The sequence below is a fragment of the Mytilus trossulus genome, chromosome 1 (assembly GCF_036588685.1).
Source record: "Mytilus trossulus isolate FHL-02 chromosome 1, PNRI_Mtr1.1.1.hap1, whole genome shotgun sequence".
Taxonomy (NCBI): Eukaryota; Metazoa; Mollusca; class Bivalvia; order Mytilida; family Mytilidae; genus Mytilus; species Mytilus trossulus.
In genome coordinates this window covers 82,052,306-82,194,924 of record NC_086373.1, presented here as the reverse complement: position 1 = coordinate 82,194,924, position 142,619 = coordinate 82,052,306, and the positions used below count along the sequence as shown (strand labels likewise).

The following is a 142,619-nucleotide window of genomic DNA, read 5'->3' as shown; positions in this document are numbered from 1 at the left end:
GTTAAATCAACTACAAGCAATGCAATACCACTGGCACTAATAAATTAAAGTAATCTTTTCCCTCAGTGCTTACAAGCACTTTGATTTAGTTATTGCCCCTGATATAATTCCTTTAACTGGTTTTTTTTTGCAATTTAGGTTAATGGAGTTTGGTTAAAACTGAATCAGTTATCACAGTGAAGTTTTCAGAGAAGTTTGTATCTCGGGTATTTGGCACTTTTTTTTTGCAATTTTGGGTCTTCAATGCTCTTGAACTTTGTACTTGTTTGGTTTTATAAATATTTTGATATGAGTGTCACTGATGAGTCTTATGTAGACGAAACGCGCGTCTGGCATACTAAATTAATTCCGGTACCTTTGATAACTATTTAAACCACTGGGTCTATGCCACTGCTGGTGGACGTTTCTTCCCCCGAGGGTATCACCAGCCCAGTAGTCAACACTTCGGTGTTGATATGAATATCAATAATGTGGTCATCTTTATAAATTTCCTGTGTACAAAACTTTAAACTTTCGAAAAACTAAGGATTTTCTTATCCCAGGCATGGATTACTTTAGTCGTATTTGGCACAAATTTTAGGAATTTTGGGACTTTAATGCTCTTGAACTTTGTACTTGTTTGGCTTTATAAATATTTTGATATGAGCGTCACTGATGAGTCTTTATGTAGACGAAACGCGCGTCTCGCGTTCTAAATTATAATCCTGGTACCTTTGATTATATTATAAGCATTTGTCAACTATATTTAGTATATAGAATAATTATAAGGTGTACATGTCCAATTGGCAGGTTTCATTTGACCGTGATCTTATTTTCATGGTTCATAGGGTCAATGTTAAAAGTTGTGTCTGTTAATCAGATACTATAACTGAAAGGTTAGCTATTTTTGGTGTATAAAATGTTGATGAGTACATTTCTATCAGGCAAATTTTTTGCGGTCGTATAATGGTATCGCGTTTTCGTCATCACTGTCGTTCGAAGACATTTGGTTCCAGACAATAACTTTAGTAAATATAAACAGAAATCTATGAAATTTAAACACAAGGCTTATAACCACAAAAGGAAAGTTGGGATTGATTAGTGGGTTATGGTCTAAACAGTTTAAGAATTAAGGGCCAAAATAAGCATTGCTTTTATTTTCTAGACAATAACTTGTTGAATGATGTATGGATCTCTGAAATTATACCACAATTTTCCATACCACAAAGGGATGGTTAGGATTTGCTTTGGGGGAAGGGGTGTGTGTTATGGCTCAAACCGTTTAGGAATTAGGGACAAAAAGGAGAAAAACAAGAGCTTTCCTTGTTAATGGACTATTATTTAAAAAAAAAAAAGACAAATTATATGTTTGGATTACTTCCCTTATACTGCTCTTAAATTATGTAAAAAGTCTTCAGGTGATTGGCTGTCAATTTGTTTTAGAAGTTACTATTTTAAAAAAAGTGCTGATTAAGATCTATCTATTTAAGCTCTGATTATGTATGTCATTTTCTATTTTATGACTTTTATGATGTATGTAAATGGATAATTATGGTTGCAAACTGTTACTCCATTGGAAATTTGAATTGATATTATTTATCTTGAGGGAAATATATATTTTTTTTAAAAGGGGAGATAGGAATTGTAGTTTGGAAAGGGGAGGGGGGTAAAGAAATTTTATTGGGGGTCATTTTTTTCTCATTTCAGATTTCAGAAATTAAAAAAATACCTTCTTTTGGGGGAGGGGGCGGTCAATTTGCAGCAGCATAGTAAATTGCACAAAAGCAAAACATTAATACAAATTCTAATCCTTTAACCAATTCTTAATTCTTTGATTAGAACGTTGGTTTCTCCGTTTGAATGGTTTTACACATGTGATTTTTTGGGCCCTTTATATCTTGCTGTTTGGTGTAAGCCAAGGCGCCGTGTTGACCTTACTTTGACCTATCATGGTTAACTTTTATAAATTGTGACTTCGATGGAGAGTTGTCCCGTTGGCATTCAAACCACATCTTCTTATGTATATTGTTCAAATGACAGATGTTACATTCGTAATTAATCGGTTCCTTACCCATCCTTGCATTCCGGCAATTATTCTCCAATGTAACAATAATATTTCCATGTAACTGTAGCCAGTGCCTAAAAGATTAATATAGCCTTGTCAATTTTTGCGGTCTGTAGTGTACGTTGAAACTAATTTTGAATATCAAGCGGACTTCAAAAAGTCTATACAGTTCAATTATTGTGGAAAAAAAGAATCAACTTTTTTCCCATCTGAATGATAGTAGAACATGTTTTACCCTATGCTATTTCATCTCGGACCATTGAATGAGCTGTGCTTTACATTGATGAATATTCTAAATAGGACATTTATGATTTAGGGAAATAATCGTGAAGACGTCAATTTGTGTTTAAAGTATCAAGTTATACTTATACATTTTACTAGATGTATTTTTTCTGAAAAACATGAAGTGCAGTAACAATGATAAAACGTTCATTGTACATGTATAACAATATAAAGAACTTCCTCCAAACAAAGTGTATATATACATTTGTTTAAAGAGACGATTACTTAACAGGGACTTGTGATACTAAGTGCTCTAAAGGGGAAAGCATTTAAAAATGACTGGTTATACCAATCTAATTAAAATTGTATATACTCTTGCTCATAATTATTCTCAGGTTTTGTAATTTTAAATCACGGCTTTTGTGACGCCATGCAGGATCTGCTTGCATGTGATCACCCTGTATTTTTGCCGAAGTTGAAAGAAAAGTTGATGGGAAATCTTTTTGTCATTTGATAATCTCGATCAAGAATTGTTGAGAAAAAAGTAAAATCACAAAAAATACTGAACTTATCAAATGGCAAAATCAACAGCCCAAACACATCAAATGAGTGGATATCAATTGTCATATTCTTGACTAGATACTGGCATTTTCTTATTTAAGATTAACTTGATATGACCAAACAAAGACGAAACGACATTTAATTACCAATGATCCAAAAAGACCAACCTTTTTTCGTTCATACAAATCCCTCTTTTTTTGTTTAGAGCATATCTGGTAAAAGTAAAACACCAAAAGACAACGAAAATACACCTTCGATTATTTTTTATATGAAAATAAGAATTGATTTTAAATAGACTTAAGGATTTTATAAGTTGTTACAGTAACAGAAATTTCTCCTTATATGGTCAGATATGCAAGCTGATTGGTCACCGTATTTGTTAGTCCGACTCGGAACACCAAATAAACTAATATTTTCTTCACTGTCCACTTTCACAGTAGCTTCAAACAACCCATCGCCAGGTGTTGTTTGAATTAATATTAGATATCGTAATTCTTTCTCCTTTTCTGGTTCTTTAAAGTATTTCCATATAGAGAAGAATTCTACATCCCCAGTATGTTTCAAACCAAGTGAAATTTCTTGAGCATCTTTAACCTTTTTAATGTTTAAAATGGCACATTTGTCACCTTCTGGCTTCAAAAGAAGGTTTATTTGATCCACGACGAACTTGCTAAGTTTTTCAACTTTAGGAGTATTTACTGATATCGGTAGAGGGCTATAACAAGAACAATACTCTTCCGGCACACCTGCGTCAGAACAACTCCTGTCGTTCGGAATTTTTGTGAGCAAACTAATCCCTCTTGACTTCGAAGCTTCATTCGACGGAATATTGTTCTTCAGAATGTCCACAAGAGTTTTATAAATATCATAATGAGAAGTTAATTTTTGTGTGTTTTCTTTCAGATTTTCATAAGTTTTTGGAGATTTTCGTTTAAGAGAGTTAGGAGGAACCATTAACAACAAAGGCATTCGTTCCTCAATACGACCAACATAGGTATTCCTGATCGCATCGATTCTCGAGCCGTGGTCGCTCATGAAGAGTAGAAATGCATTTTCTAAATGTCCTTCGGTATGTATCCATTTCATGAAATCCTTAAAGTCGTTGTCTCCCAGCTCTAGAAAATTTACATAGTTATGACTTAAACTGTTCAACCAAGACAAAGAAAATCTACGTTTTTTGTTATATTTCTGAATAAAATCTTTGTGAAACTGCACTGTTAACATGTGTTTCGGAGTATTTCCATAACAGAGTGAGGACTTTTTGCGAACATTTATTTTATTGGCTTCTAGACCAATAAAAGCGTCGTCGAGAAGTGTTGATACTAAATCAGTTTTCTTTACTGCACGCCAAAATGGGCGCATATAGTGATTTGTTGGCTGTTTTTTGAAACCTTTCTTTCCCAAATTGAAGGTATGCATTTCAGGACTGTCTTCGCTAAAGTATGTTGCGTATGAAGTTTGTGAAAAATTGTTCCATAGAAACGGATAAGTATCAAATGGGCCATTCACTGGTGGTAACTCTGATGAAAACGGTTCCTTTCCTGTTAAAATCGAGATTAAATTCGGAAATGTATTGTCTCCTGTTTTCATGTGCCCTTTAAATTCCAAAGCATGAAGTTCTTCCTTAAGATATTTGTAAGTTAATGGAATTTTTCTAATGCCAGCCAAGCGTGACACAGCGTCAACGCCAAACATGAAGACACTGTACTGGTTCCCGCTTTCTGGTAATATTTCCCTTTCATTGTGGAAAATACTAGCTTGAAGCAAAATTTTATCAAATAATAGCTTATTATTGCCGGTACATTTAACTTGAACGAAGTCTGATTTGATTGTAACTGGTTCTGTCAATTCTCTTTCTGTCGACAATCTAATGTAATCGTCGTCGAGGCGTGGACGGATGATTTCACTGTATTTACAAGACAGTTTGTCAATAAGTTGTTCCTTTATAGCTGATTTGTTGAACTGGAGTCTACCCATAGAATCTATGAAAACTATGGATGTGGTAGGATCACAGGCAAGTGGTTCTGGATGCCAGTCAAACTGAAGAATGGATTTGTCCCAAGGATTGAGATCGGGAAGAATACATGCACTGTGGGTGTTAGTGTTCGTAAATGTATATCGTGGATCTACTGTTATTATTGATAGAAAATAAATTCCACATACACCGGCCAACACATAAAATAGTGTTCTTCGTCTTCTTCGTTTTGGTCGCGTTAGTCCACATACTAGTGATTTCATTTCAGCACCGAAAAAGTGAAAGAATATTGCTACTGACTGTATTATTATGAATGGTATGTCCATAAACAGGAATCTTCTTGGGTTTGATGGCATTGTGGATAGACGATTCCATTACAAACTGAAAGAAAAATAAAAAAAAAATATATTGAAATCTTTTATATATTTGATAGATAATCTTTTGGTTTATGAGTTTATCAAATAAAAAATGTAAACATCCTTTCAGATAGATACGTTTTGGAAAATCCTCATGAGAATTCTTCACAGTTTATGGTAATCTATTAAAATTTGATGTATCGCTCTCTGGAAGAACATCTAGTAGCTTTTGAATCCGGGTCCGTTCGCGCCCATTCACGTTCGCACCCACTCATGTTCGCCCTTTTTCACTTTCGCACCCTACATGTTCGCACTCAAAGTCCGTTCGCACCCTACATGTTCGCGCCCAGTTTTAATTGGTTTTGTGTTTAATAACTTTGTAATCAGTTTTGACAAGTAGTATTCTATAAGTATAATTGTTTTTCTTTGTCTCAAACAGCATTTTTTTTTTGTGTTAAATAAATCTTTAAAATTATAATTATGTTTTGGATAGTGTATTGTTAAAAAAAATAATATTCCTTTCTAAATAACGTTTTATTTTCTGTTGAATAACTCCTAATCATGTTTTGGTTAGTGTATTGCTATAACTTTGTTTCATTGACTTGTTTTGATATGAAGTGGGATTCTGACTACGTTTTTTTTTTTTGTGTGTCGAATAAATTTTATCATGTTTGATATTTCATTTTTTAAATTGTTTCAGATCGAAGGGACCAAGCTGTTAAAAACAATTAGGTTTTCATTTAAAATCTACAATCTTTGACTCATACCAAGCTATAAATACATTCAGTATTTACTCGAAATCAATTAGAAACAACAATCATGATTTTTCAATTATTCAACTGGAATTTGAATTAAAATTGGGCGCGAACGTGTAGAGTGCGAACGGACCTTGGGTGCGAACGTGCGAGGTGCGAACGTGTAGGGTGCGAAAGTATATTGGGCGCGAACGGACCTGATACCGTAGCTTTTTAAGACTAAAATAAAATAAAAAATAAAAAGGCCCCCTACAGTATTGACAAGGATTGAAATGTCTGTGTTATCGTGTGCTTATTTTAAGTAAAAGTGACGTATTAAAGCACTTCTTGCTTTCTTGTGATGTAGTTCGCGCGTTTAAACTGTAGTTGAATATGCACTTTATTGGGGAATTGCTGTATTTGTGTTTTTTAAATAATATGCTAACTCTTGTATTTGCATGCTCCTTGTGTTGTTTCGTGTGTGTGTGTGTGTTATTTATACCACATTTATTTATGTCTTGCATTATTTTTTGTTAAAGTCTATATTTTGTTTTCCTCTTGCTTATTGTATATTTTTTATTCAAATAATATCTTTAAAAATATGCTTTTAAAACCCAAACATTAAAGAGCTTGTATATGAAAAGGTAGAAAATGTTGCCAAACCTGGACAAAATAAGTACTATGCAAGACAGGGATTTTTCAATTCCCAAATGATTTCTGAAGTTTTATAACAGCGAATAATAAAACACAATGTCAGCCTTTTTTGTGTATCAAAGCTTAGAGCTACTGGGCTGGTGCACAACCAGCATTTAAGTTCATAAATACAAAATTATTTATTTTTAGAGATTTAAATCCAAGAGTTGTGATCTATGTTCGACAAAAAACTCTATTTGGGACACTGGAAAACAGCTTTTTGTTTGAAATAACTCGATAAATGTATTGCATGAACTAATGTGAAATGTTTAATTCATAATGTTTTAGTCGATCTTAAACCAAAGACGGTTGCCACCACATAGTTAAACGCGTGATTCTACGATAAAAATAAAATAGTTGGAGACTTCTCGTTAAAATTCTCACCATACAATTGAATATATAAATATGCATGTATACTATCGAATACGTTCTCCTAATTTTAGATCGAGATTTAAGGTGACTGCATCCATTAAGATGTAGTTTTACTTATATACACGATTATTCAATTTCCATCTACCAGGTGGTGGTTAAAAGTGTGTGTGTGTGTGGGGGGGGGGGTCAAAATGAAGGGGGTTCACAGTTTTTTTAATTCAAAGTGGGGGATCATTTTATCTTGTTCACGTATAGTTTACATATCATGTGTGCCAAATGATATGCGGTTTGCATGTTAAAATTTTATCATGTTTCAAAGAGGGGGTCACTTTTATTCAATGTTTTTAAAGGGGGGAGGGGGGGGGGTAAAATAAAAAATAAAATAATTATAGGTTTGAAATCAAAGTGACCAGCCCTCCCCTTCCCTAGTACAAAATTATTAGTCCCTTAGATGTAAGCTTATTATTTCAGAGCCTCCGACAGATCAGATATGAGACGTTAACATATTAATCATAAATAAATGTTTTGTCTTTTCTCTAGTTCCGAAAACAGCAATTAATTTTGATCAAACAGGAAAATTATCGATTTCTCATTTTTTTATAGATGTAGTAACACTTGCAGAAAAAGATTTAGAATGCATCTCCTCATTTGCGTATGCTTTTTTGTTTTCTAATATGAAATAATCACTGCTTATGTTCGACAATATCAATCGCTGTTTTATTTGATCTTTTTGGGATTATTTCCCAAAATCTGAACTTTTTGCTGATCAATGATAACACTAAGTAATGATAACATGTAAATATAATAATATGTTATCAAAAATCTATTACATAACCACAAAGGTTGATAAACATTTAGTTTTTATCTTCAAAGGGTTTCAAACGTCGAAGTTTTCAGTCGAGTTTTAACTACGAAAATATTTTATTTTATTATAAATGAGTTCGCAATAAAAGATTTGCTTTATCTCGTAGATTTTAATCCGTTTTACATTCGATATTATTTTTCAAAAAGAAAATTGCCTTCTGTCATTGAAGCAATCGAATTTAAAAAGCCGAAGTAGCTCTTATTTCGTTATCTTCTTATTATACGATATATGATATACCAAAATGAAATATATGATTGGATCTGAAGTCCATTAAAGTGTACATGTTCCAGTAATGGACTTCTGATTGGATATATACGAGTACTCGAGTTATTTCAGATGGATATTGAAATATTGAAATTGGTTAGTATGAGATGCGACTGGGATGTAAAATGACTATCTCAACTTAAATATAGACCACTTTATGTCAGTCTTATATTAGATTGTGTTTTGCTTACGACAAGTTAAGTTATCCTCAATCTTGATTCATATGTGAATTGCAGATGCGATCTAGGATACAAATACCCCCCCCCCCCCATTCTAATCCAAATATAGTGATCTGATTTCACGATCCTCAATCAAGTATGAACACTCAGTAGGTCTGCATTTTAATCAGATTCAAGTAGCCCCATAAATGAGGCGAGCTCTTGTTCCAAAATATCCACATCCAGTGGCGGATCCAGAACTTTTCATAAAGGGGGAGGGGGAGGGGGGACGCTGACTGACCTAAGGCCTTAAAGGGGGCCCATCGAGTCAAGCTTCAGTGATTTCCTATATAATCAACCAAAATTGTGCCGGCCACGGAAGGTGGACCCGGGCCTCCACTGGATCCGCCCATGACATCCGACTGGGTCAACTGTCTCGTAATCGATGATTTCCCACCATTAATATACTAATGTTTAATTTGTCCCGACTCTAGTTTATAGAATAGAAAAGTTACAACTTATTTACTGACTTACCTATTTAGATACAGGTTAATCTATTCCTGTAACGGAAGTACAGCCTGTGTAACGGCTTGAATGTCGTCCCATTTACATTTGTATTGATCATTCGCGTTTATTCATGTTCCATCAAATTATCAGATAGCACACAAATCTTACTGTGTGTTGATAAAAATATCCGATAAAGATATCGGTGTGTGTTGAAATTTACCTTCTTTAAGTCGACTTCTTCGGTGGATTTTAAGGTCTGTGAAACATTGAATGTATTACAGATATGAACTTCAGACTAGATTATGAACATAATACACATCAGTGAACTTTCATCTTCTGTTATAGCCAAGGGTTACAAATGACATTATACATATGCTAATAAAAAATGTGTTAGGATTAATATATTTTTTACCGGAAGGAAGGAAAAATAATTATTAACAGAGGTATTGCACTTGTATATGATGATTTGTTTTAAAAGCTTCAAACGTTGGTACTTTAGTTGACTAGTCTATGATTTGTTTATTCTCTCTATTCTCTATTTTGTCATTGTGTTTCATTAAGGTCTATAATAAGCAAGTCTCGTATGCGTAATTGATATTTCTCGAGCCCTCAACTTCAGGAAGTTTTATACGAGATTTTAGAAATTTCCTTTCCATGAAAAATTAAAATAAGGAAGAATTATAACTAAGAAATCGTTGTGAGCACGTTCACATATCCAAGGAATTGTATATTTAAATATACAATTCCTTGACATATCCAACGCCCCTACATAGTTACTTGACAAACAAAATATCACCAGATTTCTATTGTTAAAGTCTCATAACTGCTTCACAATTAAGTCAACTAATAAAGATTTCTTGTAGTATATTCCAATTATCTACAAAGTATATTTCATGATTTTTTTTATGTGGATTCAGAGTAGTTGCCATGACAAAAGGTTGTATTTGGGTCAAAATTCTATATTCAATGGGCATAACTTCTAGAAAAATATAGAATCATAATTTCCTCCCGATGTGCACATCTACAAAGTATGTTCATGTTATCAACAGTTTCGTAAAATTCGGTTGTCTGGTTCCATAGGAGTTGAGCAGACTAGAACAGGACTGGCGGGTCAACAACATTATACTCTATGAAAGTTCCGTGGAGTAAAAATATATGTATATCAACAGATGAAATATTCACTGCCAAAAGTAAAATCTATGCATGGAACAATGCGTCGTTCACAAAAAATTATCTTTTTAAAATGACAAATAAAGTAAGTTACAAGCATCTTAATCTTTTGTTAAAAAAATGTAAAGTAAACATGGACAAATGTCAAAATGTTCTAAACTTATAAATTACACAAATCTGTCATTACAGAATCACGGATCGTTTGGAGATCCGTTCAAACCCCTTTTTCTGTGATACAACTACAAAAGTGACCCAGGGCCGTAACTAGGGTTCGAATTCAGGGGAGGCAGGGGTTTGGGGCCGCCTATTGAGGCCCCATATAGAGCGGGGATTGCGGGGCGCAGCCCCCCTGCCGATTTTTTCCTCAGTAAAATGGCTAAAAATAACCCGTTTTCATTCGATTTCCTTATTTAAAAAATCATGAATATTGCTTGAACCTTGAAGCAATTTTATGCACAAACAATCTGAGACTGCTGTTCGGGGGTGAGCCAAGGCTCCATCTTGAAGACCGTACTTTGAACTATAATTATTAACATTTAATATATATTGTGATTTTTTTTCTCTCAATAAAATAGCTAAAAATTGCCCGTTTTCCTTCGATTTACTTACTTTAGGACTCACCAGTAATGCTTGAACCTGGAAGCAATTTGTTTTGCAAACATTTATTATCTGTATATAAAGATATTTATGTTAAAAATCAAACTAGTAAGTAAACAAAAATCTAAATAAAGGCAACAGTAGTATACCGCTGTTCTTAACACAAAAAACAAAATCGGGGTAACAAACTAAAACCGAGGGAAACGCATTAAATATAAGATGAGAACAACTACATAACACTAAAATGTAACACACAAAGAAACGGACCGAGCATCAGACAAAATCCCACGAGAATAACAAATATAACATCAAAACCAAATACATGAATTTGGGATAGACAAGTACCGTGACACGTCTTATCGCAATGTCAATTTACACTAAAAAAATAAGAGAAAACAAACGACACAACGTTAAAATGTAATACACACAGAAACGAACTATAATATAACAATGGCCATATTCCTGACTTGGTACAGGGCATTTATAAAGGAAAAAATGGTGGGTTGACCCTGGTTTTATGGCATGCCAAACCTCGAACTTTTATGGCCATGTGAAATATAGCATCAAAATGACAACACAACACCACAGGACTACAATATAAATAAATTGGAGAACACAATTGACAAAGAATCACACGAGCAACAGCTAACAAAAGGCAACAAGATTAAAGTTTGAACTCACCAGAAGTGCATTTTGTCCACACAAGACCTACTAGTGACTAACAGCAAGATAATAGAATGCAAGATATGTTTTTTTATCGAGGACCTTGAATTTCAATATTGTTGAAAGCTGAAACAGACATGTATAGAACTACAACGAAAGGGAGTGTTTAATGTTTTATGACCATAATGATCTCGTATGATTGGGAGAAGTACTGTCAGACTAGACAAGTTAAAAAAAATATCCAACAGCTGATTCAGTTGGTAACAAATTCTCGATATCATAAAAGATTCACAATACAGATGGGAACTTTCTCTGTTTAATTGCACCCCTAAATAAATGTGATTAATTGAGTTTTATTTAAAATTGTTTAAAGCAAAGTTTCATAAGCGTTCTCGTCCGAGGTTCTCGTACGACATAGGAAATACTTCATTTATAACAGATGGATGGCCACACGAAAAAAACCTAAAACAAATACGGACTCAGAAATGGTTCACTTTCGATAAAAAAAAATCCGGCAAATGACAGATATATCACGTATCATAATAACTGTTAAAACTGTCAACTTGTGTTGTTTATAATACAAATTCAAGTTCTTTGTGTACATCTTGTCCATATTTCATTTTATTACTTCAAAAAAAAAAATTGGTGTAGAAAATTTAGGGGAGGCAACTGCCTCCCCTGCCTCATAGGTAGTTACGGCCCTTAATGATCCTTAATGGAACATTTTGTCTGGATCATAAGGGACGACATCAACCACTAGATGCACAGATCGATGTAGGATAAAAAAAAACTTAAATCTAATAGTTTGGGGTGGGGGTCAACATTGCTGTCAGCGAAAAAACTATGTGAATTTAGTTTTTTATCCTACATTGAACTTTTGATGTCGTCCCTAAATAAACGTATGTGAGAAAACTGTCAAAATAAGTGCAATTTTGGCACCCTTTTATTATGTCCCATATATAACACTTTATCAGTAAAGGTTCAATTAAAGCCCAATACAGTTTATACTGTCCCACCCCAGACCACCCACCCCCTTTCTGTATCCGCAACTGGGATCAACGCTAAAATAATGACTTGACATATTTGTCGTTTGTTCAATACGCATGTAGTGTTCTTTTTGTAACGTCAAGTATCGTATTTATAAAAACAAAAACACGTGCTTAAATATTGAGTTAAAAATTGAAATAATTTATATTAAAGAGTATTAAGTTAAAAACATAAAAATACCGCGATTAAGACATACCGAAAAAAGAAATCCATTCAACAAGTGAATATTAAAGTCATTGTACCTTTGTAAATCTTGATTGAATTATTTTTGATATATATATATATATATATATTAAACTTTTAAATGACGTCAGAATCTGCGTATAGTAAAAGAGTTTTTCTGGTATAGGAAATGATATGAATCAAACGTAGTTCTACATAAAATATTGTATCCAAAACACGATAATTTGAATTTATTTATATGTCCCGTTGGCGTTTCCTCAAAACCGAAGAAGGAATGGAAGGCGTTTTGGATCATTGGACATGCGGGGCTGAAAGCAGGTCTCATGATTGGTGTTAAAGGAAAGGGGCTTTGGAATAAAAGAGAGAAAAATAGAGATCAGATGATTTTTTTTTGTCTCACTCTGAGTCCGGTAGGCGTCCACTTTATACGATACTCGTCCGATTCGTTTCCGTTTTGTATCCGTTACTTGTCCGTTATACATCCGTTTGAGGTCTGGTAGACAAATTCACAAACGGGCTTCTACCGGACGTTTAACGGATAGAACAGATGATGAACGGATCTGAAACGGATAAATGCCAATCGAAATTTCGCGTCAGGAATGCCAATCATTGACGCGAATTTTTTATTGGCACACCTTACCGGATAGCACTAACGGACGCTTTAACGGATGAAAATAAAAGTTGTCCGTTGAGAAAATTGTTATCCGTTGGGAGTCCGTTGGATGTACTGACCGAATAGAATGGACACACACCGGATATGCAACGTACGAGAAACGGAGACGTATAGGACAGAATGGATGTCGAACATACATCCAACGGACGAGTACCGCATAAAACGGACACCTAACGGAAGCGTACCGGATAAAATCGATTATGAATAATAAGAATTCATGAACCTTAAGAAATCTGACATACCAATAATTGGCATTTCTGACACGAAATTTCCAATTGGCATTTATCCATTTCAGATCCGTTCATCGTCCGTTTTATCCGTTATACGTTCGGTAGAAGTTCGTTTCACATTCGCTCAACATCCGTTTTATCCGTCAAACGTCCGTTGGTGAATTTATCTACCAGACCGTCAACGGATGTATAACAGACACGTAACGGATACAAAACGGAACCGAAACGGACGAGTACCGTACAAAACGGACGCCTACCGGACGTTCAACGTTGGACGTCCGTTCAAAGTTTTGAACATGCTCAAAATTCTCCACCAAACCGAACGGACGTCGACGGATAAAACATACGCTAAACGGACATGCAACGGATATGGACGGACGTGTAACGGGTAAGAACGGACGTCTAACGGACTGAAAAAAGTTATCCGTTATGCGTCCATTCGCGCTATCCGTTAAGGTGTGACCGAGGCTTCAGGCATCCGTTCGAGCTATCCGTTTTAAAAGGTGTGACCGAGGCTTTATGCATTCGTTACGCGTCCGTTTTATTTGGTTAGTACATCAACGGACTCCCAACGAATAACAATTTTGTCAACGACAACTTTTATTTTCATCCGTTGGTCGTCTGTTCGTGTAATCTGATAAGGTGTGACCACAGCTTTAATGATAGGGATGTTAGAGTTAGGGGAGGGAGATGGGCTAGAAGTCATTCAATGTTTCCGACATTTTTGCATATATTTGTTCAGCTTTGACTATAGCCATGGACAATCGATCACTTTTCGCCATTTTTGCAAGGCACAGTTTTTAACTATCTATATCTATACTAACTTTAGAGATGATTGGCATGAGGCATTTAATTCCTATGAGAAGTCAAATGACTGACGTAATAAAGTAGACTCTTAAGAGCCTGTATCGCTCACCTGACTTTTTCTTGGGTTTTTGAAATTATATCAAAAAGATAAAATTTGGCTTCAAAGTAACAACACTTTGCCAGCACCTCAAAAGGAAAGGAACAAACATGTTTGGTTTCTTTAGTTCAGTAGTTCTCTAAAATAATTTATTTGTATGTATTTCCCATAGGGTCCTATGTTTAACTAAGTCCCCCGCTGGTGGCCATCTTAAATGATGGATCGGCTACAAAGTAACAACACTTGGTAAGCCCCTAAAAAAGATCATTTATGCTATGTTTGGTTTCATTCCATTCAGTGGTTCTCTAAAAGAAGTAATTTGCATGTATTTTCCATAGGGTCCTATGTAAAACTTAGTCCCCTGTTGGAGGCCATCTTTGATAATGGATCGGCTATAAAGTAACAACACTTGGTCAGCACCTTATAAGGACCATTCATGCTATGTTTGGTTTCATTCCATTCAGTGGTTCTCTAAAAGAAGTCATTTGTATGCATTTCCCATAGGGTTCTATGTTAAACTAAGTCACCCACTGACGGCTATCTTTGATGATGGATCGCCTACAAAGTAACAACACTTGGTCAGTACCTCATAAAGAACATTCATGCTATGTTTGGTTTCATTCCATTCAGTGATACTTTAAAAGAAGTCATGTGTATGCATTTCCCATAGGGTCCTATGTTAAACTAAGTCCCCCCGCTGGCGGCCAACTTGGATGATGAATCGGCTACAAAGTAACAACACTTGGTCAGCACCTGAGTGTCCTCATAAGGAATATTGGACAATATTCATGCTATGTTTGGTTTCATTCCATTTAGTGGTTCTCTAACAAAGGTCAAAATGTAAAAAGTTAATGACGATGGACGACGGACGCCAAGTGATGAGAAAAGCAATAACTCAAAAATCGGATTCCATTTATATTAAAACAGACCTTGTTAAAACATGTTGAGAATTTTAATTTTATGTCGGTCAGTTTGGTCCACATGTTTCAGAGAAGTGTAACTTAAACAACACCTATGATGGCAATAGCTTGGTGGCCTATTAGAACAAGTGAACTTAAATGAGCATTAAAGAGCAATAACTAACATAAATTGCAATACATGTACTATAATATGTAAACTATACAAAACATTCAAAGTTAACAATCCATTACTGAAGGTTCACACCAAATTATCTCAGTGAAAATGAGATTGGCCAAGGCTAATACAACTGCATAACAAATTTCATTGACTTACTTACTATTATTATAAATGATTCACTTTAAACTGACCTCACAGTTATTTTACATGTAAGTCAATGAGCCATGATTGAAGGGACCAGGCCAGACAATCTTCATAGCAATGAGATGTGCCAATGCTTGTACAACTGTATACTATTGACTAATCTTATACTGACCTCATCGCAAACTACACAGTTAAAATAAACATCAAAAGACCTGGAATGGTTGAAGGGGCAGGGAAAATAATATCCTGAAAATGAGATGTTCCAATGCTAATAGAACTGAATATCAAATATCATAGACTTATTAGTTTTCTTTATACAAAAAAATTCACAGCATTTAACTTATTGATGATGTGGCTCCCAACACCACTATAAACACCATCCCTGTCTCACCTCCACAGCAAGACAAATACCAAAAGTCTCCAATTATTATCCAGTAAAAGGTTGTTTTGGGGGCATTTTTTAAGTTGAAACATAGGTACACCATATTTCTCCAAGCAGGATTGCCTATTTAGTTTGAAAACAATTATATGACACCGAAGGTGAATAGTTGCAGGGCAGCACACAGGATTTTTTTCGTGCTGTATACCTTTAATATCTTATTTTAAGATGAAATGATTTTTTTGTGTGCATTTCTCTTATCTTTTTAAAAGATTGGTGTAGTGTATTTTATATTTTACCTGAAAATGGCATTGAAAATTTTAAATATTCAACTTTACACCACCCGACTCCTTTGGGAAATAGTTTTATAAAGACATCCAACAATGAATAACATACCGGTATTGTGCAGACTTCAAATTGCCTAACCCTCATAATTTAGTTGTTATATTCTGCTGTTTTAAGATGGCTACATAATGCCTGATGGCATAGACAAAAACAAACTGCCAATTAATTATCTTAATTAGCTAAAGGTTTTACCTATCTCATTAAATTTGAGCGGACTACTGATGGTCACATCGCACAATTCAAAACTGAGGATTCATGAAGAGATTTAAAGGACCATGGGTTAGAAGTAGAGATTGATTACTGAGGGGAATGCACTTTTCCAGGTACAGATAACCATACTTTGCATATGCACAAAATGTGGTGGGTTAAGTTGGTACCAAACACTTTGATTAAAATCAATTCATCACATAATTTTCATGAAAGTTTGACAAATTATTTACAAAAATATGAAGTTTAAGAAAACTTAAACTATACATTTCATTGAATATGCATTCAGTTTGACAAACATTATCCCTGTAGTGTTATGTACCACCTTACATCAAGTTTAATGTGTGCATGAACTTTATCTTGATGAATATCTATAATACTAAAATTACGAGGTCCAATTTATCAGCCGGCATCACGTTAAAACGATGAATCAAAGAATTCAACTTTATTTATAACTAATAAAGTACAATGGTGTAGATTAAAAATTACACCACTCCAGACCCTTTTGTTTTCCAGATAATTAATATTGCCAATAATTAACAAGTTCTGGGTCGAATCCTATACCGATACCAATTTAGTATATTCACCTGTTACTTTAACCTTATATGTATGTTCCGCATCTGACAGGCGCACCACCAAATGGTGTATTTGATTTTGCTTTAAACACGGGTCATAATCACAGGGTCGACACAACTAAATTCAATCATTGTCAAATTGTTCCCTATTGTAGTTTTTTAATTAGTAAGACTTTCTAAGATAACAATACGAATACTAAAAATGTGGACTTAACTTGAAATAAGGCGTATATATAGGTACAGTTTTCAATTTGTTAGCGGGCATGACATAAAACAGCGAATCAAAGAATTGAACTTTATTGGACAATGCTGTTGATTAAAAATACTCAATTCAAGGACCTGAATATTACCAATAATTGAAGAGTTCTAGGTTGACGGGTTCAAACAGAAAGATTTGAAAGCAGAGAAACTGTATCTTATAATCGGCACGACTTTTATCAGATGATAATACCAATACTGAAATAAGACTTACGCATAGTTATATACTTTAATTCAGTCACGGACCTGCGACATCACGGGTGTGTTCTAGTACAATTTAAACTAAGAGCTGAAAAGAAAAGCTATAAAAATTTGAATTAAAGATATTTTGTGCAATGAAGGAATGACTTTCATTCCTATATGAGTAAACTGGTTAAATCAAAATATGATCTTAAATAATTTTTTGAATGTGTAACAAGAAATTTAAGTCAATTTGTTGATTTTATTGTTTACAAAAGTAGTTCAGTATATAGTGTAAAGAAGAAGAAAACAATCACTAGTCCTTATTATGCAAATCATACAAAAATTATTGGCACATTAATTTTGTAAATTGTAATGAAACAACAAATAATAAATAGTAAGATAAAAATAATGGCATATACTTTCATCTATAAAATAATATTGCACAATAACAGAATAAAGGATATCACAGACAAGACAACTGTTAACATGCCTTCATACAAAAGTTTAGGTGAAAAGACTGTCCACACAAAAAGATGATATCTCATAAATGTCACTAATACAGTATAGACAGACAGAGGCAGTGCTCGAAACAGACAAACAACATGGACACATTCTAGCAAATTGTTCTTTAACCTGAAAAATTAAAGATAAGATTAAGATGTGACTGCAATATTAGATTCATAAAATTTTCTATGTTTTTGTCTCATTATTTTTTTATTTTTTTTTATTGAAACCAAAGGCTTTCAGATTTACTATATATTTTCAAAATACAAAATATAATAAGAAAAAACACCAAAAAAAAATGGTAAAAATGTTATTTAGGGGCAAGATTGCTTCAAAAATGCCTATATTAAAGGAACCAATCAACAATTTCCGCACTGTAGACAAATTTCAAAATCTTGTCTTTCTAATCATTTTTGTTTTTGATGTTTCTCTGTACCTTTAACAGTTTTCCTGATGATAACCATTAATGAATTTGTTTTGGTAAAACTCATGCCTATAAGGTATTAAAGGAACAAATCTTTTTAGTAGCTATCCAACAATTTTGGTGCAAATGAACAGTAGGTAGATCTCAACATTCTGCACATTTCTGCCACTGTCAATTTTTCTTTGAAAGGTTAATTTCAAGATAAAAAAAACTTGCATTTTACACCAATGTTCTATTTTACTAGTTTTGGATCCTTAATGCTCTATAACTTTGTACTTGTATAGCTTTATAAATATTTTGATATGAGCATCACTGATGAGTCTTATGTAGACAAAATGCGCGTCTGGCGTACTAAATTATAATCCTGGTACCTTTGATAACTAATTAACCTTGTCATCCATGTAGGGCATGTTTTTTTTAACTAGATATCCCAATGATTTATGTGACTGAGTATGAATTCAATTGACGAAGTATAGTCAGCTTATATCCTTCATACAAACCAGAGGCTCTTAAGAGCCTGTGTCGCTCACCTTGGTTTATGTGCATATTCATGTCAGAATTGTGTATTGGATTTGGTGTTCGTGATGCGTTTGTACATCTTACTTAACAGTTTATTCAGCATTCTTACTGCTTACAATTATCTCTATCTATAATAAACATGGCCCAGAAGTGACAGAGGAAAATTTCTTGAAAAAATTTACAAAATTTATGAAAATTGTTAAAAATTGACTATAAAGGGCAATAACTCCTAAAGAGGTCAACTGACCACTTTGGTCTTGTTGACCTATTTGTAGCTCTTACTTTGCTGTATGTTATTGCTGTTTACAGTTTATCTCAATCTATAATAATATTCAAGATAATAACCAAAAGCTTCAAAATTTTCTTAAAATTACAAATTCAGGGGCAGCAACCCAACAACATGTTGCCTGATTGGTCTGAAAATTTCAGGACAGATAGATCTTAACCTAATAAACAATTTTATCCACAGCAGATTTGCTCTAAATGCTTTGGTTACAAAGATATGAGCCAAGAGCTGCATTTTTAACCATGTTGGCCATCTTGGTTCACAGCCGGGGTCATCGGACATATTTTTTAAACTATATACCCCAATGATGATTGTGGCCAAGATTGACTTCATTTGGCCCTGTAGTTTCAGAGGAGAATATTTTTTTAATAGTTAACGACACCGACGCCAGACTCCAAGAGATAAGAAAACCTCACTTGGACTTTCCAACCAGGTGAGCTAAAATAATGGATATTTACCTGACATTGTAAATATATTGTAAATTAATCTTTAAAATGATTTCTACCTTCTAATTGTTGACTTATTATCTTTGTCTTCATCCTGATGACTTTTCCAATATATAAGTTTTAACAATGACAACATCCAGAAAATAATTCCACCATACGAGGATAGGGTCAACAAACATCCCACTATTATGGGTTGGTAGTCATGGAGACCAATGTAACCTGCTGACACATCTACTGTTGAAATGCTGTTAGAATTTCCCTACAAGGAGACAGAAACTAAATTTTAAATTGGAATATCATTTATTGGTTATTGGTTTTCAAAATAGCTAAATTCATGTTTTCAAATATAACCAGGATAACATTCGACAAGAACTCACAATTTGATACGTGGGGAAGTATGAAAAAGTCTTCTTATTCAAAATAAAATGCATTTAAATAGTCCCAAGGTGATTGTTATAAAGTATACATAATTAGAACAGTAAGCAGCTGCACCAAGAGCATATCTATCTTCATGGTGTGTATTGAAATTGTTGCAGGAATAAATCGGGATATTCAAAAAGTCACTGATCTGATGTAAATATAATGGCTCTATACAAATTCCAACAATAGTGTAAAGTTTCAAGTTAAAGAATCACAGCAAACTCAAGTTATGGTACACCATGTGAAAAGTTTACTTTATTAATTCTGATAAGGAATAGGGGCATTTAGGCCTGGATTCGGCCTAAAAAAAATAAATGTTTGATTCTATTTCAAATTGGCACATAATGTTTAGAAATGCATAGGTTTAAGAAATATAAAAAAAAACATAAAAATTTATACCTGATGACTTCACAATTATGTCATGTTATGTACCATTTAAAAAAAACAATGAAAAATACAGTTTTATGCAGTTTTCCATCTATATTTCTGTTATGGAAACATTGTGCACAGGCAAGAAACAACAAAATAATTTAACTTATTATTACAATTGACATGATCCCACCAAATATAAAGTTGTTTCTTGGGTGCACACATACTTTTTCAATCTAAAATATACATAAAATTTGATGAAAAACAAGGAAAGTCATAACATTTTACAAAATATGCAAAATAAATCATGATTTGTTGCCATGGAAACTTGTTCAATGTCAAATATGTTTTGTTTCTCTGAGTACCTTGTACTTTAGTACGGTTTTCAGTTATTTTAGAATAAGAATACATATGATAACTTTTAAATTTGCAGTAATGTTTGGGAAAAATAAGGGCCTTATTGCCCCTACTCCTTAGTTAATATTTTTCTTTTTTGCGGAAGCGCTTCATTCTCAAAATGTACGAACGGTCAACGCTTTTACAACCCTATAAAGTTACAAAAAGAAGCATTCAATACTTATAATTACATTTTTTAGCTACGATTATAAAAACACGATTTTCATGAAGTTAAATTTTTAAAATAAATTCACCTGTGCACTTTATTCAAGGCCGTAACTACCCTTGAGGCAAGTGAGGCAATTGCCTCACTAAAATTTCGACACTGATTAATTTTTTTATACATATATATAAATATAATAGTCATTTGTTGTTCAGTCTCAACCTTGATTTTTATAACTTGTCATCATTCCTTGGATATAACTCAGCATCTCAACGGGTGATCTTTCTCGATTATATAAACCTAGTAACGTCTAGTTAAAAACAGGCTCTTGCAATAAAAGGAAAAGCGACACTGAAGGTAAAGAAGAAATAATTCTAGTAAACTATTTATTTTTGTGAACAGAGTCTGAGTATTGCATATAACTTCATCAGTATAATTCAAAAACGATAAGTAGACTGACAAATCAAGTACTGGTCTTCGGAAGGGGGCAGTCCTGTCTGCGTATTCATTTCTCCGTTTCATCAACTTTTGACAAATCAAGTACTGGGCATCGCAAGGGGGTAGCCCCGACTGCGTATTAATTTCACGAACTTTAATCTTTTTCTTTACAGATAAATAAATTATAAATAATATGAAACATGCATGGATTAGCTTTTATCCATGTTTCTTTAACCTTAAAAATTGAAAGAATATCCAATATTCCAATTTGATATTATTGTAGAACCTTTAACACAGGATTTTGTCTTTACTTATTCGGAACTACGGAATTTCGTTTCTTTATATTCTGGGTTTCGGAATCAGACACCCCAACCCCTAAATTTATAGATTCTGGAACTAAAATACCACCAACTATTTCCAGAAATAATTGGAAATTACGGACCTACATGTAAACGTCAAAAACTCCATTCCAATTTCCCCTGTACCCATATCAGACATACTTACTCTATAGATAGAATCATATACCTGTATCTTATTTCATTCTATCCCTAGTTTGTCTACTCTTTGTCAGCATAAAAGCGAGTTTAATATTTTGTAACTGCGACTGATGGCTCTTATAGTAAAGCTTAATTCCCTTTTGCAAACAAAACTGTTACTACCGATGCTGCTACCGAATTGCTGATGGAGAAGGAATTGGAAGAAGACATTGATCATTGTGTTGATGATATTGTGCTAACTTAAGAAACATAGACTGCCCTGAAACGACTGAAACTTTGGAAAAGAGCATGCATGAGTGGCGAGAGATTATGCGGTCTTGCCATGCTCCATGTTCATCGCGATAAGGATATCAGCAGACCAACTTATGATTCTGAAACGATTAGACTGAACCGGCAATAGAAATGTTTGACAAACTCTACTGAATCGATGTTTGTTCTATGTTCTGGCAGCAGACTCAAATCAGTGATATTTGGATGATTATCTAACATATAAATTCAAATAAAGTTGTTAAAATTGGGTGTTAGTAAAAGTCTGAAAATATGAAAAAATTATATAAAAAGTGTCCAAATTCAAAGCATTATCAAACTCTCTAAAAATGCCTAGAATGCAGGATTTTACACCATTCATTTCATACCCTCCAAAAAAAAAAATTTGGCCTCGCTTCGCTCGGCTCAGTTATTTTGCCTCACTAAAATAAGATGCCTAGTTACGGCCTTGTTATTGTGGGACCTCGTGTCATTATGAATGAAATGTTATTGTCTCATGCAACTGCTTACGGAATAACATGTGATGTGCAATTAGCCAATCAGAATAACGTATTATAATGAAACATAAATCTAATGTAATTATTAACACATGTAAGTGCAAGCCTTTTTGGTGCAGTGATGTTTCACACGAGAGAAAATAAAATTTACCTGATAAAAAAATGTTCCCTGGCCCATCCAGAGAAAATATAAAGTCCAGTCAGATATAGAGAATTTTGAGTTTGGCCAGATGTGCAACTCTATTAAAAGATCTTGAACAACCATCATGGCCACTAAAATAATGTTATGAGGTCTAGATAAAACCAAGAGTAATAATATAAATGCTGTGTGTACTTCAGAAGACATTTTGTAGTATTTGTCTTTGTCATATTGAAATTTATTCCACACTGATACTAAAATATACAACAGTAAAGATGTGTACACTATCTGTGCTTCTAAACATCCATTTCTGTAAATAAAAAAGAAAACAGTAACTATATTATTATATTCCCTTCATCTGATTTTGTTTACAACAAGATTTTAAATTGACAAGGAGGCCCAATTTGTTAGCCAGTATGACGTGAAAATGATCTAAAAGAACTCAACTTTATATATCACTAACATATGGACAATGGTTTTGATTAAAAATCACTTCATTCCAGGCCCATTTGTTTTCCACAAATTAATGCTACCAATAATTAGCAAGTTCTGTGTTAAATTCAATACCTATAGCAATGGTATATGTGACATGTAGTTTCTGTTTGTATGTATGAAGGTATGTTCTGTATTAATGTCGTGGTTGTCTTGTAAATTTAACATACAACAAGATTTTAATGTGACTTGGAATAAATTTTAAAATGAGAAAGGCAATATTAACTTGTGATTTATATCAACAGGGTAACATCATCAGTATTTTCCATGTCGATTTATCTAAATCTATTAAGGCAGCTTTGGGCTCATGTTATTTTTGAAATATATGTAATAAATAATAATAATCACTTGATTAAAATCAATTAGGCTTGTTTAATTTTCATAAAATCTTGACAAAATATTCACTTTGACCTTTTGAAAAAAATATAATCTAAAAAAAAAAACTTGAACCACACACTTAATCAGAAAAATTTCATTGGATACATATCAGTTACACAAATTTTTATTATTTAGAAGCTTTATAATATTTCTGTAACAACAGAACGTGATTAAAACATTCAGCTGATTTTACAGAGTTATCTCCCTGTAGTATATTGTACCACCTTAAAGATATGAAAGGACTTACTTATCAGAAGGTGATAAAATGTGAACTAGAGATCCATTGGCTGATTTGTGTAGATAGACACACACTAGTCCTATACTATAGATAAACTGTTGTAGAATACTCATCCACATCAGTTTACACAGGAACACCACTAATATGGAAACAGCAACTAATACTGATAACAAATATACATTCTCTGGTCTGTAATAGAGATACATTAACTAAGATAAATTTGCCTTTACTGATTAGCATATGTGAAAAATGTTGTTATTGTATAATATTTGTATACAGAAATGCATGAACAAAAGAGGGGCGAAAGATACCAGAGGGACAGTCAAACTCATAGATAGAAAATAATCTGATAATACCATGGCTAAACAAGAATGTGTCCTCAGTACACGAATGCCCCACTCGCACTATCATTTTCTATGTTCAGTGGTCTGTGAAATTTGGGTAAAATTTCTAATTTGGCATTAAAATTAGAAAGATCATATCATAAGGAACATGTGTACCAGGTTTGAAGTCAATTTGACTTCAACTTCATCAACAAGAGTGCACACACTGAAATGTCTCGCCTTCTTTACTAATCAGTGATATTATGTTGATAGTCCTAAGTATAAAGCTTTATTACAACTGTAACATAAACTTAACATTAACCAAGATAACTAATCAAAGACACATGAAGCATCAAATGAGGTCAAGGTCAGATGAACCATGCCAGGGAGACATGTACAGCTAACAATGCTTACATACATAAAATATAGTTGACCTATTACTTATAGTTTAAGAAAAATAGACCAAAACACAAAAACTGTTCACTGTGCAATAAACTGTGAAATTAAGGTCATCGTCAAATGATAAGTGCGGGACAGACATATAGATCATAAAATATTTCCATACACCAAATATAGTTGACCTTTGGCATATAATATTAGATAAAAAAAAAAAAACTCAAAAACTTAACTATAACCACTGAACCATGAAAATGAGGTCAAGGTCAAAAGACATGAACACCTTACAATCATTCCATACAACAAATATAGTTGACCTATTGCATAAAGTATAAGAAAAACAGACCAAAACACAAAAACTTAACTATAACCACTGAACCATGAAAATGAGGTCAAGGTCAGATGACACCTGCTAGATGGACATGTACACCTTTACAGTCCTTCCATACACCGAATATACTAGCCCTATTGCTAGTATCTGAGATATGGACTTGACCACCAAAACTTAACCTTGTTCACTGATCCATGAAATGAGGTTGAGGTCAAGTGAAAACTGTCTGACGGGCATGAAGACCTTGCAAGGTATGCACATACCAAATATAGTTATCCTATTACTTATAATAAGAGAGAATTCAACATTACAAAAAATCTAAACTTTTTTTTCAAGTGGTCACTGAACCATAAAATGAGGTCAAGGACATTTGACATGTGACTGACGGAAAGATCGTAACATGAGGCATCTATATACAAAGTATGAAGCATCCAGGTCTTCCAGCTTCTAAAATATAAAGCTTTTAAGAAGTTAGCTAATACCACCGCCGGATCACTATACCTATGTCGAGCTTTCTGCAACAAAAGTTGCAGGCTCAACAAAAACTACCTTGACCAAAAACTTTAACCTGAAGGAAGACAGACGGACGGACGAACAGACAGAAAACATAATGCCCTCTACTATCGCAGGTGGGGCATAAAAATAAAAAGACAAATAGACAAATAATAGTACACAAGACACAACATAGAAAGCTAAAAAACAAACAACACAAACCCCACCAAAAACTGTAAGGTGATCCCAGGTGCTCTGGAAAGGTAATCAGATCCTGCTCCAAATGTGGCACTAGTCATGTTGCTTATGTTATTAAAAATCCAGAAAATAGTCTTATTTGGTACAGAATACCTAGTTTAGTTATGAAAAATAGCAATTTTAGTGTGTAAAGAAAATTCTAGCATATAACTTCTGAAGAAGAGATAATATATACAGTGCTGCAGTGTGAATCTTGGGGCAGAAATTCTGGGGGTAGGAACCCCCTTTTTTTTGGATGATCCATGAATTTGAATGGGAACATGTAGTTGGAACCCCCCCTTTCCCTTTTGTCCTGGGTTAGGAACCCCCCTTTTTAAAATGGCTGGATCCGCCCCTGAATCTGACATTAATCCAGTCACATGTTTGGCAATGATTAAAATTCAGCAAAAAAATCTGATTGAATAAACTTGGTGCTAGAAATTCTTAACAACCATATATAAATTTAAAAAATAATACTAATACCTGATCAACCAATCACCAATGTCAGGAATGTTCAGCCATTTATTTCCTGTCTGGTTCCAACTTCTCATCAGACGACACAAAAACAACACCACTATCACCATGGCAATATTTCTCCTTGATGGAATGGGTTCTTCCCTTAATGTACCTAATACTTCGTTGCTACAACTGTTTTTATTATGGTATACTTTGGAATGCAGCAGATGAATTTCTTTAAAATCTCTTTCAACCTCATTATCAGTATTTAGTAACTGGTATTCTTTTAATGAATCTTTTTTCAGGTCATATTTGACAGGATCAGCTTCATTTTGACTTTTCTCTTTTTGAGAAGTGTTTAAAGTTTTGTCAAATTTTGAGTGAAAAATCTGTTGGTACATATTTTTAATTATCAGAATATGAATGGTTACTATGAAAAAGTACCATGTTTGATGTTCCTCTTCAACAAAACTACTAGATAGTAAACTTAAAGTGTGTATAACTGTACCAGTTTTCAATAGTATAGATATAGTTCCTCTGCTGCAAATATCCTGAAATGAACATTTTATTATTGATTTTCAGATGTTAACTGTGCTGTTATCTAATTTAAAAAAGGCATAATATATACTTTCATATTAGGCACTATATAAGATTTATGTTTGTTTGTTTTATTTATTGTCTGACAATATATAATGGAATTCAATGTGACTGTCATACAAGTGAGATGTTTTACTAGTTACAGGTTTAATCTACCATATTCTGCATGAAGAAATATCTGCACCAAGTCAGGAATATGACAGTAGTTTTCCATTTGTAAAATGTATGTTCTTTCATAATAGAAACTATATATAAGGTTTGTGTTTTACCAGAAGTTTCTATTTGTTTGCATTCCACACATCTATATTGGCAACTGAATATTATACACCCAGTTTTTAACAATAAAACTTTTATTTGCTCTTTTGAAATTTAATTAAAGAATAAATATTGTCTGCAGTGTGAATATTTCCTTAAAATCTTATTAAGATGAACTGATATCGAATTTTACTGAAAATTCACTAAAATTCAGCATTTTTAAAAATTTAATTATATTAGATGCATTATTTGAATTAAGCATCAAACATCAAGATTTAGCAGCGTCATTGTTGTAATTGCATTTTTGTTCACTTAATTCCTTGGAGACAACAAAACCAAATTTAATGTAACTTTAATTCAAGAGATATTGACTGTTGGGTTAAAATGTTAACTGAATCTCTAAATGACTAACATTAACAAGGTCATTTTTTTTATATAAATGAGGCCGTTAGTAGACTCTTTTGAATTGTTTTACATTGTCTTATTGGGGCCTTTTATAACTGACTATGCGGTATGGGCTTTGCTCATTGTTGAAGGCTGTACGGTGACCTATAGTTGGTAATGTCTGTGTCAATTTGGTCTCTTGTGGACAGTTTTCTCATTAGCAATCATACCTTATCTTCTTTTTTATATCATCGTAACAACTATTGCTTAAAATTGAACTTTCAGTTCTAGTTAGTTTTTTCAATAAAGAATGGTGTATGTAGATTTAATTATGCACTTGTCTTTCAATGTTACCTTAAAAGTTGAAAATAACATGGCAAGCACAGAGCCACTAACAAATGTGCAAATCACAAAGGTCATCATCACAGCAAAAATTCCCAGCATGCTTAGCTGAAGTCCTCTAGATATGACAGTTGAGTCACAAAGTAGGTCACTGTGTATCCAATCACTGGTACAAACAGTCATGTGACTAAATGTACCAATGAGTGATACAATAAGGAACACCTGCCATAAGATCCAATCTTGTTTGTTTTGTCTGTCCATTGAAAATAGTGTAAATAAAATCTGTAAAAATGTTAGAAAAATAAATATGAATAGTCCAAATATAAGCTAAAATTAGCTGAATGACAAATCACTAAAAAAAACCTAAACTAGATTATTTTTGGTGCTTTTACTTGAAATTGGATATTTGCAATTATAAATTGCTGTTCTATATCTATTTGCTTGTTAAGTTTCTTTCTATTAATGAACATCCAGAACAAGAGATTTTGAAATTCTGTATAACATGCTTGTCAATTTCCCACTGGAACATCTAAGAGCCGTTAATCTGATGAGGGACTGTCTTGAAATTTTTCCCTCTAGGAAAACAATTAATGAAAAGGTGTAATCATTTGATAGTTTTTAACTATTGCTATATGTGAGTAGCCTAAAAAGCTGGAAAGTGGGACAAACCAAACTAGTGGCTTTTGAAGGCCAAACACTCCCATAGATAGTTGACTGAAAATTTCGTATAAGTAATTGATTTAAGTGATTTAAAATTGCAGCCAATTTCTCATATGGCATTCAATATAAATATTTAAGTTGTGTAATAATACAAAATTTCAACGTTTGCTATCATCAGGATAGAAAGATATATCTATCAACTGTAAACAAATCAATCTACTAAACATGTATATCCTTACCAACCAGAGCAGAACAATAGAAACCACCAATCCATAAACATCATACTGTGTAATTGATGATGACACTTTTGTTGACATCAATTTTATAGAATCTTCAAACTGTTTTCTCAACTTAAATCCTTGTTCTAGACTCACAGCTGTTGACATGTTGCTGTTGATCCATGTCAGAAATGATTTGTGTGTCCTGGTGTACAACTGGTAACCTTTATCTGAAATATTGTGAAACCTTAAAACATATTTTAGTTAAAGACATCAAGCGATGGCAATAGCTCACATGGCCTAATGACCAGGTCAGGTAAGAGAGGGGTTTGGTTGGTTTTTTTTCATAGGTAAAAGAGAAGGTCACATCAACACATGAAAATGTAGCCATAAGTCTTATTACTTATTTTCTGAATTGACCCCACAACACATACATTATACTGTTTTTGTGTTGTTATTTTTAAATACAAAAAAAAAACCAATACACTATTTTTTATTTCTGTGAACCACTTGGAGTTTAAGAGTGAGTAAAAACTTCAGACAAGCATGCACTATATAGTGATTCATAAAACTTAAAAACACAATAATTCATAAAAAAAAAACCCCAAAAAACATGAATAATTGAATTATTTTAGAGGGGGTCATATTTAATTTTAATCTACATCATTCAAACTATATTGAACCTTATCTTCCTCCAATATTTAAATAAAAGGATATTTTAACACTAAAGGTAATCTACCCTTTTTTCACATCTTGTGTAGACAAACTGTTGTATTGATTTTAATACATGTATTACTTTAGGAACTGTCAAAATGTTTGTCTAAAAAATTAGGATAACTAAATTTCTTTATCAGTGTTAGATAATTATTAGACAGATAAACTTGACAATTACAAAATAAAGCTGTCAATTCACATGTTATTAGACTTCTTTTATTACAAGTTAACAGGTGACAAGTGTGCCAGAATTTTCATGTCAGCAGGTGTGATTGTTAGGACCTTGAGGGCATCCACATAGGTAGATGAACATTTGATTGCTAAAGTTAAAACTTTTTAAGGTTATTCGATCCCCCCCACCATTTTTCCAAACAATTTAAAACCTCATTAACACAATATATTCAATTCAAATTAGACACAATATTTGTTATACATTTTTGTCAAGTCTTCGACTTTAGTCGAAAAAGCGAGACTAAGCGATCCTACATTCCTTCGTCGTCAGCATCAACAAACATTCACTCCGTGGTTAAAGTTTTTGAAATTTTAATAACTTTCTTAAACTATACTGGATTTCTACCAAACTTTGACAGAAGCTTGTTTATGATCATAAGATAGTATCCAGAAGTAAATTTTGTAAAAATAAAATTCCATTTTTTCAGTATTTTACTATAAATGGACTTAGCTTTTTCTGCAGGGAAACAAAACATTCACTCTGTGGTTAAAGTTTTTAGAATTTTAATAACTTTCTCAAACTATCCTGGGTTTGTACCAAACTTGGACAGAAGCTTGTTTATGATCATAAGATTGTATTCAGAAGTAAAGTTTGTAAAAAGAATACTCTGTTTTTTTTTCTGTAATTTACTTTTAAATGGACTTAGATTTTCTTACAATCATAAAATAGTAACAAGAGGATTATTTTTATTGATTTTTTTCCTCATTGTTGTTGAGCCTGCGATTTACAGCAAAAATAGGCGAGACACTGGGTTCCGCAGAACCCTTACAATTTTTTTAATGTGAAACACTCAACTGTAGACTATATATTTATCATGTTTAGAAAATAGATATAGATGAGTTTGGGATGAATTTTCTTGGTTTTAAGGGAAACTCCATTAGAAGCTTGACCTTTTATTTGACATTATAGATATAAGTCTGTTATAACATATTATAGTACCCCTAACTTGCTATAAAGAGCCACTCAGTTTAACTGCTTGGACACTAAAGCAACACCAATATGTCATTATGTTTTCTTCTTTCCCAAAAATGAATACTGAGGAATTCAATGAAACAAACCATATCAATCATAAAAAATGTCCTTTTATTCCCTGTATAAAACAAAACAAGAATTCTCAAAATATGGACGTGAGTTGTATTGCTGCAAAAGAGTTCCACACTCAACAAAACATGTAAACGAACATGAGAAAAAACTCTTTTAATTTCTGATTTTTGTAAGGTGAAAAGAAAAATATAAATCTAAAAATTTCATCTCCATTCTAAAGTGATAAAATTTGTTTCATTTCATTTTCCCAAGTGTTTGTTTTTATTTTACCTAATTCATAGTCTGCAACGTTATGTTGTAAAACTTCTGCCACCTGGAGACCATTGACCATCAAGGCTACAAGTTTCTGTTGTATATGATAACCAGTAAATACCTCTGTAACTACTGTACCAATATTATTCTTAGGTATGGGTGTTCCTAACAGTATAGACAATGTTGGTGCTAAATCTATTTGTTCAATTTCACGAACAGGAATGTCTGTGAAAAATATAATCATTTTAGTTCATGTAATTAAATCACAGATATTTGTTATATCTTAGATTAACTAATGAATGAGTAGACTGGAAGTATATATTTGCATGTACAAAGCCAAGAATCATTTGCAGTCCATTGAGAAATACAGTCGGTGTTACAGATCTTGAATAGACTTTATTTGGTCTCTTGCAGAGAGTTGTCTCATTGGCCAGATATGTTTTTTGTTATATATCTGTTGTATGTATTCACAATTGCCATTGAGTATGGAAAATAATTAATATTTTTAAGTATGAATGAAGTTTGTAATCAATTGTTGTTCTTATATTGCTGACTTGTTGACATCTATTCCTAAAACATCTTTCATACACATTAAATACAATTCCATTGGTTCTTGAAAACAGATAATAAACATTGTCTTCTCTCTATCAATACCTTCCTTTTTCTTCTGTGAACTGATTTCTCCTGTTCTGAGGAATATGACTGGTACCTTTATCTCACTTTCTGTTGCTCCTCCATGTCCACCCTGGTCACTCATACCATGATCTCCACACACAATCACTAAACTGGGTACATCAGTCTGGTAAAGACATAGTGTTTGTCAAATTTAGCCAAATCTAATAATTTTTCAATGTAAGTGAACAAATATAATTTACAAAATAAACTAAGAAAGTTTATGTTTTAGTAGCAAATTCATGTGAAAAATATTAGATTCCTGAGACAAATGTGATGAAAATATTTACTTCCTTTCAGTATATTGAACTAGAGGCTCTAGCTTCAGGCCAGGTGAGCAAAAAATCAAGGTACATGTATTTAATAGAAAACAGGCATCAGATAGATAGCAGACAGATCAGAAAAGCGCTAGTACATTAGAAATAATCACTGTCAAGCTGCTGACTAAATACAAAGTCATTGTGTTAAGGTATTTCTGATAAAAGGATGAAAGAATTACTTCTTAGATGGACAATGCATTATAATATAATCTCAACTCTTAGAGCTGGGGTAAACATATTTATATATAAGTACCTCTGAGTCAGTGAAAACTCTACAACAGATTTTTCCATCAGATCACCAGCAATGATGGTGAAACATGGCTGTGTACATTATGTATATACAACTTGTCTAAACATCAACTCAACAATGTTAGATCTGTAAATTCACAAATTTTTTGTCCCTCGCCAGGATTCAAACTCATGCTACTGAGATATGGTGACACAAAATCGCCCACACTGTGGCCCCAGGTGGTCTTGTGGTCTAGCGGGACGGCTACAGTGCAGGCAATTTGGTGTCACGCTATCTCAGTAAGATGGGTTCGAATCCCGGCGAGGGAAGAACAAAAAATTTGCAAACGTAAATTTACAGATTTAACATTGTATGGTTGATGTTTAGACGAGTTGTATATATATACAAGTAGAATAATTCTGAATTAAAAATGATCCTAAGAGAAGTATTTATTGTAACCTACAGAAAACTAATCCAATACATGTGCATATGCGAAAAAATTAAAATCTTTTGTTATCTTCACTCTGTACTGCTTCAAATGATATCTCAAAAGACTGACTTTTATAGAATTTAAACAATACCTTACTCAATTCCTGATAAATGTTTCTAATAACATCATCCATTTCTTTTAGCTTTGGACCTATGAGTGGACTGAAGGGACCAGCTATGTGCCCTATGTGGTCAAGCCCAAGGTAGTGTAATACCATCATATCAAAATCAAGTTCAGAAAGTTCTTTTTCCAAGTGACGGGTCACATTATTATCAACCTGTAATCATGCAGATGAGTTACATGTATTTAGATATAAAATCATACAACATATATTCAAAAATCAAGTCTGCTGTAAGCCATATCTTTTTTGTTTTTGCCAATAAACACTTTGTAGGCATGTAAAGCATTTGTTAAATGTTTTTCTCGATTATACATTTCATGAGCTTTCCATATCAATTACATGTAATGGTTTTTTTTTTCTTCAAAAAATAAAAAAAAACTTACATCCCCTCTATATATTTTAATGACCATCAATGATGATTTTCCATAAGAAATTTATTTACTTACTATTGATATTTTGTATTTATATAAATTCAATTAATTTTTGTCAATTTGAGGTTTAAAGATTACACAATGTAATTACAGTTGTTTTTGTCATGTTTGTGTTCAAGTATGCTGATTTTCAAACTTAACCAAGTTTTGCTAAAATATGACAGGGTTACCTGTGTCTTGCTTTGGAGAATTTAGAAAAATTTTGCATCTAGAAAAAAAATAAATTGATTAATCTAACCTCGGTGTAGTCAGTTACAAAGAATGAAGTTGTCCCTTCATATCTGACAAAGTGGTCCGGGAAAAGATCAAGCCATGTGTCATCACCATAAAATACCATCTTTTTCCCATGATGCTTCATTTGTGTCACAACATTGTCCTCTGTCAAGGATGAAGAACCAAAGTTCATAACTACATCTACAAACCCTGGGATACTACCAGTTGTCAAAGCCTACAAAACAGGTTTAACACATATAATATTATATGTAATCACATTATTAAATCTTAGATACTAAGTGGCATTCTTTAACTTTTCATTTGGAAGGAGATATTAGTGGCCCATTCATTTTCGAACCCCTAAATTTATCAAAATGAGGTATAACCTGTATATTATATACCTTTTTCCATAAATATCAAAGGGAGTACCAGTAGTTTAATTCAGCTAGCTGTTGAAGACTTTTGTAAACTGTTATGCAGAACAAAAAGAAACATTATTGCATTTTAAAATAATTCAAAAATATCATGCTCAACCAATCCTGGGAACAGTATGTCAATATATATGTTCCTGACCAATCCAAGTTTTTCTATTAAAAAAAATGTCAAAATATGAAAGCCATGTTTTTGAGGGTACCACGATTTCCTGTGGACTTGCAAGGACTGATTATTGAACCAAGGATCAATGGATTTGACCCATGGACTTGATTTCAAATGGTAAGACACTGCTTAAACTAGTTTTATTAAGTATATTATTTTTTATGTTAAAAGTTTTTTTAATTCAATAGTGTACATTTTAATTTCATGAAATGGATGTGCATGTCTTGCATGCAAATTACTTTTTGACGTAATTTTTGAGATGGCTGATAACTCTTCTTTCCTGGAGTTAAATTGTAATTTTATTGAGTAAAAATGTCTATGATCTTATATTCATATACTTTAATAATGCAGTAAATATAAAACCCTATAAAATCAAGTTATTGTGTCAAATCTATAGATCCTCAGGTCAAAAAAGAGTTCTTGCAAGTCTGTAAGGAAATCGTAGTGCAATGTACCATGTGGTTGGTCCTTTACCATATTAGGAATATTTCTATATATATGCAGGATTTTAAATACCAATGGGAAATAACTCTTTATAAGTTACTGTTATCTATATTTGGTAAAAAGTTCTCAAAAGCTTATGTTTGTATTGTTACATTTGAACTGAATCAAAAATAAAACTTGAGTATTCATAAGATATCATATTTATATAAAATGATAAAATGCTCATACTTTATCTATTGAAAGAGTGTGATATCTAAAAATACCAAAGCAAAGTATGATATGTCTTTGCTGCAACAATGGAGACATTAAAGATGAAATACACTTTCTTTTAAAATGTTCATCCTGTAACTATGTGAGAGATAACCTCATTAAAAATTTAAATAATGTTCTATTGAACAACAAATTATCTTCTTTAATATAATATAACTTGCTTACATCAATTCTAAAAAGTAATTCCCCAACAATATAGAAAAATGTTGTCAACTATTTGAATGAATGCTTGTTAGTGAGAAACTCATTATTAAAAGGTAGAGTGGGTGCTCATTTTCGCCATATCTTTCAATGTTTTCTTCAGTTTATGTTCAGGTCTTTTTGTTTTTGAAGTATACTGATATTTCTATATGAAGATAACTTCAAACGCAAAATATTCTTAGATTGAAAACGTGTTTGGTTTGTGTAAAATCATCTGAAAAGTTGGATTAAAGTGTGTTTGAGATTTCCTATTTTTTTGTCAACGGGGAACACATATTCGCCGTTTTTACATATTATTTAAAACCAAATAATTGCAGCTTTAAACAATATTTATCAAATAAATTTCATTATAGACAAATAGCAGACATTTGAAAAGTGTAAAAAAATGAAATTTAAGGCAATCAATCAAAGAATTACTAAGAATTGCACCTTTGAAATTGTTTTTTTCATTCAGGAAATTGGCTGAAAATCGTTGTCCATTTTGCGGTCCTTTGCCGTAAGTGCCTAAATTTAGTCTCATTTTCAAAAATAATCATATTTGTCATAAAAAATATAATTTAACAGCATATTCCTTCCATTTCAACCATCCTTTGAAGTTTTTACACCTCAAAATCATAAAACGGCGAAATTGTGTCCACGGCAAATATGAGCGCCCCACTCTACTTGATTTCTGTAATAATTTACATGCTTCTCTTTTATTTTTTATATATATTTTTCTCATTATTATCTCTCATTATTATCTGCTGTCAATCCTTCATTGTACTATATAAGTTATTGTAGTTTGTCTTTAATTTCTTACTATGATAACCATTTATTGTTAATGTTTTAGTGCTAAATAAAGTTATCTCATCTTACAAAATGTATAAAGTGTACTTAATTTGAGGCAAAAAAATAACATCTGAAAGAATATTTCACTATTGAGAGATATAACAAAAGTAAATCTTGGTTCACCTAGACTGGGAACAGTATATGATTATCTATATATATGTTTCTTATCTAGAGGGTGAGTTTTGCTGGTGTGACCTAGCTAAGAGGGGGCCCACTCCAATCATGCTTCAATGATTCCCTATATCATTATCTAAATTTTCCCACAAAAGGAGGGGCCAGTTTCCCCTATTGAATCTAACTCTGAAAGTCCTTATTAACTATCAACTTAATTAACTGTGATGTAATAACACACCTTTATTCTTGGTAATGTAACAGTTGGAGGTTTTACAATGGCAACAAATGAATTCATTCCATTCAGTTCTATTTTACTTTGAAGAAATGGCATCTGTTTACCACCAGCAAAATCTACTCTTAGTGCATCAATTAACACAATAACTACTTTTTCATAGAGCACTTCTGAAAACATTTTTTTATACACATTTGATATCGGGTGCATAATATCATTTGAGTGCAACTTTTGCAAAACATTTTCATGTGAAGATGTGTCGTCCAATACTTTTTTCGGGGATATGAAACTCCTAAGAAAAACAGAATATGCTAGTAACGTGGAAAATATAATGATGGTAATAATGAATATTTTCATTTTTTCTACATGGGCGCAGACATCTTGTTTTGATTTCTCAGGTAGAGTTATTTCCCGTGCTCCTTAATTTCAGAAATCCTCCTTATCACTTAAAATCCGCAGTGAACTCCTAAGACAATACATAGGTATAATACTAATTCCAAGAGTAGGATTCGAATTAAAAATGTGTTAAATTGACATCTTTACTACAACTATCATTGACGAAGATTTTATGAGATTTGATCACAGGCGCCTGGGTATATGATACAATTTTGTTTTGTTTTTGTTGATTAAAATATTAAAGTTTCTATATTATTTACAATGCATATCAATCACTTCTGTGCATGTCTAATCTTGTTTCGAGTGATTTAGACGACTTAATGAAAATACCAAAGTTTACTATCCATACTAAGAAAATATGCATGGATAGTAAAATTTGGTATTTTCACTAAGTCGTTTAAATCACTCGAAACTAGGTGAGACATGCACAGAAGTGATAGATATGCATTACAAACATAGAAAATTGAATATTTTAATTAACAACAAAAAAAGTGTACCATATACCCAAACGCCGGGTGGATTTGATAAAAATGCTGCGGCCGATTTCATAATATTTAAAATTTGTTTCTCAAAGTTGATATACTTTTGACCAAGACTTAACAACTTGAACCGGTAAATTCACTATCGTCCTGACATACTATGCAGTATAGGTACTTAGGGACAGAACAATTGTTTTTGGCCCTCCCCTGTTTTTTACCGCCGCAGAATACGTAATCATTAGTTCAACTATTTCCACCTTTTTTTAACATATTAAACACTCATGCATTTTTAACATGTTTTATTTGCTCTTATGTTCAATTGGCAATATGTTAAATCAAAGAAAAGAGACTCATGTGGAGTAGCACCACTTATTTCAAACGGAAAACTCATGGAAGACAGCAAAGATCAGCAAAGGGAAAGCAGAAGCTCTTATCCATCAATTTGTATCTGTTTTTACTGATGAAAATACATCAAGTCAACCAAAATCATAAATGGCAGCCCATCGCCTGATATAGACCATCTAGAGATAACAGTAGAAGGAGAAAGAAAGCTACTTAGTTATGTCAACCGAAAAAAGCAAATGGACCAAATAACATACCGAATAGAGTCCTAAAGGAATGTGCTACAAGTATATCCCCATACATAACAACATTATTCAAGAAAACATATGATGAAGGGGCTGTCCCAAACGATTGGATTACAGCTACCATCACAGAAGTTTTTAAAAAGGGAGACAAAAGCTTGCCAGTTAATTATAGACCTGTTTCATTGACGTCAGTTACATGCAAACTCACGGAACACATCATTTTCAAACACATTATGCAACATCTTGAAAAATATGAAATACTTGTCGACTACCAACATGGCTTCAGACAGAAAAGATCACGCGAAACTCAATTAGTAACAACAATTGAAGATATCGCAAAACATCTAGATAAAAAAAAGAGCAAGTGGATATGCTAATATCAGATTTCAGCAAAGCATTCGATGTACAGTAGTGCCTCACATACGGCTTCTGCGGAAACTAGAGCACTATGGAATAAATGACAAAATAATAGAGTGGGTCAAGGCCTGGCTCACACAACGACAGCAGTGTGTAGCAGTTGAAGGCGAAACATCTACAAATGCCTTTGTAAAATCAGGAGTACCTCCAAGGTACAGTTTAAGGACCATTGATGTTTCTTTTGTACATCAATGATATTGGAGATGACATCAAGTCAAAGTTGCTTCTCTTTAAAGATGACACCCTATTATACCTAGCAATAGACTGCAAAGATGACTGTAACCAACTACAGAAAGATCTAGATAAATTGATTGACTGGTCATCTAAATGGCAGATGAAATTTAATGCTTCAAAATGTTGTGTTCTAAGAATTACCAACAAGAAAAAATCTATATTACATAACTATCATAATGCATTGCCAAGTTTTAGAAAATGTAAGCCAAACCCCATATTTAGGAGTTCAGTTTACCAACAATCTGAAATAGGATATATACATCAATAACATTACGGCAAAAGCAAATAAATCATTAGGCTTTATGAGGAGAAACATCGGCAAATTCCCAGAAGAAATTAAGAAAAGAGCATATCAAGCCATTGTCAGACCAAACGTCGAATATATGCAAGCAGTGCATGCCCGGGATCCATGTCAAGAAAACGACACCAAACAGATAGAAATGGTGCAAAGAATATCGCCACGTTTCATCAAACATCAATACAGCAGAGAACCTGGGTCAGTTACTAGTCTACTGAAGGATCTAAAACTATGCATTTCCCATAGGGTCCTATGTTAAAAAAAAAGTCCCCCGCTGGTGGCCATCAGTTGGATGGTGGATCGGCTACAAAGTAACAACAAATGGTCAGCAGATCATAAGGAACATTCATGCCAGGTTTTGTTTCATTCCATTCAGTGGTTCTCTAGAAGAAGTTCAAAATGTAAAAAGTTAACGACGACGACGGGCGCCCAGTGATGAGAAAAACTCACTTGACCCTTTACGCCATCACAGAACTATTTAACAACTAATATGGGAGACTTAAATTAACAAATAAGAAAAGACTGGAAAACTAAAAACAAAATCGCTCAATTGCATCTCTATCATCTCACTTTTCATCATCAGATCTCCATGATCCTGTGCTGATTTATAACCAAAGGAGCCTGTGCCATTTGTTGGTAAAAAAAATTTTAAAGTTTTAAAGGGCAATGAATCTAGTATTAAGAATTCTAAAGTTTTAAAACTGACGATTACAGACATATTTGTGGATATTGTCCTGCTGATTTTTTTTTTACTTTTGAAGTTTACATTTACATTTCTGCTATAAAAAGTTTTTTTTTTTTATATATTATAGTTTTCAATTTAATCATGGGAAAATGCAAAAAAGAAATATGGTGAAAATCGTCATTAAAGGGCAATTACTTCAATAAGAGAGCTCGAGTCAACTGACGTTTTCGGTCATGTTGAATTGCAGATCTTGACCTATGTTGATAATTCTTGCTTGTAAATGGTATTTATATTTCTTATAGTTTTTAAGATATAATATTATTATATAAGAGTAGTAACTCCAATAAGGAGTCGTCTGATTGTTTGAGTCATTTTTTTTACTAATTATGGTTATGTCTTGCTTATCATAGCTTTTAAAATCAATGGGCTTTAACTCCTACAATTTTTACTGATATGAATTTACAGCCAGGAGATCTGAACAATATTCCCTGGTCATATTTTCTCTAGTCTTAGTGGGTTTTTTCCAAACAAACGAGAGGCTCTAAAGAGCCTGTGTCGCTCACCTTGGTCTATGTGATTATTAATAAAGGAAGCAGATGGATTCGTGACAAAATTGTGTTTTGGTGATGGTGATGTGTTTGTACATCTTACTTTACTGAACATCCTCATGATCCTTGCTGTTTACGATTATCTCGATCTTTAAAGTCATAAGAAACCTCAAATCCAAAAAAAATAATGCATGTTTTTTTATAACTCAATGGATAGATTTTATTGTAAACCTTATGTACATATACTTTTTTCTGACGAAAATTATTTAATTATTCATATTTAGAAGAAGTTTACTTTATTTGAATTGCTTCCTTCCAGCAAGCAATTCCCCCGATATATTTTCCGTATGCAAGGTGACCTCAGTGTGACCCATCTCGTAAAAATCCGGTGACCACAATACGCATGGATGTCCTTAAAATAAACTATTATCTGAATTTCCATTTTAAACACGTGCTCAATTTCCATGCTTTTTTGTTTATTTTTCGTCAATTGTTGACAAACAGGTGACAATCGTTAAACTTCGGCTTCAAAACACGAACTTTAATTACCTGCCATATTTTCACAACACTGACCGATTGAAAAAAAAATGACGATTATACGAAATTTACACGAAAAAAATGATAAATTCGAGCACAGAAGACTAAGTTTATGATGTTTGTATGCATTGGTTTAAGAATTGGAAGAACATTATTTTTCACCGGTCACTCGTTTCTTATGACTTTAATGAACTTGGCCCAGTAGTTTCAGTGGAAAATGTTAGTGAAAATTAAAATTTTATGAAAATGGTTAAAAAAAGACTATAAAGGACAAGAACTCCTTAGGGGATCAATTGAACATTTGGTCATGTTGACTTATTTTTAGGTCTCACTTTGTTGTACATTATTGCTGTTTACAGTTCATCTCTATCTATAATAATATTCAAGATAATAACAAAAAAGGCAAAATTTCCTAAAAAAAATACCTATTCAGGGGCAGCAACCGGTTGCCTGATCCATTTGAAAATTTCAAGGCAGATAGATCTAGACCAGATAAACTAATTAACCCCATGTCAGATTTGCTCTAAATGCTTTGGTTTTTGAGTTATAAGCCAAAAAATGCATTTTGTTCTTTTTTTTTAGCAATCTTGGTTGGTTGGCGGCTTCACCGGACACATTTTTTAAAACGCTGATTGTGGCCAAGTTTGGTTTAATTTGGCCCAGTAGCTTCAGAGAAGATTTTTGTAAAAGTTAACGAATGACGACGGACACAAAGTGATTAGAAAAGCTCACTTGGCCCTTCGGACCAGGTGAGCTAAAAAACGCCTTTTATTTAACCCTTAGTATGATTTTATCCATGTCACCCATCTTGGTTGGTGGACGTTAATCGGACACATGTTCTTAACAAGAAACACCAATACTAAGTGTGGTAAAGGTTGTTAATTTGGTCCAGTTGTTTCATAGATTTTTGTAAAAAGTTAACGGACAGCAATGACGGACACCAAGTGATGAGAAAAGATGTAATATGATTATCAACGAGACCAAAGACATCGAAGTTAATAACTACGTCATTGTTCTGCCTTCAACAATGAGAAAAATCCCTTCCACATATTACGTTGTTGTGTTCAATAATCCTCAGCAATAAAAAACGGAACTTCAATCAATAAGCACGGTTTTCACTGAAAGGAATTATTTTTTGTCACTTGTATGTTGATTGTAACAAGAATCTTAATTATATCATGAAAGGATTGATAAGGTTTCGATGCTAGTGTACAGCACTATAATTGTTTGACTTTTTTTTTTAAAGGGGGATTAAGCAAGTGCCTGGATATAACCAACAACCTTTTGGAAGCAAAGCCGACTCTCCTCTACATTGGGATTTGAGTAGAGGCTGAGCTACCTGCCACATGCAGGGTTTGTACTCATAACCTAGCTATTCAGTAAACCCACAACTCTCCCACTCATGAATACAGGATTTGTTCATACGTTAATTCGATTACTAGTATTTCAAAACATTATAATTTCAAGAAACTGGTTTCATATGACTTTAACAACTCTAATTTAAGGACAACAACTTTCATTTTAATATTACAATAGGATGACAAATAACAATTTCAAAAATATTGACCAATTTATATATCCTTTCCGACCTTTTGATCCCATCTGAGGTTTTAAAGACAATGGCAAAAAAACACAAAATGGTATTAGTTATCAATAAAGAGCAACATCTTAAGTGGTAAGAAGCATTGCATGCAAATTAAAGTTGATTTTTTAAACATAAATAAGGCCGTTAGTTTTCTCGTTTGAATTGTTTTACATTGTCTTATCGGGGCCTTTTATAGCTGACTATTCAGTATGGGCTTTGCTCATTGTTGAAGGCCGTACAGTGACCTATAGTTGTTGATGTTAGTGTCATTTTGGTCTTTTGTGGATAGCTGACTCATTGGCGATCATACCACATCTTCTTTTTTATATCAAAACAGAAACCAACTATGGGATGAACCTATTAATAAAGGTAAAACTTGATGCCCCCTCAACTATGGTGAGGGCATATAACAAGTGATTAAGTTGTCTGAAAGTTTTGATGTAAATGGATACATTTGTAGCTAGACAAGTTTCGGCCGTCTATAACAGTTTTTCCAGATGAGATAACAATTGCTATTTATCCCATGATATAAGCTTATTCTACCAAAATTGGTTCAAACTGGCTAAGTAGTCGACAGTGGATTTTCAGTCGCAATCAATTCTAGAATGGTTTGTCTCGCACTCTTGATATCCCAGATTTTTTTTTATGGATCCATCTTTATCATTTAGCTTTAGTTTTTGACATACAAGCTAAAAATTTGTAATAACATTCACCAGAATTTTTCTTCTTCTATAAATAGATCCAATCCGCTATCAAGGTTGTCCAGAATTACTATGATTGACAAATAGACATATAGGCAGAAGCAAAGATGTGACAAATTTTCATATTGAAGGTTTTTAATCAGGAAATCCTGAATATGCATGAAATATTTGCTTTAACACATTATCCTTAAAGAATCGCAGATAAACCAGCTTAAAAATATGCAAGATGAAGTACATGTATTAATTCAAACCTGCTGATTTGTCCACTTAAGGGGAGAGGGATAAAAGCCCAACAATAAATCTGATAAGCATTGAAGTCACAAGGTGAGAGCAATTTTGTAGATGTTCTAGAATGATCATACATATATACTAGTATGAAGAAAAAAAGTTATTATATCCTCAATGCTCTTCAACTTTGTATGTGTTTGGCTTTATAAATATTTTGATATGAGCGTCACTGATGAGTCTTATATAGACCAAACACGCGTCTGGCTTACTAAATTGTAATCCTGGTACCTTTAATAACTATTAATATAAATGGTTTACAATTTAGGTTGTATATATATATATTTATTTTTTTCACTGAATATACAAATCAACATAGTAAAATTACAAAAAAAAAGACTTTTAACATACATGTCCAACAGAATATCACCTATTTTTATTAGAATTTGTAAAATCCTTGTGTAACATATTGCATAGTAAAATCAATGATACAATGATTCACTACCTGCGTCTTTTTTTAAAGTATAGCAGGTCATGAACTTTAAATGCATCCAATCGTAACAAGCGAATCATATTAACAATTAAAATGTCACTTAAAATACAAAAGAGCGGGAAACATGTTTATCCAGCAAAGGTAAATATTACCTGTATAACATTTAAATGTCTACAGATGGCCTTGTAATCAATTAATATAACAGGTAAAGTGAGGCACAATAAAGAAAAAATATCCCACTTAGAAACAAAACACAGGAAGCTCTTTCTATAAAAAGAAAAAAACTAAAACATTTTTTTGTAAATACAAAGAAGTTAAAATGATTTAAATATTCATCAAATTGTATCAATATTGATTTTTTCTATAGCACATTGTTTTATACCCCTCCCCCTTTTTTCAAAAATGTCACACGGATGAATTAGACACTGATTCTGATCCTGAAGATTCCTCTTTCTTCTCCATCTGACTTATTGCAACATCTACTAACAAGAAAAATGAATTGAAATCTGAACTAGGTTTATTTACTTTGGGTTTATTCATTGTCAAGTCCACTGGGCCAGATTGCCAAAAATTATCTTCCACTTTATTGTTTTTAACTGGCGAATAACTCATTCTTGGCAATTTGGCTGCTGATACATGATCACCCTGATCGGACATAGATTCTGATTCAGAGAAAAAGTCACTTGAGGATGCTTCAAAGTCAGAAACATATCCGTCTGTTTCTGAAGATCTTGATGGAGAACTTAAACAGTCATGAGGATGCTGATCTGGTGAATTTTCTTGGTCGGATGAGAATGTTACACAGTCTAAAAGAGACTGTTTGTGTTTTCTTGTTATAGTATATTGAAGAGGATCCTGACCATCTTTCTTGATCATTTCTGGTAGAATTCTACGTCTGGCATTTATAAACCAGTTGCACACTTGTAGAACTGTCAAATTTGTGGCATTAGATAGAAAAACTTTTTCTTGATCTGATGGGTATGCATTGTATCTATGTTCATACAACCACCCTTTTAAAACACGAACTGCCTCTTTTGGTAAGTTGCCTCTTCTTTTTCTGTTGTCATTTTGCAATCCAATGGAATATTTTCTTCTTTCCTCAGAATCATAATCATTTTCCCATGGTCTTAAAAATTTCAGATCTTTGGCTGCAATTAAAAAAAATAAATAAGCAAAAACGGCTTAAAAATAAATGTGACCATTAAAAAAATCCATATTAAAACAGTCTGTGTACAGTGAAATGCTAAAAAAAATATAAGGCCACACCAATTTAATTTCTTGTTCTACGGATTTTTGGACTCCAAAAATTGGGGCGAGCGAGCGATTTGAAAATTTTAATAAAAAAATATTCAATTTGCAAATTTTTGAGGCGAAGCTTGAAAAGTAGAGGCGAGCGATTATAATTTTTTTTTGTAAACATAAAATAGTAGGTTTTGACTATATTAAAACTTGATTTATCACTTGTACTTGGACATTTCTTTAATTTCTGAAGTATTGTTTCCATATTCACAAAGAAATAATTAAATCTGGTCTATGTATGACAATGAGACAATTCTCCATCCAAGTCATATTCAGTTTGGGGGCAACCCTTAATGTTATAAATTTATCCCTTTTACATGTTTTATGAGGGATCAATATAAGTTATAATATATTTGTTTGTTCAAAAGGGTTCATATTTTCTCAAAGAACTATATATCTATCTGGTATTAAAATAAATAGTCAAAACATGTCCAAGAATTTTTGTAATATTCCTGGACTTTAACCATGTTAACACATTTACTTTAATAGTTTAATAATTATTCAAAATATTAAAGTGGACCCCTCTTTTAGAAAAAGTTGTTGAAAATATGATGCAACTCTCCTCTTTTTGAGTACAAAATTATAAGTTTTCAAAGGTTTTTTTATATAAGAACTAAACAAATTCTTGGTCATGTTGGTATTTCTATTTTCTTTTCTACATCAGTAAATGACCCCTTGTCTGAGGGTGGGTTGTTCTCAAACTGATAATAGCAAACACATGTCACAGTACGACCTTTTACACAGGGCTTTGATACAGACCAAACAGCAAGCTAAAAAGGAGCCCAAAATTATTAGCGTACACAATTCGAACAGGAAAACCAACGATCTAATATGATATCCGAACGGGAAATTACCAATGAACAACATCAACAACGATGGTGAACGACAGGCCCCTGAATCAATCAGGACAGGTGCATAAACATCCAGCGGCTATGGATAATTTTGTTTCGACAGCATACAATATAATTGCAGTTGAAGGCAAATCCTTCAGAAGTTCTTTGTACTTTATTCTAATGTTTAACAACGAACATTTGATGATAGGGAATATAAGTAAGGGGGAAAGAAACTATTTTTTTTGTTCTTAAAAGGTATTTCAGTTGTTCTAAATTTATATCGGAGCACTCCCGCTTTGGATAAATAGGTTTCATGCTAAAACAAATATTCTTACAGATATTTACACGGTGTGGTGGGGTGCTTTTATGTTTAAAATCGTTATATAAAGGTCAGACTTTGATTTTAGAAACAGATGTTGATATATTTTTGAATATTTACACACAAAAAAACGGTGCGGGAAATGGACATGATTGCATTTCCGGATGCGGGAATATAAAAAAAATAAAAAAAATCTGGATTGAAAAAAATAGGTGCGGGCGGGTCCGTCGAACTAGGAATCAAATTGGTGTGGCCTAATATATACAATTTTTTAACACATTCTATACGAAAATTCTGAACAACTCATGTGGCAGGATGGACCTGCAAAGTCTGTAAAGGGTAAACATTCCAACACCTCAATTCTGCTTTATAAATGTCCTGTTTCAAAATTTTGTCAAGTCACCAATTTTTCAGCAGTATCAGCATTTAATTAGACTATTAATGCTCTTCAAATTTTAACAAAAAAGATAATAATCCAAATGTAGCTTTGTTTATAAAATAACTTCAAATGACACCCCAGCAAGGAAATGAAATAAACAGCACAGGTATGGGGTATCAGGTCCATTCACGGATTAGATTTTCCTACTTTTATTGAAAAATATTAATAATACCTTTATTAAAGTAATGTAAATAAACTTATTCAGATATTTATATGGTACATGCATTAGTTTTTGAAATACATTTTTTTGTACATGAAAAGAATTTTGAATTACTTGCTTCTTTAATTAATTGGACATAATAATTCATTCTCACTGATTGTTGTAATAATCATCATTTTGTTTTGATAAATTAGTTAGCATGGAATGAGTAAAAAAAATCTGACATGCATGAATTTTAAAACATGGATTCATATGTTCATTATCTACTGCATGTGCATAAACTGACCGGCTAGACCTATTAAAACTGTTTACAAATATCAATAGAATAATACATTGTATTTCAGTATGGTATTATACTGAAAAGAAACTAATTATTCAGTTGCAGCAAACCATTGGCAGATCCTGGGGTTGGAACCCCCCTTTTTTTGGGCCGATCAATGCATTTGTATGGGGACATACAGTTGGAACCCCACTCCCTTTTTAAAATGACTGGATCCGCCCCTGCAAACCAAATACACACTGGTAAAATAATGAACATAGCATGTGGAACTAGACAAAATGCAGAAAGAAAAATAATTCATTGCGAATGAACCCTGGGCCAACAGAATACCAGGGCATACATAAGTTAGTGCACAGATACTCCCCCCCCCCCAAAAAAAAACTACAAAAATGTATATGGATTCATTTTACTAAAAATCCTGATTTAACATTTCATTACAAAAGCGAAATGAACAAAACATAATTTTCTTTACATTTGTACATATTGTTATCATTTGAAAAATAAAGGATGATGAAATTAAATTAAATGTTACACGTTTGTCTGTTTCTAACCACCAACTTAATGCCAATAATGGTATGCATAATCACACATGCTGATTTAGGGAAGGATCAGTACCCCATATTTGAGCTGTATATTCTTTATAACTATAAATACACAAGATTCGTAAAGACAACACATTGGCTGTCGATCCTCTCTTTCACTTGATCAAGCCTTTTTTTTTAGTAAAGACACTCTAAGCAGAGAATGTGTTGCAAGGTTGCTTCAAGTCGGTTGTTTTCGACAACGCGGGAAATGTTTTGTTTTCATCGGTGGTTCAAGAAAAGCGAGTTCTGTCAAAATAACACAAGACGCAATTGATTATAAATAGATTGATGCGACCTTCTAGTGAATAAAATGTTTCAGACAATTGCTCGTTAGCAATGTCTAGCTCAGAATATGTTGTTTTCCTTTGTTGTTTTTGTTCGACCACGTGCTCGCAAATGACAAGTCCAATGTCAACAACAATAAAGGCTAAATTTTAACAAATGCAAAACACTTACACACACTTATTCTAAAATCACTTACCTCTTTTAATTTTCAAGCTGTCATTCATTTTCAGAGTTCCAAAATAAAACAATTTCTCTGCAGAAATTTAAGAAAACACACTATCAACAACGCTTCCCTATCCACCTCGTGGTAGTATATTTGACAAACGCGGGATCACGTGTCTCATTACAATATTAGTTAACAACGTTGCGATTGGTCAAGCACCTGCGTTGCTCATTGCCATTGGATGATCTACTCTGACAGTTCGAGGCTCCAAATGTCAATTTGTGCGGGAATAAACGTCGTTTTTGACACATGCGCCGTATCTGAAAGAAGAAACTATCATGTCATGAAATGGATTGCATTCCTCCTTTTTTCTTGTTTATTTATATGTGTATATAATTATCGCTGACCCTGTAATTAACACACTATGGATACATATACAATGTAACAAATAATATATCATTTCCAAAGTTATTTGACCTATACAAAAATAATATGTTTCTGATTACGATATATTATAAGAATAATGACATCGACTGTTATGCATCAATCATTTGATTTTCTGGATTTTTTCCTGGACAAACAGTTTCTTTTTCGCCTTCAGCGAAGTCAATCTATTTAATTTTTGGCGACAAGTCGAAAACAATCTATTTCTTTCAATTTTAGCATTACATATAATGGCATCAGGTGAGTTGAGGGTGAAACAAACATGTTTTTCTCAGGGTCAAAAACAAATTATTTTTTTTCTCAAAAAACTGGAAACAAACTTTAAAAAATAAATAAATTCATAGCCGAAAATCAAATGGTTGCTGCCTTACCGGCTCAGGCTACCGTTGTTGAAAAGTTCATTGCCTCCCCCTTTTTATTCATTTGACGGTTCTTTCTTTTCCGTGTCATATATGCATCTCATTATATGAGACTACTAGAACACATTGGTTCAGTAGTCTCAAACTATATGCAAAACGATTATACTGATTTTTGTAAATTGCAGCTGCATTAGTTGGAAAAAAGGGGGGATAAGGACCTTTATCGGTAATCCGAGTTCGGTTGTTTTTAAGCTCGGGATTTCGGCATCCGGTCGCGGATTTTTTTTTCGAATTTCGGGATGTCTGGACTTTAATTTCGGGACCTCGTGATTCCCTGTTTTTAAGCCCGGGATTTCGGGATCAGCGGGCCCCCTCCGACCCCTACCGCTCTTAGATCTTACAGCGAGTTACATATATATGGAAGTGTTTAACGACCTTGACTGGCTTTTCACCCCTCGCACGGTCGGCTCGGTGCCCGAAGACGATTGGTGAGCATTTGAATATTTTGTGCCGTGGGTCAGGATTTTTCTTTTGTTGACTATTTTGTTGTTTTGTTACTTCACAACGGCTGCTTTCAGGGCCAGTTTGGTCAGCTTGGCAGCCCGCTAACCTCGATGATGGAGTACTGGTAGATGATCTCGGACGTAGTATATATATAGATGACAGGAAGCGTTATCAGGACCAAAGCCGTTAGGCAGTGAAATGAAGGTTGTATCACCCAACACCTAGGATACAGCCCTCGGACGTTAATCGGCATAACACTCCCCATGATACAATGGTTTTAGAGTGCATGTTAACGCGTGTACGTCACTACTACGTCTCTCTGTACGGCATGGATTGGTTTCTGTCATCTAAAGGAGTAAGTCGTTGAACATCTAACTGTAAACCCTCATCGAAGATAGCGGGTACAGGAGAGCTGGCCTAGCACGTCCGTTCAGCTGTAATGACTGAGACGCGACTGTAGCGAGTTACTGTCGTCTGGGTTTGAAGTTAAACGTTTAGTTGATCACGTAAAGCTTACGTAAACTGAGTGGGGTGGTATTTGATCAAGACTAGAGTATACATGTTATAACAGTCAGTATAAACGTAATTGTAATCTTGGTGGTATAGAACATATCATACATTATCAGCAAGAGGGGGCCTTCTCCACTCAGTCATGCGCAACTGATTCCCTAAATAATAACCACTTTGTTTTCCCATGCTCCCTGTAAACCAACTAGATAACCATTTTTCGACTGATACAATATTTGTCCTTGTATCCCTGAATGGACACAGCGGGAATTATGTCAGTCTAACCACATCTATATATTGATACTGCATGCCTAACTAAACGGTGCCACCCCACTCCCTTTGCTGTTACAAAACAAAACTGTAGAGGAAATAATGTTAACGGTTTTCTTATATATGCTATAGACTATATAAGCCGTATTTTTATAACTTTCCGTTTAAAAAAGTAAAATATACGAAAACGTTGCATGATCTCTTGCATGCGACGTCTACAAGATTTCAAGATTCTTTATTTCTTATAAAACCAAGTTAATGGTACAAAGAAAGATATTTTTACATATAATAACATACAGATTTTGCGCATGACAAGTTTGCACAAAACGAGCAACAAGAATGAGAGATTGGTGATCAACCTGGAGAACATACTTCTATATTGATAATTCTAATTAATTTACACAATTTTTTTGATACACGAATATATATTTTTTGAAATAAATAAAGTGCCGAATTTCAAAACATTTACTCGGCTTACATAGTAAGGTTTAAGAAAAGCTCTTCTACTTTCTGTTAGAGCTGTACAGTTTAGAATATAGTGAAATTCATCACCTATCTCTTGAGATTTTCAAAGTACACAGTACCTTTCCTGTCTATGTATTGAATATTCTTTCCTGTCTATGTATTGAATATTCTACACCATCTATAGGTAACCGATGATTTCCAGTTCTAAACCTACATAATGTTATTTTATCTTTACAAGGTAATAAGTCTAAATATTCTTCAAATTCAAAGTTTTCTTTAAACAGTTTGTAACATAATGCTTTTGGAGAAATCTCCATTTCTGAATTCCAAGTCTGCTGAAATTGGTCAAAAATCCTTTGTTTAATGCTCAACTTTAACCATTTTGGATTAAAACTTTAGTTTCTCTGATTTATTCAAATATTTGAAAATCCATATTTATTCAAGATACTTTTTATACAAATCAACCATTCGAAAGTGAATCCACTATCTACGTTAACTTTATAAATATATCTATATAGAGTATTTGTAATTTTACTATCGGAACTGTTTACAGAAATCTACTTTTAAACATGCGAGATTTAGTCTGTCACAAAAACTAATTTCGTACAAAATGCATAATATACACGGACTGTTGTCAAATTATCCATTAAAACGGTGAAGAAATGAAACAATGCATCTATTATCACACTTTACAAATGTGTTGTCAAGCATAGGCATATTTTAAACTACTCCTAATTTCAGAATCTTGGTTCCTTTGAGCCGGATCCGTTCAAACTCATTTTCTTTGATTCAGTCTGGATTCAAAACTAATTGTGAACCTATATAGTAACGATAAGGATACGTTTACAAGATTATCATAAAATGGAAACTTTCAGTTGTTTGTTTCTTAAATAAACGTAGCTGAAAACACTGTAAAATAAACGGTGCAAGTTTTATATATGTTAAACCTTCACATCACATGGCTGTGCCCGGTGCACATACAATGCGAATTTTATGTTCAATGTGTATTTTAGAAAAGTGTATCTATATACAATTTATATTTGAAGTGTTTTACAATGCCAGGAAAACGATTTGTCTTAAAGTACAATCTTTAAAGGAATTATGTCAGTACTTTAATGTTTTTATACATATTAATACTGGAATGTGCGTTTGTCCGGTTACAAAGTGCCGACAACTATATGTAGTTTTTGCAACGGACCCTTGTCGCGAATATGCTAAAAACATGGAAAAAAGAAGGGAGCTGGATTATATATATTCATCTAACTTCAGAAGGCCAGGTTGCTCGATATATATGTGTGTGTCATGATCTGTCTACCTAACATTTTAGATGGACAGCCCCTCTCACACTCTTTTGCACCAACAAGATTTGTCCAATTCCTAATCACGAGGAGAGTAAGTACAAACGAATGTAGATATATAACACAAGACTAGTCCAATGGTCAAAATTAAGGTGTTATAAGTCTCTGCTATCAAGAGACTTAAATGGTAGAAAGGAAACCTATTATATAAGAAAAAGATTTCGATAAAATTTAAACAAACTCTCTTTTTTCTATGAAAAAGTACGTTCAAAATTCATTTCATTAAACTTGATTGCATTCACGATAATCATCCATTTTTTTTTAAAATGAAAAATGTATTTCATTCAATTTGATTGCCGGACTGTTGTATTCACGATAATGTCCATATCTATTCTGATCCTATGTCTGTAATATAACAAGTCTGGTGACATCTTGTGAAATACAGATGTCGCAACACCATAAATGACACATGTTACTAAGGCACTGGCAGGTTCTGCAGTTCATTCGGAATATATTCGACAATGATTTGTATTGATTGAGCATAAAGTTTGTTTTTCTTTGTTCCGTTTGTAGTTGTTGTAGAAAAAAATGAATAATAGATATCTGAAAATTGATCCATAGATCTTTTTCAAATTTTATTATTTTGTGACAATTAAACTACACTTCTCTTATGTGGATATCGATATTTCCACTCCAGTGGATGCATCATTAAAAAGTACAATTTAATGTAGTTCATAAATTTTACAACATTTTTTTAAATACTATTTACATTTTTGTAGAAATGTCTGATGATTATTTTCTGTAATAACATGGTAGCATATCACAATGTATTTGTAATAAACAATGGTTTAAATCCTTGAAATAAAGAAAATTGTACAACGAAAAATGAGCTTGTCAACTTCATATGTGAATAAGTCAAGTTGCAACTGTCACATAATTTAAGTATCTTTTATTGTTCAAATATTTAATCGCTAAGAAGATATAAGTTTTAATCCTTGTTTGAGAGGTTCACAGATCAACGTCCATTGTATGTTTTCTTGACAAGATAGGACAGTTTCAAACACATGTTAGTTGTCTCAGCGGTATTTATTTACTCAAGCAGAGAACGAAACATTCGGTGTTGATAAGCTATCTAATTGTTAAGTAAACTTTGAGATTAATTGATAAATATTTGATAACACCTGCTCTTTTTAATTCGCATTGATAATGCATAATTAGTCTTCACAGGTAAAGCCGGAAACAAAATGACATTTCTTTGAACATTTAGCGCAGTACGTTTATCCCCCTTTTTAAGTGGGTTAATATTCCTGCGGCACTGTGAGAATGGAAGAAATTATTTAAACACGTGTCATTAGAACTCGTATTTAATGTACATTGATTGCATTGACAGCAAGGTTGTTACTTCTGGACTGTATACTAGTAGTGACGATTATGGAGACGACTTATTTTATTGTTTCGAACGGATCCGTGTTCCAGCCTCTAAAAACGAAAAAAAAAATAAACCGACGAGAAATATGTATCCGTGACTTGGTGTAAGATTTTAAATGCACAGAATGTGAAAAAATCAGTAACAGTGGGAAATGATTTACCGTCAAGTACTGTGTTACCAAAAATGAAAGGAGTGTTAATAAAAGACAATAAACTTAATAGGAAGCTGGATAAGTATAACAATGCGGATATACGGCATATCTTCGTACGAGTTTCAGCAAAGAGCAGAACCCATATGGAATACCACAATATGGCAAAATGTGAAACATTACAAACTAAAAAAAAAGCGGCCTGATTTATACTACAGCAATGAACAAAAATATATGACTGACAACTACTAAGAAAACGACTCAATGACATGTTACTTTGTGTAAGTCAAATCACACATGATAATTACGTAAGAATATGACGGAGGTTTGACATGATTGTTAGCACTCAACCCTCACATAACCCGATAAGCTATATGGGACAACCTCGGAACAACCAACACAAAAACAAACGTAAAATCATGTAGTTGGAAAGGGCATTCTTTGTGTTTTCTTCATTTTCCCGAATGTTTTCACCATCCTTGTTTTTACATTTTATTTGGTACACACGTAAGATTGGCCTCGAATAATACAGAGGAAGAGATCATACTAACCCTGTTGACACACCTAGTCTATTGAGAGTTCGTGGTATTGACGGTTTTATCAACTCAATATGTTGACAGTTGGTATTTAATAGAAAAATAATACGGGCTACACAGTTATCTAAGAGCAAGGGGCTCTCATATTGTCCCCGAATCTCTATCGACGGCTAAGCTGGGAGTACCCTATCATTTAGAGCCTGCATGGCATTTAATATGTCGACAATGCACATATATTGTCTAATCTTGCAAATTACGCTCGGCATTTTAAGGTTTATTTTTCAAAAAAGAAAAACTGCTATCTCTGATTTTTCAAAGAAATCATACTTTAAACGCGGACCACGAAAGCAGGGACACACAAGAAATTGGCAAACCAAAATAAATATCCATAATACCGTTTGCTCAATATGGAAGCGGAGAAACTTTATTTGTTCATGTACAAGTAAAAATCCGAGAGTACTATAACGTTATAGTAGTCCATATGAATAGTACAAATAAAGATCAAAAACATATTTGTGTACCTGTTGTACAATTGTTTGATTGCAGGATAAATTAAAGAATATAATATAAACTGAACATATAAAAGAGACAAATAAAACATAAATAAAAAACAACTTCCGCATACGTGTAGATTATTAATTATGAATAATGTTGTAAGACTGAATCAATATGATTAATACACAAAGTTATATACACAATATCATGCATAGCTGTATAAGGAAAAAGATTTAGCTAGATGAAATTTATAAAGCCAAATGATCATATACAATCCTAGAAAAAAGCGTCATAAAACAACACTATAGATAGATCACAGAGGACTTTAGGCTTGTTTGATATTAAAGTGGAGTTTTTTGTTTGTTTGTTTTTGAAAATAAACTGGCTATTAGTTTTCTCAATTGATTTTTTTCTCACTTTTTTCATGTCGGAGCCTTTTAGACCAGACTATACGGTATAGGAATTTTTGCATTGTTGAAGGCCGTGAGGTTAAATATAGATTTAATTGCTTACATCCACATCATATCAACTTAATTCGGTGGATATATAAACATGAAGTTGTCTCACTGGTAATCATACGTAAAAAAATAAGTAATGAAGATTCAAAATGTCTGTAAATGAAGTTGTAAATGGCTTATTCTCTTTTAGTTTAATCTATATATATCATAAATGGGGAATGTGTCCATAGAAAACAGATGCCCCGCTTGCATATAACGTTATAAAGTGACATAACTCAAGACCCTTACCCAAAATGTGTACTTAAATTGATCTGAGTTTTGTGTACATAAGCATTGTGTATCAGTTTTATAACATTTGTTGATGCAAACTTTAACAAACTGTATAGGGGTATAACTTCAGAAAAGTAGAAGTGAAGCCACCAAAATTAAAACTTAACCTGTGATTTGTGGCAATAAGCACCAATCAAATCAAATTCTTTATTTCCTAATCACACAGGCATATTTGGGCATTACAAAATTTATCACGATTCTTCAAACTTTCATATCAATCTCTCTCACTCCGCTCTCTCTGAATATGTTTATGAATATTAGATACAGTACATTAGAACAAACACAAAAGCCATAATATAATTATTTATCATACAAATTCAGATAGTGAGTAAAGAGAGATAACTCTGATTGTTGAAATAAACATTTTCCTATTACCATGTAGATATAATCATTACTAGAACCCACCCGCGAAATCGTGGGCATATTAAGCTTGTAAACTGTTGTAGGATGAGTTTTTGTAAAAGATATTATGACTGGAGAATTTCATATAAGGTATCAAAAGCCCTCTCCCTTTTTTCCAAAGTCCGTCATGTGTTTCTTTTCTGTTACATTAATTTTTTTCGTGTTTCTGGTCTTATACCACATTTATTCTTCCCCTTTGCTACAATGCATTTTTTGGTAAAAGTCAAATTAAATTAATATTTTTCACCGCTTCAAACATGAAATAAATGAAACTGCGTATAGACCATTATTATTCTAATAAAATGTGCTTTTAGGACAATCCATCAGTGCTTTTCCCTTTGAGAGCCCTATTAACATGCCAATGGTAGGATTTGAATCTCGTATAAATGACTAAGGCTCATTTGAGGGGAAGTCTGAGAGCTTCAAACTTGAAATAAATGAAACTTATAGACCATTATTATTCGAATAAAATGTGCTTTTAGGACAATCCATCAGTGCTTTTCCTTTTGAGAGCCCTATTAACATGATTTGAATCTCGTTTAAATGACTAAGGCTCATTGAGGGGTGGTCTGAGGGGCCCTGTTTATGGAATTATGTTTTCTAGTCTGTTCATCCGTTCGTTAGTTCGTCCGTCCCTCTCTCCGGCTTCAGGTTAAAGTTTTCACTTACAACGATACGTTTTTATACCCCATTTATGGGAATTATGTTTTCTAGTCTGTTCGTTTGTTCGTTCGTACGTCCGTCTGTCCCGCTTCAGGTTAAAATTGTCGAGGTAGTTTTTGATGAAGTTAAAGTCCAACATGTCGAAACTTAGTAAATATGTTCCCTAGAAAATATAATTCCCATAAATTGGGCATAAAAATATTTTGTTGAAAATGGAAGTAGTGATTTGGCCAAAATGAAAGTAGGGTAAAGATTAGAGGGAGGCAGGACTTTTTCGTGACATCGGGATCGGGTGTTTTTGAACTTGGGATTTCGGGATTGATCTTGACGGGATGCGGAAATATTTTTTTTTAAATTTCGGGTTGTCGGGATATGAATTACGTAAAAATACGCACCTCTGGGTTTCATGTTTTTAAGCCCGGGATTTCGGGATCAGGGCCCCTCAGACCACCCCTCAAATGAGTCTTAGTCATTATACGAGATTCAAATCCTACCATGCATTGGTATGTTAATATGGCTCTCAAAAGGAAAAGCACTGATAGAAGCACATTTTATAAGAATAATGATGATCTATAAGCAGTTTCATTTATTTTATGTTTGAAGCGGTTCAAATTTTTAATTTAATTTGACGTTACCAAAAATGCATTGTAGCAAAGGGGAAAAATAACTGAGGTATAAGGCCAGAAACACGAAAAATAATTGAATTTAACAGAAAGGAAACAAATTACGGACTTTCGAAAAAAAAAGGGAGAGGGCTTTTGATATACCTTATATGAAATTCTCCAGTCATAATATCTTTTACAAAAATACATCCTACTACAGTTTACAAGCTGTATCATGTGCCCGCGATTTCGCGGGTGTGTTCTAGTAACTTTTAAACGTTAAAATGGACTGCTTAAAATTTTGAATGCCTTTGCAAATATTTGAATACTTAATTTTCATCTTCGAAATTAAGTGCCGACTTCTGTCATATAATTTTTCGCAAAAAAATTTAGACCCCGCTGTTTAATAACTCGGTATTATTAAGTATATATATGCGTTGTTGGTTTTTTTCGAGACAGAGAGGGCCGATTAATTTTAATCTGTTATTTTGTATGGCATCTATCGACCAGTAGCGACTAGTCTTTGTTTTTTTTTTATTCCAGATGCTGCGTGCTCAATAAAAAAAGCAGCAGCAATTAGTTGTTTCTTAAGACAACTGAATATGAGTATTATTCGCTTAGTCTATGTAAAAAAGTGTGCTTTTAAAAAAATGCGGTCTATTAAATTAAGCCCATAAGCAGATAAGGATTGTTTGGTTAATGATCTTTCAAGAGTGTATACGTACGGACGCAAAACTTAACACTTTCCGTTACATAAAAAAAAATAATTAAATTTTTCATTTGATGATTATAATATATTTATGTTGCGTTTTTCTTTTCATGTTGATATTTAGCTATTATATGGTAGAAACATTGTTTTCTCATTTAAATATTGGTCTCCATCCGTTTTTAACACTTTGTACTTTAATTAAATCTACAGGCCGTAAATTGAACGGTTCACTCTGCAGTTGTTCATCAGATAAACTTCCAAATATATTACCATCAAAGGCTTCTTTTTCACATAAATCTGCTAAAATGTCTAATTTACAAAATCTAAAACAAGCAACAAGTTCTTCAACTGACATATCTTTTAAACCTTCATCATTAAGAAGTCCTGCATTGAGCTTAGGTGGAACTGCCGACGTTGGATTAACAACCAAAACAGGTTTAGCCGTTGTATCACATATTTCAGTATATTCTCCGTCATCCAAATCGCCTATATATTTTAAGTTTTTCTCGTATTTTTGTTTAACTCCACTCCTGCAACTTGGACGATCCTTTCCCATTTCTTTTCCGCTACTTGTATTATACGATGATTGAGCGAAGATATTTTTCAAGCTAGATGGAAATTTCCTCCCAATTGAACCAACTAGTTTCTGAAATATTAAAAAAAGACAGGTGGGAGTTGATTTAACTATTATAATAATAGTATAGTTATTACAAGACACCATGTTGTCGTACAGATGAGTGTTTGGTGCAGTGGTGTTATTGTGTCAATTCTTTAACTACTAATACTAGTACTATAAATGACAAATAGTTGCAAATCTATTATCATTTAAATTATTCGGTGAAATTCTACAAATCATAGAAACGATACGGGTTAAAGAAGAGGCTATCATGTTTAATTATTTTTGTAAAGGTTGTAAATTATAAAAAGATACCACATTCATAAAAATAAGGAGATGTGGTATGATTGTCAATGAGATGACTGCAAATTTTTTTTTTAAATGGCGTGACGCTGAAAAATCTACGGAAAACAATGCGAACAGCCCAGTATAAATCTGAAGTATCAAAAGTATACAAAGATTTATAATTACATTAGATGTTAGTTTCATTATAATACGTTATTCTGAAGTTGGCTAACTGCACATCACATGTTATTCCGTAAACAATTGCATTAGACAATAAAATTTAGCATGCATGATGACATTGTCAAGATTCTTTATTTCTTAAACTCCATAAAGATACAATGGTACAAAGAAGTTCATCAAAAGTCATATAACATAACACAAACACGAGGTCCCACATTAAAGTGCACAGGTGAATTAAATAAAACTGGACAAAATCGGGTTTTCATGATCCTAGCTAAAAATGTAATTATAAGTATTGAATGCTTATTTTTGTAACTTTATAGGGTGACCGTGCACGGTACATTTTTAGAATGAAGCGCTACAAAATGTACTTCGGTCAACGCTTTTACACCCCAATAAATTTACAAAAAGAAGCATTCAATTCTTAAATATAACTTCATTCAAATTATTGAATGCGATCGAACTAGGGTAATTTTCATATAACATAATGCCATGTCTAGTTTTCTTTACTAGGTACGCAGTATTTGAAGAACAATTTAGAAGTAAAAAATAATCTTGTTATGAGCAATGATAAAAAAAACATACATTACCTTGACTTTTGATTTTTGAGTCGTTTCTCTTTTGTAAAATATCTCCTGTGTACCTGGAAAATTCAAATTTGATTAATCTGAAGCTAGTTTAGAACCAAAATTCAAGAAATTTGTTTTAAATAAGGTCAGCTGATCTGAGCTCAGTATTGACATTTACAATTCCCTCAATCGCATAACGAAAATTGGAGCTTTACTGTTTCGAGTAATAAGTACATTTTTCAGAAACAATGTTATAAGAATAAATTTTAATGATCAAGATGTTCCAATCAGATTACTGGTAATTGATTTTTCATAATGCACAGCATTCAAAACCATAGGAGCATTATTTAACGATAAGATTACTTTCCTTCCTGTTTTGACCATTTGGTTTATCACCAATAACATACTGTTTTCTAATGATTTGTCTTTGGGTTGCAATGTAAGCTGAAGACAGATATAATAGAATAGGGCCTAAAGATAATTAAAAAGTGAAAATTAATTTACCTGACTCATCCATTACTTCGTAATCATCGGTGTCATCATCACCCTTTTTGTCTAAAAAATATAATTTGTTAATATAAAAAAGAAGATGTGGTATGATTGCCAATGAGACAACTATCCACAAAAGACCAAAATGACACAAACATTAACAGTTATAGGTCACCGTACGGCCTTCAACAATGAGCAAAGCCCATACCGCATATAGTCAGCTATAAAAGGCCCCGATAAGACAATGTAAAGCAATTTTGCCGTTATATACCAGAATGCTTTTGTTTTTGCGACGAAAAATAAAGATAATATATTATTTGTAAATTCATTGTTTTTGATTGAGGTTAGAGGTGAGAGTTTTGTTTTGTTTTGTATTAAAGAACTCACTGTGACTTTGAGATGAAGAACAGCAATAAAAACATTGCTGCTTTGCTTTTTGTTTGTTTTTGTTTGTTGTACATGTACTGATTTTGTGTCATGGATCATAGATACCCCATATTTTTTGTTTAAATATAAATGTTCGTTACTGCTGTTGTTTAATTTTCTACATAAACGAGTCAATTGAAGGTTTCATATTGTCATTTTTGTTAGATTCTTTTTTGCTCGTCAATCTTTAACAGATTTCAAGATAATAAGCAAATAACGTGAACGTCGTTAGCATTATATTGTGATTTAAAGATATTATAATTTAATCAAAGTACTGAAGTACTGAACATCGGGTGACCACAAGAATGGTCAAAAGCACTTGTCACAAAAAAAAAATCATAACTTTATACCTGAAACTGAGGTTAATGTCTAGAGATATATTTTTTCCTAGACAAGTCCAGTCGTGAAAGATGAATAAATGTCAGGAAATTCAACTTCAGCGTAATTATAATAACTATTATATTTTAGTGATACAAATCAGGATACACAAGTTTTTTGTTATATATTTTTTTATACAACAGTTACATATAAAAAAGAAGACGTGGTATGATTGCCAATGAGAAAACTCTCCACAAGTTTATATCTGTAATGTTCATACATTTGTAATATATCATTATATTCTACTATTCTAATAATAGTGCAGTGTAAGTAAAAGGTGGACACTCTTCTTTAAAAGATTGGATATATGAGTAGGAGTTCATATTTTCCCGCAAAAAACAATTACAGAGTTACCGGTCCTTGCCGGGATCCTGAGATATTCTTCTGCATGCTTCAACACAATTTTTCGGTACGTGTGCATTTATATTATCAATGATTTTTTACTTATATATATATAAATTTTATATATATTTATAGATGTATTGACAGTATTTATATTAACACATACAGTAATAGAACACAAAGTGGGGGAGGGGGAACCAACAAACGGACAAATATGGCTGTATTTACATGCCAAAAATTACTCCGAGTACAGACTTACCTGTGAAGTTGGAAAAGTTCTAATGCCTGGCATCCACTAGATATAATAAAATAAAATGCATTTTTTGTTTCAGAAAGATAAAATCTCTCTTGGATTTTGATGGGCATTTTTTTTCCTTCATGCAAAAGGTGTGAAAATTGACTAAGTTGTGGTACAACTATGAGATGCTCCCTCAGGTAAAAAACCGGTTTGTATTGTTTTCATTGTCCTTAATTGACATGGACAAGAAGTATCTTCACAACTATAGGTGAATTAAAGAATACTGTTACATGTAATGCAGGGCAAGCTCATAATGAGTTGTCACATACATAGTTTTAATGGCATCGATATTTGTACACTTAAGATACATGCAATTAACTGAAACTCGAAAATCAATATATTTTATAAAAAATCAACATGAGCTTGCTTACCCTGCATTACATGTAATAGTATTCGTCCATACCAATTTTAAGCAAATTAAGTAGTCTTGCAGGCCTGCAGATTTTTTTGAAAATTTAGTGTTCACCCCAAGAACCGGTTTGGCCACAACATAACAATTTCAAGTTTATTTACAATTTATACAGTTTGTATATGTAAAGTATGTTTAAATGAACATATGTTCTCATAGTTTATGACTTTATTCATTATAGGTTGAACAATATAGGCAAAGTTTAGATGTTTATGAAGTGTCCTATATTTTGACTTTAGTGGAACCTTAAAATGGGCCTTCAACAATTCAAACGAGAAAACGGACTTTATATTATATAGTATATTATTTTGTCTTTGGTGAAATGAAGAGTGTAAGAGTTGTCTTGTTATATATAGACTGCACTCAACGATCGATAAGGATTAGACCTATTACCATGTTATGGTCTTTACACAGCTTCCGCCATGATTGTCAATTGCTGATTGACACCTTTATTAAGTCTACAAGAACAGTTTGTTCAAATTTGATCCACAATATTACCTGACATCATTATGTAGCCATCGTCTTTATCTCGCATTCTTGGAATTGTCATTGCTCTTTGCAAATTTGTCGGACGAGCTTCAACTGGAAAAATAAAAGTGCAGATATTGGAAGATAGACAAATATATGGATATGACAGTTGTTATCAAGTCGTTTGATGTGTTTGAGCTTTTTGATTTTGTTATTTGATTAGGGACTGTTTTGAAATTTCCTCGGAGTCCCTTTTCTATATAAAAGTGGTAAAACATTAAAACATACAATGCTTTAGGACTGAGAATGCGTGATTGAGTGTTATTTTGGATGTGAATGAAATTTTGTGTGCATCTAAACACCCAGGGAACTACATCTGAATATAGAAAAAATATTTTAATGGCAATGATACCATTAAAGATAACTTACACAATTTAATAATTCAGCTTACAAATGTATAGGATGTATGGAAAAAGCGAAAAAATGCATTCGAAAACTAAAAGACGCAATTACTTGAGTAAGGGCAAATCTTTTAAAATATGGTGAATATGATCCATTGGTCAATATATATTTTCCTTGAAATTGCACTAACAATGTTGGCATTATTACCCCTACCTGAACTGTTTACTTTAACAAATTTTGCACAATCATGCTATCATTTTAAAAACTTTTATAGGTAGAATGTAACTTTATAAAGCCAACATTACCTCTAAGGCTTAATAAAACGTCATGACAGTAAACAAAAATTGACCCTTATATGAGTTATTTCCCTTAAATGAAACTAATGCTTCATTAATTTGATGTGTCTGCAGTGCTTTTCTGTAGTTATCTTAACCAGGAACACATAAACCCAAGACATTGAAATTCAAGGATTATAAACACATCAATACTTAAAATGATATTTGATCAAAATGATCCAAAGCTACCTTAATTGCTTGAGGGAGTTTGATCCAAACTTTTTTAAAAAGAATATCAGAAACCAAAAGATAGATCAAAGATGATTTTTACCCATTTTTTGTGTGGTTTTGGCTATAATGAGAACATTAAACATTATTTTAAAATGACTGGTAATATAAGCAACACATATGTCAACCTTTTTTCGTAATGTCAACTTCATCTAGGAGTAACTGCAAATGTAAGTTGGAAGCACTTAGGTCATACATAAGTTATGGTGCTCTGAATAAGGATTTGTACATTTTTTTTCGTCTGGTGTTTATAATCTTGATAATTGCAAAAATAGATGAAAAAAACTCTTAATCAGTAAAGATAACCTGCTGGACTACGATCTGCCAATTATTGTGATTTTAGATTAATGTTATTCAAAAATGTATTCGATTCTATAGTTGTAGCAACAATCCCATCTTCGACGACGATTCAGGATCCAATGGAGCCTATAGTTTTATATTTCATTTATAGTTTACGCTATATACGTATGAAATGCCACAAGTTGTCTATTTCTCTTTTACGTTTTCTTAAGTATCCAATTTATAAAATTTTAACATATACCTGAACTCTGCCTTCTAGGAGGAAGTTTTGGAGGTGGCACGGAATATGGCACTTCTTCTCTGATCTTCAGATTTATCATGGGTCTTGGCTTTTTAACCATATCAACATACAGCATGCTATCAACAGCTGACATATCCTGGCTTTGTGAAACATTTGTTGATAGTAAAATTTCATAATCCTTGTCGCTTTGATTGATGGCAAGATACACTTCCAGTTCTCTCACGATTTCTCCGTTTGTAGGCAACATGATAACACTTCTCTGTACAAACTTTCCCTCATCCCTCTGTGATGTCTGCGGCTTACTATGGCCTACAACAACTTCTTCGGTAATGAATCCCAAAAGTGTCAAACTACCAGTAAATGTGCAGATATTGGGTAGTGCTTCATCAAGATTTGTTGTAAATAATTTCTGTACCTCTTCATCGACAAATGTTACAGTTTGAGGTAAAGGAAAGCGATCAATCACCTCTTTTATGGTGTACTGATTAATGTCTGGTTTGGAAGTAAGGTTGTATTGCCCTGATGTTGAAATGACTAAAAGCTCACCAGTTTTCACATCCGTGCAAACTAAACCTATTCCATCAAGAAATCTATCAAGTTCAAGACCGTCTCCTTTTTCAACTGTTCTTGCTGAAAAACGTTCTGTTGTTCGTGATGTAAAAGCCTCGATCACAGTTACATACCGCGGAAAAACTTTTATTAACTCTTCAACAGAATGAAAAGCTTCTTCCTTCGATCTTACTCCTGTAATTGTAACTTTCCCTTTGTATTCAAGCGGAATAAATATCTCTTCTATTTTTTTATTTTTTGATGATAAAACATCAGCTCTCACCTTTTGAATGTACTTATGACAATCCAGCCTTATTAGATCACCCGGAGAAAATGATTCGCTATCATTGTTATAAAACCCTGTTGCCACTTTAACGAGAATAGGCAGTTTCTCATCTCTGATTATTTCTTTGAGGGGTGCTGATTTTTCCGACCACTCAATTGTTTCTTCTGTTGATTCCATTGCATTATTTACATAAATACAGATATTGCTTCCTGGTGCAACATAATGCGCACTTTCTAGCAATGTGTAATTTTAAGATATTTAAAATATCGACATTGGCCGTTATTCAACCATAATGTTTTATAAAAAATATCACCTTGTTGCAATTGACCGACTACCTATTTTTAGCAATCCCTTGAATAGAGGTATTATGCCGCATATACAAATTAACTGCATTTATAAAACAATTCAGTGCATACCTTACTGAAGGGGATTTAATGGCTTGGAAAAACCGAAAACGTTTAAAATAAATGAATATACATCAGAAGGGAGAAGGTTTCCAATATCACCAACACTAAATATTTCTCAGCATATTTGCTACTGAAAATGATACTTCCTTCTTCCCTCTCGTCACAGTAGTCAACCCATGCTCATATTATTCTCTAAAACGATTGAGAAGAAAGGTGCAAATCAATGTAATTAAAAAAAACAAGAAAGAATAAAATAAACTCCAAATGTAGCGGGGTCGACAGGATAAGCGTCTCCTGCTGTGCATACATTATCTGTCAATCAAGTCCTGACACATGTCGAAATTAAAATAATTTAAATAAACGAACTTCGAGGAAAATTCAAAATGGAAATTCCCTAATAAAATGGCAAAATAAAAATCAAAGACACATAAAACGAATAGATAACAATGTTACATTCCAGAATTGGTACACACCTTTTCCGATGTAGACAATGGTGGATAAAACCTGAAATTATAACTAGCTAAACCTCTCAATTTTATGACCGTCGTATAAAATTTCATTATATTGAAAACAATGTGTGAACAAATCAAACAGACATGATAGGTTAAAATGTCAAAAATAACGGTACAACAGTCCACATTGTGTAATAATCTTGATCACTATAAAACAAAAAAATATGGCAACAAAAAATTAAAAAAATATAAAAGTGAAGTTGATATCACAATCAGGAATATGACACATTTGGAAAAATTACAGATCAAATATCAGCAAATGACCGTTATGGTATATATATTGATTTAAGACCGCGAAATCATGTCTTTGATATATTATTTCGGCTCCCATTGCTTCTTCCACGAAAATTTGTTTTTGCATAAGGACAAAGTCCTGCTTAAAGTCTTTATAGAATGAACATGAACGACCGTAACATCGTATTAATTGGGATATGTGAAAGCTAAATGATAAGGAAGAGGGTATTTTATTACTGAGATATGGACTGTTGGTCCCAAAAGGTAACATTATTATAGTTTTACGAATTCGGTACTGACATGATTTTTATCGAATACTCATTTGATGAAGTAAAACAAGTTTTTGTGTTTCCTCAGAAAAAGTTGATATGAGATTAGTTTGGTTATTCTTCGAAGGATTTTTTTATATTATATATAGATCCTCACGTATTCATGTATATATACTTTTGGGTTTATCGTTCCTAATGAACAAAAATTATGAAATGTATAAACGACAGAGTTTGGCCACTTACTTTACTTGACCAAATTTATGACAGTTTTCTGAAATATTAATAGTGATGCCACCTCTCGTCCATTAATATTTTTGAGGAAATATTAAAAATATACCTTATTTATGACTTTTCAAACGAATTGTCAAGTGTGCGAGTGGTTGCACCATTAAGAAAATCATGAAAAAGGTATTACATTGTACATTTAAAAAAAATGGTCGAAATGGTATTACATCGAAAATGAAATCTATTCCTATTTTAGGCATACATATTTGTAGAAATTAAGCAGATATGCAGCTGTTCTGTGTAACGTTCGTCGACAAAAAGAAAAAAAGTAAGATAACAAAAATACCGGAAAGTCCTTTATCAAATGGCAAAATCAAAAGCAAGAACACATCAAACAAATGGAAAACAACTACAATTTCCTTCATGACATTACTAGATATTATATATTCTTCAAGCATTATATAGAATTTATAAATAGGTATTGAAAAATATCATTTATCAAATCAAACAACTTAAGGTGATTATCAATTCAAGCACTAAGAAACGTTTTGATTTGCGATAAATTTAGTAATATTTGTTAAATTTGGCATTTAATTCTGAACAGGTCAATAGTTATTTAGGCATAAATAATTAGATAATGTCTATTCTATAAATACTAGTTTTTATAACGGTTCAATTATTCATAAGACAAAATAAGTACATTACTGAATTCTTAAATTAAGAAATCATCTGTTTTTGCTTTTGAACTTGATTTGGCGCAGATTTCATCATTCTAAAAAATAAAATCACAAAAAAAGTGAACATGAGGAAAATTCAAAACGGAAAGTCCATAATCAAATGGCAAAATCAAATGATATAACACATCAAACAAATGGACAACAAATGTCATATTCCTGACAGGGTACAGGCATTTTCAAAAGGAGAAAATGGTGGATCACACCTGGTTTTATAGCGCTTAACCACTCACTTGTATGACAGTCGCATCAAAATACATTATATTGGCAACGATGCGTAAATAAAACATACATAATAGATAAAATGGTCAAACTAGGGGTACATCAGTCATCACAGTGTCACAAAGATACACAAAAAGCATATATCAAATTTTACAATCACGTTCATTGCTTACTTATTTTGTACTTTAAATCAACACATAAAGGATTGAAATTTGGAAGTCCTGTGTCTGAATCAACTCTGGTGTAGAATCGCGTGTTTGACGACAGCGCAAAAAAGATTTGACAGTTGATCCGACCAATGTTTTCTATTATCACATCAGAATTTTAAATGCTAGATAACAAGTGTGTGGATATATTTATAATTAGTATAACACTGCACAAAAGCGCATTATTGTGAATCCGTTCACAACAGTCGTTACTCTTACTTCTTAAATCTTATATGTATTAATCTTGGCGCAGAAAAAAACCAAATATCAATTCTGAAGATTATTTGCTTTAATCGTGTCACTGACTGATACCCCGTGCCTCATTTATCCGAGACAAGGACGAGAAAACTAGTCTTTTGTCGACAACGGAAAAAATAATACATTAATACAAACTTCATATGTTACTTAGAAAATACATAAGAACTGGAAAAACAAATTTGAGTTATCTTTCTTTTTTCACAATTTGTTTTTAAGGTGGATACAAACGTCGACCCGCTATACTTTCAGATTTAAATAAAACGCTAGCTAGTTTTTCTATTTACCTAAGCTAAGCTTTAGAACAAAGAATTGTAAGTGGTAAAGTTGAAAGTATTCCTTCGAAATTTTATGGACTTTATCATGAGTTTGTTGACGTTATGAAATATCTGTTGCACAGATGACGACGGATGTGTTCCAGTTATTGTAACCAGTATCCCGTCTTATTATCATTGATATGACATTCTGAATTTCTATTATCGCCTGAATTGTTCTTAAATGAGCACCTGAACGGGAGTCATATGTGAAGCAGGATCTGCTTTCCGAAGTACCTGAGATCACGTCAGTTATTTGGCGTGGCTCGTGTTCCCAGTTTTTTCTGTGTGCTGTGTAATTTTTTGACAATTCTAAGTACATTTGCAGGATAGAATTTAAGGAACTATGGATTTCCAGGTTCAGTCAACCGTTTTCTACATAAGGAAATGCCAATACCACGGCAGGAAAATGACAGTAGTATTCCATTCGTATAATGTTTTTAATCTTTTGATTTTCCCATTGGAGAAAGGAATTTTGAGTTCGGTATTTTTGCTATTTAACTTCTCATTACTGGAATATGTTATATCTGTTTTCCTTTTCTTTAATTTCATTTTCATTATTACTTCATTTAATTGTATCTAAGGCAAACATTTTATATACCTCTAGTGAAGATATTTCATATACAGTATTTACTTAGTAGAGAAGATACCTTACTGTTTTTAAAATCACAATTTTTTTAACAATGCTAATAAAATTGAAACTGAGATTTTTTGAAACATTAAATTGTATATAATTTACCAAGCCTTTAGCGAATATTTTGGTGGAAATATTTATAACAATATTTCCAAATGGCAGATCTTTAATGAGTCAGAAAAGTTTTGAAAAGTTTAGCTTTTTTGTCTCGTCCGTCTTTTTACTGAATTTTCACGGTCACGTGACTCTATTGTTGCTGATAAACTTGGGGTCAAACCGTGACCTGCTTTCCAACTGACAGATTCACCAGAAAGAACCATACGTAGCATTTTGTCATTAATTATTATTCAAAATGTTTTTGGATACAATTCTATGTTCAATTGTATCGTGTTAATACTTTTCAAGAATTAACATTTATATCTGGACTTTATGAAAGCAATACGGTAACCTATAGTTGTTTATTTTTGTGTCATTTGGTCTTTTGTGGAGAGTTGTCTCATTGACAATCATACTTCATCTTCTTTTTTATATTTATAAACAAATTCCCATCAGAATTTTTAATTTTTATCATCGAATATGACAAAGAAATCAAATGCGGAACATTTCAATCATTAAAAAAAGAAGAGAGAACAATAAGATTGAAATGTTAAACGAAAAACCAGACATCCACCTAGATGATTCACATGATTCATATAATACTAAACTACCAAGAACTGACTACAAGTTTTAAACAAAACATAAGAACTCACTACTGAAGCACCACAATTTGATAAGAACGAATCAGCCAAAACAAAATTCAATATATAGTTACTCGTTACCAATTATTTAACCAATGTATATCAGCTGTGACACGTCTGAAGAAATGCCTCATCGCATCCACAGTTCAAGAAATATACTTCAGTAAATTCATTTTTTTTTCGAAATTTTAAAAATGATATATTTTCATCGGAAAGCTAAGAATAGGAAAAATTCAACTAAAAATACCATCAGATGAGCCCCTCTTATATTGCAAAACTGAAAGAAACTTGTCTTGAAAGATCATTAAATTTCCAAGGACTCAAAATGCTGTTCAATTTCAGTTGTACTATATGTCGCTCCCAATTGAGATACGACGTCAAATAGGATATAAGGGGAAACACGCTGCAGTATCTTGAAAAACAAAATTGGAGTGTTATAGCTGTATATTTGTATAAAAAGACAAGACTGTTTATGTTGTTATTTTGGCGTTGTTTCAGATATTTAAGGTAATAGGATCACCAAATTAATGGTCATTCTAGACGAGGAGTCAATGAAATCAGAATCCAAGCTATCCGTAGATATGAGATATCTGACTATACATACTAGACAATGAGTCGTATTGGTCGCGACAACAGACTATTGACGACATGGTAAATCCCAAGTGTCTGTACTATTTTGTGTTATTTTGGATTTGTTGTTGACAAACCTTGATGTATCATATAATTTTATTTAACAAAACCAGGTTCAACCCACCATTTTTTTTCTTAAAATGTCCTTTACCAAGTCAGAAAAATGGCCATTGTTATATAATAGTTCGTTTTTGTGTGTGTTACATTTTAATGTTGTGTCGTAGTACTTTTATATTTGATACTTTTCTCTCAGTTTTAGTTTGTAACCCGGATTTGTTTTTTCTCTATTGATAAATGAATTTCGAACCGCAGTATACTACTATTGCCTTTAAATACATAAAAAATCAGAATAATGATGCATTATGTTACTTGATATGAAAAGTTGACAAAAAATAATATTTGACTTGTAAAAGTAAATCCTGAGCCTGTAATAGCTGCTCTTCTTGTTCCATTTGATTAATAGAAACAACGCTGTCGCCTTTTTTACAAGTCAAATATTATTTTTTGTCAACTTTTCATATCAAGTAACATAATGAAAATCATAAACGCGCCTCGTACACCAACACTGCGGGTTCACGTATATAGGAAAACCAACTTTTTCTTCATTATTCTGATTTTTTATGTACTGTCTGAGTTGTTGTCACACGAATGTCTACTCCATAACCATTTTGTTTTTTAATGAAAGGGATCAACGAACCCATTACCTTACCTATAAGATAGACCAGTAAACATGGGCATAATTATGGGTGATTATTCAGACTAGTCCACATATTTTACTGTTCAAACAAGGCAATACCGATCATGGCATCCCCTCGTATGGGGATCTCATTGGGGGGTTCCGATCCCGGATCCCGCTTACTGTTTTGTCAGATTCCTGTATCCCGCTTACACTATATACGTAAGCAATTCTCATTTTTTTGTCATTTCCCGGGTCCCGTAAGACATCATTTCCCGTTTTCACGACACAATAATTTGACTTTCACGTGTCACGCTTACAAAAAAATCGGCAATTCAGCGTCACACTTAGACCCCAATGTGACCCACTCGTATGTAACATATTGGGGACAAATATGAACACTATATTTGTATATAAATAAATTTAGTGTATTTACTGTCTTCTGATTGGTTAAAAATATTAGTTTTATTTTCAATGTTGTCAATTTTTATGTCGACACGCCCAGTCTTATGTTGTGTATTCATACGCCAACATAATTGCACGTTGTATTTGTTAATATAAATAATATAAAAAGTTCTTTGTGCCTTAATTTTGATAGAAATTTATTTATAATGAATGGCAAAAATTTATTTTGAATTTATTGACCCATAAAATTATTTTTTGACTCTTCACATTTAACATAATCCGCTTCAAAATAAATACTAGCCATTCATTAAATGAAACATGCAGAAAATGGTAAATTGAATATGCATATTTGATACATAAACTATTTTTTTTGGAAATCAACCAAAACAATCAGTAACTGGAAATACCTTTAATATTGTCTTTTTAACAAGCAGGTAAAAAATTTAGCAACCAATCTCCTGTGTATTACGCTATTTCAAGGAGAAAAAACAAGTCCATCTGCATGACCTTGACCTTTGGCCTTGAACGTAAAAAATGTCAGATCATTAAAAGGAGGAACAATATACCAAATATGGTTAAAATCTTTTCAATCATATTGGTTTTAGAGTGTACACAAGGGTGATATTGCCTTGTATTACAACTGCCACTGTGACCTTGACCTTTGAACTTTAAAGTCAATAGCGCTTAAGATATTCTTAACGAGTAACACCATACCAAATTTTGAGCATTTTGGTTCTAGACTATCCATAACAATTTTATTTACACACAACTTACATTGAGTAGGCGAGGGAATAATAAACTAAGTTTTATAAGAATTAGGTTAAAGATCGATTTCCCGCCATGCACGGCAGACTTGTACAGAAACGATATGTTGTCGAAATTCTGTTCGTATCATAAAAAAGTTCAAAACTGGTAGAACGCATTTTAGACATCGTATGGCCATCGCGCCATCATCGTTATCCATCGTGTAGCCTTCGTTATCCATCGTGTAGCCTTCGTGATCCATCGTTTAGGCTTCGGCTGAGATATGAAGCTTACATACCCGTCCTCGGTTAACCTTCGTATATCCATCTTTTGCTATCGTATATAATTCCGGCAACATCGCGTAGACTTCGTTATTCATCGAACTTGCTTCGGTCACTTTTTGGTATTTAAACGAGATCGGGACCAACTTCGTACGAACTTACAATTTTCGCATTCGGGTGTCCATCGTATATAAAAATCGGGACAGTGTGACCCGGGCATAAAGACACTTTAAAAAAAATGTGGGTTCACACAAGGTTCTCAACACCTAAATAAAGTAATTAGAAAAACTAACCAGGAATAACGCGACGTTTTTGATTTATATCAATAATATAAATCAAAACATACAGTTATTCTTGATTACTGTTTCGAATTATTCTAATATTAAAGGCGGTAAGAATCTTTGGTGACCCCACAGTTTAAATTCTATAATAAGTAAGTAGTGAGCACTGGTTATTACAGACAAACTATGTAGAAACTATGATTATGACATTTGCTTTTCAATTGATAGTTTTTGGCTTTGTTAGTTTTCAAGGACTTTTCCTTTTTGAATTTGCATGGAAGTTCATTATATGTGTTAAACTTTTTTACAACTTCTTCGCATAAATTTGACCCTAGATAAAGGAGTAGGTCCGGTAAGAGCCCTTTTTGGCCTCAAAATATTGCAGTTTTACAAAATTGATAAAATGTAAACTTTTAGTTATTTATTGAACAGCAGAGTGCTTCTGCTACATAAAAATGGGCTATTTTTTTTAATTATACAATGACTCGTGACATATATCGGGTACTGGCACCTTAAAGTCATGCTAAATTACTAAATTCTCCAAAATTCTAGCATTTTAGTTGAATTTTAAACGGCTTTCGTGTAAAACGAAAGTGGCCGCATTCGTGTTCATCCTTAATATTGTAATGGAAGTTGTATTTTATGATAATACATAACATATATAAAGGTTGAGGATGAACACGGATGCGGCCACTTTAATTTTTGACAAAAATCATCCGAAAAGTGGCATGTTGGGTTGATTTTTCATATTTGAGCTTGAATCGGATCGTTTTTAATAACTAAATCAGTTCAAATCTTTCACATAAACTAATTGATTCAAATGAAATAGACACCTTTAAAAGTGTTAAAAAATGGTCAAAATCTTTTGTCAGATGAACCAAAATCAGTCCTTACCGGACCTTCTCCTTCTCCTATTTTTGTCACACAGATACTCATGTTGCAGCGTATTTTCGCACCACTGGCTTTCAATTGTTTGTGTTTGAACATTCCTAGTTAAACGTAGATCCAGAAAAGCGCGTCTGACTCGCTTTTTAATCTTTTGATTGGAGATTGAAGGAAACATATGGTAAATTCAGCTGCCGAAAACGACTTAAATCGCAAAAAATGTATTAACCGAAACCAAACAACAAAAATAAAAAATCACAAGATTGCCTGTCGAGCTTTTAGTTTGAATATCAGAAACGTTATCAAGACGTTTCTGATTAAAACCATGTCACAGAGTATTTGTCAATATGGCTTTTACAGTCTTCATACCTATTTCTTGATTGATTACTTGATATTACCATGACGGATAAGACGGCTCTCTCCTCAAGTATCTGAATTTCCACAATTGATATTGTGTTATGCAGGTCCTGAGAGCACAACTGGTCTAGTAGCAAGTACTTTTGTATGGACTTGCTATTAATTTGAAATTTATTCTTTAAAAATATACCTGAAGTATATAAGCATTAAAATCCTCCAGATATTCTTGTATTCCATTACTTCTTTTGACCATCTTAAGTGTTATTTTGTGATCATTGCCTTATTGAAATATTTCAATTTCATAATACCACTGTTAAGTTTAGGGGCACCGTTGACAAGTGAATCATAGTTTATTTGGCTAATCAAATTGTTGCCACACAAGTTGTACCTAACCGCCAAATACAGACATCTTCTAAACCTGTCAAAATGAAATGCTGCCCCATGTAAAGCAAGATGAACTGAAAGTGATATATAGGCGATTTAATCATTTTTAAGAAAGAATATCTATTAATATGAAAATTGTTACCGTAACTATATCAAATGTAATTAAAATATTTTAAAATCTTAAAAGAGGATTTCATAGATAACCCACAGATGGAATAGTTCCGTCCGATAGTTCTCCATTGACAATGATGATTCATGTCCTCCTGTCTAAGGTCCTCCATGAGAGAAGCAATTCGTAAAGTGAAACATTACGGCAAGATCGATCACATAGTTGGCAACTAGACTACTAGTATCAAATTGTTCTTTTTTGGTGCTGATAACACATGAATGTTTCCTTCTCATCAAAGTATATGTTGCTACTTTACATTTAAAAACAATATAAATCCATTATCTAAATGATAAAAATGTCACATTTATGACAAGAGAGTTCGTTTTGTTTATTTGAAGGTGATTATGATTTGAAGTGTTTACATTTGGATATCTACAACAGTTGTAAACGATGAAGTTTTTGTTTTGAATATGGTAAATGGATCGTTATCTTCTTTAAGTATAAATCATAAAAACTAGAGCATTTGTAAGAAAGATAAATTGTAATAAACACAGAAAACGATAGAAAATTGCTAAAAGCCAAGCCAGCGCATGCAAATTCTAAATTATTGTTTACTTGAGCCTTACAATCGTGACAGAACATTCCGACACTCTACTTCATCTTTAAAAGAGAACATAGTGAAATACTCCTCGTCTTGTGATTTACGTTGGATACGAGTTACATTGGCAATCTTACCACCTTTTATTTATTTAAACTCAATGGTGAACTTTTTAGTCAATGCATTATTCAGAGAATAACACAGCCCTATGCCAGGAATGCAACAATTTAAAACAGAAACCAAGCGACACACATGTCAAAACTATTGAAACTGTACGTTGCTCGATGTTTGTATATGACGAAATATATACTGGCTGACACTATAAGTATATCAATTACTTTCGGCACGGAGCATTCATCTTTTGTTGGGAATTGCTTTTTTCTCTTGACAAATATTCTTTTACGAGTTTGATCATAAACAAAACTTCTTTTCGACACCCATGAACCAATGCACACCATGCTCCAAAAGAACCCCAAAAACAGATACTGGTGCATGCATTTGTTGATTTCTATTCATGTTTTAAAATATATCATTGTCGTCCTCTTTAAATTAAAATATCGTAAAATCTCATAAAAACTGATAATAGTATATTTTTTTTTATTAATTTTAATTGTGTCGCTCTGTGTGCGGCTTACAATAAACTGCTTAATCTACACACATTACATATGGCACAAATAATCTTTGTCAAAAATACACATACCAGTTTTATCTTTTAAATAACATTATAAGAAATCTATATTTATATGGCAACAAACAATTGATTTAATAATGTAATATTTTTTTTTCAATTTAATAAGAAAAATTCGCAACCAGATATGACGCATCAATTGAATTAACTCGTTATTTCATAGTAAAGTCTTCAAAACATAATTGTAGGAATTGTATAAATAATTTTTTGTAAGGTTATAAAAGCTAAGAAAATGCGCAAAATGAAGCCCTACCGCAAAGTTAACTGACCTTATGACTAAATTTACAACTACAAAATGCAAGGTAATATTTGAAACTGACCATTTCCTGATTTTCCAATTAACACTGACCTATCAAAGAAATGTGTTTAAGTGAGAACATAAAAACATGGTAACTGACTATGTCAATTATATAATTTGAAAAGTGTTGTTATTTGACGTTGTTATATATACAAAATATTTACGTACACGTTATACTGTCGGCATTCCAATGGGGACATATTGTACCCCTCTACTTGCCGACTTGTTTCTTTATTATTATGAGGCTGACTTCATGCAGGAACTTCTTAGGAAGAAAGATAAGAAGTTAGCAATATCCTTTAACTCTCCGCTATATAGATGATGTTCTTTCACTAAATAATTTAAAATTTGGTGACTATGTGGAAGGCATCTATCCCATCGAACTAGAGATAAAGGATACTACAGATACAGTTAAGTCGGCCTCATATCTTGACTTACATCTAGAAATTGACAATGATGGTCGGTTGATAACAAAACTTTACGACAAAAGAAATGATTTCAGCTTTCCAATTGTGAACTTTCCATTTCTAAGTAGCAACATCCCAGCAGCACCTGCATACGGGGTATATATCTCCCAATTGATACGATACTCCCGTGCTTGTATTTCCTTTCATGATTTTTTTTGATACAGGGTTGCTGCTCACAAGGAAGCTATTAAACCAAGAGTTCCAAATAGTGAAGTTGTAATCATCCCTTCGTAAATTTTACGGACACCATCACGAGTTGGTTTACCTTTATGGAATAATCGTTTCACAAATGATATCGGATATGTTCCTTACGTCGTAACTACATTTCCCTTCCCTTTCATGAATGTGACGTATCGAATTAGACTATTTACCGGATTTGTTATCACATAAATGATAAGCAACACGACGGGTGCCACATGTTGAGCAGGATCTGCTTACCCCTCCGGAGTACCTGAGATCACCCCTAGTTTTTTGTGGGGTTCGTGTTGCTTATTCTTTAGTTTTCTATGTTGTGTCATGTGTTCTATTGTTTGCCTGTTTGTCTTCTTTTATTTTTAGCCCGACGTTGTCAGTTTATTTTTGATTTATGAGTTTGACTGTCCCTTTGGTATCTTTCGTCCCTCATTTATACCCCTATCAACTTACTGTGTATATTATAATTTCCTGTTTTGTCTCTAATACAACAATATTTTCAAAAGGCATTAATTCTGTCATGTAAGTCACAAACAAAACCAAAAATACCAAAAATAGTTACTTATAAACTTTTCGTAGATACAAACATTGAATGACATTTTTTACATCAGTCGCACAATTCGTCTAAAAAGACTCATCAATGAAATTCGAATAAAAAAAGTTAAATAGGCAAAATACAGTATTAACTAAACAATAAGTTCCAACAAATTGCGGAAGATTATTTTAAGTGATTCATAAATCATGGTTAAAATTCAGATCTTATGTCCTAGCTTCGTTCATAATTTGTAATTCAATTTGTTGGATTTTGTTATGAAAATGGAAAATTAGTCACATGAAACAAATAAAAAAAATGAATATACATATAAACATATATATACTACATAGGATTTTTCACTGAATTCGTCATCGTTGTGCAGAGGCCATATTAAAATGAGAGTCTACAAGAAGATTACTGCGGACTATTTTAGAATGATTTCCCCGGACACATGATTAAAAAATACAGACCTATACACTCCAATCCGAAGAACATTGTTTATCCTCCAATTTTTGTTTGTTTCAGTCATCACTGTTGACAAAATTTTTAATGGTGATAAATTAATATAATTTGAGTCTAGTTTTAATTGTTCTTCGTTTCCATTTAGTTGTCAGTGTTATTGGCGACTGTCATACAAGTGAGATGTTTCGCTAGCTATAAAATCAGGTTTAATCAGTCATTTTCCACATAGGGTACCAAGTAATATGACGTTGTCTTCCATTCGTTTGGTGTGTTAGGCTTCTGAATTAACCATTTAATGAGATAATTTCCGTTCTGAATTTTCCTTGACGTTCGGTTTTTTCTTTTTTACTTTTTGGGACCTCACTTTAAAAAAAATAATTGTGATTTTTCATCTCTTTTGGCTTGAACAGAAATGCATACAAAAGGGCACTTATAAAAAGTGATTACTAAAAAAATATATAACATTAATTTAAAGAATATTTAAAGCAATTTTCTTTATAGGTACTCATCATTATATATGTGGATATAAAGTGAAAAAGATTTTGGTCAAAAGGTTAGAGTACTATAGCCTACCACACAATAAACGGATGTTCGAATAAATACTGATACATGTCTCAAATTGCAATGTAAAATGCATATTACAGTATCCTATAAATCAAATAACTGAATGTAAAAAGAATGTAACTTAGAATAATATTACAAAAAATTGAGTCTGTAATACTTGGTTTTATGGCAAGCTGAAGCGCGTCAAATGGCTCAATCTATTTTTGGCCGCCATCCTTCTTTCATCTTTTTCAGCTTTGCAACCTCTATATTGTTTAATGAAAATGGTTTATCACGCAGTTCCTCATCTTTTAGATCTGATAAGAATTTTCCGTCAATTGCATTTTCATCACATAAATTGGCGAGTTTAGCTAAAGCACATTGATGCAAACATCGCACCACGTCTTGTACGGACATTTGTGACATGCGTTCAGAAGACGTCGTCACTGACGTAATATTACGTGTACTTGGTTGAACTCTAACTACTGGTCTACTTTGTGACTGTTGGGGTGGTGACATGGGAAGCATTTTAGAAATGTCTGGATAATCATAGTCTTGCATTTCTTCATCACTTATTTCAACATCTAGTTGGGGGTTTGAATCTGTGGTAATGGGTGGCGGTCTAGAGTGTGACTCTTTGATTGGTGGAACTTGCACAACTTTCTTCCCCCTGGGTCTAGGTGGTAAATTGATTGTATCCGCAGTTTTAACACGTAACGGGCTCGGCTTTTCTTGATGTACTTGTGTTGTTGGAGACGGAGGTGGCTTGTGTGTTGTTGGAGACGGAGGTGGCTTGTGCCGTGTCTTAGTTCTCGGAGACGACTGTGACGGAAAAGGTGTTTCTAGTTTTTTGTCGTAAGTTGGCGATGGAAGAGGTTGTGTAACCCCGATAGATGGTGAGATCGGTGTAAGTTTCGCTGCATGATGACTTTTTGGTAATAATCTAGCTTTGAGCTCAGACTGAACACGCATTAATCTCTTATAAAATGGCTGAAATAGAAGTTAGCAAGTTACTGAACGAGTTCTATAATCAATTAATCAAAACCACTTGAGTCTCACAGAGTTTTTATCATATGTGTAGAATAATTATGGTCTTTCTTCTTCCCGACTATGTTCACTCTCTCTGATATCGACAAATATGTAAAATGTGTGGTTAATATGGCACACTCATTGGATTTGATATGACATATTTTTATTTGACGTTTCCTATTTCCCTTATTATTGTGACACCCTGTTTGTATTTATTGTGTTAATAGTTTATCCTTAAATAGTATTTTTGAAGACATGCATATTGTAAAAGCTTTTTCTACAAATATATATATATATATATATGCAATTGCCACATTGAAATATGTGCCGTCAACATATTTCTGTCCTTTTGTGGTATCTAGACAATTATGACATATATTAGACACTTAATGTATGACTTTGAGTGAATGTGAGTAATATATATACTATCGGGGCCTTTTATAGCTGACTATGTGGTATGGGCTTTGCTCATTGTTGAATGCCGTACGGTGACCTATATTTGTTAATGTCCGTGTCATTTTAGTCTTTTGTGGATAGTTGTCTCACCTTCTTTTTTTTTTTTTTTTTATATAAAGGGCTACTTGAGTTTCAGGTTTGTTCCTTTTATGAAAAAAAAATATGGTATAATTCTTAAATTTAAAAAAATTATAAAATCGAACACTGAAATAACGTTTACTCTTAGTTTCTATAAGCACATCAAACAAATTTCTTTTATATTATATAAAATAATGGTTAATTTTACTTTTGATGTAATCGTTGATTACATGTTCAATACACTTAGTTAATTGTTGGGTAAGAGGTGTTTCAGGTGCATGTGTAATAATAAAGACAAAGTCTATGTTCTGCAATGTCCGCCCCATTATCGAGGAGAGGAAATTTAATTTCGTTACAACATTAATTGTTGAAAACATCTAAGTTGATAAATACAATACAAGTGGAAAGGAAATGTTTTGTCATTTTCTCGTTCAAAAATAAATGACATGAATTTGTTTCATTTTCATAAGATCATTGGGGAAGATCAAAACTGTGCTAATTTTGTCTCGTACTTTAAAACCCATATATGTATTGAAACTTTACAAAATTGCTATGATGTGATTTTTTTTAGAAAAATGTATGTGGTGAACTATAGATATATGTTTCAGTAAAAATATGTTGTGTGGTCTTGGTCCATTGAAGTTTACCTCACATCTTATTCTGGCTATGTGTATAAAGTTAAATAGGTGAACATATAAAATAGGTGTTGAACTTAAAATTGAATGAAGTAACTATGCAAATCAGTTTCCTTCAACGCATGTGCAATTTGAAGAACATTTTGGATCGATAATCTGTTAACCTTATAAGCGGACCCATGAAAAGCCAAAAAAAAAAAGAAGAATGTCTTCAAAATGCAATGAATGGTTGGAAACATATGTCTGAAACCAATTGTTTTATTTGTCACTAGTTATATGAATTTTGCATTTTTTTTTACAGGCACTAGAATTGTGAGTCACCATTCTATAGCACCCGAGTTCATCCATGGCTTCATGTTGCACAAAATCTAGTTTCCTGCTTGTTAAGTGGGTTTCTTTTCCTCGGTGCTTGGTTCGGCCCTGTTTGTGGTCTGTTTTTTTTTTATTGGCTTTTGATTTAAAACCCCACTGAAATTGTCACTTTCTTACATGGAAAACCACTATTTTTCAAACGTAAGTAATACCCTGATATAGTTACAACGACGAATGAAAAACTAAGAGAGATTAAATGTTGAAACCTATCACAAGACAGAATGTGTCATATATATATATTATGTAATTCAATTATCAGTGAAACAGACTTCCTGGTAAGATATGAGAAAAAGACTTCGTAAGTGTTAACCTTGGTAAGGGTTAAACTGGATGCCGTAGGTATAAAATAAGAAAGGTATTGATACTTAGACCGCACAGTTTAAATTGATTGTTTTTGGCTTTTTGTTTACAATGAATCACGCTAGGTCAGATGATCGTCAGTGGGAAAAACAGGAAATTTCAATAACTGGTATCTCCACCTTATCTCATAAACGAACGTCAAGGCTTCAAGGACAATGCAGGCGTAACGAACTTCCGACCTTGGCATTTACTTATAGGTATAATTTACATTAAATAGTATATTTTAACAAGATTTTTCCTACAGAATTTGGATGTTGAATTGCGAAATTAAAACCAATAAATACATTTATCCCTTGTTTTTGCTGGAAATATTTTTGTCGAATGATTTTTTTATATTGATGCTTAGTTTAATAAAATATATGTAAAATTGTCAAAAATGATCTTCAAACTTATTTATCAGGAATCAATTCAACAGGGGTTACAACGATGCACCAATTACTTAAGCATTTTGTTATACTGTTTGTCATAGTAGAAAACCGCGTATCAACATAGTAGAATTAACTTCTAATAATTTTTCAGCGCTGAATGTAGCGGCCATTTTTGTTTCGGTGTATTTTTACACCAAGAACTCCACTTGAATGAAAAAAACGCCCAAAAAAACTTAATTAACCTTTTACCTTATAATTGTTTTACATAATCAAATGGTAGAAAAATATCGATTTGAAGTTAAAATCATGGACAGATTTTTGAGGACGTTTTCATTGATTAAATTTAGTTTTTTATACGACCGTAAAATTACTTCAACTATAATGTTATATAATTAAAAATCAGCAAACAAAAGAGTCGTTAAAATATTTGTTTTCGTCTGTCTTAAATCTGATGTGACTTGGCATATTTGCTGTTCCTTTACACCAATGCTACATATCCTTGTCTTCAGTTTCATAGAAATGCTTTTATTTCAATTGAGCCGAGTTTTGTAGTACTTTCTTTTATGTTCATATTTTATTTATCTCATCAGGATAAAAAACGGAGACATTTGCGTGCTAAAAAAGGTTAACCCAAAAAAATACACATCTTTTTACAGCTCAGGTGAAGTCGCTACATTGAAGACTGTTTGTGACCTTCTGCTTTGTCTTTTCTATGGTCGGGTTGTTGTGTCTTTGACACATTCCCCATTTCCATTATCCATTTTATTTAATCATCTTTCACTGTTTTGTCTATTAGGGGATTTGGTTCTGAGTGAAGAAGTAAGGTAAGTTCCTGCTAACTCTATTTCCAAAAAGCCGTATTTGATTCGAGCCGATTTAGAGCATGATACTTGCAAATCATAGAAGACTGAACTGACAGCGGTGTATGTGCGGATGTCGTTAGGTAGAGTGTTCGTTTCATTTGATCACAATCTAATATATTATTTACCTTTGGTACAGAGATTTTATGTTTTTGTTGTGGTAAAGCAATATATTCGCCAGAAGAATCATCTGAAAAATAGTATATAGAAAGTTATAATATGCTTTCTTCGTTTGATATTTACCTAGCAAAGTTTTTTTTTTACCAAGGAACTGAATTTTACCTAGGAACTGATTTTTAATTAGGATCACCTACTGTATTCTGCTATCAAAATATTGAGTACTGATTATTTATCAATATAAATGATAGCTCTGCAGATATATAAACGGCGAGTTAATTTCAAAAGATTTTTTTCGTAGCATGTTGTCTCAATTTTTTAATTATAATGTATAGTTCATGTGATATATTTTTTTTAAGGTCTTTAAGCAAATCATATGCTACACAAAATAGTAACTGGCATGATTAAATAATAAACAATCAAACCAACAAAAAAATGTTTTCAAAGTTAATATAGATTGTTAGATGTCTTTTTCTATTTTGATCGTTCAGTTTCTGTTCCAATGGCGTATACTTAACTCTTTCTTAAATTCTTGAATTAGAAAGGTTCTATAAAGTTCCAATATTGGTTTGTTCGGTCACAATGAAAGGGGAAATTAAGCCCATTTACAACGACATAGACAACGATTTCATTTTCAGGCTGTACTTTTAGAGGCAAAATTTCGTATTTAAAATTCACAATTAGGCATTCCTATGGAATCATTCTTGTAGCAAGTATTTGTTTTTGTTGTGTTTTAATATTTTGGTATCCTACTGCCCGTCACTTCCTATGACTATAATGATCCCATGTTTACGAGGTTTATAATGCAATAGAGAAGGCACAAGTGAGGTTAACGTTTTGAAATAAATAACTTCTTTTCTGCATCCTAGTTGACTCGATAAATAGAAATGTATCTTCTATATTTTGAAAAACGTGAGGACTCTGCAATAAGAAATCAATCTTTCCTATACCTTTTTCCTTTAGTTGCAATGTAAACTTTCTCGTTACAAATATGGTGTTTATCTCTCGTTTATCTGTATTCCCCCTCAGATGTATTTGTTAATTGAACATTTACATTTTATCCGAGCTCTTCATTGCAGCGAATCAGTACAAATGCTTGTACAAGAGCGAACCCTAATTCCAGCGTGTCTTTTTTAAAAAGCTATATACTATTAATGTTACACGGTTAATGTATTATTTTGTGCGTAAAGATATCAAGAGCAAGGGTAATCAGTAAAGACAATAATAGCATTAATTATAGGTACCTTGTTTTGTTGGTAAAAAGTACAAAGGGATATTCTGAGTATTTACATGTGTTCATTCATTATGCTTAATTTCAAAACAAAAATATGCCTACCTGGGACTTCATAAATTAATAACGGTCCATCGACTTCTTCTTCATTATACGTCTGTTTATCTTTCTGCAAAGCCTTGGTATTTCCTAAATAAAAGCCAAATGAGATTACAGGACAATGTTTTTTTTTTATTAAAATAGATATAAGCATATCTTTTTGGGCAAAATAGTCACAAGTGGTCGTTTGTGAGCATTTAGTTATGGTCGCCTCAAAGAATATAAGTTTAACCAGATTTTTTTTCTTCTTCGACGATAAGAATAGTAAAATTTAAAACACTAGCTACAAGATATAACTAGAGGCTCTAAAGAGCCTGAGTTGCTCACCTTGGTCTATGTGAATATTAAACAAAGGACACAAATGGATTCAAAACAAAATTGTGGTTTGGTGATTGTGATGTGTTTGTATATCTTACTTTACTGAACATTCTTGCTGCTGACAATAATCTCTATCTATAATGAACTTGGCCCAATAGTTACAGTGGAAAATGTTAGTAAAATTTTACAAATTTTGTGAAAATTGTTAAAAAAAATGACTATATAAAGGGCAAGAATTCCTTAAGGGGTCAATTGACCATTTTGGTCATGTTGACTTCTTTTAAGGTCTTACTTTGCTGTACATTATTGCTGTTAACAGTTTATCTCTATCTATAATAATATTTAAAATAATAACCAAAAACAGCAAAATGTCCTTAAAATTACTAATTCAGGGACAGCAACCCAACAAAGGGTTGTCCGATCGGTCTGTAAATTTCAGGGCAGATAGATCTTGACCTGATTAACAATTTTACCTCATGTCAGATTTGCTCTAAATGCTTTGGTTTTTGAGTTATAACCGAAAAAATGCATTTTACACCTATGTTCTATTTTTAGCCATATCGGCCATCTTGATTGATAGGCCACGTGATCGGACACATTTTTTAAACTAGATACCTTAAAGATGACTGTGGGCAAGTTCAGATTAATTTGGCCCAGTTGTTTCAGAGGAGAAGATTTTTGTTAAAGATTACTAAGATTTACGAAGTGTCGCTCACCTTGGTCTATGTCATGTATGTGAATATTAAACAAAGGAAGCAGATGGATTTATGACAAAATTGTGTTTTGGTGATAGTGATGTGTTTTTTCATTTTACTTAACTAAACATTATTGCTGCTACAATTATCTCTATCTATAATGAACTTGGCCCAGTAGTTTCAGTGGAAAATGTTAGTAAAAATTTACAAATTTTATGAAAATTGTTAAAACTTGACTATAAAGGGCAATCACTCCTTAAGGGGTCAATTGACCATTTCGGTCATTTGACTAATTTGTAAATCTTACTTTGCTGAACATTATTGCTGTTTACAGTTTATCTCTATCTATAATAATATCCAAGGTAATAACCAAAAACAGTAAAATTTCCATAAAATTACTAATTCAGGGGCAGCAACCCAACAACGGGTTGTCCGATTCATCTGAATATTTCAGGGCAGATATATCTTGACCTGATGAACAATTTTACCTCTGTCAGATTTGCTCTACATGCTTTGGTTTTTGAGTTATAAGCCAAAAACTGCATTTACCCCTATATTCTATTTTTAGCTGTGGCAGCCATCTTGATTTGATGGCCGGGTCACCGGACAGATTTTTCAAACTAAAGACCCCAATGATGATTGTGGCCAAGTATGGATGAATTTGGCCCAGTAGTTTCAGAGGAGAAGAATTTTGTAAGAGACTACTAAGATTTAAGAAAAATGGTTAAACATTGACTATAAAGAGCAATATCTCTAAAGTGGCCAACTGACCATTTCGGTCTTGTTGACTTATTTGTAGATCTTACATTGCTGAACATTATTGCTGTTTACAGTTTATCTCTATCTATAATGATATTTAAGATAATAACAAAAAACAGCAAAATTTCCTTAAAATTATCAATTCAGGGGCAGCAACACAACAACGGGTTGTCAGATTCATCTGAAAATTTGAGGGCAAATAGATCTTGACCTGCTAACAATTTTACCCCTGTCATTTGCTCTTAATGTTTTGGTTTTTTAGTTATAAGCCAAAAACTGCATTTTACACCTATGTTCTATTTTTAACCATGGCGGCCATCTTGGTTGGTTGGCCAGGTCACCGGACACATTTTTTAAAACTAGATACCCCAATGTTGATTGTGGCCAAGTTTGGTTTAATTTGGCCCAGTAGTTTCAGAGGAGAATATTTTTGTAAAAGTTAACGACGACGGACGCAGGACGACGACGACGACGGACGATGGACGCAAAGTGATAGGAAAAGCTCACTTGGCCCTTTGGGCCAGGTGAGCTTTAATGTAGAAATCAGTTCACCTTATTTGGAGTAGTTTCATTACATTTCCATATATCTAAATCGAAGACATATCAACACATAGCTGCGGAACCGTAGCTCTTAGGTCCTTATGTTATTTTTTGACTATTTGCGGATCATAGAGCTACGTATTTTTCCTATTTCAAAACGTTCTGAATTGCGACCAAGGTTCAGGTCGCATTTATTTCCAAAAATAATATTGTTTATAATCCTGCAAAGCTTGTCAATATATATAGTTAGTTTTGTTATATATTTATATATCTTTGGTCCGGAAATAGTCAAAAAATTACATAAGACCATAAGAGCTCCGGTTCCGCAACTAATCAACACAGGTAAACCCAAACCCGATAAGGGGTTACACATGTGTAATGAAATTACTTAAGGTGGTATGGGAGTCTAAAGTATAAATGATAGAATTTGTTAATACTTGATCATACTTTGCCAAAAAAATGCAAAAGTAGAATACCGCTGTTTAAAACTCGTAAATCCATGGACAAAAAATTAAATCGGGGTAACAAACTAAAACTGAGAGAAACGCATTAAATATAAGAGAACAACGAAACAACATATAAATGTAACACGCACAGACTAAGCATGAGACAAAATCCGATGAGAATAACAAATATAACATCAAAACCAAATACACGAATTTGGGATAGAAAAGTACCGTGACACGTCTTATAGAAATGTGAATCCACACTCAAAGATAAGAAGAAAAAAAAGGACGACACAACAAAAACACAACGTAAAAATGTAACACGCACAAACACGATCTATAATATAACAATGCACATATTCCTGACTTAGTACAAGACAATTTTAGAGAAAAAAATGGTGGGTTGAAAAAAGTTAAATCACAAAAATACTGAACTGAGAGGAAAATCAATTAGGAAAGTCCATAATCACATGGCAAAATCAAATAACAAAACGCTTCAAAAACGAATGAACCTGGTTTTGTGACATGCCAAACCTCGCACTTTAATGGCAATGTTAAATATAACATTAAAATTACATCATATTATTACAGGACTACAATAAACATAAATAGGAGAACATATAAGACACTTAAACTACCGTAAATAATGTACACCTATTCTAAGTTATGTTCTTATAAGTTAGTTCACATTAAATATCAGCAGTCCTGCATTAAATTTTGCTTACTTGATAGAAAATCTGGACCTTAGGTTCACTGTTTTTTACAATCCAAGATGGCAAAAGACACCCATACCATCTTAAACTGTCAACTCTCAGTCATTTAGGAACATTTTCGATTAAAAGTTGAAATCTTACCTGTTTACTTTCGTGCAATGTGTTGCATGTTTTTAAGAATGTTCAAAAATCGAGAAGGTTCAATGGTTGTTTGGGTGTTGGGGTGACTGGATTGATATTTGTGGAACGGTTATATAATTTGATGGTCAAAATTGGAGAGTTTTTCTTTAGGCTACAACAATTTCAAGATAATATCTTTAGGACCTGTTGATCTAAATACACACAGGAAGGAAATGTATTTTGTACAACTGTGTAAACTCCTTTTGATATTTAATATATATACAAACCACTTTTCTATTTCAATTACCATTTCCTAAGATATTCAAGTGTGGTAAATATACTGAATAAAGCTTGTATGACGTTAAGTCAAGTTGTTAATAATATCAAGCCCTTCATTCTGTTTTTGATGTATTTTATTTATAGTTTGATACAGACAGGACAAGTATAGATTCGTAAAAACAAAAAAACTACAACACTTTCATCTCTAAGAATATTTTTAGACAAATAATGAAATAAATCAAACGGCCATTTTGCATATATTTTTCTTTTCGCAAAACTTTAATACATCTCAGCGCTAGATTGAACCCCTTACGATCGTACTTACCTCCTGGTGTTTTGTTGACTTGTTTTGATTGGTTCTGATGAATTTCATGCTGTTTGGTGATTCGTGGAGCAACTACTGGCGCTGAAATAAAAACGATATCTCATATACTTTGTTGCACTTCAGTTTTTCTGATTTTCATTTCTCGTCCTTATATAGTTGACGTGTTTCCCTCTGTTTTAGTTTGTTACCCTGATTTAGTTTCTCGCAGTCAATGGGTACACCGGTATACTACTGTTGCCTTTATTTATGTCCTTTAATTTGGCAAAGTGCGTTTAATTATGCATCACTGTACAAGTTTAAACATATTTGAATCGACGAGCGCGTGCTACGACAGGTTTGACAATGCCGCTGGTATTGGTAACTTTATTTTAGATTATCAAATATATTATAATTAGGTGCAAATTCACGATGGTATTAAAACAATTGGCAGACATTTATATGTCAATGGTCATGCTCTTTTCAGATGCCTGTTCAAACTGTGTACTGATTTGTTTTTATCCGAATGATAATATGAATGATCCCGCTTGTGGTTTAATATCGAAATAGGATGGATGTCATGATAGTTGGGAAGTCCGAAATTTATATATATTGACTATGATTTTTCATCAATGAATTTGTAGACATTTTCGAATAAATCAATATATATATAAAGAAGGATAGTTTTCAAAAATCGACAGGACGTCTATACAAAATTTTAATGTACAAAATTATCCTGAAAATTATTTTACTCCTGATTTTTTATGAAATTATACATTTCTTTTTATTCTTAATATCGTTCATTTCTGTATTTAGTTTAACATTACCCTTTTATTTCATTTTCTACATTTTGTATACTTTTGCACCCCGTTATTCTCTGTTGTTTATATGTTTTGCTCAAAAACAATTTGAATCATAATTATCTACTCATAAAAAGTAAAATCACAAAAATACTGAACTCAGAGGAGAATCCAATCGGAAAGTCCAGAATCACATGGCAAAATCAAATGTCAAAACACATTAAAAACCAATGACCAAGAACTGTCATATTCCTGACTTGGTACAGGCGTTTTCAAATGTAGAAAATAGTGGATTTAACCTGGTTTTAAAGCGCTAAAACTCTCACTTTGATGACAGTCTTATCAACTTCCGTTATATTTACAATTATGCGTGAACTAAACAGACATAATAAATAAAATAGTCAAAATATGGGTACCCCATCTCAACCCTCTTTAAACTTATTCAGTAATCTGAATTGAAAATATAGACAATTGGTGGGTGTCGACGAGCCTGATTTGAAGCAGGAAGAGTATAAAGGAACAAAGTAATCTCGTACTTACCTGTATTATAAGTTATATAATAATACATTTCGTGTCTATAATGAATCTTTGTACAGGTTATTGTATCAAAGTATAATGATTTAATTACGATTGCTTAATTTGCTCTGTAGATTTTTTGTGATATTCATTGGGTGACCAAGTTTTCTGGACGTTAAAAGAGTCCTTTACAGGAACTCTGTAAGGCACACATGTAGACCTCAGTTAAAACAGCAGATAAGTATCAATTCCTCACCAAGCCTTGATATATCTTCTATCCTCTTTTTCTATGAAAGTCAAGTTTAAGCCTTTTATATCGCTCGGTCTGCTTTTATAATAATTGTTTTGGGCCTAATATTCCGTATGTTTATGGAATAGTAATCAAAGGTACCAGGATTATAATTTAGTACGTCAGACGCGCGTTTCGTCTAAATAAGACTCATCAGTGACGCTCAAATCAAAAATATTAATAAACCCAAACAAGTACAAAGTTGAAAAGCATTGAGGATCCAAAATTCCAAAAAAGTGTGTAGATGGAAAAAGTGAAAAACAGCCAAGCATTGAAGTAACCAATACTTGCAGCTTTGTATAAATAAACAGTAGAATACCGCAGTTCAAAAGTCATAAACCGATTAAGCGAAAACAATTCCGGGTCACAAACAAAAACCGAGGTAACACATCAACTATAACAACAGAAACACCAAACTGCAATAAATAAAGGCACAAGAAGTATACCTATGTTCAATAGTCAAAAAAAGATTTAACTGAACAATTTCTGTCACACACCATAACTGAGGGAAGAACGTCAACTACAAGAAGACATAAACGGAATAGCAAAAATAAACGCCAACATACATGATTATATACTAGTCAACAAAAGAAACGATACACGACTTTGAAATGAAATTCATCAAAAAGTATTTAATGTAAAACAAAATGAGATATACTGTTTTAAAAAGCTTTTATTTGCAATGTATGCACATGTGATAATGAAAATCAAAACTTGTCGGAAAGTATATAAATTCCATTTAAATGATCAAAGATGCAAATTAGTTTGAAGGAAAGTTGAAAAAAATCGACACATAATTTTCTATGACCTAAATCAAATTTCAAATTTGTTTAAAATATTCAATATGCTAATCAAGTTATGTTCATGATGTAACTAATGGGTTGAAATATTGATTTTTCAAATTTTTTGAAAAAAAAAAGTGTTTTTTGAAATCTCAAAAAATGCAAAAAAAAAAGTTTTTTTTAATTTTTGTCTCAAATCAATGCTTTAGATATGAAAACAACACACAGTAAATTTGAAACCTTTCGGATTAGTTTTAAAATTGCTACCGCATTTTGAATATCACTTTACACATACTGTCTATGGTAAATCTGTTAATAATGTCTACATACATTTTAACGATTTCTCGTGGGACCGAACTTTGCTTATCAAATAAACAAAGAAACTGTATGATTTTTTAAAACAAATTGATGGCAAATACGTGCACTGTCTTTACCTCTAAATGAGAGGTTGATACATTTTAACGATTTCTCGTGGGACCGAACAAATAACCAAAGAAACTATAATTTTTAAAAACAAATTGATGGCAAACACTGTCTTTACCTTTAAATGAGCGGTTGTGACATCATAAGTTGGAACTTCTGTTTTTAAAATTGTCGTTTTATGTAAATTTTGTAAAAAACAAAAAATGCGAAAAAATGTCAAAAAAGCAAAAAAAAATTTTTTTTAACGGATTTATATTTCCATTATGATTAAGTATTACTACCTTCAATATTGGTCCAATGAACGGAAAACTTTATCTTTAATTTGAAAAAAAGTCTTGCACGTTTCTTTTGTTGACTAGTATATATATATAACTAAGATGTTAAAGATACTAACGTTTCATTGGTTGTCCAACTATTTCATAATCTTCACGATCATCATCAGCATCAGATACACTTGGCCTCGGTGGAGGTATCGGAGCTTTACTATCTACTGAAATAAACAGTAAGATATGATTTAGTGACCAGCATCTCCTTCTTATGATCGTGTCGCTTTAAGTTGTATATTTTATACAATGTTTGTTACATTTCATCCCGATGAAACGATTTTTTTTGTGTATGAATTACTTTAGATTTGGAATTTGCTTGAATTCATACTGAAGCAACATAAGTCGTGTATGAAAAGTATGCCTAGTTAAAAGGACGTCCATTTGAATGTCATTGGTGGGGAGGAGGAATAAAAAAAGAGCCCACACCGCTACACTTACTTAAAGGTTTGCTACGACATAAAATCTAAGTAAAAATCTTGGTATTGCATTGAAGAATATTTTCGAAACTCACCAATAAAATGATGTTGACAGCTAGACTCCATTTTTTTGTGGATCTAAACGGTAATGATAATTTACCTTAAATCAATGGATAACAGTTTTATGATTTTGATAACTACTCAAAAGAAAAAAAAAAAAGTATAGCGTATTAGGGACATTTAAAAAATAAATTTGGCAGTGAAATTTTATTTCAAAGTCGAAATTTTGACATTTCAAATCTCAAAATTTCGACTTTAACTCGAAATTTTAACTTTTCTTATCTTGAAATTTTGACCTTCTAAAATCTTGAAATTTCGACTTTTTTTTAACTCGAAATTTCGACTTCTTGTAAAATCAAAATTTCGACTTTTTCTTAACTCGAAATTTCGACTTTTTCTAAACTCAACTTGAAATTTCGACTTTTTCTAAACTCGAAATTTCGACTTTTTCTAAACTCGAAATTTCGACTTCTTTTAAACCCAAAATTTCGACTTTTTTAAAACTTAAAATTTCGACTTTTCCTCAGTATTTATACGTTTGCGATTACCACATTCACAGTCATTTATATCAGCAAGGCGGAGAGCAATTTACATCATAAACTTCATAAGCATATTTTAATAAACTAAACCATTTTAAAGAGATTATTTTAGATAGAAAATCTTGTTCTTGCCAAAGAATAAACAAAATATGTTTCAGGTTCAAATACATATTTCAAGTCTGGACTTCAGATATGTGTACCAAGACAACCCCGCTATTCCGACACACCTATATTACGACATTCTTTTACTCAACAGTCTAATATATAAAGACAAGGGTTAATAGTTGTGTTATAAGAATACAAACTTCCAAAACTAGAAAAAAAAACTGAGCAGCTCATTGTTCGTTCTGAATATGCATGGCATTATTGGCTACTTGATTTACCATTGTTTAAACAAGGCAAAGTCAGTGACTTGCTATTGGTATACCAAACAGGCCTTTGAAACTGTGATGCTAAATGTTCTCAGACCTAATGATCCGATGACAGTGTCGTGGAAACTAAAACATGGAATATGGGGGGGGGGGGGGAACTCTGTCAACATGCATGTTCTTTACGAATGATTTCTTCAATATTAAATGCTAATCCATATCTTAATTTAAGTACAAAACCAGTTTCTGGATATAAATTGCCAAAATGTGTGGATGACGCTTAAATAATTTGCGTCCATGTCTACTCCTTCTAAAATTGTAATAACTGTGTTTGAATACTAAAATTTTTCGAGATTTCAACAGTGGAAATTTTGAGATCAAAGTCGAAATTACGATTTAAGAAAAAAAGTCGAAATTTTGAGTTTACAAAAAGTCGAAATTTTGAGTTTAAAATAAGTCGAAATTTCGAGTTTTAAATAAGTTGAAATTTTGAGTTTAAAATAAGTTGAAATTTCGAGTTTTAAATAAGTCGAAATTTCGAGTTTAAAAATAGGTCGAAATTTCGAGTTTTAAATAAGTTGAAATTTTGAGTTTATAATAAGTTGAAATTTCGAGTTTTTAAAAGGTCGAAATTTCAAGATTCTAGAAAGTCAAAATTTCAAGATTTTGGAAAGTCAAAATTTCAAGTTGTAGTCAAAATTTCGGGATTTGAAAAGTCAAAATTTCAAGTTGTTGTCAAAATTTCAGGATTTGAAAAGTCAAAATTTCAAGTTGAAGTCAAACATTTAGTGATTTGAAATGTCAAAATTTCGACTTTGAAAAAAAAGTTCACTGCCAATTTATTTTTTCTATGTCCCTAATACGCTTCCGTATATTTGCTAAAAAAGAAACGAGAAACGAAAATGACAAACAACATGGAACAATAAAACTGACTCAAAGACTCGAAAAATTCACATTTAAAATATTTAACGTACGTTAAACATGCTCTTCAGCACTCTATCCTCTTTAATCTTTAACCGCAAAACAAAAACATAAAATACTAAAATGTCAATTGAAACAAACTTGACCTTATAGATTGGAAGTAGGTACTCATATTCCTTAGAAAAATAAAAATAAAAAAACACTAGATACTAATCTAAGAGAACTTGAAAGTTAGTCGAAAACCAATTCCAACTAATAAATAAACCATGTTTTCAAAACTATCATTTCAAACATAACATATTAAATGGATTGAGTTAAAAGATGTTATTATCTGGCTGCGAAAAGCATGGTCTTGTACAATGCAAAAGTATACATACCGACATGATGTATAACCGTAAGTGTTCTTAACTGAATAGCCATACAATTACATATTGAGTTATGTTTTAATTTATTTAAAACAAAATCAATGTTAGTAGCGAGGAAGACCATTCTCAAGGAATTGACTACAGTGAAAAATTACTAAATGTTCAAAATAATATAAAACATGATAAGACGTTGTATGATTGCCAATGAGACAACTAGCGCAAGGTGCTATGCGAAGGCTCATATTGATCGAGGTGCGATACCAAGACTCAACGGAAAATACATGCTTTAATCTACTTATCACACCCTAAACAAATGATTAAATCAGTAGATACTCTATTGCTCCGTCCGGCAATATCATACATTTGTGTCCTCAACTCAAATAATTCCGAACAGGAAAATAAATAGGACAAACCTACTGTTATTGCATATGCAAATCACAATGTTTTCGTGGTAATCTATAATTACGGGCTCTTCAAAAATTTGTATCGCTTAATAGTAGGATGCTTTATCACATTTATAAGATTGTGTCTACAATTATTGCCTAACTTCCAAACCAAATATTTATATTTATGAAAAAAATAGCAAGGTGTTAAATATAAGACGTCACAACGAAATGAATATAGCAAACGATTCTATAAGGGGTCAAAGGAACATCACCGTAAAAACAAGAAACATTAACCATAGAAACGAAAAATCCTCTATCTGGTCAGCATTTTTAGTATAGATCCTCTCATGTGACACTGAAAAATCCAGATTTCAAAAAGGACAATTAATATTAGTCCTATTAGATTTATTCAAAAGCAGACCCTTGGGTAAATGTTCTCACTATGATTAGAGATGTTTTTAGTATTGAAAGCAAAAATATCATCAAGGTTACGATAAGTGTTATAATTTTTTTAGTAAAAAATCTAAATAAGATGGATTTACATTTTACAATACAAAAGAAGGCTTTATATGACTTTTTTTTTTTTTTTTTTTTTTATAAAAGCAGCAGATGTCGCTAAGTACAAATTTAAGCACTGAAGCACCAAATAGTGCGATACTATAATTAAGTGACTAAAATAATAAGTATGAATTATTTTCATTTTTTTCTTGGAAAGATATTTACAACCAACATATTGGAAATTTTGAATAAAAACTAAAAAAAAATCGACGGAAGTGAATCATAATGATCAATTGTTTTTTTTGTATGTTTTCTTATACCATGCCAAACAATTCGGAGAATCGAGCTTTGATTGCTATATCCCACGAGATATGAGGAAACACCTATGCACAATGTGTTGAAGTGGAATAGGAAAATATAGACTGGCACCAACTGAAGAGAATACCATAACCGGAAGTCATTGACAGGATATTTCAAAGGAAACAATACAACATCGGAAAATCAACTCAATCATGAAATCCTCTTCAAATTAATGAACAAAATACATGCATGATGTATATAAAAATAAAAAAATATGGAAGACAACCATCACCACACTATTGAATTTAATATTGAATACCTTCTTAAACTTCTGAAGATCATCCTGAATATGCATGAAATATTTGCCACTGGACGTTAGGTAACCAACAATCAATATTTATATATATATCAATAAGTCCACACTATCAATTCATATTGTTTAGAGGCCATATTATTAATAGTCTTTAATATATATGTTACTCTATTGGGTTTTGTGTTACATATTATGGTAAACTAAAATTCCGGTAACCAATTAAAAAAAAAACACGAATGGTACTCTTTTCCGCGTTATAATATTATAAGGCGTGTCCGCAACAAAAAGTAAACAGCGAAACATGTTTCAATTAAAAGAAAAATTAATTAAGTCATATCAAACATTCAATACAAATCTTCCTGTATGATCTATGAAAATAAAACCCAGTCAGTTCACGAAAACTTGTGCCATGAAGACAGAAAAAATTACATTAAAATTACATTGGTTTCATTTTTTGTTAATCATCATGTCATGGTTGTATACGTTCTAGCCTTAAGTATTATATTTTCAAACGGAAATTTATACTATAGTACTACCTAGTTATATAAGAAAATCATGTTTGATGTGAGGCCTTTTTTCTACTTATGACAAAGCATACAAATAATGCTGAATATTGTATATTATATATTTTAACTAGGCTTATTGCGTTACAACGGTTTAATATTGAGACAAATAAGAAAGTTCATATATAGATAGCAATCCTATTTTGTTTGCTGCAACAAATGTTACTCATTTATAATAAGATATTAGGAGCAATAACTGTCCATTTTTTTATTTGAATATTTCAGTTTTGCACAAAAGTTTACGAAAAGGGGACGATTTTTCTTTTTCTATTGTTAATTTTCCAATTTTGAACGGTGACGTGTCTGGAATTACGTTTTGGTTTTCAATGAGCGTAATATATGGTTACTGATAAATTATCAGCTGATAAGTCAGCATGCTTTACAAAATTCTTCTATCGAATCAATTATTCGGTTTGTAAGTTTGATTGTCCCTTTTAAAAGAAAACGTATTTCGAACGGAATAACATATCCTAATTATGACGATGAAATTGTCATCGAGCACGGATTCGGCAAAATCAACACTCCTTTAAATAAATATATTCTAAAAAATTACCAATTCAACAGTATAATTATGTCTTTGAATATGGTTTCATTGGTATAAGTATTGATTTTTATTTTGATTTATAGTAAATTAAAAGCATCATTTTGGAAAGTGTATGTTTCCCTCAGTTTTAGTTTGTTACCCGGATTTTGTTTTTTGTCCATTGATTTACGAGTTGTTTTGAACAGCGGTATACTACTGTTGCCTTTATTTATGTGTTAATGCCAAGAAAAAAAACAACAACGAAAAACAACATACAGATCAAAAGAAAAACACATAAACAAAACACAATATAGAAATCCAAAGATTGATCAATACAAATACCATCAAAAACCAGGGGTGATATATGGTGCTCCGGTTGGGTAAGCAAATATTGCTCCATGTGCGGCAAATGTACAGATATTCACTTAATTTGTTTTCTTTTCATTAACTTGTTTTGTTTCGAGCGTCACTGATAAGTCTTTTGTAGACAAAACGCGCGTCTGACGTAAATAGAAATTCAATCCTGGTATCTATGATTAGTTTATCTACACGACCCAACCGTCTGATATTTACAATATATACCAGCAAGATCAGATTTTTTATCATTTAAAAGTAACCATCGCAAATGCGAGCAGAATGCAGAACTGTACACATAAGATTTGAATGCAGCCTAGTCATTCATTACTTTTTCTTGATTTCAGTTTGATTGCAGAAAGATACAGATAACAAAAACAACTCCGACAAAAATTCTAAACTGAAAGTCTCTCAGTAATGGCAAAAGCTCAAACATACCAAGCGAACGCATTACAACTGTCAAAGTCCTAACTTAAACCTCTCATTTGTATGCAGTCCCATAAAATTCTATATATTGACAAAGATCTATGAACAAAACAAACAGACATGATAGGTAAAAATGTCAAAACAGGGGTTCATCAATCAACATTGTGTTATAATTCAAAACGCTATAAATACCAACACCAATACCAAGGACAAGAATAAAAAAAATTATCACAGCAAAATAACACAATGACAGGAGGTACAAGTACAGAGCCACGTTAAATAGACACTACAAAAACTAGACTGAACTGCAAAAGTAATATTTTGAAAGACAAACAAAAAAATATACGATAAAACGTTATTAAAATGATAAAGAATGCCGGTACCTAAAATCTAAACTTGAAGTCCATCGTATATTATTTGTGGAGCAGACACGGAACATTCACCAAACATGCTCTGATATCCTCCGATGAACTCTCTCAGAAAAAGGACAAGATGTTTATTAGTTTTAGCAGTATATCATATTATTATGATTCACTTAATCATCGTTAGTAGGAATCAAAGATATCGATAGATTATATCATGGAAATTGAATGTTCTAGCTATTTACATGGTTGATGTAAAGGAAGGCAACAATGACAGTATATTGTATAAATAAAACCAACCTGAAATGTTAATTGCTAGTATTTTTTTTTATAAAACGGGATAATATAAAGGGATTGTAATACAAGAGTGAAGTTAAAAACTTATCAAAAGTAAAACAGGGGTGTTAACGTCGTTGCATCTATATTCAGTGCATAGTAAGAATATTTATAATGTACAGTTCTATGTTATTTTTTATTGTTGAGAAATCTAATTTTCATAAGAGCATAAACTGTGTGATTTGTAAACAAATGCAAAAAATTGTACGAGTTGATATTCTAATGCAAGATTACCTGCACAATCAAAATTATATCCATTTTTTAATTTAAGGCTCGTGCTTTCCTAAAAATTCAACAAAAACTAAATTTCTTCCAGAAGTACTATGGATTTACAAATATGCATGTTAACTGTAATTTGAAGGAATGTTAGTTGCAATAAATTCTTTACTTTAAACTTACATCGGAAAAATCAATAGTCTTTTTAAATCAAGTATGTAAAGAAACATTATTATGCAATAGTAAATAAAGGCATTCACACTCGTGTTATATAGACCAAAACAACATGTTTGATGGTACAATGTACATTATTGTCAATCTTGGATTCAGTATTTAGTTTGATGGGATTAATGTTCTGTACAACGTTACCCATATTTATGAAATTTTGAATCATCTAATCGGTGTATAATCCAACATCTCCTTTGATTCATTTATCATGTATATATAATTTTGTCACACCAACTCGTCTAAACATCAACCCAACAATGTTAGATCTGTAAATTTGCTTTCGCAATTTGTTTGTTCTTCCCTCGCCGGGATTCGAACCCGTGCTACTGAGATATCGTGACACCAAATAGCCTGCACTGTAGCCGTCCCGCTAGACCACACGACCACCTGGGCTTTATAAAAATGAAGCTTTCGGTGGCCGGGTGATACCTTTCCGTGTCAGTTTTAATCTAGCGTCGTACTACAGTACATGATATTAAAGGCATGAAAATGTTATTCTTAAAGATCAGCTAAATTATCAATGAAAAAGGATCCTACAGATTAATGTAAGATACAGTCACAGAAAATAATTATATTTATAAGTACGTCTGAGTCAGTGACAACTCCACAACAGATGTACCCATCGGATCACCAGTAGTGATGGTGATACATGGCTGTATACATTATGTATATTCAACTCGTCTAAACATCAACCCAACAATGTTTGTTCTTCCCTCGTAGATATAATACATACATACATATATGAAAATATATATTAATCTTATTTCCCCGGTAAATTTTGTGTTCTATTTTTATAGTTGAGCGAGGTTTTCAATTGAATTTTAATGAGTGAAGTCTTGCGACTGTCGTCAAGTGCATTAAAACTACTGGAAAAAATATGTTTGCCTCGATTTTATTCATAATCAAAAAATCGTAAGATCGTAACAATTTTTGGTTTTCTTCAATACATCAAAATACGGAAAGTGTCTTCTAACGACTCTTTTCATTTAGGTATGAGAAAGTGATTAAATGCTCTGATGGTTTATGCTTACCATATTATTTTTGACGGTAATATGCTAATTATAGTTTAGTTTAAGAATGATACGATTTGTGATTACAAAGTTAAAACAAATAATCTTGCAAAATATGAACTGAAAGATGGATTTATTGAATTTATTTCGATCAGTGGTTCAGCTGTTCAAGTAAGATGTTTAATCCACCATTTCCTACATAAGGCAATTCTCTACCAAATCAGAAATATGACAGTTCTTTGCTATTCCATTTACTTGATTTACCTTTTGATTTTGTCATTTATATTTTCGTTTTGAATTTTCCTTTTGTGCGGTATTTGTGTTATCTTACTTTTAAGTTTAAAGCAGAATGATTGTCCTTGTAAAATAATTACTCATATCGAGGTGGTCCTCACTACGAAGTTTTTGAAAGAGTGTTGAAGATAATTCTCTATCTTCTTCTAAGCAACGAGTTTCTTATAAATCTTCTAGCCTTCTGTGCTACTCCCAATGATAATACACGGAACACGCAATGAAAGTGCAATGAAGTCCTACTGTAAGAAGTGTTTTATATTTTCTCTTTGTGAACATTGAACTTCAACTTTTCTTATATCACCTAAGCCGTATTTGGCACAACTTTTTGTAATTTTTGGGTTCTCAGTGCTCTTCAACTTATACTTGTTTAGCTTTCAAATTATTTTAATCTGAGCGTCACATATGAGTCTTTTGTAGATGAAACACGCGTCTGGCGTACTAAAGCATAAACCTGGTAACTTTTATTTGATTGTGAAAACAGATAACTTTGACCAAATTTCTGGTTCAAAGTTTTCTTTGATATTTTTAATGGAAACTTAGATAGTTACAACTGGGGTTTATGACTAATATTCAGTTTTCTATTACAACAACTAAGGTAAGGTTTTGGTTGTATCAATTTAGTTTACATGTTTGGTTTACACACGTTTATACATGTATTTCGTGAAGTAGGGTTTCACGCTATTGCATTTAATAGTAGTTGGAAAAAAATATTTTCTGTTTATATCTAGTCCATAATGGGGTACTACATAATTTTAACTATTTTGCTAATCACAATCAGATACTTGACCAAGTGTGGATATTAATTCGCAGAGGTAATCAGGGGCGGGAGGGAGCATATTTAGATTTCTTGGATATCTTGTGTACACTAGCAATTACCAGCTTTTTCGAAATAAATAGCTTCGCGACCAGCTAACGCGGGCAAAAGATCATGTTTTCTAAATATGTGTTGAATTTATCATTGCTATCAACAGGGTTTGTAAAGATGACAAATTCGATTTTGTTATTTAATTTCAAAATCATTTAAGGATTTTCTTTTTACAGGAGAATATTATAGCATTTGTCTTATTTTGATAACACACAATTAGCCGATCTGAAGACTACTACTAGTAGTATTGTGAGATTAGTTCTAAATCGTCGTTTGAGACAGCCCCTTTTCGAAAGGTCTATTACTAGAATAAGAAAGAAATGTTTCATAGGCAACAATAGAGTGAGGACTTTATGAAATTATGAGCTATGCCAGTTTTGGATCATGTTAATATTGCACATCGTTATTCTTTGTATTTTTTTTATTTTTTTTTTTATACATGTTTGGTGCTATAAATGTTTTAATCTTTCAAAATTGTAGTAGTTTAGTACTCAAATTCTGAAAAACAAATGAAATGCAATGAATGCTGATGTTTAACATCTTTAATTTTAACTTTTTGAACGTGGTTCCTTAATTCTCTAAATAACCCTGAGGTATAAATGTCAAATCAATTAAATTGCTAAAGAATCCTAAGATATTAATTTCCAAAAACAGTTATTCGTCGCTTGTATTCATGTTTTGTTTCCTCTTTAAAAATGTGATATCTTGATAATATTAGATGTTGTTAATAAGCCTATCTAAAGATCAGTATTTCCTTTTCATAATATTCATTGCTTTTACTGTGAATTAAATGCTTCCTTTTAATCAACTTCTTACAACATTTCAGCAAAAAATGTCCGTGATTTTCTTTTAAGTGGGCGTATTTCTTAAAATATATTTTTCATTAATATTTTCAATTAACCTAACACAATAATGGTTCTATAAATGTTACGTAAGCGCAAGAAGTTATCTTTACGATGCTATATTAGTAGCTTGTACAGCTAAAATTATTGACAAATGTTACGTCAGTAAAATCGTTTGTCTATTTGCACACACAAGTATTCATTTATTCTGACTTTTTCCAAATCGTAACCGCTAATAAATTTAAAAATAAAATCGTATTCCGTAAAATTTACCAATATTGACGCTCAATTGGTACTCGTGCAGTTTACACAACATGAAAACCTTCAACTCTAAAATGAAAGCAATTCTTGAGGTCGACGTTAATTAGATTTTACAAAGAAACGACTTGAAATGTGCAAGCGGTCTATACTTTTAAACATCTACGGACCAAGCATCTACGCCAAATTTTCTAAATATACTTAATAATTCAAAGTTATGTATAACTCTTATAATTGTAGATTCAAACAAACCTTGGTCGTACAGTTTATATGCATAAAGGGTATGTAAGCAAAACGCAGTGCTCATAAATACTTTGAAAGAATTACAGCCCCTATCTTTTTGAAAATTACCGAAAATTTAACAATTCTTTTGGAGATTTGTCAGTAAAAGGTCGGTATGTTGGTTATTCTAATTATCCATATATGCATTACACTGGCGGAGATAGCATGTTCACATATATCTATGAACTTGATGCCTTCGAAGCAAACATCCGTTTAAAGATAAGTAAAAGCATTAATTTTAATAACACAACAATTCGATTTCCTTCCAAAACTGTTGTATGTTCTTAACTATTGTCTTATTGAAAATAAACAAATAATTGAAATAATAAATGAGTATTTATACCCAACGAGTTTTGCGCTCGTATATTTATTACAAATGAAATTCGGCTCAAAAGTAAAAATAAGACTATCGTAGTGAAGATTAGAATGTAAACATAATTTTTTTTTAGAAATAAATACCTTCTATATGATGACCAGGACGAGGCGGCACAGGAGGTGGTGCTTCGGGTATGTATGACGCTCTCTTTGTCTCTCCTCCTTCTGTGTCATCAATCACGTAAAAACTCCTGGGATTCTTTGCAAATTCAAGATACAGACTTCCATCAATAACATCCATATTTGGTGACGTTTGTGAAAAATTACGAATTGCCAGAAGTTCGTATTCATCTGGCTCCGAGTAAATTGGTACATTCACTTCAATTTCGTTGACAGCATCCCTGCTTAACGGCAATAGAACTATACTTCTATGAACATACTTTTCATTTTCAATCCTTAAACTTTCAGGCATGTATGGTAGTTGTGGTTTATGATGTCCAACGACTACTTCTTCTCGAAATACTCGTTTAAGTTTTACACAGCCAGTAAATGCTTGGACGTTTTCAACTGCGCTTTGTAAATCTGTCGTAAGAACCTTTTCAAATTCATCTTCTACAAATCTTACGAATTGTGGAAGTGGCAATTTATCTATCACATCTGTCAGTGTGTATTCCGTTTCGTCTGGAAGTGGAACAAACCGACCTTTTACACTATTGTTCAGGACTACAACATCGTCGTCATATTTTGCAATAAGTCCCTGGTTAGGTAAAAACCGATCCAATTCTAATCTTTTGCCAGATTCTATACGTATAGCTTGATCTTGATTTGATTGTGCAAAGAAAGGAGTATCAACCCTAACATAACGTGGAAAGTCCCTCATTAGTTCTGTGACATTAGTATACACTTTAAATTCGGTTGGTGGTCTCGTAATAACAACTTTGCCCTTGTACCCGAGTGGAATGATAATTTCTCGGTCTGGTTGAATATAACCAGTTCGGTCTTCCAGAATGGCTTCGCTCCATGATGACACAACCGTTGCGTATACTTTCTGAATACTTTTAACAAAGTCCAGTTTTAACAAATCTCCTCTTGAAAATGATTCTGCATCATTATCTCCATAAAACCCTTCAGCCACCCGCACAATGGCTGGCATACTAGAGTATACCACATCTCTGATGCTCTGTGTTTCATCAGACCACACTATGTCTTCATCGGTACCTTCTTTGGATGTCATGTCATTTCCATATTCAATACAAAACTCAAACAAGGAAGTACTGCGCTGAAATATATAATCAGTTTAAAAATAGTCCTTCCTGAGTTAAACCAGGTGCGCATTAAATCAAGTCAAATCATACCTTTTATGTATTTTATGATACCACATTAAACAAATATTTCGATTTACAAACAACAAGTAAAAGTGTACGGAAATAGTTTATTTTGTTTGACGAAATATTAAAATGTAAATGACGGTTTGGAAACATGGTAAATAAAGATCTTTATTCAATTCAGCATTTTCAAGGCTATGTTCACCATAACTTATCGAAATATCCGTTTAAAAAATCTTGTGTTTTCTATTTAAATATTGTCAGAGTCGGAAACCATGAAGTCTTCCGTACTCTTCAAAAACAAAGAATGATGAATAAAGCAAAATGTTTTTCTTCTAAATAGTTTATATATATATATATTTAAATAACCTCATTTAAACGACATTTCATTTCCTTGTTGGTCCAATTTGTATATGATTCATGTATCGATAAACCTATTGTATTTCTATTGCTGAATACGCATTTAAATCATTCAAAGAGCAAGAGGACACCATTTCTCATCGTCATGGTTTCTTTATTAAAGTTCATTGTGGGTTTAGAACTTTATGTAAAAAGAAATAAGTTTTTCTCATATAAAACTTTGAAATAAGGAAGATCAAAACTCATCTTAGCTTAAAATAGACTATCAAAAATAGCGCATGCAAAAAGCTAATTTACAATAGAGAAATAAAAGACAAACAAATAGAAGTGTTTAACGACCTTGACTGACATTACAGCCATCGCACGGTTGGTAAAAAATAAAAGAGAAAATAGCATTGTTTAACTGTTGATGGTTTATTCATAGTATACTGCCATCTTGGGTTGTACAACCGCAGTGTAAATTCGGTCAAGTTATTTGCCCAAATCTGCAAATTTGGAGAAAGATATGCAATAAAGAAAACCGGGTGATTTATTGTATTATTCGTAATATTTAAACAAACATCAATTTGTTTGTTTTAAGAATAATTTCTTCCAAATGAGCCTTTTAAGGGGAGATAACTCTTAGCTAAAAGAAAATATACTGGACTGATAGGGAAATTTTCAATTTCTACTTGTAGCAAATAAACAAGTTTGGCGACCCCATTTTTTACTCTTTTTTTCTTAAAACATATTATAAAACCTATCTTCTTACATTTTTTTATGCACACAAATGTGGTCCTTCATGAACAATCTTACCAAAATGTAGGCAATGTTCAACGACTCATAGCTTGAAAAATACCACGGTGACCCATACTTTTCATTATATTTTTTGAAAAAAGCATAGTAAAATCCTCATTTTGTCAAAGTACAAGAAAATTATATCTAAAAAAAAAATATATACTTATGATCTGCCTTAAATTGAAATAATAGTACCAATGAAATTCTATAAAAGAATAATTAGCCATTGTTAATGCCTTTTAAGTAATATGGTATTTTTGATAAGGGAAGATCTTTAATGAAACTGAAAAACTTAAAGTCATAAGAAACCTCAAATCAAAAAAAAAGAATGCCTTAGTTTTTTATAACTCAATGGATAGTTTTTATTGTAAAACTTATGTACATATACTTTTTTCTGAAGAAAATTCTTTAATTTAATCATATTTAGAAGGAGTTTACTTTATTTGAATTGCTTCCTTCCAGCAAGCAATTCCCCCGATATATTTTCCGTATGCAAGGTGACCTCAGTGTGACCCATCTCGTAAAAATCCGGTGACCACAATACGCATGGATGTCCATAAGATAAACTATTATCTGAATTTACATGTTAAACACGTGCTCAATTTCCATGCTTTTTTGTTTATTTTTCGTCAATTGTTGACAAACAGGTGACAATCGTTAAACTTCGGCTTCAAAACACGAACTTTAATTACCTGCCATATTTTCACAACAACACTGACCGATTGAAAACAAAATTGACGATTATACGAAATTTACACGAAAAAAATGATAAATTCGAGCACAGAAGACTAAGTTTATGATGTTTGTATGCATTGGTTTAAGAATTGGAAGAACATTATTTTTCACCGGTCACTCGTTTCTTATGACTTTAACAATAATTTTTTTTTTTTTTTTTTTTTTTTTTTAACTATTTTTTTATTAATTGACGTTCGATAGTAAAAGATAAGTGGTATGGTCCGAGTTTACCTTCATTTCTTATCTGTTCAGAACTGTGTTGTCTTCTTGGGAATAACTGTTTGGCTAAAAAAACTAGAAGCTCTAAAGAGCCTGTGTCGCTCACCTTTCTCTATGTGAATATTAAACAAAGGACGCAGATGGATTCATGACAAATTGTGTTTTGGTGATGGTGATGTGTTTGTACATCTTACTTTACCGACCATTCTTGCTGCTTACAATTATCTCTATCTATAATGAACTTGGCAAAATAGTTTCAGTGGAAAATGTTAGTAAAAATTTACAAATTTTATGATAATTGTTAAAAAATAACTATAAAGGGACAATAACTCCTTAGGGGGTCAATTGACCATTTTGGTCGTGTTGACTTATTTTAAGGTCTTACTTTGCTGTACATTATTGCTGTTTACAGTTTATCTCTATCTATAATTATGATAATAATAACCAAAAACAGCAAAATTTCCTTAAAATTACTAATTCAGGGGCAGCAGCCCAACAATGGGTTGTCCGATTCATCTGAAAATTTATGGGCAGATAGATCTTGACCTGATAACACTTAAACCTCTTGTCAGATTTGCTCTAAATACTTGAGTTTTTGAGTTATAAGCCAAAAACAGCATTTTACCCCTATGTTCTATTTTTAGCCGAAGCGGCCATCTTGGTTAGTTAGCTGGGTCAAGCCACACATATTTTAAACTACATACCCCAAAGATGATTGTGGCCAAGTTTGCATTAATTTGGCCCAGTAGCTTCAGAGGAGAAGATTTTTGTAAAAGATAACTAAGATTAACGAAAAATGGTTAAACATTGACTATAAAGGGCAACAACTCCTAAAGGGATCAACTGACCATTTCTGTCATTTGACTTATTTGTAAAGCTTACTTTGCTGAACATTATTGCTGTTTACAGTTTATCTCTATTTGTAATAATATTCAAGATAATAACCAAAAACAGCAAAATTTCCTTAAAATTACCAATTCAAGGGCAGCAACCCAACAACGGGTTGTCCGATTCATCTGAAAAGTTTAGGGCAGATAGATCTTGACCTGATTAACAATATTACTCACAGATTTGCTCTAAATGCTTTGGTTTTTGGGTTATAAGCCAAAAACTGCATTTTACCCCTATTTTCTATTTTTAGCCGTGGCGACCATCTTGGTTGGTTGGCCGGGTCACCGGACACATTTTTTAAACTAGATACCACAATGATGATTGTGTCCAAGTTTGGTTAAATTTGGCCCAGTAGTTTCAGAGAAGAAGATTTTTGTAAAAGTTAACGACGGACGACGACGACGGACGCCAAGTGATGAGAAAATCTCACTTGGCCCTTTGGGCCAGGTGAGCTAAAAAGAACATGCGAGTAAAATGTATTAATATAAATCTGACAGGGCAAGTGTTCAGAATGTCAAGATCTTCATACTTTCAATTTGACCACACGTATCCGATCAAAGAAGTTATTGACTTATATGCCTGTTTTCAACGATACTTTGGTGTTGATTTAATATGTTCTAGCAAAAGGAATCGAAAACTAAGTTACTTTTTATTTCAAAATTCATAAACGGTCTTTAAGAAAGTTTTATTATAAATCATGTAATGTCAGTACCTAGATCTTGACAATTGAGCTGATTATATCTTCAAGGACCGAAAGTCCACCAACAGAGGAATCGCCTGAATGCTAAGCATATGAAAACAACACGTTATAAAATGCATACGTCCGACGTGCTGACGATTTACTGGACTCAACTGACTCCTTTTTTTATGAAAAATTAATAAGCGTGAGAAAACTTAACTGGAAAGAAGATAAAAAGAAAATCAAATAGATATCCAATCAGCAGAAATTTACACTTTTATTTCTGAGAAGATCTTAATAAAGATACCAGAGGGAAAGTCAAACTCATAAATAAAGTTGAAATTCTCTTCTCGTCATCACGATTGCTAGCTTGTTAACCAATAGAAAAAAAGGAAATACTTTTAGATAAAGGATAAAAATAATTAGAAAATTAGGTATTGCACTACAAATGTTATCCTTGAGAAAGATGGTAGCTTTATTAAGTGGGAGTACACTTAACATCAACCCGATTGATAAGCTCGTAAAACAATGAAATTAAACGTTAAACAGAAAAGACGAAAAGCAAAATACATTAAATTCATTAGTATTAACCGATGTCAACACCCAGTGTAAACAATTATATTTTATATATGGCACTCCTAATGTGATATGTAAGATCATGTAATATAAATACACTAAAAGTTCAAACTGAATAATAGTGAAGATGTTTGATGATATTGTTTATTTGAAACCCTATGTTTTATCCAGTTAGTGCTACTAACTATTTTGCTCGCCAATTATGTCTTCTAATAAATAACATAAAGTCTAAACATCCATTAAAACAAAACTTATAAAATCCTTATCACTTTTCATGGCTTTTGAAAAAATGGAAATTAAAAAATGTATGATAAGATATTTCAATTTCCGCTAAATTTTCAATGGCCTATATTTGAAAACAAGGACACTTCATTTCATTTCCTTCTATTTTTTTAGTTTCGTTGTTTTCATACTTTCAGTTCATAACAGTCTTTTAAATAGCTTGATATTTTGAAATAGGGAAGCTAACATATACTTAATATAGACCCTTAGAAACGTGCAATTTTCGCCACCAGTATGAATATGACAGCAATTTTACAATTTTATACTCATCATAGATGCCACGATTGAAATTTTGTATATGCACAAAACGTGCGTTTTGTCTACAATAGACTCATCAGTGCCACTCGAATAAAATACTAGTAAGTCAAAACTGCCAAATAATGTACGAAGTTGTAGAGAATTGAGGACTAAAAATTCCTAAAAGTTTTGCCAAATACAATTAAGGTAATATATTTCTAGAACAGCCTTATATCAGTATTTGTAAATGGAAAAGTTTTGAAATCAGTTAATTTATAGTTACGACCATAGTAGTGCTGACTACTAGGCTTGTGATACCTTCGTGGAATAAAATCCCCACAAGCAGTGGCATCGACCATCATAAGAATCACAGTATCTCTTTTGTCGTAAAATGAACTAAAAGTTTATGTACAGCCTAATCTTAAATATACAATTTACAAAAAAGCTTATTATCCTTGGCACACACCACATATCAATTACCCAATTAAACTGTGATTCTGGTTTCGTATAAGAAATTACTTGCATCACCCATTACAGGCTGGTATCTCTGATGCGATTATTAGATTATTATCTCCACAAAATGGGGGGGGGGGCAAAAAGAAACAGCGTTTCATGTGCAACATGTAAAGAAAAGATCTACATGCAGGTTCCCTAGCATCTATTTTTTCTACGCTAATAATAGGTGTAGCGCATTTTTTACATATTATGTAAGAACTTTTCCTTTCATCATGGAATTCTATTTCGTCTTCTCAGTGGAAAATATCAGGTAATGTTGGCACTTCTTGGTATCGTTTTTGAGACAGATTTTCCGCTTTTTACGAAAAATGTCTTGCTATTGTTATCCTTTATGGCATATTCCAAAGCTGTTCTTCTTAAGATACAATTGAGTATTATCCACCAGAACAGATGTCTTATAACAAACCGTCAGTGTCACCAGCCCATAAGGCAGCACTTGTGTTGACATGAATTACCATTGATCATAATTATAAATTAAACTGTTTAGGAAACTGATTTTTTTCGTAATACTAAGAATGTTCTTCCCAAATTATAGAATTACCTGTATTTGGCACTTCAACTTCGTACTTTATTTAAACTTTTTTTTATCTTTTTCAATTGACCACTTATGTCTATTGAAGACGAAATTCGAGCCTACGTTAAAAAATTGTGAGCCTTGTATCTATGATAAGTACAATTATTGAGTACAAATACAATTTGGCCATTACTGGTACACAATAAGTACCAACAGGAATACAAACTGTATTCAAATGAGATCAATGTCTGCAGGTGTGATAAGGAAACAGACAACTGCTGCTTGATTTATAGAATTACAGACATGGGTTGCACAATATTCCACGGTAAATAATTGAAATAAAAAAGGAAATGTTTTTTTTTCTAATGGTATTTTAATGTTTTCATTTTCTAGCAGTAACTTTATTTGAACTTTCCACTAATAAAAACTTTAAAGGGACATATTTGAATAGTGTACGTAAACCCTAGTTACTATCATATCAATAAATGTCACCTTTATTTGTCTAAAGAGAATTAGGTTATTTGTCTCTTAATTTACCTCACCTCATGTTATATACAGCTTTTTAAACATCCTTCCACTTTTCATTTCTATATTAACCCTGGAAATTGTTATATTAACTATTGTTACCAATTCATATATAATAAATCCTATAAGATGAGATATCGCTGCACAATATGATCATCAATGTTCTTCGATTTGCAAATAATTGAATCAATTTGTAGGTAAATATAGTCCTATCACTCGTAGATGATTCACATTTATCTTTCTATGCATACGTTTCTAGCAATTTGATTTCTTTCCTATACTACCTTTACTAATATAAAACATGTCCTTGTGCTAATTATGACACTCATTGATATATAGAAGAGGGACGAAAGAAACCAGATGAACATTCAAAGTCATAGATATTTAATAAGATGACAGCACCTTACCTAAAAAAGAAAAAGACAAACAGACAAATAATGGTACACAAGACACAACATAGAAAACTTAAAAGACTAAACAACTCAAACTTAGAAATTGAATTGATTTTTTTAATGTTTCAAAATAAGTTTTGCATGCATAAACCAAGCCTTTTCTAAAAATTTAGATTTAATTCAACATTTTCACATACAAAATATTAAACAAATGGTATAATCTTGATTCATGATTTAAATGACAGTGACCAAGGTTTCAGAAGTTTAATACAAAAGGTACTTGTAAAATATATCAACTGAAAAGTCACTTCTTCTTGAATCTAAAAAATAAAATTCAACAAATTACCAAGTTCTACACATATACAATAAATCATATAGCAGAGCTATGAATATCACTATTTTAGTTCTTAACCATGATAACTTCTAATTAATTTCCAAAACAAGTTCAAAGGGAAATAATTCTAGAAAAACGAAAACAATCTTGTGAACTGTGATATTTGCATATTTTCAGATTGAATAAGACGAGGAAGTGTATATGACAGACAGCTTATTTCTATTACTTCCTAATTTCTATCATTGTTCAGAGGAGACAGGGTTGTTGAATAATTGTACAAAACTATGTTTAAAAATTCAATAGTACAAATTTTTGAAAATCCAAAGTTGAAATAAACTTTTCACAGCATTTTATGAATTTAGATTTTTTCGATCAGAAAAAAAGTCTAAATATTAAATTATCACATGGACATTCAAAGTCATAGATATTTAATAAAATGAAAACGCCATAGCTAAAAAAGAAATAGACAAACAGACAAATAAAAGTACACAATACACAAAATAAAAAACTTAAGACCAAGCAACACAAACTTCGGAATTGAATTGTTGTTTTAATGTTTCAAAATAATTTTTGCATGCATAAACCAAGCTTTTTCTTAAAATTAAAGGTATGCAGTAAATTTACCTGAATGTTTTTCCTCAGTTTTTATTCTAAATACTTTTTATTCTAAAGGAAATTCACCTTTTCATTCAGATTTGACTTTATTTCAGTATGTTCTAAAAAACTTATTCAATTTTATTTTTCATGCCCTACGTACTAGAAGAACTGCACTTTTATAATATCTAAGCAGACAAGATGTCTGTCAAAAAGACATCAAGATTACATAATGCTTTCAATGAATCAAGGAAACCTAAATACATATTGTAAACAGAGACTTTTGATTTCAAGTATAAACTTCCAATTTGTTTTAAAATCAAAGATTACTAATGCTTTTGACATTCAACACATGTTTCTTAGGTCTTCAAGCAAATGACTTTAACTTAAAAAACAAATAATGTAAAGAAATGCACTGGTGACAGTTGTGTGTCAGGTTTAAATTCATACTGAAGTAAAGTGTAGGAAATTGTGCATGCACAAACTGTCCATCTGTTTTTTAAAATATGAAGTGTTTGTTATTCTTAAGGAATCTCCTTTTTCCACAAGAAATTCAAAGTTGAAAAATCACATGTATGTTCTGAATAAACGTTTAAATCAGTTTTACTTTTCATGCCCTCTCTACTGGAAGAACTGCATTTTTTATATTATCTAAGAAGACAAGATGTCTGTCAAAAAACATCAAGATTACATAATGCTTTCAATGAATCAAGGAAACCTAAATAAATATTGTAAATCGCGACTTTTGATTTCAATTATACACTTCCAATTTGTTTTTAAATCAAAGATTGCTAATGCTTTTGACATTCAACACATGTTTCTTAGGTCTTCAAGCAAATGACTTTAACTTTAAAACAAATGTCAAGAAAGCTTTGAAATGCACTGGTGACAGTTCTGTCAGGTTTAAATTCTTGCTGAAGTAAAGTGTAGGAAATTGTGCATGCACAAACTGTCCATCTGTTTTTAAAATATGAAGTGTTTGTTATACTTTAGGAATCCCTTTTTTCCACAAGAAATTCAAAGTTGCCAAATCACATGAATGTTCTAAATAAACTTTTTAATCAGTTTTACTTTTCATGTCCCGTACTGGAAGAACTGCATTTTTATACTATCTAAGAAGACAAGATGTCTGTCAAAAAACATCAAGATTACAGGATTTGTTTTAAAATCAAAGATTGCTAATGCTTATGGCATTCAACACATGTTTCTTAATTCTTCAAGCAAAGGACTCTAAGTTAAAAAAAAATAATCTGAAGAAGGCTTTGAAATGCACTGGTGACAGTTGTGTGTCAGGTTTAAATTCATACTGAAGTAAAGTGTAGGAAATTGTGCATGCACAAACTGTCCGACTGTTTTTTAAAATATGAAGTGTTTGATATTCTTAAGGAATCCCCTTTTTCCACAAGAAATTCAAAGTTGATAAATTACATGTATGTTCTAAATAAACGTTTTAATCAGTTTTACTTTTCATGCCCACTCTACTGGAAGAACTGTATTTTTATATTATCTAAGAAGGCAAGATGTCTGTCAAAAAACATCAAGATTACATAATGCTTTCAATGAATCAAGGAAACCTAAATAAATATTGTAAATCGCGACTTTTGATTTCAATTATACACTTCCAATTTGTTTTAAAATCAAAGATTGCTAATGCTTTTGACATTCAACACATGTTTCTTGGTTCTTCAAGCAGTGACTTTAACTTAAAAAAATCAGTCTGAAGAAAACTTTGAAATGCACTAATGACAGTTCTGTCAGGTTTATATTCATACATTTGAAATAAACTATAGAAAATTGTGCATGCACAAATTTTCCATCTGTTCTATATTAAGTGCATGTTATTCTTTAGGAAACCCCAAACACCCCATTTTCACATGAAATTGAAAGTTATCAAATCACAGGTGGATAGATTAAGATAAGATAAATAATAGTTTATTAAAGTGTCACATATTGATCTACATTGAAATACATAAAAAAGGTTAACATCATAAAAAAAAGGATCAATACCCAGCCTATAAAGACTTACGAGACACTGTATATACAAATAAAAGCTATAACAGTTATACTGAAGGAAAATGGTTTGATAGATTAAAAATATTATGCAAATAATTTTAATGATTATTTTCTTTTTGTGTTAAGACAAGCAGATAGACAAAAAAAGCTTTGTATATAGAACATCTGCAATACTGCAATTCTTTGGAAAGAAAACGATTTATTTTTGTGTCAACAACAGTTAGTCAATAAATTCACATACAATTTATTTAATATTTTATCAAATCATATCACAGTTTTAGTTTCCAGTTAACAGAATAAATATTCAAATAAAGATTTCACAAAAACAGTTAATATTTTTATATACTTAGCTCCTATGTTAACCTTTGACCGTTAAGAATTTAACCTGAAACTAAGAATTTATCTAACGCCTGTTAGTGTAACTGGTATTTTTCGGCTTTGCTGCATTTCTATGTATACTATTTTTCTTGTTTTCAATGATTGCTTATTTTTTTCTAAAAAAAAATGTGATAGGAAAAAAAGTTTTCTATAATTTAATTGATAATCTATGAGTCATTGTCCAATTTCAAATTTATGGCATATTTTGAAAAGCGGGCTTTTGCTTAAGTCTTAATGTATCACTTCCCCAATACATCTATCTCAAAAAATTATCGTATCTCATCGTATCCGATCTCCTTTCGATATACATAATTTCTATTTGTACTTTATTTTCCCTAGTTTTTGTTCGATCTTAATTTGTTGCACTTGTAATATTATAGACAATTTATTTGACTGTAGATAGCTTATCTATGGCGTTGATTCACAAATGACATACATTTTTTTTCTTTTCTTTTCTAAATGGAATGTGGTTGTTTACATGTTTAAAAAAAATTGGTGATGGGATTGATGGATATCAGGAAATCATTTGGTTTTTTCTCCAAATTACATTCCAGATCAAACAAAATTATGAATAATGATGTCAAACTGATATCTTTAAGCTATGCTAAGTATCTTATTTGAGAGCGGAACACTCAAGTTTGATTTCTGCATAGCAAATTAGTTAGCTTTAGGTTACAAGAGCGCAATTATTTGTTTACATTTTACCTTTTTTACCCCAAGATGGTACTCAGATAAGAATCCTATACGGCTTCTGATTGGTTGATACAGGATTGGAATTACATTTAATCGAAAGCTTATCCAATTAGGTTTAAAAATTGCCGAACATCATATTCACATTTTACGAAGTATAGAAAATATCTTCAATTTCTGCACGTCGGAGCCATTAAAAATATGCCTTTTTCATTAAGCGAAAAAAGTAGATGATTTTTTTCAACTGCATTTTAAGTCAATTTGAGCCGCATGACCCTATATATTTTTTTAGTTTTATTGCAACACTGGCATTTCTAGTAACAGGAACTACCACCAGTTTTTCCCTAGTTTGTGTAGTCTTCGAGAAAAAAAAATACGGAACACTAGTGGTACCCTATGGAAAATGCATTACGAATAATTGCGCTCTTGTAACCTATAGAGAAATGACACTTTTTTTTAATAAGGCTTTGAAAAATATCAAAAATGGTCATTTTGCATGGAAAAAATGTGAAACAGTGAGAAACGGGGTCAAAAGGACTTTTCATCAACGTGAATTCATGCTATAGTCTGTTTCCTATTTGTATTTATTTCTATATCTAAATCTAGGGTGGACTCGAATGTCGACAATGTATGAAGAGAATGCAACGTTTTTGTGATATCTACTCTTTTTATCGGAAAAAGCATGTATTTATCTTGAATTTGAAGGTTAATTTTGGTGTTTAACCATAATGACCGTGTCTCAGTTGCTGTTCTAGCAAAAAGCTAATTTCGTGAAAATTGGCCAAAAGGGTCCCTAAGCAAATACCAACGATTTAGTTAAATTGCAAAGTAGAAAAATTTATCTTGGCATTGAATATCGTAGTCCAAGAATAGTTCCTCTTGCCAAAGTAGTAATATTATCATATTTTCAACATTTGGAAAAACTATAGTCTGTTTCAAAAACGTGTTTCTTCAAGAAATGGTTTCATATATAGCAATTCTTCAAAATTCGATGTAGCTTTTCAATATCAGAACGGTTTTGTCGACAATATGATCAGTGCTGGATGACCTTCGAAAAATTAGGCCAATAAATTAACATTATCTTCATGTCTCTTTGACCAGTACCGTATTTGGCGAAAAAATCAGTTCCAATTTTTGGCCTGATCGGCGGGCAAAAACTAATTCTCCAAATTCAGAAAATGATCAGATAATGTTTTGAAGATGTGATATCATCTAGATAGACGCCAGCGCGACTTTTGGCGCGTGCGCTTAATTTTCGGAATTTTTTTTCACTACCGTATAGGTTACAAGAGCGCAATTATTTGTTTACATTTTACCGGCAAGTTTTTTACCCCAAGATGGTACTCAGATAAGAATCCTATACGGCTTCTGATTGGTTGATACAGGATTGGAATTACATTTAATCGAAAGCTTATCCAATTAGGTTTAAAAATTGCCGAACATCATATTCACATTTTACGAAGTATAGAAAATATCTTCAATTTCTGCACGTCGGAGCCATTAAAAATATGCCTTTTTCATTAAGCGAAAAAAGTAGATGATTTTTTTCAACTGCATTTTAAGTCAATTTGAGCCGCATGACCCTGTATATTTTTTTAGTTTTATTGCAACACTGGCATTTCTAGTAACAGGAACTGCCACCAGTTTTTCCCTAGTTTGTGTAGTCTTCGAGAAAAAAAATACGGAACACTAGTGGTACCCTATGGAAAATGCATTACGAATAATTGCGCTCTTGTAACCTATACATTACATTTAAAAAAAACGAGATTACTTGAGTTATCTCTCCTTATATATTATAAAGCAAAACTTTGTTTTCGGTGTACATGAATGCATTATTTGCGCAATGTTATTTAATTTACAAGATGTATACATAAAAGTAAAACAACAATAACATGCATTACAAAAAGTATTACAGTTACAGTAGAAATTATCTCAAAAATTATTTGTAATTTGAGGGGCATTAGCTACGAGATATGAAAATATATGTGATTACAATTGTTTTTGTGCAATCATTATCAAATTAAAATAATGAAATAATGATTTACTTTAAGCAGCCAATTTAAGGTTCAATGTGTCAAAATAAGCGAAAAAACATTGCTAATGAATTATTCACTTGCAAGTGAATAATTCGACCTCATCATATAAATCCGTTTTCGTGTGACCTTCAATTTAAACCATTATATAGAGATTGGTTATGCATGTACTATAAGCCATGTTCAGCCATAAAAGGAAACGAATGCCAACATTAAAAGTGAGAAAGTTGAACAATTTTGTTTAAAAAGTTCGATCTGCATAATACAGGTAAAAACGATAATTGGCGTTTTTTTTTTTTGTGAACGAGGTCGCTATCTATTTATACGCATGTTTATGTTGGCAGCACTCCTTTTGCGCCAATTACTGTTTTTCAGGGGTATCATTGGCGCCAAAAAAAAAAATCCCAAATGTATCAATTGCGCCAATATTCGGAACTCGTTTGCGCCAATTTACCTGTACACATATCTATCATAAATAAGAATGATTTATATATATTTATTCTTATGTTTTGGCTTAAAAAGTATCATATGTTTGGAGTTATTTCACCATGAAGATGAGCATCTGGAGAGAAATGACTTACAATGCATTAGACAGTCAATGTACAGAGAGAGAATAAAACGTATTGCATTGCTGAGTATTTGATAAAGATATGCCGATAGAGAAGAAAATAGAAACTTTTGCTGATTATGTTTTAGTCACATATATTGATGATACAGTGATTTGTTCCCACCATGCATATGGGCTTTATTATAATTAGGAATGATTATGAACTGTTTTATGCATTTCATCTTTTAATTTTTGTGATTTTTGATAATTATGTGAAGTTACAAACTACTAAGTACATTAAACTGGGAAGTACCTACATGTATGCAGCAGCAGCAAGAAGAAGATATGTTTCAGAAAAGGAAATATTTGCCGTGTAAAGGCTGTAAACGGCCAGTACCAAGTTCGAATAAAGGATTAGGGAAGTAATTTTTCTTCTAGTTGGCGCAATCGTATGTTTTACTTTTGGCGCAAACGATACCATCTAATTCTAAAACATGTGGCGCAAACGTAGCATTTGAAAAAAAATGTTGTGGCGCAAAAGGACGCATTTTTGGCGCAAACGGATCTCTCCCTTTATGTTAATATCGGGTTATGTGACCTTTGGCAATCTTCAAAGGAGGTCATCCCGATAGTTAATTAGATGGCGTCTAGACTGAAATTCACACGAAATTCTGATAAATAGATGTTGTCGAGTACATGCATTGTTAACTATTTATTTAAGACTAAATGTAATTTGGATATTATGAAGTCATATTGGTGATCATGAATTTGACAGATAATGCTCCTTTAAAACGAAAAGTAATTTGATGAAGTCTAAAATATTATTTTTTATTTTGTATAGTGCATATTATTTTAGACACGGTCGCATACGGTACATTTGTAGGCAAGTACTAAAAGGTGGAATGGAGTGGAGTGGTGGAGTGTTGGAGTGGAGTATGGAGTGGAATACTTAACATATCCAAATATCATATCAATTTAAAATGATTTATTAATGTTTTTTTTGTTTTTTTTTTTTATTGCACCACACAACGATTTAATATTATTTCATAGTTGATTTTTCATCAAAGTTGGATGATGTTTTAAACTGTCATTACTATAACCTCAGAAACTAAATAACTAATATAGATGAGAAATGTTATTGTTTAATTTGATAAAATAAACATGTTAAATCAGAACAAACCACACACTATCTAGGTTCAGCATATTATGAAAACAAGACTGAAAAGCATAAACAAATTAATATATATACATTTATCATTTATCATGTTTATATATAGTTAAATATACCGTAAGATAAAAGTATATAAAGAAAACATTTTCAACAAATTTTATTGTAAAATTTTAGCGTTATCTATTGTCCTGAACATTTAACGTTGAATTCCTATCGATTCTAGTGAAAGCAAATGCTCATCTGATAAACTTTGCTTTATTTCGTTATGGATTCTTTGAATTCAAACTGAGGCTCCAACACTCCACCACTCCACTCCACTGCTCCACTCCACTCCACCTTTTAGTACATGTCAATTTGAACGTCTTTTTGAAACTCATTTCTGCTAGAAAAAATATTATAAATAGAATAATGAGGGGGGGGGGGGGCAAGGGGGGTCCCAATAACAGCAAAACAGCAAATTGATTTGGCTCATAACAGATAACAAGGAATTAAAATGGACAAAAACAGATAACAGTAAATGAAATATTAAAATAATTCGGTCTTTGACAAAACAGTATTTCTTATTACGGATATAATTCTTTGTAATGCATTCCATTTTCTATGACTATGTATTTAGTATTAATTTATGTGTCTAGAATGTGTTTAAATTACTACTCAACGTATTATAATATTTTTTATACGCTCGTTAACGGAACGTATTATGGTATGATGTTGTCCGTCTGTTGCCAACATTTTGGACATTAACTCAAAAACTCTTTTATCGGGTTTTATTAATTAAAAGGGGGGATTTTCCAGTTTTCAGACATTAACACAAAAATGTTTTCAGCAGTTCTCATGAAACGTTGGAGTATTGTTTATATACATTGACTGACTCTCCCTTTGTTGCTCAGTAATAAAAATAAAAATAAAAAGACTTTTCTAAAAGACAATTTAATGAGGTGTGTGAATTTTTCTTATAGGACTATGAGGCAAAGTGGTATAAATAGGGTAGAAAAATCAAAAGCACCAATTATAAGCATGCAATTTATCAAGAACGTCGAACGAATTTGGACACTCCAAAAGCAATTTATTCCAACTATTTTCACTGAAAGGCCTTATTTGAACAATTTTTTATCAGGTTTTTGGTTGTACCAAGTGTACTAGTAAATAGAATAATAGTTTAGTAGGGAAACAATAGCTTGAAAGTTCAAACGAAATAAATGTTTGTTTGTAATGAGTAATGTGCAGCTTCGAACCCAAGTTCATGGTTCTGATTTGAAAAGAATCACAGAGCTGAGTCTATGTACCATATTATATAAAAGGTTAAGTGGTTGTTAGGACCTAGTCCTTAATTAAGATCCTTATCAGATATTCCTGGCCATATGTTTTCCTATTTATCATATTAAGAATTGTTTTAATTTAATATGTTCATAGGGGAAACAAGGAACATTATGCTCATACAAAAAATTAAGATAATTCTAAATACACATTCATAAAAAAATGGAATTTATTACAAAGGATAATCATAAAATATACTTGAATTGTCCTGGACCTCACTTCTGTGATGGGTATATGTCAATGAATCCTTCTCTGAATACGAGACATTCCAATTTTCAATAACAGTTAACAGCAAATACATTATCACAATAACAGATAACAAAAAAACTAAAAGCCCAATAACAGCTAACAAAGAGTAAGACAATAACAGCTAACAGCAAATATATTTTCAAAATAACAGATAACAAAGAATTGAATTGCCCCATAACAGCATAACAGTTAAACCCCTTGCCCCCCCCTCAATAATGTTTACATTCTGACTTTCTTCCAAGTTATTGTAGTTTTTACTTTAAAAATAAAAAAAAAAGATATATTTAATCAGGTGTTGTTCATTCAGACTGTGTGGTAGACTTTAAAGTATCTGGAACACACTTGGAGATTTGAACGTAACACATGGGTTCTTTCATCAGATACTTTTGTCTGTGGATACAGTCTAAGTAAACCATATTGTAAAATAAACGAAAGAATTCCACATCGTATTTATTTTCAATATAATCTACATTTAATTCTTGTTTGTCAGCAGTTTGATGCTAACGTAAACTTCTCCCTGCCAATAAAAATAAACCCTGCCATTACTGAAACAAATGTTTCAAGCGGTATAACAATTAGTTGATCTCTGTTATGATAGCAGATGTTTTAATTACGCTGCTAATAACCAAGGAAGTTCATGTTATAATTTTCATCTTTCAACTAATTGACGGGATCAATGTGAATATTATCTCAGGCAATCATACCACATCTTATTTTTTGTATTGTATAGTGACTTCTTGCTGTACGGATAAACAAACACAAACGGTAATGAAAAGGGTGATATCTCCTAATCGGAGTAAACTGATGGTTTTCGCAATTGAATTATTTAAAGAGTTGGCCTTTTTTGCATTTAAAGTTTATAGTTTTAATAGGACAAAAACCCAAAAAATGAAATAAAAAAAGGTAAAAACCGTCATGTAAGGCCATATAGTACTTTAATAAGGAACCGACTGACGATAATAACTATGCAAACTAATGTGTAGATCTTATCTAGCTGACAATGTTTGCAGCTACATAAAGTTTGTTTACCTTTCATAATTTTCAAGATGATATAGATATAGGAAGATGTGGTGTGAGTGCCAATGAGAAAACTCTCCATCCAAATAACAAGTTATAAAAGTAAACCATTATAGGTCAATGTACGGCCTTCAACACGGAGCATTGGTTCACACCGAACAATAAGCTATAATTACTAGTGTAAAACCATTCAAACGGGAAAACCAACGGTCTGATCTATATAAAAAATAAGAAACGAGAAACACGTATAAATAACATAAACAAACGACAATCAGATTCCTCACTTAGGACAGATGAAAACATTTGCAGCGGGATTTAACGTTTTAATGGTACCAAACCTTCTCCCTTTTTCTGAAACAATAGTATAACATCACAACATAGAAAACTCACGATAAAACATCAACTGGAAGGCTTAACTAAATAAAAAAAATTAGTCGGAAATGTATGGACAATAACTCCTACAAGAAGTCATTTGAAAGTCTTGATGCAAAGGAGAGAAAGTAGACCTCTTTATTCTTAAAAGATTGCCTTTGTCAGTTTTTTTTATATTTACAATGGTTTTTCAAAAAATGAGTCCAATCTTCCATTTTAACAGCTATGTTCTATTTTTAGTCATGTCGGCCGTGTTGGTTTAGTGGGGTCATCTGACAAATTGTTTAAACTATATAACCAAATACTGATTATGGCCACGTTTTTTTAAAATTAAACCAAAATTTTATACATGGTCTCTGTAAAAGCAAAAAAAACAAAACAACAAAAGACGAGGACAGCCGACAATGATGGGAGCCAAGTGATAGCAATGGTTCATACTGGAACTTCGATGTATTGAAGTAGTGACACAATAAAAATATCTTTTTAATTAAGTATAAATGTTTAATTGCAAGATAAAAGCAATCCACTATACAATCACCAAACTAAAGAACCATTGTAATAATAGGTATACAAATTAAATTTTGCTTTTTCAGTATGTTTTCTTCTTTTTTGAGCGAAGTCCGTATTCTTAAACTTACTGTTTACGTCAAGTTATTTTGGGGCTCTCTTTGCTGTCCACTTTTAAATATAATGTCGGTTTTTATATTTAAAAAAATGAAACTCGCATCTTATAAATTATAGAAAACGGAATAAAATTATGTTTTAGAATCAATGTTCAATTGAAAACAACATACATATATTGCCGGAACATATATAATTAGTTTTATACTCGACACACCTAGTTATTCTTTGTTTACATATATATCTTACGACAGGAGTATTGCTTTAAGTTTTGTTTCTTAACCCCCCCCCCCCCCCCCCCCCACCCCGCCCCCTCGCCCATAACATTTGTAATTTTTTTTCAAGAGATGTTTATTAATTAATTTAATTTTAATTTTCTAAGACAATCTTTTCATTTTTTAGTTTGCCATTTCTTCAAGAACGTTAGTGCATTCTGCACTTACAAACGTACCGATAAGCACGTCTTACAGGAAATCATTTAGCCATATATCGACTAAAACTAAAATAACATTTGAAGGAGCTTAACAAAGAAGTTTATTTTTGCATCTAAAATAAAACACTGCAATTAAAATGTTATTTACTTGAAAATAAAAATCAATTATTGTTTTTCAAGTTCTCTGGCATAAACATAATGTTTAGGTATCCACTTAAATGAAAAAGAACTATATATATAACAACTGTTTTTCGGAGTAAAACAATTATCATTGATAATAAGAAAATCTAGAAAAAAATGTGTTGATTGAACACGTACGATCATTTTGATACATTTGGTTGAAGCTTTTGTAATGAAGTTATACCTATTAGAATGGACGACTATGGATTTACTTCTTCAATTAGACGTTACATGCAAGATTACGCGTGTATATAAAGAAAGCAGATTTGGTATGATTGCCAGTGAAACAACTCTCCACAAGAGACCAAATGACAGAAACTTAACAAATGAGCAAAGCCCATACCGCATAGTAAGCTATAAAAGGGCCCCGAATGACAAATTTAAAACAAGGGCGCAATTTCCAGTAGGAAATCCGTCCTTAAAACCCCCACATATAATAAATTTAAAACAATTCAAACGAGAAAAACTAACGGCATAATTTATATACAAAAAGTTAAAGAAAAACTTATCAACAAACGACAACCACTGAATTACAAGCTGCAGACTTGGGACAGGAACATACATACAGAACGGGGCGGAGTTTAACATGTTAACGGGATCCTTACCCTCCCACTAACCGGGGACAGTGGTGTAACAGTACAACATAAGAACGAACTATATTAATCGGTGACCTATTACTGTTAATGTCTGTGGCATTTTGTGGATAGTTGTCTCATTGGCAATCATAACACATCATCTTTTTTATATAACCAGTTGAAAAGGGCTTAAATCTTCAGATGGATACAATTTGAAGTATATTTAAGGTTTATGTACCCTTCTGTAGCCATTTTTGTACAAACTTTTCAAACTTCAATTGTATCAAAACTACAGATATAATGAATAACAGAGGTAGGCCATTTTGTACATATTCGAAGGGGAAACGTGATGCAAAGCATTATTTTTTACTGTTCCATTGCATTTAATAGAAAAAGAGGACTTTGTGGCAAATAAATCAAGATTTTTATAGAAAATCTACAGCCTTTATCCTTGTACTGTCATATTTGGCAATTTGATGACTGATAGATATAGGATTATTGCATGCAGTGCTAGCATTGATTTCCTTAAAACAAGTTTATAAATGTAGTTATTGGTTTAAACAAATATAAATATGGTCAAAATCAAGTACACCTTTTAGGGTGCGCTCGACTTTAGTGACTCAGCACGAGGTGTTTTGGAATTAACAGGTTGCATGGAACTTTTTGTAAAAAACAAACACTAGCACATCATAGAAAATCAAGTTAGTAATTTATGTTTCAAATTTTTTAACAAAAATTTCTGTATTAAAGGCTGTGGATTTTCTATAAAAATCTTGCTTTATTTGCCACAAAGTCCTCTTTTTCTATCACATGCAATGAAACAGTAAAAAATAATGCTTTGCATGAAGTTTCCCCTTGGAATATGTACTAAATGGCCTATCTCCATTATTCGTTTTATCTGTAGTTTTGATACAATTGAGGTTTGATAAATTCGTACAAAAATGGCTACAGAAGGGTACATAAACCTTAACTAACAAAAACACATAGGTGGACGTGACCGTGTACCGTGTACTTGTATATCCCAACAACAAAAAGATACTAAGTACTGATCTGAGAGTACTATCAGCTAGTTCAAAGCCACTTACAACTAATAAAAAAAATCATGTATCTAATAAACATAGCTATATGAGATGTAGAAACTCAACCTTTAACGAACGTATGAATCATGCGAAATGTTTGAATTCAATACCCTTTAGACAAGGTCTTATTTTATATGGGATCAAGTTAAACGTTAAATGGTTAATGACAACTTATACAAGTATATGAAGTTGTTGTGCTTATATAACATGTAACTTCTTAGCATTCAAATTATTGTCCTATCCTACGACATTGCTGGTTTTCTTCACGAATTCAAATGTATTGTCTTCTGTATGTCACATATCAAAAATAGTAATCTGCGCCAATGGAATCGTATTGGTTTATTTTGACTTTTTTTAATATACCGTAACAAGGAAGTATGATAATAGTATCAATACTATTACCTGAATATAATTGTACCGATTGAACACGTACAATATAGTACTAAACTTAACAACAATTCACTAATGGATAGTTCTCACAGATCAATCAAGATTTAGTAGGCGTGCATATATATATTATGGTAAAATTTGACTGTTGTACTTATGTCGATTTATAATTGTATTGTACGCTCTGTCAAACACATGTATATATCGTCTGAAAATGTCACATATAGATAGAGGTGATACTACGTGTTGGTGCTGTCCAAACTGTGTTGGATTGAGGAGAATATTTGCTAGATTCTTTGTGGATGTAAGCATATGGATAATCGGTAAGAAATATTACTCACTTTCTTTATTTTGATAATTTAAAATGAAATTTTTGGCAATTAAAAACATAGATGGGACATCTAAGGTTTTACTGTACGTTCATTTAATTATTATCTTAAAAGGCAAATGAATACATATATACATTTTCTTGCAATACACGTTGGGAATATATTATTAACTATTCATTTAAACAAAAAAGAGATTGTACATTTAAATTTGGTCATGAACTTTATGTCATATAATCCCTACGACATAATAGATAAAGTGGTATCAAAACTATGTGTAGGGTAAATACAGTTTAGATAAAAACACTATAACGGTTATGTACTAAGAGAACTATATACTTTATAGATTATGAACTATTGTTATACAATAAAAAATGTCTTCTTTGAACGACCGTGGTATTGATATTTCAAATTACTTGAATTTGATTTAGTTATTAAAAATGTATATGAGTAATATAAAGATAAGAAAACTTTAATTTGTTTACTATTTATAGAGCATTGTAAGTTTTTCTCGTTCAATAGCCTGTTACTTTCATAAAATGGCCTTTAAAAAAAGTAAAAATGAAATAAAAAACGATCTTGTGGAACGCTTTCCTTTGTATTACTTACAAAAAAAGAAGGTTAAACTCTAGGTTAAAATAACTGATCGTCATGTGCATTTGCTGCCTATCTTATTCAGTTGTGCTTTCTAAGTAGGGTTTTGTACCTATTGTTCTATGAGAGCTACATACAATACTAACACACACACACCTGTCTTTTTACATCAAAAACACAATAAAACTATCATGTACACACAAAACGAAAACTCCAGGTTTACATACATGGTCAACACAGGCCCATGTTGTGAAAAGGGGACATCTCTTTCAGTGTAGGATTTGAAAGAACAAGCTTTCACTTCGTCAAAACCCAGCACAACCGGTCCAAGTAAAATGAAGCTTTTCAGCGACATTTGAAATTATTTGCAACATCGTAGACAAAACACATGATTGTCAACAAATACTGTTTAACAGTTCCTTTTTCTAATATTCAAGCGCAGCTCTTTTTAGTAATTGGATATTTACAAGTTCCGTCTATTAGTTTAGTTTAAACATATTTTATTTGCTGAATTAAAGCAAAATGGATTAGACACAAGTAAATCATACTTATGAAGTCTTTTCCATAATACAATATAAAGTTACAATAACAGTATAATATAATGGACATGCATATAAAACAAACAGTTTATACAATATAATACTAGCTTTCATAGGTGAACAAAGAGGAGACAAAGTAAAAAAGGAAAAAGAAAGTTTGAAAAATCGTATACCTCTGTGACGATGACTTGTGGATTGATGACAACGATGACGTCCTGTGACAGCAATAATAATAACGCTATATCAAGGCATAAAAAATCTGTTTGACCTTTTTATGTAATTCTGAACTTGTTTGAAAATTTGAATATTTTGTTCGTTCTAGAGTTCCGCCTATTATAGACTGGGACATTTCGATTGCCGGTATGAGTGTCCGTCTGTCCGTATTGAATCAGATTAAAGTATAGGTTTAAGGTAGGTTAAGTTTTAAGTTAAGATAGTTTGTGGTCACATCTTCTTGTACAAACGGTCATTATTTCATGAAGGTTCAGGACGAGAACAAATTAACAATTTATATAAAAAGGTAGGTTCTACAAGAACCGATCGACTGGGACTAATAACGGGTAATTTGTATTTCCACTGGAAGTTTAAGGTACTATGTTGGGTAAGAACACAATAATTGCGATGACATGAGTCACATATGGACCACTTACAGAGGTTTTACATAACGAGAGTAAAACTCCATCTACGCAATGCAAAGTTAACGTCCCAATTTCGACCGGACGTGGCTGCGTATTTATACATCCCACAAGCCTTTAGTGGACGTCACATTTTTAAAAGAATTTTACTGTCTTACGATTTGTTCATTATAAAGTTAATTGTTAAATATCTGAGACTTGTATGATAGTCTCAGTAAATATACTAGTACATGCCAAATTAGGAAATTGCCACATATTTCAATGTTCACTGAACATGGAAATCTTTCGAGTTAAAGTTTTGCTTTGAGGTATGATGGAGTTTTAGTTTTAAGAAGTTAGTTTGTGGTCGCATCAACTTAAAATCTAGTACGTGTTTTCATTATTAATTGAACTATTCAATATAACTGATATGCACAATAACTGAGTGTTTTGAAAAGAAAAAAAAATCGCTGAACGTAGATTTTTTAAAAATTCTAGCGGGGTATGGTGTTCTATGGATACATATTTTTATATTAGAAAGTTTATTTTCTAATCAGGAAGAATGAACTTATGAAAACAATTGAATAATAAAAAATATGTTCCTTCCTGTAAACAAGGTTCATCAATGAAAAAAAAAATATATTAATGATCCACACACATGGTTATTTAAATAAAAAGGAATGGCAAAATTCTCCTGTATTCGTTTCAATCTTTATATGAAAAGGGCAATGACAATTTCTGTAATTTGAATATAACTTATTCATTTACTTAAAGATATTTCTACAAACGACATGCATTCGTTATATATCTTCAGAGCTATATATTGCCTTTGAAGACAACTTTGATATAATACTGTTAAGTTAATATACTTCTGAAAACTATATATAACTTTGCATCGAAGTGCAACCGGATTCAAAACGAATTCATTATTTTTGAAAGACATGCCATACTTAGAAACAATATTAAACCACAATTGGTTATGGGTTTGAAAGTCATTTCTGTCCTTTCTAGGATAAATATGATAACCTTGCCGAAATCTTTTTAAATGTGATTATTCAAGAGATACATATATGGCACTCATCATACGAAATAAACACTATAGCATCTTACAGTTTGTGCCGTGATGGTTCTTTAGGGAAACTCTTTCCGTTTTAGAGCCATTTAAAGGCATATATTTGTTTACATGTTGAAAAGTTTAATATCATGCTTTTTAGTCGCTTAAGATACACAAACGATGCTGTAAAACTGTGGATTTTATTAGGATTTAAGGTCTTTTTTAAAATGACTCATCTTGTCACATTGATCCAGGGGAAATTGCCCGTCTCTTCTTACTTCCATGTATCATCAAACTTCATGATTAGGTTATGATCACTTAGTATTTTCTACCGGTGTATTTTCTACAACAAATGGAAGTTTTTAACGACCTTGACTGGCTATTAAGTCATTTGCACGGTCAGTCGTATTTTCTATATGTATCTGTCAAGACACTTCACTTACAGAAGACCGGTTGTTAATAGTTAACATATTTTTTTATATTTAAAAGAAACTATTATGTACGTTTGGCGCAAATACAAAATTTTAATCCTGGTTTCTTTGATGAGTGTTTTATCATATTGCTCATAAATGTTGCCTCACTCAACATGTCTCAAGTAAAACTCTAGTTATTAAAAAAATAAGGAGGTGTGGTATGATTGCCAATAAGACAAATATCCACAAGAGTTCAAATAAAGTAAATGTAAGCAATTATAGTCAACCTTACGGCCTTCAACAATTAGAAAAAAAACATACCGTATGTTCGGCTATAACTTAAAGAGCCCCATGAAAAAATTCATCAATTCAAATGAGAATTCTAAAAGCCTTATTTAGAACAAAACAATGTACGAAAAACACATATGGCAGACCGAGATCTTTTATTGTTTATAACTTGAGTATCGATAACAATTGTCCACTGAAAGATCCTAACAGCAGATCAACGTCACTATCTTTTTTACTAAGTGCAGCTGTTGTAACTTGGATTTAAAATGCTTTGTTTTTAGAAGTTTATTTGTTAAATCTTTCCGTGAACAGATGTGGTTTTCTTCTTTTCAAATGTTGCATAAACTGACAGGGTAGCCGTTTCCAATACTTTTCCTGCCTATGAGTATAAATTAGTTTCTAAATAAGTATGTGGCTATCGCATTTATTAATCACTCGCCGAACTAATAAAATAATAAAAATGTAGTGAAATTACAATATTTTAATTGCTTTCATAGTCATATTTATTGAGCATTTATTAAAGAGGCAACGTTCGTGAAAGTTCGTTCATTTTTGTTGTTGTTGGAGTAAATGAAAATACTTTTTAAATTAAGCCACCTCGTAAAATGATCAGTTACAAATTCGTTATAGTGATATTTGATTGTGGTCTTTTCTATAACTTACTATTACATTTATTTATTTATTTATTTTTTTTAATTTTAATTTTTCAAAAGAGATTTCAATTCATATCTACTAAAAATGTATTGAAAAGGGTAACTTGACGCTTTAATGTTTTGTTCTTGGAGTAAATGAAAGTACCCTTTGAAGGAAGCCACGTCATACAATGATTTATATTGAGAAAGAATTAGGTTAATGACGATTATTCAATGGGATAGTTTAATAATGATACAAATATGTTTGGAAAAACATAATATCTACCACACAATCTCTCCAATTGTCAAACAATATCCGACATTGAAGAGCATTACTTCCGGTAAACATACTGATGATATTTTGAAGTACCGATACTATTGTCCATAGTTCGGATTACATGACATAATGAAGTATATTAATCTCCCCTAAAACCAGAAAACTGTCACAAATAAGGTCAAACAAATAGATTGCGTATTTATGTGCATTAAAGGTGTCAACTTTATAGCAATATAATAACATTAGATGTATGTTTCATTATAATACTTTATTCTGATTGGCTAACTGCACATCATGTGTTATTCATTAAGCAATTGCATCACTCAATAAAACTTTTCATTTATGATAACACGTGGTCCCACAACATAGTGCACAGGTGAATTAAATAAACAAGTTATAAAATTCGTGTTTTCATGATTATAGTTTAAAAAATGTAATTATAGCGCTTCATACAAAATGTACTTCGGTCAACGCTTTTACACCCCAATGAAGTTACAAAAAGAAGCATTCAATTCTTAAATATAAACTATCTTGTATTATTTAAATTTTAGTTTCTTGTGTACAATTTGGAAATTAGTATGGCGTTCATTATCACTGAACTAGTATATATTTGTTTAGGGGCCAGCTGAAGGACGCCTCCGGGTGCGGGAATTTCTCGCTACATTGAAGACCTGTTGGTGACCTTCTGCTGTTGTGTTTTTTTATTTTGGTCGGGTTGTTGTCTCTTTGACACATTCCCCATTTCCATTCTCAATTTTATTATGTCAATTTCAATGTTATACATGACCCACTGAGATACTAAACTCGGCCAAGACGAAGGATGAAAGAGTGGAAGCTGCAAGGTTATTTCTGATCAAATTGCTTTTGGTATATTAGTGATACTCTACCAACAAAGTCTACTATTCCTACATTTCAAGTAATGTCCATCATTGTATCAAACGTATGAATAAGATCTACATAAGAAATATGTGAGTACGTGCCCTGAAAATACACACAATATAGTTCCTTGGAAATCTGCAACAAGCAAAACATTAAATATATTGTACAATTATGATTCGAACAGTCCGAGAAAAATGTGAGACATACACCAATATATAGCCGGAAAAAAAAGCGAACAAGAAGTATAATTCAACATCAAGCAAACGATACTATTTAAGTCTATTAAGTTCTAAAAAACAGAAATTTTAATATAGAAATTTGAGAATGAATTGAAGAGAGACTATCACGGCATTAAACAATTCTTTCCAGGACAGAAACATTGAACTACACATAAAGACAGCCACTAGCTTTTCCTGATAAAGAGCAGGCACAGGAACAGATTACAATTACCACTATATAGTGCTGTAGCAATCAGCAACCTTTAATTTCCGATCAGTATGATTACAAAAGTAACACACAAAACTTTACCAAAATCAGTGCTAAATCTATTAACTCTGTTATACTTGTATATTAGAGAATAAAAACCAAAGGAACAATGTAAACAGTATCAAAGTTCACCGTAACAAAGAATGATCGCAGTTACTGAAACGTCCTTTTCATGCTGAAACTGCAATAGTGTCACCCTATCTTCAATGTTGATAGCAGATTAAAGTAGAATTTGAATTAAAAACGCCATGAACACAAGATTCTGTGCAATCTCAAAAGTAAATTGTATTTTATTTTTAAATTTTATTACCGTGTAATTAAATTTACAATCCAAATCCGGTAAGAATTTCGACTTTTACATGATTTCTTGTGCCAAATACGGTAAGATATACATTTACGTCTTATGAACAAATAGCCTTTTCACAATGCTAACAGTACTACATTGAATTGCAGATCTCGAGAAAAAAAGTACTAGAAGTTGATCATTATATCATTTATTCACAAAAAGTATAATAAGATACATAGGGGTAAATTTCAGTGGAAGAATGACAACAAAAGTAGTATCACTACATAATATTATGTACATCAAATTTAAAGATATCACATTTTATGCATTTTTCTTGTCAATCTATCAAATATTTGAGGTTTGGTTTTGTAACGACAAGTAGATTTTCTTCATTCTGAGTAAGGGAAATTTTATATATAGCCTTTGGATAATTGGGATTTAAGTTTTAGGCATGATATGAAAATATTCAGAAAAGTAAACTATAACGGGGTTCTTGAGATAAACTTGTCAAATTCGATTTGTACAAGCCCGATATTGATGATGGTATTGAAATGATGTCACGAGTATATACTATACTATATATCAAGTGTTTCAAGAGGTTACATTCTCAAGGCAATATAATATGGTTAGAAAACCGTAGGATGATGTAGAGTTTAACTATGCATTCACTTTAAATTCTACGTACGTATGACAAGGGTATGACTATTTTAGTGGTCAATAAATTTAAGATTGTAGTGACAGTTCGTCGTCCTTCAATATTTGTCTTTCTAGACTGTAATTAGAGGTCGTCTTAATGTGTACTTTGTTTGACTTTAAAGTTATTCTAATATTTCCTGTTGAGAAATTAACACTCATGTTTCTTTCTTTCAGTTGGTGTACCAGTATTGTATTTGTATAAAAACAGTGTACCATACAGACGAGGGTTTTTCTGTAATGATGACAGTTTACGTTACCCATACAAAGAAAACACCATATCTGACGATTTACTGCTGCTCATTGGTTTCGCTTTACCATTTGTTGTTGTAAGTTCCAATAACATACTTTTCTCAAAATATCTAATCTGGTCCAAGAACCAATCAAGAAGTTGCATTTTTGGGGATTTTGTTTCGCAAATTTTCAATAACAAAACTTCATTTCTGATTTGTATATAGATATAGGAAGATGTGGTGTGAGTGCCAATGAGACAACTCTCCATCCAAATAACAATTTAAAAAGTAAACCATTATAGGTTAAAGTACGGCCTTCAACACGAAGCCTTGGCTCACACCGAACAACAAGCTATAAAGGGCCCCAAAATTACTAGTGTAAAACCATTCAAACGGGAAAACCAACGGTCTAATCTATATAAACAAAACGAGAAACGAGAAACACGTATATATTACATAAACAAACGACAACTACTGTACGTCAGATTCCTGACTTAGGACAGGTGCAAACATTTGCAGCGGGATTTAACGTTTTAATGGTTCCAAACCTTCTCCCTTTTTCTGAAACAATAGCATAACATCACAACATAGAAAAACATACGATAAAATATCAATTGGCAGACTTAACTCAATCAAAAAACGTATGATTACACAATGAACGAATAAATTTGTCTGAATACAAATGCATAGTTAATTATGTTCATATATCATTTTAAAGCGTCGAAATTTAATATCGTTCTGTACTAGAAACGAAACGGAAAATGGGTAACTTTGCAATTCATTCCATTCCAGAAAATTTATCAAAAAGGAAATTGTAATCTAAGATAGGTAGATATATTGCATTTTCTTGTTACAGTATAATCACTAAATAAGGCTGTTTCCTTGTACTTTTCTCAGGTTTTGTTAAAATATGTCTCATTTATTCTTGACAAGTGTTAATATAGCAATTTTATCGTAGAATATTCGTTCAATAAAAGGTTGAGATTATTTGTATTTCAAGTTTTATAGATTAAGCCCATATTTTGAAACAGAAGAGAAATGTTTACCTAAATATATAATGTTGTTTTGAATAACTCAGCGTGCAAGTTTCATTTTACTATTATATGTATTATGTACATTGTACCACTCGATCCAAATGAACGACTTCAGAATGTATGTACGCGTTCAAGTATAATGACCTATCATAAACTATAAAATTATATAGTAAATTAGATATTAAGGTCATTTTTCAAATTACTATATCCGCTCTATCAGTTGTAATTTGTTATGTTTATTCATCCAATAATGAACCACTAACTAATTTCGGTCATTGTTACTTGAACTAAAAAGAAAATTGGTTAAAATTAATGAATTTCAAAAGGTGTAAGAATTCGTATTCTGTTAAAGCAAGCACAGGCATGACTTATAAGGGTGACATAAGTTAAAGCTAAAAATAGTTTGATTTATATCTGCAATAAATTATAATAAGATACTTAAGTTTATTCATATAACGTAATCTTTGAATTACAGAACACATACAAGATACTAGACACTTCCTCAATTTCATAGACATAAACAATGATGTACAGTTACTAGTAGCTGAAGATTGGCAAAATAAAAATCACAATAATACTGAACTCTGAGGAAAATTCAAAACGGAAAGTCCTTAATCAAATGGCAAAATCAAAAGCTCAAACACATCAAACGAATGGACAACTGTCATATTCCTGTCTTAGTTCGTGCATTTTCTTGTGAAATATGCAAGACACATTTGTCAATCTTTAAGACAGTAAAAGATTTAACAGTTTCCCATTTCCATGAGAAAACATGAGTTCCTTTAGGAACAGAATTTTCCATGGAAACAAACAATTTACTTATGTTTCCTATGGGAAATTGTTACAGTAGTTCCCATAGGATTTAGTCATTTTCCCTTTTGAACTAAACATGTTCCCATGAGAATTCTCAAATTTCCATGGGAATTGTACTTTTAATTAGCTGCAGTGACAACAGTGATAACAGTGACAGGTTGGGAAAAAAGGAGTTTTAATCTTTGTTAATAATCTATCGTTGGGCAAAACTATTTTTTTTTATATCTTGTACATCGACAAAGTTAGATACTGGAATGACAAATTAGTCCCACACATGTTCTTATATCTCTCATTGTGCCTGTAATTTATAATTTTCTTTCAGTTTATACTTAATGAATCTGAGAGATACCGGGTAACTAGAAAGACAGACCACGTGAACAAATACCTGGTTGTTTTTCTGAAGATCTCGTGTGCCTATGCATTTGGGTTTACCATTATAGAACTGATAATTCAGGGAGCTAAACCAGCCATTGGACGCTTACGACCACATTTCTTCGATGTTTGTAAGCCTGATTTTTCAAAGATTGATTGCACTAAAGGGTAACTGGAGTTTCATAATTTTATTTACATTTAATCAAAACTTTAAAACGAAATGTAACTTATTACAAGGCTAAAAAAAGAAATTTGTATAGAGTCAAGAAAACCAAGAACAAATATTTTTTTTTCATGTTTTCCATGCTAAGCAACCTTATTCAATTTCTCTTTTAATAATCAATTAACGAATCAGTTTCAGTGTACCAAAGCGTTTTACATGTTCAATGTAATGATATTGGTTTGAATTTAAAGTAAAAGAAATATAACAAGGAATCAAATAAGTTTAAATCGTTAAAATGCTTTGTATTTATATTTTCAATCACAGGTATATAACAGATTATAACTGTACAAATGCTAATATAAGTGATAAACTGGACAGAGAGAGCAGATTGTCCTTCCCATCTGGACACGCTGGATTTGCAATGTACAGTGCTATTTTCACGGCGGTAAATATCCATGTAGACACCTCAGATTTACATACTAAAAATAGAAACTCATTTTCCGCATCCTTATATAAATATTGTTTATCAGCCCCCATGAGTGACCGACTATTTAAAAACTTGAGGTTCCTTCGTGAAACATTATAACGAAACATGTTACCTCACTGTTACTTGCACACTTATTCATCATTTTGATGTTAGATTGAATATTTCCACAGAAATAGCTCTCTGAAACTAATATAGTATTGGAACCATAAGTGGTTTTAGTGATCGTTTGATTTTAAACAGACAGTCGGCATTCTAATGAGAACGAACTGACAACGTTATGCGTTGTTTTAAGTTCTAATTCCGCTTTATAAAAAATGAAATAACAAAAATACCAAACTCCATTGAAATTCAAACGGAAATGTTATTACAAAATGGCAAAATCAAAAGCTCATACACTACTAACAAATGGAAAACAAATGTCATTTTCTTGACTTGGGGCAGGCATTTTCTAATGTAACAATTGGTGGATTTTTTTTTATATCTAGACTTGTATGACAGTTGCATTTGATTTCCATTTGATTTTATCACAAGCATACTTGATGAAAGAAATTCATAAAACAACAAGTGTTGCCACGCAAATGAGCATCATATGCTTATACTATTGGTTGCTGAAATTGTGCGTAAATCGCCCACGTTAAATGAATTCAATTTTGAAATCTACGTGATCAAGAATCTAATCGATGTTAAAACTGTCCATCTGGCAGATATAATTAACATGTCTGTTAAGAAAATACCCGGTACTTGAAAGTACAAAGATTTTAAATTGAAAATTTAATCACACATTCCTGATTATGTATGTGTAGGTAGTGGTTGCATATACTTTGTTCTATGCGAGGTTAATTGAGAAAATAACCTCTACCTTCGTCTTGATAAACCAGATATGTAAGGTTTAAACTAATCAACGTGTAAAAAAGACTTTAATTACACAAAGTCACTTTATATATAATTGAATGAAACGAAACATCAAAATGAAGTTACTTTTTGAAAATTGTTTTTAAAAGATTGTTTTTTATCTCAATTTCACTCTATATAACAAGATTTAGTTTAACTTAAACGAATTCAAATTTCTTTGACCGTATCTGATATGATAATTTCTAATGAAGATGTCGAAAATGAATAATCCTTCAGTAATAATCTTTTGGGTTTTTTAGTTATATATGGAAAAACAGGTAACCCTTCGATGTTCTGCTGTTGCAAAATGTTTCACTCAGACAGCGATGGTTTTATTGGCTTTAATGTGTGCTGTTACACGCCTGTATGACAACCGACATCACGTGTCAGATATTGTAGCTGGTTGCGTTTTAGGCGCCGTTATTGGATTTTATATGGTAATAATTTATTTATGTTATTTTAAAACTGTTCGAGCTATTGTTTGACAAATGCAAAACAACGCGTCCGCAGCCCTTTTCTGGATTTATCTTCATCAGGAACGCGCAACGCCGAATATTTGAAAGCTAAGGATGTATAAGAACTGAAGCAGTTGAAAATCTATATACTAAATAATCAAAATGGACATAATAATAAAAACAAATCCATTTAAAGTCCTGACCCAAACCGATCCTAACAAACCAAACCCATTCCAACCCAATCCTTTGTTACCATTCCCGAACCATTTGTCATTTTACAGCGATCATGATGGATTAGAATAGATTCAATGAATTCACCAAAGAGGTTTTAAATGATTTTGAATAAAAAATTAACGCCTAAAGTCGAAAAAAAATAAATGTCGTTACTGCCTATTCGGCGTCATGACAAAACTAACATCAATTAAATTGAGAATGGAAATGGGAAAATGTGTCAAAGAGACAACAACTCGACCATAGAAAAAACAACAGCAGAAGGTCACCAACAGGTCTTTAATGTAGTGAGAAATTCCCGCACCCGGAGGTGTCCTTCAGCTGGCCCCTAAACAAATGTATACTAGTTCGCGATAATGAACGCATACTAATTTCCAAATTGTACACAAGAAATTAAAATTAAAATAAAACAAGACTAACAAAGGCCAGAGGCTCCGTTTTCGACCTATCTTTTCAACCTGTTCAATGTGATATTCTAACTCGAAACTTTTCCCAAATGTATATGTTAATGATATAAATATATAAACGAGTAGTCATGATAGGTAAATAGATACCTATTTCAATTAAAAGATAAGTTTGCTGTTTTAGGATACTTAAGCTAAGCCACCGCTTAACCAATAAATGGTTGAGTATCGAGGGTAAGAACATTGATTATTCTGAAACTGAGTTCAATAAAGGCAACAGTAGTATACCACTGTTCGAAACTCATTATAATTCGATTGAGAAAAAACAAATCCGGGTTACAAACTAAAACTGATGGGAACACATCAAAATATCAAATATCAAACAACGACACAACATAAACACTAAAATGAAACACACAGAAACGAACTAGAATATAACAATGGCCATGTTCCGACAAACGTGTTTTCACTTTGAAACAGACATAACACTCGGAATATAAAGCTTTTATTATTCCAATGCAATTCCAGAAAAAAATCATTTTTTTCAGTATTCAAATCATTTGATAAGTTGGCCATATCTGTGGTATTGTGGCTTGTTATCGGAAGCTTTAAGAGACATAGAATTAAAAAATATAACTTCAACTCTTTTTTGTTTTTTTGAAAACACAATGTATTGTAAATGTATTTTTGTTGTATTTCAGTTTAAGGTCCTTGGAGAAAAAGCTTTACGTTCACGTACACTTCATTTAAAAATACCATTTTTAATGCGAAAGCAACACCATCGAAAAGGAGAGATTTCTACGCCGACGCCACTGTTGAGTCAAACATGTTCGTCGTCATCAACGACAGAGATGAACCATTACTTCATTGGTCGTGATGGAAAGGAATCTAATTTAAGTAATGTCTGATTAAAGTAGTGTGATATAGCGTGTTCATAGTCATGTGACGTTTAGACAAAAATCATATATTTGGATTGACCTCGTCGATGGAGACACTATTGTTATTCAAGAAAAGATCGAAATCAGAAAACAATTCTCCAGTACAGGAATTTCTTTCTGGGACTACATTTTGCCTTATGAAATGTGCTGTTTTCAAAATACAACACAACAAAGACAACCACATGTCACCGATGACATGTTTCTTTGTGATTAGAAACTTAAAGGACGAAAGAAGAATACTTCTTAAAGAATGCAGTAAAAGTTACACATATGAACTAGAAGAGCAAATAGCATAAGTGGAACACATATGAATTTACAACAATTTCCCATAACTCAAACGAAGACACACATTAAGCATCAAAAGATTAACCCGTCTATGTAAAAGAAAACACAGTAGAATGCGGTACTTAAGCATGTGCTTCTACAGAGCGAATGCGTTACATTTGTATAATAATTATCTAAAAGAATCGACAGATTTGTAAAAAAATAAAGTTGTTATACTATTTAATACTATTTATGTTACTTGTTACAATGATGTTTTAATAAAGTAAGACATCGAATGTATGTATTATGTATGTAACATATTTTGTTTTGGTTATTACGTAATTGTTTTTCAATTTAAAAACTTCTCCCACGCAATATTTGCACACCTTTAGGTTTAACTGTAAGTACAGATTATATCAAACCACCTACTATGAGTCTTTTAACATTATTATGAAAATTTATAAGTTGATATATGAATAAGATGGAAAATCCAAAGTTATATTAATGAAAAGTTTAACGATTTCCAACTTTCATAAAAAAAAACCCACCGAAAACTTAAGCTTGGGAAATGTCACAAACTTTAAAGAAAAGAGACGATGCGTTGGCAGAGAAGTGTTTCTTTGTATACATTAAGCATCCCAATGCAGATCTACACCAGAAATGTCACAAATGGAATGAGGACCCAATCAGAAAAATAACAGATTTCACCACATTACTAGTATCTCATCATCTAAGATCACAAAAATATGTCGCAGGCGAGTTGAAACACCTACACATCGTATCGGCAACCAATTCGGGATGGTGGTCGTAAAACGTATAAAGTGTCGAATTCAGTCATTGTCGTTCTACTTCAGAACTCTGTTTGAACAGTTTTGTCTTAAGAGCACACCCCTTTAATGAAGTACGTATAAGGTGAACATTAACGAACGTCACGTTTTAACAAAGATGTTTTAACGCCATACGACATGGAGAATATGTGACAGTTACTACTGAGCAATGGGATTTTTTTTTACAACCAGAAAATTGAAATCATCACATTTTTAATTGATTCTTATGGTCAGTCGCCAAATGTGTCAATACCTATACAAAGATAAACATGCAACAGACTTCACGTCTACTTTCGATATTATGTTCAATTGGATATATGAAATGTAATGACCAATGTAGCAGAACATCATCAATACTAGTATATCTGAATGAGAAACTCAGGAATTGTCCCATTTTGTATTTGAGAAGTTTCTATACAAATTTTTCGATCAGTTTTCGTGCACAATGTATACCTATATTACCTTTCAGATAAACGCCAATTCATTTGTCCGTCGATACAACTTTAATAGACGTACAATTTGTATTTAATAACAATGTATTTAATGAAAATTTTCCCCTTTCAACTAAATTAACCTTCCGATTTTGTTAGTCTAGTTGATTTGAAGAGTTGTGAGTATTCGTGGAATGGTTTATGCGTTTAATATTTGGAACAACACACTGATACTGTATAAACAGGAGACAAGCAACCAAGGACTTAACAAATACCACAAGCTGAAAAACATCAGACAGCCAAAAGCCCAGTCACATAATTTATATCACATTAAATAAAAACGGATAGGGTCTTAACTAAGACAAAACATATCTACGGTAAACTCGAACTGAAATATTTCATACGACTTCGTACAAATTTCGGAGGAATTACTTCAATTTAAGATTTAGAATCTTTAAAAAATTAAATAAAGGGATACACAGATGATCATACTTTATGAATAGATAACTATAAGATGTTAACAGCTTGATACAATATAAACATTCTTGTCTCATTCCTAGTTCTCTTCATACATGTATAGTGATAATGAATTGAAGTTTGTCGAACTTTACATTAAGAAAACGTTATAATGTATAATAGACAATGACAACCATCCTATCGAATATAAGTAAGACTAAGGAGTTTTGTACTGTCTTAACTGAACACAATACGTATGCATCACAATCGTTTTTTAAATGAATACAAGTAGGTTATTTTGATGATTTATTACTTATCCCTGAAATATACCATACACAATGCATTTATCAAGTAGCTCAAAGAAACATTGAAACTGAATTAATCAGAATTACTTAGTTGTTAAGTCATGTGATGAAGTAACTTTTGTTTAGTTTCTAAGTACTTTTATCTTTTATTCACTAGCTGAGAAAGTTTGCTGCAGGATTATCGTTTTGTTGTACTTACCTCTTTGTGATCTTTTAACTGGTATCAATATACTTTATTATAACACCCACTGACTTAAAATATATTATTGTTTGTTTTGCATTCCTTGAAAGTGAATAAGCCCCCTTTTCCGTGGCAGATATCTCGTATCTATTTAAAAATATGCACGTAGGCAACATAACTACTCGGGTATTACTGAATAGCAAGAATAATTGTTTTGGTGCATATTTGCACGTCAAATTTTTTCGCCTGCCTCAATATTGTTCTCATTTTCGGAATTTGGACCACATTCAGAGACAAAAATACTAAAAAAGCGTCATATATATATGTTAGCGTCAATAAGTGAAATTATGCATTAAGCTTAAATCCTAGGCAATAAGCTAACGCCTAGGCAGTAAGTCTATTGCCTAAATGATGTTAGGCATTAGTCTTAAATCCTAGGATTTAAGCTTAAATCCTGAAAAAATGTGTGCAGACATTAAGCTTCATGCCTAAAATATAAATGCGAGTAAATAAAAGACATTTATTTATTTAAAAACAATATATTTGTAAAAAATAACATTATGAGAACTGGGGCCAGTTTATCGAAACTGTCCTAAAATCGATCCTTTAAGATATTCTTAGGACAGAAATTATGATAAAATTAGGACCGACTTACAACATGTCGCAGCATGCACATTGAAGCTATTTATTCAAATAAATATTAAAATTATTTTATAGAATCTCCCCTTTGTTTAATTGGATTATAACAATCACTTTTTTTAATCTTTTTAATATTTTGTAATATCACAATATCATGAACGAAGTATGTGTAAATTCTGTTTTTTAACTGCTAAAACTATTAAATAAACTTACTAAATTTAAAGATCTGTCAAATGAATGTATATTTACACATGTTATATTAGAAATAAATTAAGTAACTCCGTTATATCAAGAATAAATCACCAAACATGCATTCATTCCAGATTTCACGTATTGTCTAAAATTATGTTCGGCAATAAGATGGATAATCATCATAAGATTTCAGGTAATAAGCTTAATGCCTAAAAATTTCAGGCAATAACTTAATGCCTAGGCGTTAGCTTATTGTCTAGGATTTAAGCTTAATGCCTAATTTCACTTATTGCCGCTAACAAATATACATGTAAGGCCTTCATGAAAAGTTTATATAGACAATATTTAAATCTCGAAAAAGTTATTTTTCCTCAGTTCTAAGGAAAACTTAGAAAACGACATTTTCTCGAGTTAATATAATTGTGTTTATTAACTTTGAATGAAGGTCATACCTTTATAGTATGATATTGAGTAATTGTTATCTGTTTTATCTTTTGTAATTCCGATGACACTCTCGGGCTAATTATATTAAATTGATATAAATCTAAGCAATAAATGTTCAAATATACAAATTTTGTTTCATTGACAATCATACCACCAGTCTTCCCGTCAATGCTTCCATATTATTATACAATTTAGTTTAAAGTTTACTCTGTTTTCTTGTTATGATAATTCCGATGGTATTTCTAGTATATAAAACTTATGATATCGAGTAAAGTTCGCAAACTGATTGTTTCTGGGATAAATTATTAGTTGCGCTCAGAACCAAAGGTTACATATAAAGGCAACCATAGTATACCGCAGTTCCAAAGTTTTAAAATTTGAGTGCATTTAAACTAAAAGGACTTGTACAAACAGCCAATATGTTTTGATTGTGTCCCTGTATATCAAATTATAATCATTTTATGAAAAAGTCCACCAATTACATAAAGGTACACATGACCTTCGATATCATACATCTCACAAGTATAGCAGGACATGAATAATTTCTCTATATCACCATGGGGGGAGGCTAGGTGGTGTTAAAAGCACACTTTTAATTGAATATGCTCACGTTTCTACAGTACGTATACTGAATAAAGAATTCTGTGTTTATTCGAAGGGTATCCGGTCTTCAATGATAATATATTTTATTTTTATGAGTCGATCGATGAAATGTGCAGACCTAAAAAAAAAAGTAAGCAAAAGAACATGCTTAATTAAGATAATTGTACCTAGAAATATCTATAAGATACTGTAGTAATCACCGAAGCAACTATACCTTGATAACTTGAGGTTAAGAGTGGACAAACGTCAGGGGCGGATACAGGATTTTATCGCTTTTCAACATTCAGAGATTATGAATGTTCATAAACCACAGTTCACTAAGAAAACAGAGCTAATTTAGCTTATTATGAAGCTGTATCGGAAACAGAAGAAATGTTTTTAATTGAATCTGTTTGCCTGTTTGAAGAATGCAAACATGTTTTTCTACAGAATTATACTTGGCAAATAGTGAACTTTTATAATATGCCAAATAACTTCAAACTTTATAATCCAAAATCAAAGTGTAGCCGAAGTAAACTATAATCTAAACACAATTATTATAAAACGTACCATTCAAAAAGACCACAGGGAAGAACTATTTCGTTTACTGATGATTCGGCCGATTTTTATACCAGTACAATGATGATTTACAAATATGATCTTGGTATGATCTATCAATTGGACCAAGACATATTGCTAGTATACGGTAACACGTTTGACTATCATACGTGTCTGTGTATTTATATCGATATTGGGTCATATGACCATCAACATTCTTTGGAGGTCATATTGATGGTTAATTAGATGGCGGCTAGTCTAAAATACCAAACGATATATTGATACATTATAACGAGTTCATTAATTGTTTATTGTTTCTTCTGGAACTTTTGTAATTTGAATTTACGATTACGCATGTTAATTAATTTGATATGCATCTTTTTAATTGATTTATGAGATTTGAACATAGATAAACTACAGAAGCCTTCATTCATATTCTTATAGTAATTATGCTTGATTTTTTGGAGGTGAAAGGTTCGGCTTTTGAACTTTTTTTCCCATACAGACAGAAGACAAATGCATAATTATGAACAAACGGAGACGCGGAATATACGTAAATAAGATAGCATCAGTCCTTCCTCAAAACCAAACAAAATATCTGGAGGTCAACAACAGTAGATGTTCGACTCCACTCTAAATTGACCAGGATTGTCATTTTTGCTGCCGCAGGTTCGGTTCTCTCAGGGGACTTCCTCCACAAGCAAAATTTGACCGGCACGAAAAAGTACAATAGTGTTTGAAGTGACATTAACCATAAATCAATCAATCAACAGTAGACAGAAATCATGCCAAAAATTTCCCTGAGAGACCACACAAAAAATATAGTAAAAAATATAGTAAAATAACAAAAATGCCAACTTTTATAAATTGTTATTTGTATGAAGAGTTGTCGTATTGGCACTAACACAGCATCTTCCTATATCTATCTACAAGCTCCGAGGAAAAATCTGAACAGAAAGCAAATGGCTTAATCAAAAGCTCAAACACATCAAACGAATGGATTACAACTGTCATATTCCGAAGTTGGTACAGGCATTTTCTTATGTAGGAAATAGTGGATTAAATCTGGTTTTATATATTATGATGCTATATTTGTTATTCTCATAGGTTTTTGTCTAATGCTTAGTCCGTTTCTGTGTGTGTTACATTTTAATGTTGTCGTTGTTCTCTCTTATATTCAATGCGTTTCCCTCAGTTTTAGTTTGTTACCCCGATTTTGTTTTTTGTCCATGAATTTATGAGTTTTGAACAGCGGTATACTACTGTTGCCTTTATTTATAGCTAGCTAAACCTCTAACTTGTTTAACAGTCGCATTAAATTGTATTATATTGACAACGATGTGTTAAAACAGAAAAAAATAGGGGAAAAAGTCATAAATAAGGGAAAAGCAGGCAATATCGTGTCATAATCTTTATCACTATAAAATCCCAAAAATATGACATGAAAAAAAACACCCAAAGAT

The 142,619-nt window shown here is 32.1% G+C and overlaps 6 protein-coding genes across 9 annotated transcripts; 1 reads left to right on the top strand and 5 right to left on the bottom strand.

The window, feature by feature from the left end:
• Nucleotides 1–3,120: 3,120 nt before the first annotated feature.
• On the bottom strand, nucleotides 3,121–9,067 carry LOC134687129 (uncharacterized). 2 transcript variants are annotated; one of them, XM_063547157.1, is made up of 2 exons: nucleotides 8,972–9,067; nucleotides 3,121–5,183 (listed from the first exon to the last, which is right to left on the bottom strand). In XM_063547157.1, the coding sequence occupies exon 2, from the start codon at nucleotides 5,156–5,158 to the stop codon at nucleotides 3,134–3,136; it is 2,025 nt and encodes a 674-aa protein (XP_063403227.1). In that variant the 5' UTR covers nucleotides 5,159–5,183; nucleotides 8,972–9,067; the 3' UTR covers nucleotides 3,121–3,133. The 2 variants fall into 2 exon arrangements, with proteins under 2 accessions (XP_063403227.1, XP_063403218.1); XM_063547148.1 differs by lacking the exon at nucleotides 8,972–9,067 and adding an exon at nucleotides 8,779–8,962.
• Nucleotides 9,068–17,649: 8,582 nt separating this feature from the next.
• Nucleotides 17,650–36,343, bottom strand: LOC134687123 (GPI ethanolamine phosphate transferase 2-like). 2 transcript variants are annotated; one of them, XM_063547131.1, is made up of 12 exons: nucleotides 35,961–36,343; nucleotides 33,294–33,503; nucleotides 32,595–32,780; nucleotides 31,447–31,591; nucleotides 30,811–31,017; nucleotides 28,572–28,780; nucleotides 27,685–27,954; nucleotides 26,122–26,645; nucleotides 23,869–24,048; nucleotides 22,764–23,061; nucleotides 19,625–19,824; nucleotides 17,650–18,019 (listed from the first exon to the last, which is right to left on the bottom strand). In XM_063547131.1, the coding sequence occupies exons 1-12, from the start codon at nucleotides 36,309–36,311 to the stop codon at nucleotides 17,812–17,814; spliced, it is 2,988 nt and encodes a 995-aa protein (XP_063403201.1). In that variant the 5' UTR covers nucleotides 36,312–36,343; the 3' UTR covers nucleotides 17,650–17,811. The 2 variants fall into 2 exon arrangements, 1 of the variants encoding a protein (XP_063403201.1); XR_010101729.1 differs by lacking the exon at nucleotides 22,764–23,061 and having other exon boundaries at nucleotides 17,828–18,019.
• Nucleotides 36,344–42,975: 6,632 nt separating this feature from the next.
• Nucleotides 42,976–47,809, bottom strand: LOC134687114 (homeobox protein AKR-like). Its single transcript, XM_063547118.1, has 2 exons — nucleotides 47,535–47,809; nucleotides 42,976–44,287 (listed from the first exon to the last, which is right to left on the bottom strand). Exons 1-2 carry the CDS (start codon nucleotides 47,560–47,562, stop codon nucleotides 43,545–43,547), a joined length of 771 nt encoding a protein of 256 aa, XP_063403188.1. The 5' UTR covers nucleotides 47,563–47,809; the 3' UTR covers nucleotides 42,976–43,544.
• A 9,272-nt stretch (nucleotides 47,810–57,081) lies between these two features.
• On the bottom strand, nucleotides 57,082–64,194 carry LOC134687106 (uncharacterized). Its single transcript, XM_063547107.1, has 5 exons — nucleotides 63,087–64,194; nucleotides 61,611–61,694; nucleotides 59,275–59,325; nucleotides 58,792–58,844; nucleotides 57,082–57,766 (listed from the first exon to the last, which is right to left on the bottom strand). The coding sequence occupies exons 1-5, from the start codon at nucleotides 64,096–64,098 to the stop codon at nucleotides 57,272–57,274; spliced, it is 1,695 nt and encodes a 564-aa protein (XP_063403177.1). The 5' UTR covers nucleotides 64,099–64,194; the 3' UTR covers nucleotides 57,082–57,271.
• A 10,396-nt stretch (nucleotides 64,195–74,590) lies between these two features.
• Nucleotides 74,591–102,727, bottom strand: LOC134687096 (titin-like). Of its 2 annotated transcripts, none has more exons than XM_063547094.1 (6): nucleotides 101,302–102,727; nucleotides 90,186–90,278; nucleotides 87,006–87,086; nucleotides 82,817–82,900; nucleotides 81,492–81,553; nucleotides 74,591–78,195 (listed from the first exon to the last, which is right to left on the bottom strand). In XM_063547094.1, the coding sequence occupies exons 1-6, from the start codon at nucleotides 102,389–102,391 to the stop codon at nucleotides 77,419–77,421; spliced, it is 2,187 nt and encodes a 728-aa protein (XP_063403164.1). In that variant the 5' UTR covers nucleotides 102,392–102,727; the 3' UTR covers nucleotides 74,591–77,418. The 2 variants fall into 2 exon arrangements, with proteins under 2 accessions (XP_063403164.1, XP_063403155.1); XM_063547085.1 differs by having other exon boundaries at nucleotides 90,186–90,281; nucleotides 101,302–102,724.
• A 20,425-nt stretch (nucleotides 102,728–123,152) lies between these two features.
• LOC134687090 (phospholipid phosphatase 1-like) lies at nucleotides 123,153–136,623 on the top strand. Its single transcript, XM_063547071.1, has 6 exons — nucleotides 123,153–123,498; nucleotides 130,434–130,585; nucleotides 132,659–132,876; nucleotides 133,196–133,316; nucleotides 134,510–134,686; nucleotides 136,041–136,623. Exons 1-6 carry the CDS (start codon nucleotides 123,390–123,392, stop codon nucleotides 136,245–136,247), a joined length of 984 nt encoding a protein of 327 aa, XP_063403141.1. The 5' UTR covers nucleotides 123,153–123,389; the 3' UTR covers nucleotides 136,248–136,623.
• Nucleotides 136,624–142,619: the final 5,996 nt, after the last annotated feature.

Bases quoted from the DNA above. Each gene is read 5' to 3' on its own strand.
- LOC134687129 (XM_063547157.1), bottom strand. From the start codon at position 5,158: ATGCCATCAAACCCAAGAAGATTCCTGTTTATGGACATACCATTCATA.
- LOC134687123 (XM_063547131.1), bottom strand. From the start codon at position 36,311: ATGAAAATATTCATTATTACCATCATTATATTTTCCACGTTACTAGCA. The intron at 33,504-35,960 runs GTGTGTTATTAC...CCTGTTTTGTAG, and splicing joins TTACATTACCAAGAATAAAG to GCTTTGACAACTGGTAGTAT. The intron at 27,955-28,571 runs GTAAGGATATAC...ACATTTTTACAG, and splicing joins CTATTGTTCTGCTCTGGTTG to ATTTTATTTACACTATTTTC.
- LOC134687114 (XM_063547118.1), bottom strand. From the start codon at position 47,562: ATGAATGACAGCTTGAAAATTAAAAGAG. The intron at 44,288-47,534 runs GTAAGTGATTTT...TTTTAATTGCAG, and splicing joins CAGCTTGAAAATTAAAAGAG to CCAAAGATCTGAAATTTTTA.
- LOC134687106 (XM_063547107.1), bottom strand. From the start codon at position 64,098: ATGGAATCAACAGAAGAAACAATTGAGTGGTCGGAAAAATCAGCACCC. The intron at 58,845-59,274 runs GTAAATTAATTT...TGAATTTTCCAG, and splicing joins CGAAGTAATGGATGAGTCAG to GTACACAGGAGATATTTTAC. The intron at 57,767-58,791 runs GTAATGTATGTT...TTAATATTTCAG, and splicing joins CTCAAAAATCAAAAGTCAAG to AAACTAGTTGGTTCAATTGG.
- LOC134687096 (XM_063547085.1), bottom strand. From the start codon at position 102,391: ATGACATCCAAAGAAGGTACCGATGAAGACATAGTGTGGTCTGATGAA. The intron at 87,087-90,185 runs GTTAGTATCTTT...TTTTTATTTCAG, and splicing joins AGTTGGACAACCAATGAAAC to CGCCAGTAGTTGCTCCACGA. The intron at 78,196-81,491 runs GTAAATAATATA...CTTCTATTTCAG, and splicing joins ATAAAATCTCTGTACCAAAG to CCATTTTATAAGAGATTAAT.
- LOC134687090 (XM_063547071.1), top strand. From the start codon at position 123,390: ATGTCACATATAGATAGAGGTGATACTACGTGTTGGTGCTGTCCAAAC. The intron at 123,499-130,433 runs GTAAGAAATATT...TCTTTCTTTCAG, and splicing joins TGTAAGCATATGGATAATCG to TTGGTGTACCAGTATTGTAT. The intron at 134,687-136,040 runs GTAATAATTTAT...GTTGTATTTCAG, and splicing joins CCGTTATTGGATTTTATATG to TTTAAGGTCCTTGGAGAAAA.